The sequence below is a fragment of the Tauraco erythrolophus genome, chromosome 2 (assembly GCF_009769465.1).
Source record: "Tauraco erythrolophus isolate bTauEry1 chromosome 2, bTauEry1.pri, whole genome shotgun sequence".
Lineage (NCBI taxonomy): Eukaryota > Metazoa > Chordata > Aves > Musophagiformes > Musophagidae > Tauraco > Tauraco erythrolophus.
The window spans coordinates 10,779,319-10,902,616 of record NC_141466.1 but is presented as its reverse complement, the minus strand read 5'-3'; the positions used below and the strand labels follow the sequence as shown (position 1 = coordinate 10,902,616).

General features: G+C 43.3%; 2 protein-coding genes across 3 annotated transcripts; both read right to left on the bottom strand.

Annotated features, from left to right (window-relative positions):
* Positions 1-59,309: 59,309 nt before the first annotated feature.
* On the bottom strand, positions 59,310-67,819 carry KIAA0408 (KIAA0408 ortholog). The gene is made up of 5 exons (XM_009985627.2): positions 67,620-67,819; positions 64,526-64,867; positions 64,109-64,188; positions 61,405-62,779; positions 59,310-59,483 (listed from the first exon to the last, which is right to left on the bottom strand). The coding sequence occupies exons 1-5, from the start codon at positions 67,752-67,754 to the stop codon at positions 59,310-59,312; spliced, it is 2,106 nt and encodes a 701-aa protein (XP_009983929.1). The 5' UTR covers positions 67,755-67,819.
* An 11,894-nt stretch (positions 67,820-79,713) lies between these two features.
* MTCL3 (MTCL family member 3) lies at positions 79,714-110,827 on the bottom strand. Of its 2 annotated transcripts, XM_086632088.1 has the most exons (7): positions 109,826-110,770; positions 109,266-109,490; positions 105,637-105,795; positions 82,922-82,993; positions 81,110-82,285; positions 80,198-80,212; positions 79,714-79,824 (listed from the first exon to the last, which is right to left on the bottom strand). In XM_086632088.1, exons 1-7 carry the CDS (start codon positions 110,768-110,770, stop codon positions 79,714-79,716), a joined length of 2,703 nt encoding a protein of 900 aa, XP_086488214.1. The 2 variants fall into 2 exon arrangements, with proteins under 2 accessions (XP_086488214.1, XP_086488215.1); XM_086632089.1 differs by lacking the exon at positions 80,198-80,212 and having other exon boundaries at positions 109,826-110,827.
* Positions 110,828-123,298: the final 12,471 nt, after the last annotated feature.

The window sequence follows — 123,298 nt, the reverse complement described above, 5'->3', positions numbered from 1 at the left end:
AGAAAACACTTTTAAGTTCACATAAACCTCACTGCCCACTAGGTGTATTTTAGATATCTTGAAAACAAACAGATGCGCTACTTCACAGGAACAGAAACCATCACAACAAACTCGCCATTTGTTTTTCAGTCACCAGATCCTAAACCATAAAAAGCATAAGGATGAATTCATTCTAGCTATAACCACAAATACTGATGCTTTCCCAAGGATTAATTTGCCTTGAAAACCATCAAAGTCAAGCAGTGCTCTGAATTCCATTTGGTAGCTCTTCACTACGGCCCTCCTTACCACTGCCAGCAAACGCTCTTGCTGATGGCAACAGCAAAACTGCATCCTGATGTCAGGGGCACCGTTCTTGGGCATACCTCCTGCTCCCCTGTAACGGCACTGGGAACTGGCAGAAGCGCATCAGGGCAACGTGTGGCTCCTTGGCTCTACATGCTAAATTCCGGGAAGCAAAGGCATCGTGCATGGTATCACCCTGGGAAGAAAGCGAAGACTCGAGGAGGAGAGGGAGGAAACTCCTTCCCCAGTAGATGTTTCTTGCTGCTGACCTTGTGCAATGCCAAAATCCCAACAAGTGCACTGTAACGCTTGGTCTGACCTAGGCGAGCATTCCTGGCACAGGCCGTTTTTTATTTAGGACTTTGAAATCAACAGCCACAGGAGGGCTCCGTGCCGAGCGGGGTAAAGGGGGCCGTAACCAGCTGTTCCCGAAACAAGACCCGAGGTCTCCGGGCTGAAGCCGAGCAGGACCGTAACATTCCAGGCAGAAACGCCACGGGCGAGGCCGCCCCGCCTTTGCCCCACGCACCCGGCGGCCCCGCGGGGCCCGGCCCGCACCGCGTCTCCCGCCCACCCCGCAGGGGCTGCCGCCACCGGGCCCGGGCCCGCTCCTCGGACCGGCCCTGCCGCTCCCCTCCGCCGCCGCCAGCCCCAGGGCCCCGCACGGGCCCCGAGCCGCCTCGGCAGCCCCCGCCTCGGCTCTCTTCGCTCCCCTGCGGTCCCGGCGAGCCGCCAGGGGCAGCCCCCGAGCGCCGCAGGCCCCGGGCCGGCAGGCGGGAAGCGGAGGCCCGCGGCCGGGCACTGACCTGGCCCCTCTGCTCCCCTTCCCGTCGCCGGTCGGTGCTGCGGGGAAAGCGGCCCCGCCGGGAACCGCCGCCGCGCAGCGCCGGGCCCGGGCGACGGGGCCCGGCTTCGTTCCGGGAGGAGGCCGGGCCGCGGGCTCGGGGCTGGCCCCGCGGCCGCTCCGCCGTGGGGAGCCGGGGAGGCCTCCGGGGCGAAGCAAAGGTGATTAAAGAGAACATCGAGCCGGCCCGAGGCTGACTTGGGGCCGGCAGCCAGGTGGCCTGAGCCACAGCAGGGAACAGGTGACCTTTGCTCCATGCCACATCCACTCACAGGTGACTCCGGGCACCAACAACTCCATCTAAATTAGAGCAGTTTTGCTGCAGAAGACACTTGTTAGCTCCAGGGTTGCTAAATACCACATAAGCAGGTCATTATTATTTCTGATTCCTGCACTGGTAGCCTACATCACTAAAAAGCAAGCCCAGGATTTTCTACTGAAGCCAGTGTAATTAAGATGCTAATTTCTCCATCATCCCAGAACAACACCTCACCTCAGGTCAGGATACATACCTCTGCCAGAAGGATTCAGCCTGGAGCACAGCAGCTGCTCACTGACCTCCACCCCACTTGCTCTCCCCAGTGCTGTGCTGTCCGGAGGAGAGCCATTAATGCCTGATCCATACCATCACAACAATAAACTCAGGCTCCCCATATTTACGTATCTCTATTTTATCTGTCAGCACAGGTGTGAGCCCTTTCCAGCTAGGCATGCTCCTGGCCACTGCCTCCCCAGCTTCAGGTGCCCCTCACCTGCACCCGTGCTCTGGCAGCTGGGCCAGAACACCAAGCCAGCTGCAAACTATCTGTGCACCAAAAGGGGGTAATCCTTACAGTGTAATTTTGGGTAAACTTACAGCTGGCATAAAATGGCACTGTTAACACAAAGCCCTGCCCTCTCTGTTCTTCCCCTGGCCGTTGGTTTTCCCCCTTGGAAGAATATACGTTGCCACACCAGGAGCCAGACCAAGGGAAATAAATGCTTCTTTCCATGCAGATCACTTCAAAGCAATATGCAAATACAAGCCAGTCTTTATTGCTATGTCCTTGTTAATACAGATACATAAGATGACTCAGTTTTAAGTGTTTGCAGCATGGCTGAAAGATGTGTTTGGAAATACATCTCCTCCACCTTTATTAAAGCAGTTTTTCAACCCAACTGTCAATACAAATGTCCTGAAGTTAGTCTAGTTGATTAAATATTATGATTGAACATGTAGAGGCTTTCAATTAATCACACACTTGGAAAAACAGAATCTTTGCAATCTGAACAGATATTTTCGATTTTGTATTGTTAAGAGAATCCTGTGAGAATACGAAATATCCTAGTCCCAGGTGGCAGTATCTTTATACAACAGAAAGCTTTATTTCCTTATTAAAGCACTCCCAGTATAAACAGAAATATTGCAACAAGCAGGCTTGCCTCTTATTTTTCCTCTTGCGTTCACAGAAGAGATTTTTCCAGTAGGATCCAGTCCTGCATTTGTTTCTGGAAAACCTCAGTACCGAGTAGAACTCTGTGTGAGTGAAGCGGCTCTCACCAGGTCCTGCTCCAAGGCCTTGTCCCCTTTTGGAGCGGAGCAATGCCCAGACACATCCCGGCTGGGTCCGAAGTAGGGTGGAGTGATGGTGGTTGGAAGCTCGTGGTTTTCTAGGTAACATATTGCCACCTAGCAGCACTTTACGAAAATAGCACAAACTTCCCTCCAGTTCCATGACGAGTTTGCCCCGCTTTTTGTTTTATTGTGTTGTGTCATATACAACATGATGATTAGAATAGGATGTACTCAGAGTGCAGAATGAGGGCTCTAAGAAAACAGACAGACGAATGGGATCCTCTTTGAAAACAGACGCTAAAGACCCCTTTACAGGTTGTAACTTCCAGCAGGATGGTAACACTAGTCCCGACCTATTTGACTGTACAATAAGAAGAAAAAAAAAAAAAAAAAAAAAAAAGGAAGAAAAAAAAATACACAATCCTGCAAAGTTTCTTATTCATGCAAATAATCCCGCTGATTTCAGTAACAGTCTCCTTGCATCGCTAGAGCAGTACTGCCCCAGGAGGGTCAGGTCACCACCTGAGTTATTTAGTATGTTCCCATTCACCATCGCTGACCCAGAAGCTGATGACAGCACACTGGCTAAAAGAGCAATGCCTCACTCTCAAATCCAAGGCTGCCAAACTGAAATATTGAATTCCAATAGACACAGAGCTCCCTGATGCTATTTTTACAAACTCCTTTCAGAGCCATGGAACAAACCGATGACAGACCTGGGCTTAGATCTCAGGAATTATTGGATACTAACCAACATATAACCCCACAGTCAGTTCATAAAGAATCCCTTAACTGTAAGTTTTAGGAGGCAAATATCATCAACACTGTGTGGAAGCGTACCAGGCTAAAGGATGGTCTAATGCATGCTCTAAAGACTAGCTCCACAAAAAAGACATGGATACCTGCATTCTATTTCTAAATTTATAAAATATTTCTATAATTTAGATTTCTGGATCCAAAATCCTGATAGTCAGTTTCTCCTGATTGCCAAACCCTGGAGGTTCCCAAATCCTGTTGGTGCCTGGCAGCAGTGATTCATGGGAAGAGACAATTTATATCAGGCTAGCTAACAAGACTACCACCCCAGCTGTCTCTCCTGTCCCCTCTGCGGATATCTGAAATACCCCTGAACTGATGCAGCTTTCTAAACGCAGCCCCACATGCCCAGTTAAATTTGGTTTGGTTTCGTTGGGCAGGGGCTGGCTGGGGACAAGGCAGTCACCGTGCATACCTCAGGACCGCAGCCTTGTCAGGCACTCATATGTCAGCCCATCCATCTCAGGAATCACAGCTGCCAGCGCACAAGTCTGGGGTTATTTCCCACACAAGATCTGGTCACTGGGCACATCCACAAAGGGCTCAGCTCTTCCCAGGTACCTTCATACCCATCCCACCACAATGTGTTGATTTTATGTTCTCTGCCCATATTGCTTAAGGATCTCCACCTGTGGGCCCTGTAAGAACCCGCAGAGCTGACCGAGACATGGCTGGAAGAAGAGGCAAAGAAGAACCCACCTCCTGTAGCAAGGCATGGGAAGTGTCACCCAGCTGGGCTGAATGCCCTCTTCTGCCCAAGAAAAGCAGCTTGTTTCTCTGGGGAAGGTGCTCTGATCAGCAGGCTGGGGGCTGTTGTGGGGAAGCTGAGGGAAAGGAGCTCAGGCCTCCATGCCGAAAGCTGTTTCACTTGGTGTAGTGTAATGAAATATTCATCAATATGAGAGTTGATGAGAGCAGGAGAGAGGTTCGGCATGGCCGCAGCTTGGTGTTTACTCACTCTCTCAGTGACCCAGCAAATATTGATGTATTTAAACATTAATAGCTACTTAAGTTATTGCACGCAATAGAGAGCAGTTTGAATGGTTAGGCTAAAGCATGTTATTGCTCTGCAAAGTAGCCTGGCTCGTTACGGGTCACCGCTGGAAGAGCAGATTCAGTTCAGCCAAAAGGGCCAGCAGGACCCTGGTGCGTGGTCACACCTTTCACTTTGCCAGCACTGTCATTTGATTAGACCTTAATTTTCTGGCAGGAAATGTATACAGTACTGAAATATGCTCGTGTGTGGTTTACCTTCCTACACATGATGAAAATCTTATTTCACAAGACTGCTTAATTTACAGTACAGCTTAAAATACCAGCTCATCTCTGCTGAGAGGTGGTGGTCCACACTTCTTCCTCCTCCTTCCTGGGAGTGAGGATCGAGGGTGACTGCACAGCAAGCTGGTTGAGCTCATCAAACTGGCAGAAAACTGGTTTAGCACATTTTCATTCCAGGGCTAAGGAACTGACTGAACCAGCCTGGCTTGCTACCAGGTCAGCCTCGGGGGCACAAAACAGGGTAAAGAAGATGGGGAAAACCATAGGAGGAAGGCTATCCCATTTTAGCAGCACTGAGTTATCATATGGGCTCAGTTGTGTGATTATTTTTGACTGCCCCCATGGCACTCAGGGCATTCCCAGTTTGAAGAGAGGAAATGGGTTAGAAATATGCAGCCCACGGCAAAGCTGAGGGATGATTCCCCATCTCTTTTGAGGGAGAAGCAAAGCAGTGGGTCAGGCCAGTACTGGAAAACTCCACCTGAAATCCCTTTGAAGATCCAGCTGTGTTTCCTCCCTCTTCCTCAGGTTTCTCTCACCGCTCTGTTCTGTAAAACTTCCAGGAAAAAAAAAGGCATCGTGTCTTTTTCTCCAAGAGCATTTGAATCACACAGAAGTAGGCCAGGTGATAATTGCACAGCACATGTAGAGCTGCTTAAATGTCATCTGTTAATTAAAGCCGCTCCTGAAAACGAGCCATTAATTAGGGCAAATGCAGACATTCTGTATGGGTTCTGACTAACCAGTGAGTAAAAGCATTATTTCAACATTGGTATTGGAATTGTTCATTTTTATTTGTCTGAGGTGTGTTTAGTATCGGAAAAAAAAAACCTGAAAAAACCTGTAACTCCCTGAATTTACAGTTTTTTCTTTTGAAGAGAGTTTAAAATAAATATTCTGGCACAAGAATATTTGCACGCACACAATTTGCAACAGGGAACATTTCAGTATTAGGTCCAGATGTCTCTAGCCGTAGCATAACCTTGGTAGGAATGCTTAAATGCTGCAGATCTCGAAATACAGCTCTGACCTGCGAAAACAGCCTGATGTGGCACTTCACTCGTGCATTTCTGTTCTTAAGAAAACGGCGCTATCTGCACGAATAGTGTTACAGACACCAGAACGTTTGCTAAATCAGGCCCAGAAAGCAAGGCATGTGCTTCCTTTGAAACTTTTCTAAACCACCGTGAATTACTAGGGAGAATCCCAATATTGATAAAGGATCTAAGTGTTCCAGACTATATATATCTATATATACACACATCCAAGCCTTGCAGCTTAACCATCTTGCTCTCTCTTTAGCCAGGATTCAGCGAAGCAATTAAGCCCCTAAATAGTCCCATTGATTTCAGTGACACAAAGGCGCTTGGCTGAAGGGGGTCCCCCCCCACCTGCCAAACCGCGTTCCTCCTCGCCTTACAGCCTATGCAAGAGCCTGGAAGAGCAGTTCCAGTCATTATCAGCAGCTGCAGCATGATGTCACGGTAGGTGTTAGCACTTTTATGCCTAGATACCTAGGCAGGAGGTCCATCTTACAAGGCACTACGCAGAGATTGGGCTGAGGATGCCCTGTGGCAGGGGTGAGGGGGGGTGACACGGTGCCCACCAGCTCCCCGGCCCCAGCACCTGTGGTCTCTGGTGGCAGAAACACTAAACCGGCGGTTGGTTTTCTTTAATACCTGTTTCTAGTTCCCCTTTTCACATGAAGAAGTAGCAAGTGGTTCCGGGCAAAATGGGAGACGCTGTGATGTCACGTGGGGATTGTTGATGCATGAGCATAACTGGAATATTTTTAGGTGCTTTGCTTTAAATTAGCATTATTCTCCGCTTTCAACTGCCTTTTCATCAGTTCTTTTCCTAATTTTCTGGTCATTGCTATTTCTTGCTCACAATATTTTTCACTTATAATATTTTTTAGCTCACAAAGAGGATATTGGGAGAACTGAGTAGTGGCAGGAGGTGCAGAGCGTTTCTCTCTAAAAGCAGAGCTGGTTTTATTGGTCTGAAGTACGTGTTATGTAAGCGTATCGCTTCCCCAGCTGAATTATTTCAGAAGATGGATAATGAGTTTCTCAGCTACGTGGAGGCAGAGCAGCCTGCCGAATCCTGTGACCCCAGGCTCACCACGGATGCTGGTCTTCACGTGGGAAAGCTGACCAGTTCACAGCTTGTCTTGTAATAGACCACGTTAAAAGAAGCACAAAGCATGTAAAGATATTATAACGGTAAAGAGGTAATCAATAGAAAGAAACTCCTGACTATTGCCAGAGATATAATGGTATTAAATGCAGATATTTTAATAGTGTTAAAGAATTGTTAATGGCTGTGATCATGTTTTTGAAGTAGTTAATTTAGGAATAAATTCATTTATACATTTTTTAATATGGTAAATATTAAACATTTTTAAAATATTGTAAAATGCTGGATTTGTATGTATTTTGTTGTTTTTCACAGAAAAAAAATCTTGAATATCTACTGTTCTTAAAGCCTTTAAAGATTAACCAGGCCCTACACTTTTCCTCCATTGAAAGCATAATCCTGTAGAAGTCTAATGTTCTAACCCATCTCTCTTTTTGCAATGTTAAAATGTACTGCTTTTGTGGTTCAATTCAAAGCTAAAATCAAATACAAAGAGATCTGGAAGCAAAATAAGCCTCTCGAGATTCCTGTTGTGTCACTGATGCTTCTCGTGCTGACCCATTTCCCCCTGTCAATAGATGACAACTGGACAAACAACATACAAAATCTCAATTAACTGTTTGGGGTTTTTTTTTTAATAAATAGTTTAAGCCTAAAATAACACCTAACATGAGTAACACTGGAATATGAATATCTGTGAGTTAGTTTATAGTTTCCTCTCTGTTTTTAGTAGCAGCGCAGTCAAACCTTATTTTACTTAAGTTGATCTAGATGGGTTCATGTTGCCAGCTGGCCTAAAGTAATAGGGGTGCAAAATCCCTGGACTATCGAAGACAACCAGGAGACGGCAGGCTGGAGTCAGCCTGAGCGAAAATTCCTGTGATGGGTGTCTCTGAGGCAGGGCTGCTGCTGCTTGCATTGGTTGTGCATAATCTGGTTGTACGTTCAGACAGCTTTATTTCAGGGTGCTGCTGCAGAGTACGTCGGAAAATACGACCAGCCTACCCTGACAAGAAATGGCATAAAGAAATGAGAAGATCTCGTCATCCATTTTATCATGTCTCTTTATTGCCTTTTAGATACATGTGAAAAAGACAGGCTTTAAAATGTTAACAAAAAGCCTGAATCTTCACAGAATGCCTTTCTGTCTTTCCCGTGCTTACACAACATGTACTTCCCAGTAATATACCAAGAAAACAAATTTTGCAAGCTTTTAACTGCTGATTCAAGTGAATAAATCACAATTAATAATTGATTTAATGCAGATAAATTTATTTTTCTATTCCTGTAAAGCTGGTGATGAGTTACCATGCCATCATTTCAAAAGGCGCTTAGGATTTGTGTTGGTTTTCCCTCCACGTTTGTTAGCCAGGCGTTACTGGGTGGGTAAGCTGGGAGCGTTGGTGGCAAAGTGTGAGCACAGACCTCGGTGCGGTTTCACAGGAAGGTCAGGGAGCTACGTGAGCTAGCAGGGGGGGATGCTCTGCCCATGGGGTTGAGCTAACATCTCTGATGAGTGTGACCAAACGTTCCCCCTTGATGAACACAACGGGCACTGGCAAGGGGAACCTCCTGCCTTTCCATTTAGCTCCCCTTCCCCTTCTTCAGAATGACAGATGGATGGCTCGACAGACATCCTTTATAAACTGTAACACTAAGTATTGGTATTATTGTTCATCGAATGTGACCAGACCTTTGTGGCCATATATATTGTAGCAGCTTCTAATCTGGCATGCTGTGCAGTATTTCATTTGCTCTTTCCTCATCCAAGCGGGAAGAGATGGGTAGGGAGCATAATCACATCTTTAAAAAAAACTAAAATGACAAATGAAAATAACAGAAATGAATCTTTCTACAGACTTGGCACAAAGATGCTGCCTGGGGAAGTAGCCTCATCTCAAGCCCTAGGTGATTAAAACCCTGCTGGAGACCTGGCACCCAACCTGCCTACAAGTTTGGGAACCTCAAAGCAGCTCCTGTGCTCTAAACGCTGTTGAGGGAGGGTGGGACACACAGCTGAAAAGTGAACCAGGAAATTTCTCAGGATCCAGTGCATGAGATGGGCTCTGTCTGTCCTGTGCCAGGTCACGCAGCAAGGCCAGAGACCCCTGCAAGTGGCATGAGCACTCACGTGTGTTTATGACGCTCCCACAGTGCTTCAGTCTCTTCCTTTATCGCTCTGTGGTGCATCACAGATGTTTGTCAAACAGCTACAACGCCACATCCTTACAAAGTAGGAGAGAGGCCAAAGTTATACCTTAAATGTATGTGATACAGGTCTTGGAGAGGAAGGTGGAAAAAGGGTTCTACCTAAAATGCGGTGATAGCTGGCTGATTCTGTCTCCCAGTGGGCTCTGGTGCAGCTGACTAGTGGGTCCTCACGGCGGCGGCTGGCTCCAGGTACGGTCTGGACTCTCTCAGAACCAGGAGCTGAGCCGCTGCTTCTCACCAAGGTTTCTCAGAAGAAATAAAGGCTTTTTCCATGCTGTTTAAGGATAAAACAGCTCTCAATAGTAACATAATATGTCCGTTATAATGACACAACATAGCAGAGGCATACATCTGAGCTATCACAACAACTTAGAATCATAGAATCATAGAATGGTTAGGGTTGGAAGGGACCTCAAAGATCATCTAGTTCCAACTTCTTCGACAGAAGAAGAAATATAACATTCCTGCTTTCTCCGTTCCCCAGTATGTTAATGTCTTTTTGACATTTCATCCACGTTGTTGTGCTCTGAGATCCCTTTCTGGATCTAGTCAGTCTGATACGTGGAGCTGCATGTACCTTACAGCAGATCACAACAGGGGAACCTCTGCTTTTTCCTACACAGGCAATCGGATACGCCAAACACGAGCACTGTTTCTGGTAAATACAGCTTTCCTCTGACACCAGGCTTACGCACACACAGCCTGTGCTAAATCATAGGACCGCACGCATACCTGCCACCTGCGAGCAGAATGAGCTCCAAGAAGAAATTTATTGCAATGGGATCATCTGTCCGAGATGTTCAGGGCTCCCACGTTTTATAGCTCATGTGATATGGGTAGTTTAAGGACTTTAGCTGCATTTTCTGGCTTTCCCAGAAACATAATGGCAACGTGGGAGCCTGCGACCCAGGAGCAGTGGAGTTTTCATCCCCTCATAGTAATAACATTTATTTCTTTCCAAGGGGGCTGCTCCTCCGTTCTTGCCTTATAAAGTCAAGGCAGGAAGGAACAAGGAGCCAGGCATTAATAACAACGGCAAGTTTATACAGTGAAGGCAGAAGGGAAGTGTCAGGAGAGTAACAAAAAAGAGGAGGAGGGGAAGAAGATGGTTGAGGTGTTGTGCACAGAAAGCTTAATTGGCCTCACTGAGACAGGAGGCATTCAAATCTATCTGCAAAGACGGTACTGGCTGGTCAATGCTTTTGACATGAAGCAGAAGGACCCCTTGCTGTGGCCACGCTTTTTGAGCTTTGCAGCTGCAGATCTTGTACTGATAGGTAAATAGTGTCTATGTCATATATCAACGGTCAGGTGTCATCCTGTCTGGGGTGGCTGTCTGACACAGGTCATAATGCATTTACTGAGGCTTGGGTGAGAAAACCAAGATTAATTTCTCTAGCATGTAACACTTCATGGTGAGCCAGCTAGAGAAGAAATCAGAAGCCATCTGTGTTATAGATAGATAGAGGGGGGATGGTGTATAAAGATAATATTGGTCCAGTTTGACCTCACTATGCATTTTGAAATAGTGGCATATTTTGATCATCTTGAGGTATCTACTCTACACAGCCTTGCTTCAGCATAAAACAAGAATGATAGTTTTATTAGCAGAACCACCCTAGTCTGAAATCTCTCTTTTGAGTTCAGGGGGGATGCTGAGAGCAGACACAGAATTATTGTCCAAGCACATCCTTCAGCCTCAGATTCAGATGCTGCACTGAGTTTCTAGAGGAAAATATGATGAGAGGCTCTGTTTAGTCCCAGGGACTCAAAAGTCGTAGAAATAGTGTGATTCACAGCAACATGCATCATGAGGCCCAGTCTCAGACTCAGCCTACGTTTTCCCCAGCACAGGGGTGGAACTGCCCCTTCCTTTCCCAGCAAGAGTGGCTGCAGCCATGGCAGACCTGGTGAGAACTTGTGGCGCAGCTGCCCACAGCTCCCAGAGGCCAGAAGCAGAAGCTGCAAGCTCTGGTGCTCCTGCTGCTACCTGGGATGACCTGGGACCTGGGTCTGGGACAGTCACTGGGTTTGCTTTAAAACAAATAATGGAGGAGCTGCTGATTGTTTCAGCATTTCTTCCAGATCAAACAATGTTATTAATCATTAATAGTATTTATATGCACTCCTGAAGTAACTGAGTGATACTTTAACAAAAGGAAATGGAAATAGTTTTCCTACATTAATAAGCCAATTCAAATTCCGTGTAGAGTTTGACAAATGGGGAAACCCAATGTTTACAGCCAAACAGAGGAACATAGGACATCATAGCTGGTGCTTTGGTAATGTTAATGATAAAACTCCAGGGAAAGCAACACAGCAATCAATACATGTTTTAGTTTGGCCTGATATTCACAAGACAGGCGTGACTTCGTAAAGGAAATAACCGAAGCCTTGCACCTGAGGCTTACCTCAGAACGGAGACTTCAGGAGTTGTGGTATTAGAGTCATTAGAGTTGAGTCATTAGATTGACAGCCAGGGCCTCAGGAGATGGTGAGGGTGAGCAGTGAAGCAGACAGCCCGCGCCTCCAGCACTTGTCTGCACCAGGGAAGGGTGCATCGCGGATGCCTTGGCTTGATTTTGTCATCCTTGTCATCCTCATGCCCGCACCGGGAGGAGATACCAACTTCTACACAGCCCTTCGTGCTGGCAGAGAAAAAGTCATGATGTGAGCTGACGTGAACCAGGCAATACCAGGTGAGAAATCTTTCATGTTTTCAAGAGAGAAAGTAGATGCTTGTTTTTTAAGTGTGGAGTGGAGTGAGGGATCAACCATGAGAACAAATGCCAAGAGAACTAGTAGGGGTTTTAGCTCTTGGTGTGCATTTGGCTCAAATGTCTTCCAATCAAATTCCCAAATAAGTACAATTAATGTAGGAATAAATGGGTGAAATGCAATGCTCTGTTTTGTTCAAGCAGCCAGATGAGATGGTTCCCATTCTGTCCTGGCCTCAGTGTCCAGTACCGAGTGCTATCTTGAGTACACTCTGTTACAGAACACCAAATGCTCCCTGGGGATAAAGGCAAGCATTTAAAAAACATCAGTGTGGGCAGGGAATGTGTGATGATATAACCTAAACTTCAGTCAATGGTGTCCCAAACTGCAAAATGGGACTGTCCTACAAAGCTGATCTACAGCTGTGGCAGCCAGAGCAGGAACTGCCAGCTGTTTCTTTGTCATGCCATAGTCCAGTATCACACCCCGCAGCTGGCCTGCCTCCACTCCTGCCCTCACAGGCCGGCAGCACAAGTTACATCACCGTAGTTATAAAATGGCCCAGAGATGCTCATCAGCCAGAGGCAGATATGTACCCATCTCACTGTGCTATAATCCAACACGTGCTCCATGAAATGTGTTTTCAGCTGTCTTGCAGGAGACTGTTTCCCAGTCTTGTGGGAAGGTATCAGCTGCCTGCTGGCCACCAGCTGCTTTTCCCAAGGTGCTATACAGGAGAGGTGACCAGCTGTGATGGATAGCACAGGAAAACTGCTGCTGTGCTGAATAACCCTGCTGAAGTTGGCTTTTATTAGTGATTTGCAAAACGACCATGGTTTGAGCAGCTGGTTCCACTGACCTGAATTAAACCATCTCAGCCCAGCCTTGGCTTTTTCCTTAATGATCGAGCTCTTCCTGGTGCCTAATTGATTTGACCAGAGAAGGTGGCCAAAGAGCCAATTGGCTAACATTTTGTGCAGAACAAGTATATGTGTCATTTTAAGCTGAGAGTTCCTGAGCTGCTGTGTCAGGATTGGATCCCAGTCCCTCCGCATCTACAGCTGTATTAGGTTAACGATCTGAGACTTCCACTAATGCACAGCAGCTACAGAGCACATTTTGTGTTTATGGCTGGTGTGTACCTGTGGTACTGTAAAACAGCTGCAGCAGACTGAGGATCTGACCAACACGGTGATCAAATATTCGGGAACTTGTGTAGGAACAAATGGGAGAGTGTAAAACCTGTTGACTGTGGGCAGGGTTTTCTGGGAGAATTGAGGAAAAAGTGCTCTGCAGTGGCAAAGACTGATGATATTTTGAAATTGCTCATCTTGAAGTTGTTATTGCTCTGCGTATCTATGCCAGGGAGTACTCTATTCTCTTCCACACAGTTACCAGGGAAATTAAATAGGAGGTTGCTACTATTTAAGGACTCAGAATGAAAAATGAAAGTGCTAGTTTGCTGCAACAGAGTGAATTTATAGGGAGTCGCTGGGCCAGGCTGCTGAAACAGACTGAAGAGTGCACATGGGTTTTTATTTTTCATGTCAAAAGCAGACTTAGGCTCTGATTTTCCAAGCAGGAAAAATGGTAGTGGAAGTGTGTGCCCCTTACCTCACCCGCAGTACAGAGCTAAAGAAGTTAAATGTGCAGATGCTGTTCAGTGAAACACAGCTCTGCCTTGGTTAAAGGTGTTGCAAAGACTTTAACGGGAGGAATGGTTTTCTGCTGTTGAATTACTGCTGTGCCTCATTTGTGACTCCTGGTAGTTACTCTGGCAGCTACACGCTGATACAAGAAAGTCGCCAAGAAAGGCTGAATGCTGCTCACAGGTCTTGAAGATGTGCTGAAGATGGGGCTGAAGTAAGAACCAGAGCTGCAAACAGGAATTTCTGTGACATGACACAAGAGCATTCCCTTCCTTTCCCAGGAAATCTGTTTTCTTTTTAATCACAAACTTAAAAAATGCTCAGGTGTATATTGATGCAGGGACCTGGCATTAAACAATGAGGTTAAATGTGGAGAAGCAGAGTTATTTGCTGTACGGATTTATTGTGCCAAGTCACTAGAGGAAGAGTAGTGGCAAGTAAAGCCCTCTCCTAAGTTGTATTTTCATAACTTCATGAAATTAATGACATGGCGTTACATCCTGAAATTCACTTGCAGCTCCTCTGAAACTTCCTCTGTGCTCTGCAGTGGCACATGAAAAATGCTTCCTCTGCCATTACTGCTCTGAGTCAGAGGAAGGAGTGATCTCCAAGGAGGAACGGTACCTTCACTGCACTGACAGCACATCAAATTTCAGAAGTCCTCGGTGACCTCCAGAGCATCTATTTAAATGAACGGTGAGAGACCAAGGTAAAGAAGACCAGGATGCTAATCAGGTACTGCCCAGGAGTGCCTCTTTGCTGCAGGAACATGCTATCTTCACTGACTCCTGTGATCGCTGGGGCAGCGTGGAGTTACCTGGTGTCACTTGGAGAGTGTGAGACCCCTGAAAACAGAACAGCCTCTCAGCAGAGCTCAACGCTGTCCTGTCAGACCGTGCACCGCAGGACAGCCAATGTCACTGCCCTACCTTGATGTGAAGCATTGCTGTACCCTGAACTCATGTCAGAAGTGACAGAAGTCATCTTCAGATGCTGCATCAAATCTCTGCAGCAAACCTCCTCCCTCTCCCTGCCTGTAGCTACAAATGAAACGCGAGGGTTTCTGTCTGTCAGATTTGCAAAATATTTACCATAAACATCACAAATTGTGAGATCTGCTAGAAATGCCACAAGGGGGAAGAATCGTGTTATTTACAGGGCAGCATTCCTTTAAACCATTTGGTTTGTCCAGTCAAATTAAGACTGAGATTGCCCCACAAACCCTTTGTTGGGGGAAGCAGGGAGGGGTAGAAGAGAAAGACTCGAGGAATGATCGGTCAAACTCTTCAAACAACTCTGGTTTTGTATCCAGACTGGGCAAACTGAAGTTTTGTATCATATTGGTGCAATAAAAAAATGCCTAGCCCATGCACAATTAATCACTGTCAAAAGCAAGCATAGTTTTGCTCTTAGGCAAACTGCTTTTGCTAAAGTTTTTCATTAATCTGTTCAACAAAACATTATAAGGGTTCAGTTTAACAGATTGCCCAGCTCTACGACTGACAGTACTTACTGTTTTTATTAATAAGTCACTGAAACCAGCCCCAATAAGGTTGACAGAAGCTGGTCAAAGCGCCCACAGGCTCACTGGGTATGATTCTCATTTTTAAAAGTGTGGGTTTTTTTTGTCTCATCACTCTAATGACATCTAAGCACCTTGGTGGAAAACGAAAATCGCAGCCACACGTTTCAGGTGCGTTTCAAGGCAGCAGCGCTTGCTTAGCCAGCGGAGCTGTACGTTGTGCTAACGCTGTGCTCCAGAGCACATCCATATGATGATGTGGTGCTGGGTTTTTACAGAAAAGAAGCAGAGGCCAAAACAACCTGCTGCTTCAGATCAGCACATCGGCTTTACAGCCTGTGAGCCATAACTGCTAGGGATGTATGTATACAATATACAATATACAATATACAATATGAGCACCATTATGCTCATGGATTGACATAATGAAGACATGCGTGCATGACATCGTCATTGGGATGCTCGTAGGTTGCTGAGCAGTTCAATGAGACAGCATAATGAAATATGGAGTGTGAATTGCTTTAAAATAATCTCGGATGTTCCCAAACATTTGCCTGAGCAGTTTGACTGTAAGAAGAGAAAGACAAGAGGCACTGAGTTAGCATTCCTGGGAAATAAACAAACTGTTGCAGCCGGATCAGGAAGGCAAACGTAACGTTTTCTCCCCTCAGGAAGTAACAAAAGCCGAGTTCATACTGCAAAATGTAACGAGGGGTGTTTGTCATAGGTTAAAAATCAATGAACTCCAGCTGTTCTTGTGGTCCTGGAAGGTTCATTTTCAATGAAGAAATATTTATTGCAAGATCATTCCAGAAGAGAGACTTCATCCTCGGTGACGGTGTTGAAAATCAAATTGGATGAGACATAGGTTTACAAGCTAGCAGAGAGGCTCGCTACTAAAAAATTTCACATGCCAAATGAGAATTTTAGTCCAATTTCTGCAATTAGAACATCAGGAGAATGAGACTTGCCTCTTCTTTTGAACAGAGGCTCAGCCTCTGTTTTGAAAGCTATCTCCTGTCTCGCCAAGGAGCACTTTCTATTGCCAAAATATCCAGGAGACAAACCCTCTTCTGACACAAACCAGGCTAGCCTTAGGGTGTCTATCTAGTAAAACTTTGACTTACCTAACCAAGGAAGTATCTCACTAACCAGAACAGATGGCTCGTGTGGGATTTTGGCTTCTCCATCTTCCAGTCCGGATCTGCTTCCTCTTTATCAATTCAAGAAAGTCTTCTGGTTAAGTGACTTGCATCTGCACAGGGATTAAAGATGTTTAAAGACTCCTTTGAATAGAAGGAGTTGCCTTAGTGGTAGAAGGCGTGTTGAGGATCTGGATCTCCAGTTCTGCTGATATTCCATATGGACATGGCAATAAACCTGTGTGATGGTGAGGAGGGGAAATGAAATGCAAACTCTGCACCCAGGCAATAAATCTGACAGAACCCTCTTTACTGTTGGAAAAATGTCCCACATATAGCCTGTTTGAGTGGAAAAGAAATTATTTCATAGTTTCTGGAGTTCCTCATTCCTGTTTATGTCAATGTGTCCCAGGAAAAATAAATATTAAAATTCTAGTGGGATTTTTAAACCAGAGTTGGAGCCAGCCAGCCAGCCATCAGAAGCGATCATGTCACTCGCGAGGGGAGGCACAGCAAGAAGCAATGTCAGGGGGAATGGCTTCTGTGTCCAGTTTGCAAGCTCTAATAATGCCAGCATAGAGGTGAATTTAGCCAAGAAATGCAGTGGAAGAAACCCACCTGTACTGCAGGCAAATAAAGATAAAATTCACGGAGCAGTTTGGTCACTAGCCATTATTCACACATATGGAGTAAATAGCTATATTGACAGGAAAGGAGATAAGGGAAGTTGCAGTTAAATCTTGGTTTCACATTCTTCTTTTAAGAAATGTAAAAACAGAATAATGTCTTAGGGAAAGTGAGAATATTCCTGAAATTTCCTGAAATATTGCTGAAATTTCCTTCTATCCAGCGCTTATTCAAAGGATCCCCAACTAAGAATTGGAATCGTGGCTTCCCAGGAGTGCAATACTTATAACTAATTAAAACACAATGTTTCACAATTTCTATCTTCTTCTAATGGTGGTGCAAACAAAAGATTACGTGGTCTCTCCTACAATGCTGGATTTAGGTACTGCACTATCTATATTAAATGGTAAGTGTAAGTTAAGTGCATTGATTTGCATGGTAAAGATATTGAAAAATAGGAGCTTTTTTTTTATGTTTCCTCAGGCCGCACCTTTCTTGTAAAGCTAATCCTTGCCACCAGCTGCAGTAAAAAGCAGTACTTGTCCACATTTCTCTGATGTCATGGATTTGTATTCAGAGATCCTGCTTTGGAATATGTTGCTGTAAGTGAATTCAATTTACCTAAGCCGGTGAAAAGGACATTTTTTAAACCACAATCAGCTCTCCTTAAAAAAGCCCACACAATTTTGCAATCAACATATGCACAAAATGTTCCAGAAAGTAATGTATTTTTCTTAAAAAGATTTAAATAGAACTTTTTGAAATCTGAATATGCAATACAGCTTGAGTCTTGATGACTTTCATCCAGGAGTCATAGAAAAATAAACTAAAAAGAAGAATGACCTTCTGTCATTATTTCTGACAAATCTTAGTATACTTGAGAAAATCTCAATTTCAGAAGTATTCAAATAGAACACAAAAGAAGACTCAAATAATTACAGGTCATCTACCCTGTTATTGCATTTAGTGTAGTATGTGTGAACAATGTCAAGACACATAGTTTATGGAAAATGTTTAGTGTAAGACAATCCTGATTTCATCAATTGAAGAGTTTAGTTGATAAAAGTAGCTCACACATACGTAACTTTTCATTGTTTTGGATATTCTAATAAGAGGTGTGATCTTAACCTAAAATACTTCGTCCAGCTGTGTAATGCAATCAGCTTTGAAACGCGCAACATTTCTGTTTTAAAAATGAGTACTCTCCGGCACTCCAGTGCAAAAAGGTATGTGAGCTAATATCTCAAAACTGGTTGTTAGTGAGGAATCATCATTGAAAGAGAATGTACCTGTTGGGATGCACCGGTCTTGAGCTCAGAAGAAGAGGTCCTTGAAGGCTAACCAACTATCTTGGGCCCCTTTCCCTTCCAGTACTCTGTCTCATGGGATTTCTCCTAGCAATGGTTTGAAAAGATCAAAGTTGGCCCTACTGAAGTCCAGGGTTCTAGTTCTGCTAGGTATTCTCTTCCTGCCACATGAGATCCTGAACTCCACCATTTCATGGTCACTGCAACCAAGGCTACCCTCAACCTTCAGCGCTTCAACCAGACCCTCCTTATTAGTGAGAATAAGATCCAGCAGTGCTCCTCTCCTAGTAGGCTCATCCACCATTTGCTTCTGTAGATCTCAGCTCGAGTCTAGCAATAGTCACCATTTTCATGTGGACCAAGAAGTAAATATAAAATCACTGATGCTAAAACTGATGGCTGAGACAAGATGAGAGAAGTAGGTAAGATCAGGCTGAGGCTGTCAATCGTAATGATTTTGATCACTTGGTAAACAGGAACTATTCAGTGAAAATGGCTTCAACACAAAGCTGCAAAGTTTCACATCAAGGAAGAAGAGACACAAGCCAGGCTAGCAGGCTGAAAGGCACAAACCTAGGAAAAAACAAACAAACAAACAAACTGACCTAAAGCATTCAATCATGGGGAAAAAAGGTGATGTGAGGAAGTACATAGGGTATAAAATATCTCTAGCTGTAGAGACATGATGTTACATGAATTTTCCACACAGTGGCTGGAAAATGAAGCCAAACTGATATGAGAAAGCAGACATACACCCATAACCTGCCTTTGTATGTGTGCATGTGTGTGTATGTGTGTATACATATATAAACCCAGCATTCCAGAACATACTGAATGGTATGACAGATTCTCCATCACTGTTGTCTTTAGTCTCTTTCCAAAAGCCTTAGCTAAACACATCACTTTTCAGTCAGAAATGAATTATTATACAAGAATAGCTGGATGGAGTGTAATGACCTGTTCTCTTACAGGAAGCCAGATTTGATGATCTAACAGTTCCTTTAAATCACTGAAGCAACAAACTAGCACCATTAACAACAGTGTTAGTGACAATTATTCGAAAAGCCAGTCCCAAGAAAAACTTTCAGTCAGCAGAAATGCTCGTGTTTCGCACGTATTGCACTGATGCCACAGAGTTACGCTCTGGAAACACCATGACGTGGGCTATTGTGGCCTCTTGTTCAGAGATCCTTGATTCCTCTGCACTCAGCCAGGAATTAACTTGCAGATCTGCCATCCTTTCTGGCAGTGAGTCTTTTTTACTGTGGCTTCTGGAGTGGCCTGGGGAGGCAGCGTGGGCTGAGGGACTGCCCGCTATGTGGCAGAAGGCTGCACGCAACCCTGTGCAAAAGTTTGTTTCACATAGATTTTATTCGTGCATACTGATTCAATAAAAGAAAGTTACATGTGAAAAGCAGATCGCCAACGTGTTTTGTAGAATCTAAACATGTTTCCCATTTAGATGGTCGAGGTGCAGAGTCATGTGGAGAAAGACAAATGGTAAAAATCAAAGGAGACAGTTTATAAACTATATCATTCTCGGTATGTTACTAAAAATTTCTGCTGGGGTCATTCATACCTATTATCTTCATGAGTTGAGATAGCAACAGTAACCCTTAAGAACAGAAATCTGAATTATACCTACTTAAGGGCTGACATCAGACCTTACAGTTTGATGCTGATTTTTAACTTACCTGTTTCAGGTGCAAAATAATATATCCTGGGACAGTGTGTTGAAACATTTTTTTACTTACTGACTCTTAATTTTATTTTTTTAAGCATTTAGCCTGTCTCTGAATTGAAACCTAGTGACAATAGGCTTGCTTTTCTTAATTCCTTCTCACAGACCTTTTAGAAGTAGTCTACAAACCCTAGGTAGGAGCACACTGCTCAGGGTAGTACGAGCACATTGAGTGGTTAGGGCTTGGTGACTTTTATCTTCACAATATATAGTACAGCACAGTAGGAGCACCCAGAAGTGCTTGTCCCCATTGGAATCAGGGAGCTCCTCGGCATTCTGGAGAGCTTTTGCTCCAATGACCATACCTAGTTGCAAGTAGTAAACACTTGGTGATACCTATTTGCAGCAATGTGAGAAGGCTAGGACAGCTGCTGACAGGTGACTATGTCCCTCAGTGGATCGCACGGAGATGGTGCACCCAAAAAGGCTGAAATGTAAGTGCTAGGAGAATCCCAGGTGCAGAAAGAGACCAGAGGCTTTCTTCACGTAGGCAACATGATTGCAGGTACATCCCCTGGCATCATCTAGAAATCCAGGCCCCCATGTACTCCGATACCTGCTAGTGTCTTCAAATATTGCCTTAGCACTCCTTTAGATTTGGCACTGCTAGAGGAGTCTAGTTTGATGGGAGTACCCAGCATATGATATCAGCATTTGAAAAATGACTTTAGCAGGGTGGGAAGCAAATAAGTGGGGAAAGCCCAGGGTTGAAGTTGGATTTCAGAGGCAGATAGTAAAAACTAGCAGCCAGGAGACAGAGCAAATTCACAGCCTGCTTCTGCATGCCTTGGGTTTCCTGGCTGCTGGCTGCAACAGAAACGCTAGTGACGAAACTGATCTAGCTGTTAAAGGCAGAAAAGAGCAATTTGGGTTGTGATGAAGCACAGATACCTAGTAAAACTGTCAAACTTCACTTGGGCTGTTCCCTCTTCACTGAATCCCACCTATTTTTATATTTGATTTTGCAGAACACACAAGTTCACTATCATTTCACAAACTTCACATGTCAGGGAGCCTCTCTCCTTTGAGGTCATTTTCTTTCGACAACGTAAATGTCAGCTGCCAATTGTAAGTATTATTATTTATATGGAGCTGTCAAGGATTGAGGGGGAAATGATGCAGGCAGCTCACTGCTGTCTTGTTAGCTCTCAGGAAAGGTCAGCAGAGCCCTTCAAAAAGAACACACTGTCAAATTCAAGCCATCTCCCAAAATTCACTCTGCAGAGTGCATGCTTTAAAGACAGCCAAAGTAGCACTAAAGTGCCTTTTTTAATCTGTTGCTGAAAAACTCCATTAGTGACTACTTGTGGTGTAAGAACCCAAAGCGGCCAGAGAATGGACAGAGCTCACGCTAGTAATTGCATCCAGCTGCATTTTGTTTGCTTTGAGGATTACTTTTTTTAGCTTTCTGTTTGACCTAACTTACATTTGAGCAAATTTCATCCTCTGATGAACATCCCCATGTATTCCCGTTTCATCCTCCCTGAGATGCCAGAACATGGAACGGCTCTCCACAGCCTTGATGGGAGCAGAGGAAGGCCCTTCTACCCACATACCATTTCTGACCAAGGTGTACAACTCACAGATCCAACACTGAGGGCAGGTTTTGTGCTTACAAGCTTGGCAAAGGAATATGGGACATATGGCTGAGAACAGGAAGATTCAAGGCAGATTATGGCACTTAGCTGTGGATAGACTGGGAAGAAATGTTGTAAGTGCAAAAAGGAGATCTCTTTACAGAAGTTTGGCTCAAATCTCAAAAATACGTAGGTGCCTAATTCCCAAGGATATCAATAGCAATCAAATGGTAAATGTCCTGCCTGTTACACAAAAGACGCAGAAATAAATTACTTTACTTCTCCTATCAGAATTGTGGATTCAATTCTGTGAAAATCTCCCCAAAGGGGACAAGATTAAAGGAGGAAAGGCAAATTCCAGATTAACACCATGAACAACTTCTTGGTATAGAAAACTCTCACATTTTCCTGAAGGCATCTAAAAGAGAAGAGAGACCCAGTTACTATTGCTGCTACATAATACTTCAAGAAAACAAAAATGATGATGGCTTTATGAACTCTGCCCACATCAATATTTACTGTTCTGGCTCCTCCTTAGCCAGATCCACACTCTTAAAGAAATGGGATATGTCCCCAGCAGGATGTGGGTGAAGCCGTATAGGAAGAGCGAGTCCCTCCCTCCTGCTCCTGGTTTTCTGATCCGAGGGCGATGCTGAGCCGAACCACATGGTTGCAGAACCTTGCCCCTCTCGGCGTGGCTACTATTTCTATTTTTATTTTACTGGTGTGCTCAGCTGTTTTATTTCCCCTTGGCTCACGCCGTGCTGGGACCTCAGATTCTGAGCCCTGCCTACAAAATTCACAGGCAGAAAGCACTGAGAGAGAAGCATTAAAATGAAAAGTAGTTTTACGTGCACTTAAGCCTATTGTTACTGTGGGGTCAAGTCCTCTTAGAGAACACCGTGGTGTACTTAAATCAGAGATTGAGGAGCTTGTTTTCACTGCTGTTTCTGATTCTGCTGTAGGAGGTCCTCAAGAGCAGAACCACGTGGAGAAAGATGAAAGCCCACTGCTAGAGCACATTTTGGATGAGGTTATCATGGCTTAAAATACACTGCTCGTTTACCCATGAGGCTGTTTTCCCTTTGACACAGAGGTTGTCTTTGCTAACAGATACCGAAAGCTCACTGGGAAGAGTTGCCAGCAGTTGTGCTCATGACGGAGAGGGAAACGCTGATTCTTTTGTTCCTCCAACTCTTTGCCCTTGGCTGTACCCCCTCTGGCCACCCCAGCAAGCCAGACACTTTCCTGCCGGAAGTGAAGATGGCTCACCAGGGCTCCTCAGCTCCCAGCTGGAGAGGGGGAATTGTCTGCTGCTGGAGTTGTAGAGAGCTGTCTGGGATTTGCCAAAGTTTCCTGCGAGATGCTGGACCGACCCACCACCCACATATGCCCATCTTCACCTCACCACCTGTAAAATGAGAGGAGGAGTATTTACCCATCTCATACACTGCCTCTTTTTAGGTCAGCGATGACTAGGAAGTGCTTTGGATGAAGGGTTCATCAAAATATCAGGCCTTTTCCTTTCCCCTCATCAGAGAAGGACTTGGGGGTGTTGGTTGATGAGAAGCTCAATGTGAGCCAGCAATGTGCGCTTGCAGCCCAGAAAGCCAACCGTATCCTGGGCTGCATCAAAAGAAGTGTGGCCAGCAGGTCGAGGGAGGTGATTCTGCCCCTCTACTCTGCTCTTGTGAGACCCCACCTGAAGTACTGTGTTCAGTTCTGGAGACCCAAACACATGGAGCTATTGGAGTGCATCCAGAGGAGGGCCTTGAAGATGACCCGAGGGCTGGAGCACCTCTGCTATGAAGACAGGCTGAGAGAGTTAGGGCTGTTCAGCCTGGAGAAGAGAAGGCTCTGGAGACACCTTCTAGCAGCCTTCCAGTACCTAAAGGGGGCCTACAGGAAAGCTGGAGAGGGACTTTTTGCAAAGGCGTGTAGTGATAGGACAAGGGGCAATGGCTTTAAATGGAAAGAGGGGAGATTTCGATTAGATATAAGGAAGAAATTTTTCCCTCTGAGGGTGGTGAGGCACTGGAACAGGTTGCCCAGAGAAGTTGTGGATGCCCCATCCCTGGAAGTGTTCAAGGCCAGACTGGATGGGGCTTTGAGCAACCTGATCTAGTGGAAGGTGTCCCTTCCCATGGCAAAGGGGTTGGAACTAGAGGATCTTTAAGGTCCCTTCCAACCCAAACTATTCCATGATTCTATGCCTATTTTGGCTACTTCTCCACAACTAATTTTATCTGGAGTTTATTATTGCTCTGCTTTTACTTATTCACTGGAGATTTACATTCCCCTCACCCTCCTTTTATTCCCTCATCCTGTCTTTTAATTATCTTGTGCCCTTACTCTTCAATCACTGCTTGTGCCTTCTCTCAAGACTGTGGTTTCATGATAATTAGTACCGGATCTGAGCGCTACCTGTCCTAACAGGACAACTGAGATCCAACAATTGCATTCCTGCCAAATTAACCCAGGCCCATAGCAGTGGTTTCTGGCAGCCCGAGGCTTTCACAGAAGCTGTGGGAGAAGAGGCAGTACCAGACGTGGTGTGAAGTTAAAACAGCGATCTAAAGCCAGCTGATAAAAGCCGAACTCGCCGATATTCTTTGAACAAGTGGGAGCTGGCAGAGTTTATTAGCATCAGACTGATTTCAGGGGGCTGGGGAGGTTTTGATCCAGTACTAGGAGCCCTAACTGTCCTAGTCTTAAAGGTCTTGAATCACCAAACTGCAGCCTTAGGCGTGTAAACACACCAGCTCCTCCGTCTCCTCTCCTTGCCCCTCACTGCTGGTGGGCTGTGCCCTTTCCCGCATCCCTGCCTAGTTTTGCGTTAGGGGATGAGGACGAGGATGAAGAAAAGCAACAGAGGGCAATGAAAAGGCTTTCACTGATAGTGTAACATCTGAACTTTTATTTAGTGATCGCTCTCTCTATAAATAAGAAATAAAGAACAGGGATCGGTGCATTGAATCCAATAGCTCCGGTTAAAGCAAGCGCAGCACCGGTCAGAGGAGGAGGACAAGTGGATGAAAATCCTTGCCCGCCCTGAGGCACTGTGCTTGCTGCTTCACTCCCGGGTGGCTGCGTGGGTGTGCGGGCTGCTCCTGTGCTCCAGGAGCCATGTGTGACTGTCCTGGCCGAGAGGCTGGCCGGACAGGCGTCCCGGAGCTGCTGGTGCTGTGCAACGCTGCAGCACCTTGCTGGCCGCCGTGTGTGGTCCATACGTCCACCTGGAGGGCTGCGTGAAGGAAGGTCAAGCTCTCAACTCCCTCCATCCCTGGCTCCATTGACCCTCTGGAAAGTCTGATGTTGAGAAACATGTTATTCCCGTGCACAAAAAGCATTTTATCTTCTCTGACAGCAGCATAGCTCTGGGACTAATACTGTCAATCAGACATTGCAGAAGGATAGTGCATACACACTGCCATTTTATAAGCTCTGAAAACCTATTTGTAGTTAAAAGGAAAACCAAAATTACTCAACCACACAGCTCAGACTTCTTGTAAAGATGGATTTTTAGAATTAAAAAGCGGTAGAATTTAAAGGAAAGAGCTGTTACCAAGAGAACAATTTTCATATAGATTAGCTCTGTGGGCAGTTTTGTAGGTTTATGTAAGAAGTGAAATTAATTCACTCAAGATGCACGCTCAGCCCTTTCTCACAAATAAAATGAGGCATCCAATCACATTTTGACGATAGGAAACAATATGTGTGTTGCAAGCTAGTCTGGCTGGGACTGAGCTACATTTTAAGTTATTCCCATCTGTTTCAGATATCCTGATATATTGATATATTTATCACAGTGAAAATACTGAAGAGTACCGTTTCATGATAACCCAAGAGAATAAGCCACCACTTTACCTGGTTCTACACATTCTTTCTCTCCATTTCCCTGTCCAGTGAAAGTCACTTTACAATTTTTATGCAAAGAAGCCAAAAAACAGCAAAAATGAGAGTTGCCTTGGTAGAAGGACTGCAGTTGCAATGTGTGTGTGAGGAGTGTTCTTGCACACAGACTATCCTAAGCAGACAGTTTTTCGTGTCCCTCTGGCTCTGCTTGCGCTCTGACAGCACTGATGGCTTAAATACAAACCAAGTCTGAACAAAGGTCTTGTCTAAACCTTGTGCAGGACCATGTTCAGGCTTTCTACAGCAGGGACCTTTCTGGCAATCATTTTCTGCAGAGGGCAAGCCACCATGGACAGGACTGCCCTGAACAACCCCATGTACCAGTACAAGTTGGGGACTGAACTGTTGGGGAACAGCACAGAGGAAAGGGACCTGGGGGTCCTGGTGGACAGCAGGATGACCATGAGCCAGCAATGTGCCCTTGTGGCCAAGAAGGCCAATGGCATCCTGGGGTGTATTAGAAGGGGTGTGGTTAGTAGGTCGAGAGAGGTTCTCCTCCCCCTCTACTCTGCCCTGGTGAGGCCGCATCTGGAATATTGTGTCCAGTTCTGGGCCCCTCAGTTCAAGAAGGACAAGGAACTGCTTGAGAGAGTCCAGCGCAGGGCCACAAAGATGATTAAGGGTGTGGAGCATCTCCCTTAGGAGGAAAGGCTGAGGGAGCTGGGTCTCTTTAGCTTGGAGAAGAGGAGACTGAGGGGGGACCTCATTAATGTTTATAAATTTGTGAAGGGTGACTGTCATGAGGATGGAGCCAGGCTCTTCTCAGTGGCATCCAATGATAGGACAAGGGGAAATGGATATAAGCTGGAAGAGAAAGTCAGGTAGGAACACCAGGAGGCCCACATGGATGAATAAGGAGCTCCTGGACCAACTCGGGCACAAAAAGAAAGCCTATAGGGGGTGGAAGCAAGGACAGGTAGCCTGAGAAGAATACAGATAAATTGTCCGAGTAACCAGAGATCAGGTTAGGAAAGCCAAAGCCCTGATAGAGTTAAATCTGGCCAGGGACATCAAGGGCAACAAGAAAGGCTTCTATAGATAAGTCAGTGATAAAAAGAGATCTAGGGAAAATGTAGGCCCTCTCTGGAAGGAAACGGGGGACCTGGCCACCCAGGATAAGAAGAAGGCTGAGGTTCTCAACGACTTCTTTGCCTCAGTCTTCACTGGCAAGAGCTCTAGCGGCACAGCCCAAGTCACGGAAGGCAAAGGCAGGGACTGTGAGAATGAAGAACCGCCCACTGTAGGAGAAGATCAGGTCCGAGACCATCTAAAGAACCTGAAGGTGAACAAGTCCATGGGACTTGATGAGGTGCATCCACGGGTCCTGAGGAAACTGGCAGATGAAGTTGCTAAGCCACTATCCATCATATTTCAGAAGTTGTGGCAATCTGGTGAAGTTCCCAATGACTGGAAAAGGGGAAACATAGCCCCCATCTTTAAAAAGGGGAAAAAAGAAGACCCAGGGAACTACAGGCCAGTCAGTCTCACCTCTGTGCCTGGCAAGATCATGGAGCAGATCCTCCTGGCGACTATGCTAAGGCACATAGAAAACAAGGAGGTGATTGGTGACAGCCAACATGGCTTCACTAAGGGCAAATCCTGCCTGACTAATTTGGTGGCCTTCTATGATGAGGTTACAGCATTGATGGATAGGGGAAGAGCAATTGACATCATCTACATGGACTTATCCAAAGCATTTGATACTGTCCCACACGACATCCTTATCTCTAAACTGGAAAGACGTGGTTTTGATGGATGGACCACTTGACAGATAAGGAATTGGCTGGATGGTCGCTCTCAAAGAGTTGTGGTCAACGGTTCAATGTCCACGTGGAGGCCAGTGATGAGTGGTGTTCCTCAGGGGTCGATACTGGGACCAGTGCTATTTAACATCTTTGTTGGAGACATGGACAGTGGGATCGAGTGCACCCTCAGCAAGTTTGCAGATGACACCAAGCTGTGTGGTGTTGTGGACACGCTGGAGGGAAGGGATGCCATCCAGAGGGACCTTGACAGGCTGGAGAGATGGGCCTGTGAGAACCTAATGAAGTTCAACAAGGCCAAGTGCAAGGTCCTGCACGTGGGTTGGGGCAATCCCATGCACAAGTACAGGCTGGGCGGAGAATGGATTGAGAGCAGCCCTGAGGAAAAGGACTTGGGAGTGCTGGTGGATGAGAAGCTCAACATGAGCCGGCAATGTGCGCTGTCAGCCCAGAAAGCCAACTGTATCCTGGGCTGTATCAAAAGAAGCGTGGCCAGCAGGTCGAGGGAAGTGATTCTGCCCCTCTACTCTGCTCTTGTGAGACCCCACCTGGAATACTGTGTTCAGCTCTGGAGTCCCCAACACAAGAAGGACATGGAGCTACTGGAACGAGTCCAGAGGAGGGCCACGAAGATGATCCGAGGGCTGGAGCACCTCTGCTATGAAGACAGGCTGAGAGAGTTGGGGCTGTTCAGCCTGGAGAAGAGAAGGCTCTGGGGTGATCTTATAGCAGCTTTCCAGTACTTAAAGGGGGCCTACAGGAAAGCTGGAGAGGGACTTTTTACAAGGGTGTGTAGTGATAGGACAAGGGGCAATGGATTTAAACTGAAAGAGGGCAGATTTAGATTAGATATAAGAAAGAAATTCTTTACATCGAGGGTGATGAGGTACTGGAACAGGTTGCCCAGAGAAGTTGTGGATGCCTCATCCCTGGAGGTGTTCAAGGCCAGGTTGGATGAGGCTGTGGGCAACCTAGTGTAGTGGAGGATTTCCCTGCCCATGGCAGGGGGGTTGGAACTAGATGATCTTTGAGGTCCCTTCCAACCCTAACCATTCTATGATTCTATGATTCTATGGAACATAGGAGGTTCCGCTTAAACATGAGGAAGAACTTCTTCCCAGTAAGGGTAACAGAACACTGCAACAGGCTGCCCAGAGAGGTTGTGGAGTCTCCTTCTCTGGAGATGTTCAAAACCCGCCTGGACACGTTCTTGTGTGATCTGATCGAGGTGGTCCTGCTCCGGCAGGGGGATTGGACCAGATGATCCTTTGAGGTCCCTTCCAATCCCTAACATTCTGTGATTCTGTGTGTGACCTGGTGGATGTGAAAGCAAATGCTGCAAGGAGAAAGGGAAAACCAATTCTCCATGGCAATAGCAGGTAAAACAAGGTTAAAGGTTTTAAATGAAGTGCAATATCTGATGTCATGTGTAGCCTTTGGAGAAAACTCTCCCAACATGAGGGATAGCAAGGCATGGGAAGGGAGCTCTCTGAGGCAGTTCAAGTCTGGCAGATCTTGCCTTGATATTTGAGACTCTTCCTGAAGCTGCCTCCATCCCTATTTCCTATCATTTTATGAGCTATTCCAAAAAGCAAATACCTTTTCTTGGGAAAGCAGTTTTAGTGTCATTTGCTTATGTGCAGAAATGCCCATAATTCCCTGGGAATTCCTGCTTTAGCATGTAGTCCTGCATCAGCCAATAAGCAAAAGTCCATAGAAAGTATAGCTAATGTCCCTGCCATATATATGGCCATATAGCTAATAAAGAAAAAAAAAAAAAAGATAAACTATGGCAGCTGTATAGCACACTCTGGCAAAGCCACAAGGATGTAAACTCACAGGCAGCCCTTGCTGAAGGGAAGCTAAGCTAGCCCAGTGCTTTCCGACTTTGTTCTCAGAGAACCAGGCATTTCCAAGAGGAGAAGAAAACCTTTTCTCTTGCTTTTTTTAGCTTGCTTTTCCTTCTACGAACCCCTCAAGAATCAGTCCATGCACTCCACCATGGGTACCACTATGGGAGGCAGCTAGTTCAGACTACATTTCTGAGCTAATTGGAAATGCCAGGATGCAGAAGGGGAAGAAATGGACTGGTAGTTTCCATGGCAATTGACTACCTTATTAAAAATAATCTATCTAATGGTAGTAATGAGCAGCAATTTGTTATCACAGAGCACAGAGCAGGGAAGCAGGGAAGCAGGGAAGCAGATTCACATTATTTACACCATACCAACACACTCTTCTTGAGATGCTGAAGTGGAACCAGCAAAATAGAAAACTACATTTCACCTGTTTTTTAAAAGGTTGATGCATCCAGAAATGTTCCTGACATGAGCAGGAATTGCAAATATCAGCACCTCTGAAAAAGAAGGCCCTAACAAGTGTATACATGAACACAGTATGTCGTGGTTTTAGGCTGATCCAGCAACTAAAACTCACACAGTCTCTCCTTCTCCAGTAAAGTAGAGAGGAGAGAAAAAAAAACACAAAGGGACTGAGGGTTGAGACAAGAACAGAGGGAGCACCCACCAACCATGGTCCCGGGCAAAACAGGCAGAGCTTTTCTCAAAGCAAAACAGTTTATTAATGATTACTTAGAAGGACAAAGGGAAACAAAAACCGATTACTTGAGAGGACAGAAAGAAACAAAACCAGATCTTAAAACCGACACCTTCCCCCCCCCTTCCTTTTCCTCCCGGCTCTACCTCCTCCCCCCAGCAGCACAGGGGGCAGGGACTGGGGGGTGCAGGTCAGTTCATTCCGTGCTGTTACTGCTGCTTCTTTCTTAAAGGAGAAGGAGTCCTTACACCCTTTTCCCCTGCTCCAGTGGATCCCCTACCCACGAGGAAAAAATCCACAAACTTCTCCAGCGTGAGTCCAGCCCACTGGAAACAATCCTCCCCACAGATTGCCCCAGTGTGCGCTTTACCACAGTCTCGGGTACTTAGGGAGCTGTTGCCACTCGCTCCGGCGTGGGTCGTCACGCAGACTCCAGATGCCTCTTTGCCTTGTCGTGCGTCCCAACACGACCATCCTCAGGCTCAGGCATCTTCTCCCCACGGGCTGCGAGTGGGTCTCTGCTCCACCGAGGCCGTCCTGGTTGCAGGGGGGCCGCCTGCCATCTCACCATCAGCCGCAGGGGAAACTCGGCTCCGGCACCTCCTCCCGCTCCATCCACTGACCTGGTGTCGATGCAGCTGTTTCTCTCAGATCTCAGTCCTCTCCAGGTGAACTCAGCCCAGTGGGCACCCCGGGAGTGGGGTGCCCCCGAGTTCCCCAGCTGGCTCCGCCGCCGCCATTCTCCGTGGGCGGCGCCAGCCCGACGGAGGCAGCTGCCTGGCCGGGAGCCAGGGAGCGGGGGCAGTGCCCTCCTCCCTTCTCTGCTGGAACCTGGGCGAAGCACCTTTTCCGGTTCCTTTGTCATGACTTAAATAGGGCAATTCGCAGAGGCGCCCTATTGGCTCAACCCCGAGGGGGATGGCAGTCTGATCTGGTGGCCAGAACTAAGCCTAACCCGGTTCCAAAACCAGGGAGGTCGCAGGGAGCAAAACCCCTCTCCTGCCACCAGAACCACCCCCCACTCCACATCAAACCATGACACAGTATCAGGGTATGAACTGGGGCAAGAAACAGCCTGCTCTTACGCAGGTTTATTTACGGTCTGTTTCAGTCAATACAATTGTGTTTCTAATGAGATGCCAGAGCCCAGATCATTTCCTGAGAACACTTCCATGAGTCAGGAAAGATCTATAAAACCAGAGGATCTCAGGGGGCTTGTTTTCAGCTATTATAACCCTGACAGTTATGAAGTAAACAAAGCTGTTTTCACATCTGTAAGCAGAGATTTTGAAGAGTCAAATATGCTGAGAATTTTTGCTCTTACTGCCAGGTATTTGTCTTATCTTTTCTTATTCAATAGAGTTTATCAAATGCATGCTCTGTTCTTATGTCGTTGAGTGATTCTCATTACATCTTCATGGAACAAATGCTGTTTCTTCCAGCTGGATTTCCAAAAGAGCCTGCTGCTCAGGCACATCTGATTTTTACAGAATTTCACTTTACCGCTGTCTTTAACGGAGTCGCCGCCATTGGCAAATTGCCTCCCCAGGCAGCGGGGCAGGCAGGCTTCCCCCCATCCCTCTAGCACGTTTGCAGGGTTAACACACAGCAGTCCCCTCGGTGCGGGCTGACATACGTGCCTCCTTGAACGTGACATTGAAATGTGCCTCTCTAATGTCACATGCAGCAAACAAGACAGTTAAAATGCAGGAGAGTATTTAACCGCTATATTTGCTAATTTTAAAGCTTTCAACACACTTCAGGGCAGAGAAATTCCTCTGGAGGAGGGCTCCAGGGCATGATGTCAGCCTGTGCCATCTGCTCAATGCATCCATCAGCAGCCTCTGCTCCAGGGTGCTAAAACACAGTGGCTTTTGTTAGGGGTGTGCATCTCCGTGGGTGCTGGGAGAAAGGCACCGGCGCAGCCGGGGGATGGCTCTCCATACAGCCAGTGGTACCAGATGGGGAAGGGCTGTAGAAACGAACCAAACCTGCACAGGTGATGCCAGGCGCATCTTGTGTGTGTGGGGGTGTGAGTGGCCTTTCCTTCGGGGGATAAGCTGTGAACTCGGATAGCTGAAATTCAAACGCTACAGGTTGAGGGGCGTGCTAGAGATTAAAAGCAGCGTCACGCTGTCAGGTAGGCACCTCATGAAGCTCACGTCTGTAGAACAGTGGATGGAAAGCCCTCCCTCCAGTCTCAGCCTTGCTCTCACAGCGCTGCTTGCATACAATTAAAGTCTCTGCTCCGAGAATTTGGCAGTACTGGAGGACGCAGAGAGCTGGCTACTCTCGGTGCTGAATTCCCTTGCTTTTGTTCAGCCTTTGAGGCAGAAGGAGCCAAGCCATGGGAACTGGCTGGAAACCAGCCCCTTCCCAGCCGGCCGGTGCCTGGCAGGGATGCAGGGTCCCCCAGGCCGAGAGGGAAGGAATCAGTGCCCTGCCAGGAGAGGGTCTCCTCCTGCCCCTGGCTCCTGCTCGGGGAGCACAGCCCCTTCAGCAGCACTGCGATACTGAACTGGCTAAAATCCCTGGTGAAACTGCACCTCGGCTCCCCACCTGCCACCACACGCTGTACGGCATAGGCATGTGTCCTATAGCACATACACACGAGGCCATCCAGCAGCAGGCAGTGCTGCAAACACAGGTTGGTTCATTCCTTACTACGCTACGGCCCTTTTCCTCCCCAGTGACAGTTAACAAACAAAAATGCTAGAATGATCCTTTAAAGATAGTTCTACTATAAGAGCATGTGGTTGTAATTACTGTCTTTATGGAGAAGTCTATTATTTGTCTTTCCTTCATGTCCTCTGCGTTATAGGAAACGTGCCAGTTTTCAAGCATCTTGCTTCGTTACTATTGGAAGGAAATTTCCAAAGAGCAGAGTTTGTTTAACACAGGCTCCAGAGCCCATCCCAAGAGTCGCCCTCAAAAACTGGGCTGAAACAGGTCTGAATGAACTGAAGTTTCTGAGAGTTGCAGGCACTTCCTTGCTTCTTCACTTTCATTCTTTATTTCTCTCCATTACATTTACCTCTTTCATGTTCTCTTTCCCTCTTTCTTCTCCTAATTCTTCTTACCCCAAGACCAGCCTCCCTTCACCATCTCCTTTTTACCTTTTCTCTGCCCTGTCTCTCTTTTGCCCACAGCTGTCCCATCGGTCCTCCTGTCATCCCTGATGCTGGCTCCCTGTGTCCCACTGCCCCCCTAGATAGTTCCTTCCATTTCCCAGCATCTGATTTTCCTCCCAGGAGTCTGAAATCATCCTGTCTCCTTGTTTTCCCTCTTCTGATCTCCTTCCCATGGCTTCCTGTGTCACCATCTTTTCCCCTTCCTAGCCCCCGTCCTTATCCTGTACCCCAGCTCTCTGTCCCTCTGCTCAGCTGCCCTCCAGTGTCCCTCTGTATCCCCATTTATCTTCCAGGGGACTTTCCTCACAGGGCTCCCCCTCCCACTCCCCATTGCCTCCATCCACCACCCCCAGCCCTCTCTCATGCCTCCTTCTGTCACTGCCAGAGCTGGGGTCCCCATTCAAGCAGTGCTCCATCGCTCTCCCCCTGCATCAGCTCATGCTCGGACGGGGCTGGCACTGATGCGGCACAGGGTTTGCACGAGGCTGTGGGGTCTGGACAGCATGCTGGAGCGCTGCCACTGCCGTGCTGGAGCAAGCAATGCTGGCTGGAGGCATTGGCACGCTCTTTCCACACCGCGCCGGGGAACTGCTGTCAGAGCCAAGAGGCACAAAGCAGCGCGGGCTCCAGCCCTACTGCGAGAGGTTTGTTTATAATGAAAGCAGTCCTGCTGGATTAGGGGAAGCTGCTTCTTCCAAAAAACACATCAGATTTCAATATTAGATGGGGAGAAGTGGCCAAAGTAGCATGACCCACAAAATACCTTTGAACTTTTGAGGTTTTGGCGGGACAGCAGTGGGCACCGTGTTGCCTCCAGCCATCAAACCCGTCCCGCTTGCATGGCTGAAACCACTCCTGCTGCTACTGCTAAGGGTAACTGCAGAGTCTGCCTCCTGCCAGAGAATGTAGGAGTGCAATACAAATGTTAATAAATGAATTATCAGAACACTGAGAGCAGATAAATATTTTTATTATTCTCTCACACACAAGGATTCAGGTCAGGCATAGTCTGGCGACGTCGTGTTTGCAGTGCCACTCGCCGTCTTCCTTCTCACATCCTTTTAGTACAAGGAAGATCACCTGGCAGGTTGGCGTGAGGCCTGATAGATAATTCAGGAGGGTGCAACACTGAGCAGTCACTGGAGCACTCAGAAAATTAAAATGCATTTTTTATAACAGTATTTTTGGTTTAGAGATCTGGAGATTTCTTTTCTTTTTGGAAGCATGAACACTGCCCAAACTGGAAAGTGCAAATGCCTGTGTTTAGGATATTTCTATGTTCAAGAACTGAACCTTTGTTTAGAGACAAACTGCTCTGTTACAAATTAAGGCTACGAAGTCTGTCTTCCACCCTTGGTGAAATCACATTATCACATACCTGTCACGTGCGTAGGCACAGGCACACACAGTCAGAGTACTCCTCCTAGATAATGCACTTAACACACCTGAAAGTGTTAGTTCTCAGCCTTTGCAGAGCCAAACTGCTTGTTAATTCATGGATTTATGTATCTCTAAGGGAGAGCAGAAAAAATGAAAATAAATGGAATATATTGGAAAAGTAAATGTACGTGCTTATAAATTTCCAATATTATTATATTTCTTGATTTAATTTATTATCAAAAACTATTGGCTTAAAACTGGTTTGGGTTTCAGGGACATTCTCTGGTCACTGAATGCCCATTACTGGCAATCTCAAGTCTGTGCACGTACTGACATTTCAATCTGTCCAGAGTGTTTTGATGCAGTCCAAGACAGCTCCAGACTGGGATACCAGTCTGGGTCAAGCCAGTAGCAAACTGGATGGGTGTACGGGGAGAGGGGCATGCAGAGCTGCACGTGGAATTAGGTACAGGAGCAAATGGAAACCACATTTTCCTGGTAGACAAAAACATAACAGAAAGAAACAAAGTGTAGTGTAAAGAGAAAATAATTGGACCAGGCATAGAATCATAGAATGGTTTGAGTTGGAAGGGACCTTAAAGATCACCTGTAGTTCCAACATCCCTGCCATGGGCAGGGACACCTTCCACCAGATCACGTCGCTCAAAGCCCCCATCCAGTCTGGCCTTGAACACTTCCAGGGATGGGGCATCCACAACTTATCTGGGCAACCTGTTCCAGTGCCTCACCACCCTCAACGTAAAAAATTTCTTCCTTATCTCATGAACAAATGAAAGAGAGAACCAGAACGTGGAAGCTGAAGAGCAGAAACAAATACACAAATACAAACACAGGTACTAACCTCAGTGTTGCCCAGTGCAGACATGAGACACACGCAGGACTAAGCCTCATGTAGACCATGAATGGGTTTGTTGCATTAGAGTGAATTGCTGCCTTATATATGAGAGGGAGAGAGGGTTGTACAGGGCTGTTCCCCCTCCCACTGTAGGGTACTTAGGCAGAGAAAAGACATTAGGAAATTAAACTCTCGAAGATCTATCTTCAAGTCCTGGCAGTTTTGCCTGTCCTAAAACAAGACTCTGTTTCCTTTAACAGCGGTGAGAGAGATGACTACATAAGAGACATGACTGCAAACCAGAGACATGGTACACGCTTCTGTGGACCCAACGCCAGCAGCCATCAACTGCCATTAGCGAAACCTCATGAGAACAAGAGGAGCAACCCATGAAGGCTGCACAGCATGTCGTGGTGCTGAAGTTTGTTGAGTCACAAGCCCAGGATGAGCATATGAGCTCAAGACAAATGTATGTTGACAGCAAAGACCAAAAAGAAAGCATTATGGGTCTTCCCAGGAGGCAACAGAAACTGAGCTTCATGGGCAAAGAGCTCACTGAGGGGTTCTGAGCATGAGAAATGCCCACTCCTTCCCACTGTGCTCAGTTCAAGGCTTTGTGCTTTTTAGGCTAAATATGTTCACATCGAAGGACATGTGATTCATGCAATTGATTATTCATCCCAATGGAAATGATGCCAAAAATCAATTGGCTGTTCCAGCTGGACAGGACATCTCTTATTTCAACACCTCCTGTCTGCTGGCCACCAAGAGAAAGCAAGCCAAGAGAGCAAATCCACTGCATTTTTAAGTTGTGATTATTTCACTCAAAACTCACTGCGAAGCACTAGTAAGATCAAAGCCTAGATTTCACCTTGCCTTTCCCTATTTTTGGTATTCACAAACAGGCCAGGAATTGCATTATTTCAGAACAAAAGGTTGTTGTCTTCTGGGGCTGTTGTCCCAAACGAGAAGCCCATGCTGGTTTACCTGCAGACTGCCACCATCGCTGTGCTTATCCCTGAGCTTCCACCCGTTTCTAACGGTTGTCAGAGGGTGCGCAAAAGGTGTGCTGGTACCCTGACTTGCTAGAGAAGAATTTTTTTCCTTCTGATGGGTTTATGCGCTGAGGATTTAACACCCTGAACAGCTCAGTGTGGGGTTCCACAGACCCCAGAGCTGTTACAGCAAGGAGGAAGGACACGGCTGGGAAGGGGCGGGTGAAGGGAAAAAGGGAGAGAAGCCAGGTCAGCCAACAAGTGGCCTAAATTCATCTAAGTACCTAGGGAGACAAAATTCTTCATGGTTAATGCGTATTTCTATTTCAGTCGAAAAGGGCAGTTCAGATAAACAAACAATCTCCTTGAAACAAACCCTTGAATGCTCCTCTGAGTCTGACCTGCATGAACCAGACTGGGGTTTCATGTGCAGTGACACAGATCTGATTTCACACTGTCATCAAAAATGGTCAAGAGTGGACCTGCTGCACATGTCCAAAGCCTCCCTTGCACCGTCACCAGCAGAGGTGGGGACACACAGCAAACTGAGTTAGGGAATGTCTCAGACTGAACATGAGTCTTTTTTTCCTCTGGGTTGGTTTTCAGCTGGACCTCTTCCCAGGTCCTGCATGCCAGGTGGGGACACGAGCATTAGCGCTGGGAGCAGCGCAGCAGGGCAGCAGCAGGGCAACACTAGCGCGAGCCGTCTTGGGCTGGGTGTGCCTGAGCTGATCATGTGCATATGTGTGCAGAACCATGTCCATCTGTAGGTCCTTTCTCATAGGCATAACAGAGCTGTCTTCACAGGCGTGGAAACTGGTACACACATGATTTTTGTCCTGACTTGGCAAGGCTTCCCCATCTTGCTGCCACTAGTGCATTTTTTCCTTTCAGTGGTCCAGCCCTGGAGACCACCCTGAGCTCTTCAGGAGATATGTTTGGCAGCTACAAGAGTTTGCATGCCAATTGGATTGTATTTTATGTATCAGCAGCCGTGCCTGGAACAGCGCCTGATCTTTTGGCTTCCTTTCATGGTGACCTTCTCTTTCGTTCAACCACTGCAAGCTCTGATGCCCATCAGTCTGTCAGGTGCCAGGGAAGCAGCAGCAGGACAGAAATTCTCCAAGGATGTATTTGCCCTTTCCACGAGTTCAGGCACTACAGGGAGGTTCATGAGGAGCAGCTTATGAACAATTCAGCTCTTGTTGGACAATGTCCTCTGTGTCAAGCAGCGGGCCAGCGGGATCTGCTGAGTTTGACAGCTCTGGCTTGTCTGAGTTAACAGTCATGCAGTCAACCCAGCTTTGGCCCATAAAAAACAATGAGAGCTCTTGTCATCCCTTGGAGATGATATATGTCCTTTGGCTAGTGGCCCTGTGAAAGTCTGTGTGTTTGTGCAGATCCTGCCCTTGCTGTACTGCAATTTGTGTGTGCTCCCTAGCACACTTTTGTGCTGCTATAGGCCACCTCTCGATACAATATAGTGCTTAAGATCAAACTCATATCCCACACCACATGGACCAAAGGATAGCGCCTACCTTTTCACAGACCAAAAGACACTGCTAGCATAAAACCATTCCTTGCAGATGCAACAGATGCCAAAGTCTCACAGAAGTCTGCAGACTGGTCAGCATAACCTCATGTAGGAAGGAGTGGGACCCACATATCCTCCTGGGACTCACAGGAATCTGACGTGAGATGATCCAGCGGGCTTTACCTACTCCTGCAGCCCCTTCTGCACTTTACCCTGTGCATTGGGAATGACAGGTGTTCTTTCCTCTGATATATGTTTTGTGTTCACCCTGGAGACACAGCTGTAAGGTGCTAGAAACTCGTGATGGACCATGGTCACTGAAGGCATGGAATGAAAGCTCCTGCAGGTAGGAGACAGGAGCACAGCTCCATGGTCCTGCTGACAGGAGCCACTGAGGCCACGGGGAACACGCAGCACAACCAGCATGTCTCAGAGGAACATGGCTGCCTTTGGCACATTTTACAAGATGAAGAAAGTGTGAAAGACCTTGAAGTAGACATAAATTTCGTATCAACTTGATTGGTGCTTTTACTGTCTATTTTTCTCTAAATGACAGAGCCAGGCCCAAAATATCCAAGTTAATACATCAAAGCAATATAATTTCATGTGGTATCATATCATGAAGGACAAATGAAAGATCTAGTCCTGCAAAAATCTTTAACACCTTCAGAAGACTTTCAAACAGCACTTGGTGGCTATTTATAGTGGTGCACATTGCTCTGTAGTGCTCTGAGGTCCCGAGTCTGCTGTAGCAGAAGGATGCATAATCTGGAGGAAGCTGTATTTGCCCACGGCCAGTAAACAAGTTTATTGTAGGTCTTCTTCCACTGCTGTTTGCTACTCACTTTTAAATACTACTCACTTTCTCTACCAGAAAAGTAGATGGTTACTACTAACAATCAGAATAAATTACACTCCTAAAGTAATTCCCACTGAAATGCAGATCCCTCCAGGGTGAATCACTCCAGCTTAGCTCTGCATAGCTATGCTAGGGTGCAAGAATGGACAAAATGAAGAAGGAACGTAGGAACTTGGAAGAATTGTCGTGAGTGTTTCCAGTAACACGCTGCTTTTCTTCTTTTTCAGTTGAATGTTCCCTTTGCTGTCACCTTTTCCATCCTTTGTCTCCAGTTCAGTGGACTACATGGGCACATCTTTAACTTCAAGCAGTTAATTATGTTCTTATGTGCTTTGCTCAACTGGGACCCTGATTATTAACTACGTGCTTCATACCACGAAGGAGGGCTCTGTGTAAGTGTCTGCTATGCTCACCTTTGGGGCTTTGTGAGGTTACTTTAAACATTAGACCAAACGGACTTGCTCAAGAGCATTACAGTTGCTATTTCTCCTGGGAACGCATCATGCTGCCATAGCATCAGTTTTGACCTATGTACGCCTCGTTCTTCGGACAGAGGCTTTTTGTGCCCTCTGCAGAAAGCAGACTCCAAATCAGAGGCTTTGTGTGATGCTGCACTATCACCATCCTGCAGCAACAGCTCTGGAGACAGCAGTCTCAAAGTTGAACCCTCCAGGGCCTTCAAAGCAAGGGGTAGGAAGAGTATTTTGTCAGCACATTAGTTTCTCTTGAGTTGTGCATGCAGTTGCACTGCATTAGCCTAAAGGTACTCTCCTGCTTACGTGCCTGTTAATATGCACCTCATTCATCTGACTACAGTTTAAGGTGAATTGAGTCTGGTAGAACACAACCCTTGCTTTCCACGGCAAGCATCTTTGAGCAAAGCTCTCCTGGGACTGCAGGTTCATGGAGGGAGTGGAGGGGAAGCTGCAGAGATGGGCACAGAGCCACTTATGCAGGGAGAAAAGACTCATGTAGTGCCATCTGCCCTGTAAATGTTTTTGGCAGTGTAAAACGTATATACTATGTCTTCAATGTATAGCACGTCTCATCTAGAGAAAGCTGACATCCCTTGCTAAATCACATCCCTTTATCCCTGGTTTTCACTCTACTTGGACAGATTCTTACAGAAATACTAAATTCTCTGATTGGCTCTAGTCCCTGTCATTTTTAACAGGCCTGAGCTAGTGTGCTAACAGGAACGCGTGTTTAACGCTTTGTTCATGATTGTGCAATGAGGATGGAAAAGCTGTAACGACTGTTCCATGATGCAGACACTATAAATAGAGTGTATGGAAAAGGACGCTCTCTAATGCATTATGTTCTAATCAATAACAACAAGCTGACTCCAATTATAATTTATTGTCTCTGATTGAGGAAAGTATTTACATTGCAGAACTGCTGTGACTCACAGCAGTGCTTCAGTTAGGAGCAAGATTCAATTAGGAATATTTCAGACTAATGGCTATTGTTTTCTGCGCTCAGGCGCTGTACCATTCCCTGGTCTCGCTGCAGTCAATATGCAATCCCTTCACTGAACTCACACTGCTTACATACATAGCTGTCTTCACAAGAGGTCATGTGAACCGAGCGGTTCATATCCTAGCTGGATGCAAACCCCAACAAACACAAAAATTTGTTGTATGGGGAAGTCTAGAGTGCACATGACCCTTCGAGTTCTATTAACCTCGAGAGAGAAGAAAAGTAAAAGGGAAGAGAGAAAGATGACAAGTCAAAGTGATTTGCCAAAAGTTTCACAGCAGATGAGTGGCAGAGAGAGGGGGGAAAGACTGAATTTCCTAACCCCTGCATTGTGAGGTCTGACTGCAATCATTTGGTACCATGTTTTATTTTCACAACAGTCTGAGCTATGTTGCATTATCTTGTATCTATGGCAGATTAGCAACTGGTGCACAGAGGATTATTAGTGATACCCAGGTCTTAGATGGCACATGGCATTTAACCAACAATTTAGTCATGTGGCAGAGACCTCATATGTCCATATAAGCCTGAGCAAAACCTTCACAGAACATGATCAACCTGCAGACTTTAAATACTCAGAGCGTGAGTAAATAAAATCCAAACAGTGTGTACTAACACTTAATGAGAACTGGACCTGGCATAAGCACATAGTTTCAACTTTCAGCCATTTTCCCTCTTCAGAACTGACATGATGAGAGACACTGAGAAAAGTGCCTGTTTTATCTTTCTTTCCTAACAGATTTAAAAGCTTGGCTAATGATTTAGAAAAAGCCCCTTCAATTATATACTGCAAAATGGTAAGTACAATGGTAATTATTATAATTTCATGTCTCTATTTTCCATAGAAGCATTTACATCTCTGGTTTCTCCAGAGTGCTTAATGCTTTCTAACAGCTGGTGAGGATGACTTGTTGGAAGGTGTAAGGTAGGGAGGTAGAATGCATTTTGGAGTTCCAGAAGAGCATTTACATCTACGTGGAAGTTGCCTACATCTACGTGGAAGTTGCCTACAGCAACTAATAGCATAAAGTTCCTCTCTGTCTCCTTAAAGTGGCAAATTTGAAGACACTGATTATACGTTCTTGGTTTTTTCAACTGCCAGGCAAGGAGAGAAACATGGCAAGAGGGAAGGAGAGGCAGCGAGAGAAATAGGTAGCAATCAGGACCAAAATGTAAAGTAGCTTCAGAGATAAACTGAACAGATTAATTTGTCTCTTGGACACAGTTATCCTTTGATGAGAGGAAACTCACTGCTATCAGTGAGTTACAGACTTCAGAAGCCAGGACCTGAAAATATCTGTTAGAACATTATTGGCAAGCTGGATCCCAAAATAGCTTTGCTTTTGAGAAATATAAGGTTGGCTTGCTCTTAATCTGTACCTCTTGACTGTTGTGATTATGGAATTTGACTGTGTCCTGTAGAGTTGCTAATGTCTGGAGCCTGATTTCCAGAGAAACTGTGCATTATTGGGATGTACATTTTACCAAAAGTTGGGTTTTTTCTCCCCTTTGGAAAATCTTGGTGGTACTTAAGTACCCAAAGCAAGCACAGGTACCAAGTTAGGATTTTACTGGGGATGTCCGATGGTTATTCTGACATAAAATGTGAACTCCCATTACCAAATCACTGCTGGCCCAGTGCTTTGGGGATCTAACATGTCACATCTGTGTCAGGTGTGCTAAACTACCATGATCAATTGGTGACAGCCTTCTCCTCCATTGCTGGCAACACTATCCAGTTTCACAGGCAGTACTGAGGCCCATAGGGACAGAATGACCACAGCTACGTAAATAGCATCACCAGGGTAAATATGTAAACACACAACATTAGGAGGTGATCACACTTGATACTTTCAATACCAGACAATAGTTAGTACCTCTGCTGTGACCTAGTCATTCAGAAATGAGTTATTGCTGATCTCTTGAACTTGTTGAGCCTATGAGTTCATGTGGAAGAAGATTTACCTCATTTTACAGCAAAGCATCTCTTAATATTTGTCTGCACAGTTATAAGATATGCAGGGTGTAGGATGCCTCTCGGTGTGACAAATTATACTAGAGTATTTGGAGATGCAGTAGGTACGCATATTTTGGTTATTACGTTTCCAGTGACAGTTTTTGTCTGATTCTGCCTACAGTAGGAACTTTCAGCACAAGGACAAACAATGTTTTTCATCTCTCCATCTCTTCCATTTAATGCCGTGTGCTGTTCATGCCCACAAGTTCTGATCAATGTGCATTTGTATGTGTCCGGCACAATGCAGTCAAAATCGCCCCTGGTGCCTCCAAAAAGTACTCAACTAGATTTGTGTTTCTCAGATTAGAAGGCATGTCTCTTAGTATTCTGATGTTATTAACCAGCATATGATTACCCTCCTGCTTTACTTTGTCTACCCTATTTTAAAGGCCATCTTTTTCTAACCCTAATTTGGGAGAACATTGAATACTCTCTGCTAACCTAAGAGAATGGTTCCCCTACTGAAACAAAATTTTTCATTTAAACACTCCTTTAATGAATCCAGGGATCAGAGGCACTAAACAGGATCAAGGTCTAGGCAGCAGGATTCTGTGTACTGCATTCGCATGCTTTAGTCATCATCTTCTTTAAAGCGCGAAATGGTTACGTTTTACCAAACGAGAAAACTAGCAACTTTAAATGAGACTGGATCACAAAGATTTCATAACAGCGTGTTTCAGAGCAGGGGGTAACTTACTTTGTACCTGTGCAGGCTGGACTTGCATCCCTGCTTTTGCCTGGAACTTAAGCTCCTTTCAACCATCACTTGCCTCATGGCAGGTGGCTCTCCGAGGAAGAGCTAAGGAGATTATTCCCAGGCAGGATCCAGGATTGACTCCTTTCCACCTGTGGTCTGCCACTACTGGAGGCAATGGGGCTGTGGTGGAGCCAGGGATGCTTTGCACAGCAGGGAGGTGTGCCAGGGAAGCTGCTATACTGCAGAGCTCACATTGGGGAGCATCATCTGGCTCTCCTGAGCTCCCACTGGCAAGTGGTGTTGGCAGGGTGAACCCAGCCCTGTGGATAGTCTGGAGCCTGCTCCTGAGCAGATGTGCAAGCCCAGCCAGTGAACTTCTTACAAGCAGGACTATTACATATATATTTCAAGTTTATATATATTTTATATTAATATATATTTATTTAATATATTATAAATACATTTCAAGTTCAATATATATTTTAGGTATGTAAACGAAAGAATGACATGGAGCTGTTGGAGCACGTCCAGAGGAGGGCCACAAAGATGATCCGAGGACTGGAGCACCTCTGCTATGAAGACAGGCTGAGAGAGTTGGGGCTGTTCAGCCTGGAGAAGAGAAGGCTGAGGGGAGACCTTCTAGCAGCCTTCCAGTACCTAAAAGGGGCCTACAGGAAAGCTGGAGAGGGACTTTTTGCAAGGGTGTGTAGTGATAGGACAAGGGGTAATGGATTTAAACTGAAAGAGGGGAGATTTAGATTAGATCTAAGGAAGAAATTCTCCACTACGAGGGTGGTGAGGCACCGGAACAGGTTGCCCAGGTAAGTTGTGGATGCCCCATCCCTGGAAGTGTTCAAGGCCAGACTGGATGGGGGCTTTGAGCAATGTGATCTAGTGGAAGGTGTCCCTGCCCATGGCAGGGGGGTTGGAACTACAGATGATCTCTGAGGTCCCTTCCAACCCAAACCATTCTATGATTCTATGATTCTATGAAGTGCAGCTTTCAGCTAGATTTTTCCCCATATAGTTTTACCATTTGTCTGACCCTGAGGAACTTCTACTAGCTGTTGGCAAAACTCCCATGGACTTCAATGCAAGTTAAATTTGGCTACAGAGAGAGATATGTCATTTAGTCTGTGTGATGGTTTTTGGTCTCTCATTAGCATTTGCTGCCCACTGCTATACAACATAAAATGACAAGTTTCTAAAAGGAGAAATCATTCTTTTATATGTGTGTTTTCTAACCACATGAGTAACAAATAGACACGGTAATTTCACTGCCTGCAAGTGAACGTCTAGAGCTTCTTGAAAATCATCTTTCATAGGCACCACATGAAGCTGCAGGGCTCACTAACTGGGACTCAGCTGCTAATTCCATTACTAAGCTGTGTTGAAATGACTCAGAGACAACCACAAAGTGACATTCAGTGGCTTAGCATCTCTAAGGTCAGTGCGTGCCCCAGCTCCACTTCCTTGTGTGGATGTGCCCCAGGGCATCTGTGATCCATGTTAGGAATTAACTTGGTGTTGGTACAGAGAACCACAAAAAAAACTCTGCCCGATTTGCAGCAGTGGTGAAAGGAGCTGATGTATGCCAGAATACAAAAAAGAAGAGGATGGAGAACAGTATGGAATATGCTCTGTGTCATTTGATAATCCAGGGCAAGTTTCTTACACAAAATACATTTTTTACTCCTGCCTATTTTGAATGGATAGAATGTTACTGGAGGGAATTCCAAAGCATAGATAGAGGCAAGGAAAAATCCCCCTTAAAGGATGCTTAAAAAGTTTGGGATCATTTTCTTAGACTGAATAAAAAAGTTTGATAAAAAGAAACAAGACTAAAAGAACATAAAATGATCCAGACAGAAAAAGTGAATCAGGAAGTTGAATACATTCCCTCTCTCGTAACAGCAGGGAGAGGAATGAAAGAAAAGCAGGTTGAAACCCATACATTTTCACCATATGCACAGCTAACCTATGTTGCCATTAAAGCAGCCACCTCTCAAGGCAGAAATGCAAGTTATGTATGCTTACAGCTTAAAGCAGTTTCCAAAATTGTAATCCAAAGTTGTAACAGTACACGTAAGCAGGGCCCAAATCCCAATGTTAGTTGGTGGGGATGTAGCTATAATGGTGGATGTGAGAGGTGTGGGTTCAACTTCCTTCTCTACTCTGTAATCTCAGCTTGGCCAGAGAGCGAGGAAGGACAATAGCTGGCCAGAGGCTGAAACTTGGTTTGGAAACCTTACTTCGATGAGAAGTCTCTGGAATTAGACAGTTCAGTGCCTTTAAAACATGGGTCTCTCTGTGCCTCTGTTCTCCAGCTACAAAGCGGGAACAATGGCGTTGTACTCCATCCAAAATGTATGAAAGGCTCAGTACATCAGTGTGCACAGATATATATTCCTGTGACCAAGAACAGGAGAAACATCATCTTCAGAACAAATTAACTCATGTTCCTACTTCTGGTTTTTTGTTTTTGTGTTTGTTTGTTTGGTGTTTTGGGGTTTTTTTGGTTGATTTTTTTTTTTTTTTCTCCTTCCTCCAAAGTACACAACACTGCTGAAGGCTACCAAGGTCTAGCTGGGCTTATACTGCAGCAGCAGCCCTGTTCCTGGAGAAGGTTTTTCTAATGACACAGAGTCAGGAGGGCAGAAGCAGTGCTTGATGAGTCTTGCCTGTGACTCAACATTCCTCTCCCCTCCTGTATTCTTTACTCTTCGGAGACTAAATTTATATCTGTACTTTTCTCCAGCATACACCTTCAATAACAAAGTATTAGAAAACGTAGCAAAAGTGACCTCAGAATGAATCTAGGAACTAACTGCTGTCAGCAATGTGCTGATCCTTTACTTATCTTCTGTGCACTGATACAGTGCTGAAACTACAAGTCCCAGCATGCAATATCACATGTTCATCAAAATGGACTATTGGCTGCATAGGGATTTAAAATCTTGGTAACAAAATACCTATAGTTATGACTGTATGAGCAAACATTATCAGATTTGGTATTGCTGCGCCCTGCAACCTGTTTTTGAGGCATTTGGTATAGCAAAATTCAGAAGTCAGCAGGTTCAGAGCACCAAACAGCTACTAGATTCACACCAGAGAAGAAAAAAGAGGATGCGGCACTTTTGGACTGCATTCTGCAGTATGAAGTGGTATATAACTCACACAGCAAATATCAGAAGACGCAGTTTGGCATTATATCCGACCATGCTTGAATAATCAGGTCAGTCTTATTTATTGCTGTTCCAACCTCTCCTACAAATACTAGCTTCCTTGTTTTATTCTGGTTCACGCAGGCCCCACAACCATCTGCGATTTGGCAGCTTTTACTGAGTTAGAAAATGTCAGCAGGAGAGGAGAGGGGTGATTAAAGAGAAGAGAAGAGAGAGAAATTTTTCCAGCCGTCAGCTTGCTTGCCTTTTCAGCGTGCTTTGTGTGAGCTCTGCTGGCAATACCTACAGCTTCTTTCTTTCATTAGAACATCTGATTGTGCTAACTGTGGCTGCCCAGCACTTGATTAAAGACGTGTTTTTAACTGAGAAGAGTGCAATTAAATGTGAGAGCTGTATGGATCCAAGACCTTAATCAGGGGCAGGAGAATAAAGTATTGCAGATTTGGAACCTGCTGCATGGAATCTGTTAACTCATATTGACAGTCACAGAGCAGTTTGGTTTTGAATCCAATATGCCTTATACGGTAATTTCAGCAAGATTTTAGCAACTTTATCCACTACCTTGATAAGAATAAGAAGTTATTTTGATGACGGTCTGCAAGACTGTCAGACGGCTTTTGACATATCCACGTTTCCAGAACTAGGACTATCACTCAGCAAATTTTGCCAAAGTGTAATTGGGAGATATTTTTTAATCCAAGGAAAGAATTCTCTTTGCATCTGTTCAGGTCCTTCTTTCATGGCTCCTTTCCTTAGTATTCTCACAAGCTGAATGATAGGAAATGTTAGCTGAAAATTGGTCTTACATGCACAGGGTATGATCCAAGATAGAAAAGACTCCTAATGATTTCAGTGGATTTTGGATTTGTTGCTATTCCTTCGCACTGAAAGGGAGTTCCTGTTGTTTCTCTGCCATGTCTGCAGAGTGACTAACATAATCTAAACAGGCCAGTCAGCCAAAGAAAGTATTATTATAACCATTTTTTTCTGCACAAGAATGAAAGCCGAGGCCTGCAGAACTATGCAAGTGCCTCACTCGCTCCTGTAGAAATAAACAAGCACTGGTTCCCTGTTTGAGAATCTCACCCAGTGGTTTGAGCTAAGATCAGCTAAGGCATGTCCTGGTAGATCAAAGAAACTAAGCATAGATCTCCAAAGTCTCAGTCCCATGATCTATCTTCCCACTGTTTCTGTTCTTTGGATTAAACCTCTACAGATGAACATGAACAGAAAACTAATAGTAAACACGCAGTTGCTAGACCAGAAATGTACAAACAAGGATGAACCTCTGTAGAACATACATCCATTTTGAAAAAAGACTCTTCATATTGTGAATATAGATTTACAGAATTACACAATTGCTACACAGTTCACGGGCTACAATAAGCTTGACAGAGTTATCAAATTACTTGAGATAGTGACCAAGTCTCTAAAAAATTCTTTCCGTGCTAATCTATGAAAGTAACTACTGTACGCAACCAGAAAGTTACTCATGGTGAACTGAGACTAAGCAGAACAAATGGTATCTCCTCAGTCTTCAATGAGATCTACTGTTAATATAATACAGCTCTGAACTACTTTTAATAAGTTGGTATTTCATGGTGGGGGGTGGGGGGAAGAGAGAGGTCTAAGAGACTGAGGTCCCACATGGAGAAGCAGGACGCAAAGCTCAGAGAACAGGTCTGCCTTCTCGTCTCTTCAGCATTCTAGCCAGAGACCTGCGGCTTGCCATCAGGTAGCCCAGTACAGATCACTAGGGTCTGATGTTGGTCCCCCACTTGGCTGTTCTGCCTTTGGCACTAATAAATGAACATGTTGCCAGACCTATTGCAGGGTGCGTACAGGAACACCTTATACGCTTATTGGATTTGACCAACTCTGATAGGGCAGTGACGACAGAAAGTCTTCTGTACCATGATAAGGGTGTGTTAATGGCACAGTAACATTTTTGGACTGGAGCACCATTCTGGGCAGGGAAAGTCTGCTTGGGCTGCAGTGAGCCGTCACAGCAAGAACGATGGTGCCTCCTCTCACCAGCTGCCTCCCCTCCCTCCATGGGAGGCACCCACCTTCCCAGGAAGAGCTGCTGGAACAAATCATACAAGTCCCTCGCTCACTTCAATGCAAAACTAGCTTGGTTTTCCCTTCCTCAGCACCAGGTGAGCTGACATCAACCTGACACTTGGCTTGCAAGGTGGTGGAGGTTTCACTCTTTGTCTCTTAAAAGAGCAGTAAAAAAGAGCGTGAGCTGTACATCACTACAGATGTTTCTGCTCTGGTCTTCTGCTTCACTTCCTTCCTCTCACTTCCCCCAGAAAGTCGAGTGTTTCCTGCTGTTTCTTTTTCTGCTTCATTTTCCTTTGCTTCAAAAATAGGAGTGTTAATGCTTGCTCCACAGGGCTGCAGAAAACACAGCTTGAAGATAAACATGAACGAGTACAGTGCTTTAAGATTTAACATCTTGTATCTAGCATGTTCTCACACTGTAAGCTGTCTGTGGGGACTGCTATTCCCAACCCCCAAACTTAGGACTTAGCTGGATCATGGTAATTTATTCTACCTCCAGACAAAGTCTAGTCATCGGAAGTTCTTCTTGTGTGATAGCATTAAAGAATTTTGCAGACCAAGAGCTGTCTGTAATGACGGAGATGGAAGAAAGCCCTCTCCTCTTGATCCAACTCAAAGCTAAAAGCTGCATGTGTAATGAAGACCAAATTCTCTGTGTCTCTGCCAAAGAAATAAGAAATTCAAGAATGGCATTTCCTTATTCCTGACCTGCTGCAGCTGGCCTTTTCTGTAATACTCAGTTAGTCAACAGTGGGTAATATAATTGTCATGAAAACCGGTTTTAGTCAACATTGACTAGATGTGTACAGATAGCATTTCAGAAAGAGCAGAAGTGAGGCTGTTGGGTTTTTTACTGTTTAGGAAAATAAATGCTGTAAAATCCACCCTTTAGTAATCATAAATTTGCTAAGGGTGGTAAAGAGACCCTTCTTTCCTCCTGCCTTTCTTGGTGAGCAGTAACACCAAGGAGTTCTGGAACAAAGATGATGACTAATGACATCAGTATTCACTCTTTGCAAAAGAGCAGATTTCAATTCAGCTCTGCCATTGCTCTTTCAGGAAAGTCGGTGTAAACCCTGAGAATCCACCTATAAACACAGAGAAGTCCCTCTCGTGCTCCTCTGTGAAAGAGGAAGACCTTACGCCTTTTCCACACCCATCTATGGCAGTAAGTCATCAATGCTGAAGCCTGTGCAACAAAGCTGGTATCTGCTTCCTTGTTTCAGTAGGGATGTCCCAGGTGTGGCCGGAGCTTGGACTTCTTTCTGTGAGTTTTTCTGGTGGTTTTGTTGTTGTTGTTCTTTCTCCTGTGAGTGTTGACATTCGTGGCTTTTACACAGTTGGTCTTACAGGCTAGAGTGGAGATCAGCAGTGTGAAATAGCAGGAAATTTTGAGCAGCATGAAGTGCTTTGAGATTCATTATAGTCTCTACATGCTGATAATATGTATACAAGCATGTCAAATTGGAAGTTTCTCTCTGCAATCATCCAAAATTCAAACTCTGTGGGAGGTACCAGGACTGGCAGATTAATTCGAGATTTGGTTTTGGATTTCAGGGAGGTTCAAGCAGCAATTAGACTAAACTAAAGGTCTGAATCTGAAGACTCTGCTCCTCTCCAACTTTTGATAAATTCCAGTCAGACACAGTTTACATTTGACACCTGTGTACCAAGTCAATGAACTGAATCCAATCATCCTGAATTTGAAAAATCTTCAATCTTACCCAAAATCTTTTTTCTACATCCTGTCTTTCTCCAAATCACAGGAAAATGCAGGTAGGGAAAAATATGAATATACTCAAACTAGCCCTATAAAGACAGCTGCAAACCTATATTTGAACAGAACAGCGCGAAAAAGGATTAGGACTGCTTTAGCTGAAATGAATATAGATGACTTAGTTCAGCTCCCTACCCTAAAATGTCTCAACATTTCCTTTCATTGGGATTTTGGTTGGGATCCCAAGTCCAGTGTAATGCCCCTGTTTGTAACTGTGTACGGGCCCCACCGTTGCTGTTTCCATACAGTGGAGTGACAGCGCAAAAGCGAAAAGGAAGCACTAACAAAAATTGATCAGTGTATATATAGATGTGATATGCACATATTTGTGTGTGTATAGACACAAAAGAAAAGCAGGCACTCTGAATTAGTGAGCTTTGATGTTCTCAGATGTTGCAGAAAACAGAGATGGTATCTCCAGCATTACATCAGCCTGGTTCTCCAGACCCCACCTGGAATACTGCGTTCAGCTCTGGGGTCCCCAATACAAGAAGGACACGGAGCTGCTGGAGTGGGTCCAGAGGAGGGCCACGAAGGTGATCAGAGGGCTGGAACACCTCTGCTATGAAGACAGGCTGAGAGAGTTGGGGCTGTTCAGCCTGGAGAAGAGAAGGCTCCGGGGTGATCTTATAGCAGCCTTCCAGTACTTAAAGGGGGCCTACAGGAAAGCTGGAGAGAGACTTTTTACAATGGCATGTAGTGATACAACAAGGGGCAATGGCTTTAAACTGAAAGAGGGCAGATTTAGATTGGATATAAGGAAGAAATTTTTCACTCAGAGGGTGGTGAGGCACTGGAACAGGTTGCCTAGAGAAGTTGTAGATGCCCCATCCCTGGCAGTGTTCAAGGCCAGGTTGGATGAGGCTTTGGGCAACCTGGTGTAGTGGAGGGTTTCCCTGCCCATGGCAGGGGGGTTGGAACCAGATGATCTTTGAGATGATCTTTGTCTTTTTCCAACACAAACCATTCTATGATTCTATGATTCTATGATTCTATGATTCTGCGATTCTCCCAGAGATATTTAAATGTATACCTCCTATGAAACACAGCAGTCTACACCAAAAGACATACAGGCTGGCACTGAACGACATCCTTGGAAAAACACAATATCTAACACATAACTACTCATCGGAGGCTGTACAAGCTGTGTAGTGCTACTTAAATCACCAGACCACAGTTATCTTAATTTCTGAATATTGCAAATTACTTTCATCATCCACTTTCCACTCACTACAACAGAAATAAGTTGGCTTATTTCCCAGAGCCAAACTTAAAGAGACAGTTAAGTTCTAAAAACCTTGGTGGCTGACTGCAGATCACTTTGCCTGGAGATGTTTAAACAATTTTAAATTCTTCTTGGCCCTTTGTATATCTAGTTCACTTTTGGCTAACTTCCAATAGAGAATGAGGAATTCTTCACTTTCTGTCCAAACTGCTGTGAAATTTTGCTGTAAAATGAATTAAAATTGCAGAAACCCATTCAAGAGGTGGCTGAGAGGGAGACAGACTCCCGCACAGAAAAGGCAAAAACTTTCTCCACACTGCAAAAGCAAAAAAATCCCATAAAACTATTCAGACTCAAACTGGCTGCTTTAGTGCTTGTTGCAGAAAGACCACAAAAGGCACCTTTCTCTGGCTTCTCAGAGCTGGTCCGTGGAAATGTCATCTGTTTTGCAGGTCTGGAGGTCTGAAGAAGAGAAGCTGGAAAGTGAAGAGGAGCTTCCAGGCAGCTATTTTTACCAAGTTTATTTATCTTCTCCTTGGGTGGTTGAATCTTCACCTCCCAATGGAAGGAAAGGAAGGAAGGAAGGAAGGAAGGAAGGAAGGAAGGAAGGAAGGAAGGAAGGAAGGAAGGAAGGAAGGAAGGAAGGAAGGAAGGAAGGAAGGAAGGAAGGAAGGAAGGAAGGAGGAAAATTACAGAGAGGAGAAATAGAAGTTCAGCTTCTCTGCATGGACAATATTGTTTAATCTTAAGCTGTCGAAGTCTCATATCCATGTACAGGGAGATCAGTACCAGTCATTTTGGAGTGCCTAAGCTACAGGATTTTTCTGACTATCTAATTTCCACTTTCTTTCTTTTTTTTTTTTTTTTTTCTGCAGTACAAGAGGCAAAATCAGGTTCAGAGCTGTAAGATAGGTTTACAATATCTGGAAGGAAAAGGTGACATGCACTATCACTTTTTTTTTTTCATTAGGAGATTTGGTTGCATTCAGTTATGTGAAAATGGGTTTTCAAAAACTGCTGTATCCCATTAAGTCACATGCCGCTTTAATGTAAAGCGTTTCAGTACCATTCTTCAGGAGGAGTCTATTTACATACAGTATTAGACATCATTTCTCTGTATGTACTACGTATCTGACTGTGGTACGCAGAGACACAGTAAATGGTGTCTTACAGCAAAAACAGCTTCATAGGACACTGTGGGACTTCCTAGAGGAAAAGTTGCTAAGATGTGTCATATATGTGTATGTGTATATATATACAGAGATGCAGAGCAATGAAACTAGTGAAGGGTTTAGAGAACTTGTCCTATGAGGAGCGGCTCAGGGAGCTGGGACTGTTTAGTCTGGAGAAGAGGAGGCTCAGGGGGGACCTTATCGCTCTCTACAATTACCTGAAAGGAAGTTGTAGGGAGATGGGGGTCCGTCTCTTCTCCCATGTTATGAATGACAAGATGAGAGGGAATGGCCTCAAGTTACGCCAGGGAAAATTTAGGTTAGATATCAGGAAGAATTTCTTTACAGAGAGGGTTGTGAAGTATTGGAACAGGCTGCCCAGGGAGGTGGTGGAGTCCCCATCCCTGGAGGTGTAAAAAACTGTGTGGATTTGGTGTTGAGCAACATGGTTTAGGGACCCTGACAGTGCAGGGTGAATGGTTGGACTCAATGATCTTGAAGGTCTCTTCCAACCAGACGATTCTATGATTCTATGACAGCGTATGGGCTAGCTTTTGAACATCTTACCTCCTTTGGTAGCCAGCTACTTATCTGAGTAGTCATTTTGTTTTAGAAGAGCTCCCTATGTAACTTCTTGTCAGCAATAGCTTGGGTAGCTCAACTGCCTTGAAGTGATTTGGAAAAAAAAATAAATCCCAAACTCCTGAAATAATCAGAATATCTTAGTGGAAACTAGAAGGATTCTGCAAAGAAGCAAGCGGACCATAGGTACACATATATCTATCTGTGTTGCACTTCCATCAATAGCATCTTAAGCAGCTCTACATCATGTATGGTACCAGAATAGCTGACCTGTTGCAGATATCTCATGATGTAGAAGTAACACTCAGTATGATTTTCCATGTCACCACGCCAGCTGGCAGTGTCATGTTTGCAGAGTTCCCATATGAGTGCAATTTTCTGTAATGAAGGTCCATTTCTCCTGTGAATATAATTTGGTGATGCCAGAAATTCTTCCAGCTGCAGTAAACTACTTTAGAGAAATTTGAGGGGCACTGGCAAAAGGCTACGCAGGTTCATCTGCCATAGGCAGCAGCACGCCTCCAGTTGGAGGGGCAATCAAAACCAGACTCCTTAGCATTAAGATCCCTGCGATATGTTAGCAAGTTAGGAGAAGTTTATACATCCACTGAGACCGAATATTAAAGAACTTCTGGCTTTCCTGGGGTGACTAGTCAAGGGATTTTAGCTCACCCATTCATAGCAGCTAGTACAGCTTGTGTAGCTGTATTACATGCCTTAGACATTATCTGTGCAGTGCCTGCTCTCTTCCCTCCAATTCATACTGGGATCACATCTATTCTGCAGCAAAGGGAAACATTATCTCATGCAATAGAGCAGTGTACTTTGGGCTCAAAGATTAGATAAGCTGATTTAAAAGTGCAAGATGTATGGACTTTCCCCTACAGTGTCATTTTTTCAGTGAATCTTGCCCATACGCACACAAACATGCACCACTAGAAGGAATCAAACTTTATACCCTTAAACAGAAACATTTTAGACTGCAATTACTAAAGAAAAGGCATAATTATAGGTACTAGGAAAACGATAAGAATAAACACTAATTGGTATATTGCACTCACTCCCACTGCCTTTTCTTTTCCCTCAAAAGCAGTAAGGAATGTAACACTACATGAAGTGGATCTGATCCAAATTCAGGAGATGCCCCATCCTAGGACAGGTTCTCCTTCTCCTTTCCTCCCCAGATGTCCCTAGAGAAAGGCATCACTCTACAAAAGAGCATAAGACTGTAATTTTGTCCCAGTGTGGTAAAAAACATCCATCTCTCCAGAAAAGACCATAGGATTGTATTTTTTATCCCAGTGTGGTAAATACTGTACTGAGGACTGAAGTTGCTTGTACTCTAGTCACGCTGCGTGGCATGACCAGTGAAGTTGAAGTACAGTCTGGCTCTTAGACTGAAGCATAAGGTTGGTTCACATTTATCTTCCAGGAATCTCCCCGTTTCAACAGCGTGACAGAGTGTGCCCTTGTGCAGCACTGGGAATCCTGCGTGGGTGGAAGACACAATATGTTGTGCATTCCATAATGCTCATGCTGTGAGCACCATCATGGACCTGCTAATAAAACCGACTGCTGTCACAGAATGGATTAACAAATGAAACTTGAGTGTTCTTCAATAACCACCATACCATCAATTATGGGAAGGGGAAGGACTGGTGTTAACTTGACATTACTAACATCAGCCCTTCAGTACCTCTTGCTGTTAAGGGCTCTCAGAGCAGGAAAAGTGTATATGCAAAGACACTGATTGAAAAAAAAGACAGTACATTACTGGAAGTTTCAGGTGGTATGAAGTAGGCAGCACAGAGGAATCTTCTGTTAGAAACAAAGAACTAGCCATAACATTTACTACAAGTGTTGCACCCTCCTCTTTGAGTCTTCTGTTTTCTTTCTGATTTTTATTTGCACACTTTCACTTTGATGATATTGAGAGTTTGATCTCTCTTGCCCCATGGAAATTCTGATACAATTCTTTTGAGAGTAACACAGTTAGCAAGGCACCCTTAGGTATGAGCTCCCAAAGCCACACAGCTTTGTTTGGAGTTGTATCAACCATACACATCAGAAACATGTCTCTGCTGACGCAAGTACTTTGCAAAACAGAAAAGGTGTGAGGGAGAGGGGTAGACGCAAACCTCAAAAGCAGATTAATCGTTACTTCAAAGAACAAGAGAACAAGTTTTGTATAATGTATGCCACTAACATTTGATGAAGAAAGTGCATTTTCAGTGATGCAAACCAATAGATCAAGATCCAATATATTTGTGAATGGCAACAGTAATATCAGCTCTTTTAGAATAGGCTGTCCAAAAAATATTTTGACTGCAGTACAGATAGAAAGTCCTATGGTATGACATATACATACAGACCAATCGCAATAAAGCACATAAAAATATACATCCACTGGGAATTGAGGAGGGGTGGAAAGGCCAGAGGCAACAAGGGGCTTTGATTTAGTGCATTTAGAGCAAATGCATTCTGCCTTCCAGTTTAAAGAGCATGTACACAACGAAAGACACCATTACACATTAGTCCAACAGAGAATATCAGCAGTATAATGGCACAGCTCTCAAAGCCAAAGAAATTCTTTGCAGAGCAGCACTGTGAGAATTGTGTAAGTTCTTGCATGCTAGGAAATTTAGGCTTGATCCAGAAATAACAAAACTCTAAGGGAAATGGCCTGCCTGCTGGGTTGCTGTAGATCTTTGCTAAAATGCTGTTGAAGCCATTTGGATACAAAATCCCTACTTACAGAAACATTTTTTTTTAATAGACAACTGGAGAAATAAATTGGTGCTCTGAGGGCTTCGGAAAATTATTACAATGATTGCCAATTCTTTGCTATATATAACAGCTAACTCCCTTACAGTATGTGTAATAGTGAAAGATAATTGTGTTGCTGCTGGAGAACAAACTAAGTTCATACCCTCAGCAACATTTTAAAGATACTTAAGTCTACCATTAACACTGGAAAGATAAAACATTTAGTGGAAAGGTACTCTGAGTTTGAGGAATGATATCCAGAGGTTTAAAAGGAAATTTTTTTTCCTCTACTCCTTATGCCTCTAGCCGAGGCTCTGAGTCAGGCCAGTTTTCTAGCTTTCAGGTGACCTGCTATGTTGCATATGTACGTAAGGTCTGACTGACTCTTCTCTATGTGTTTCGACCCTGCCACACTCCTTCCTAAAAGGATCTCAGGGTGAGATTATAGTTCCATCTCCCAGCGTGAGGGAGAATAATGCTTTCTGTCAACTAAGTACCAGCCAGCTGATTCCTAGTGATATCCCTGTTTCAACAGGCAGTGATGACTACGTGTGTGTGTGTGTGCAGGGAGTTTTCAAACTCCCTGCTGCATTTATTTCAGCACTAAAGCCCATAAATATGCAATAAGGAGAGTCTTAGACTTGTTCAGAGCACAAGTAAGAAGAATCGATATCTGCATTAAGACTTCAGACAGCATATGGAGGAATAATATTAAAAACTTATCTTAAAATAGGCTTACAAAACTCACCACTTCCATAGGTGACACTAGGATTAATAGAAAGGTCAAGTTATACTTAGATCATTTGTAGTTCTTGCATAAGAGTCTGTGTGTGTGTGTGTGTGTGTGTTTAGAGAGAGTTTCTTGCTTCAGAGCTTACAAACAAGGTAACTGGATTTCCTTGTCAGAGATAACATGGGGGAACCTGAAAGTCCAATGAAGCTCTTCTCCCTATAGCAAATAAGTGCAACAAAACCATTACTATGGTTCAGTAGTCACAGTTCTGAGGACTACAAAATTCACCACAGTGCATTGGGTTATGGGTGCAGTTGAAGAGAATATTTAAACAGTGTCAGTGGCAATTTTCTAAAATTGGTATGTTCAACTAGCCACCTCCAGGCCAAAATCACCAGTTTTGATAATTCTGGGCATTAGAACCAATGTCTGAGATTAGACGGACACAGAAAATCTTGACAAAATGGACTTGTCCTTGACCTATTAGTTTATTTCAAAAACTTCTGTTCAGTAAACTTACATACATTAGGGAATGTTGTAGGTATTTGATCCTTTCTCTGTTATTCAACAACATGATATATGTCAAAGGCGATCAAAGAAACTGAAGGGAACTAAAGAAACACCTTCACTGACTGATCAAGGGAAACGCTTTTGTAATTGCGTACTTCAAACAAAAGTGCACCACCATTTTTCAGAACAAAGCTACTTAACTTTACCATGAAGGTAAATTTAAGTTTTACTGCAGTCAACACTGACCGAAATTAAGAACCATTTTTTTACAATTCTCTCACATTACCCTTTCCTCAGCCTGAGGCATTTAAAGCTGCTCAGCTACTTAGGCATTTAAAAGGTCAATTTGCAAGGCATTTTGGTTTGCTAATTTCCACAGTTAGCTAGAATCTTAAGTCATGTTCCAAATTCAATATGAATCATGTCTAATTTTTCTAGTTCTAAGGAAGTTAATGGAGTGCAGTCTCTAAATTAGGGCAAACAGGCAAATTTTTAATACGCTAGATTTTTCACTCAAGCACACAGATTTTTGTCTCTATCCGAACGGTATAAATTTTGTTCAAGATTTTCTATCCTTGTATCTTTTCCAGTAATAACTTTGCAATAATGTCTGAGTAAATTTCGATGAATTGTTTATCTGTTTGAAGCCTTCGTATATTGGGATTTCCCACCACTCACATCTAGAAAGGACCAGAAGTCTCGATTGGGGAAATCACTCCGAGCATATTTTTGCCATGCAGTCAGCCACAATGGCATGATAAGGTGGGATTTATGGCTCTAATGCCTGCTCACTCCAGTACTGGCATGCCTGAAAAGTTACTGATACTACCATACAGGCTACATTGCTCAGAACGGATGGCCTCCTGTTTTCTCTCTCTGCAAAACTAAAGTTCTGCAGAGGAAAGAAGAATAAAGCCCTAAAAGGAAGGAAAAAGGCGTGGATTCTAAACATGGAGTAGGACAATAGATCACTATCAAATTAAGCACAACTAATTTTCCCTATATTGCCACACATACAATTCACTAGGACAAAAGCCTACACTCTCTCTGAAATCCTTTTTACATTCACATAGGAAGATGTGCACATTAATGGATCCTGGGATGATTTTGGAAATTCCTTTGAACACACTATGTTTCTCCAGGAGAAGAAGAAAAGTTGCAAGACAAGATCAGGCTGATGTCGAAGAAGCGCCTCTTTACTCCTTTTAACCTAGACATGCTGTTTAAAAGTAACATATATCATCAACACCGCACTATGCATCCAGCAACAGCCTAGAGAAAGGTGTGAAAATTCCAGGATGAAGGACACTGTCCTTCTGAAAGTTCAGCAAGTGTCTGAGTAGCATCCGTATTTCTCTCGCGCTGTGGGAAGGAACAAGCCAGGCTCTGTGCACGTCATTGAGATGGCCCATAACACCAAGTCAAGTCATGGCAAAAACACTTCCAACGCCATGTGTCTAGGATTCGGGGCGCCACTGTGATCATACCTCAATGCAATATTTCCGTACTAGATGCAGGTTGTTGCTAGAGTGCAAGTAAACGTTGCAACTGACCACCACGAGCCAGTCTGGGAGCAGTGAATTAGCGACAGGCTCAGGCACTCTAGTCTAGGAGAAGAGTAAAAAAGGAGTGTGGCTGCAGCACTGGGAACAACAACGGTCCTTGTTCTCCTGCCTTGAGTGAAAGTAAACAAGTCCATTGTTATCTGACTTTGCCAAACCTCAAAGTATAAGGCTAGAAGGAAAAATAAGTTTTACAGAATTGAGCATAGACAACCCTTTCCTTCCCTTCATAAATTGTATGTTACACTAGTTGAAACTACCGAAGTGTTTACAGGATGCTATATATATATATAATGGCACATTTAAGCTTTTTAAAGGGATTGGAACATTTCAGGAATGTCTCTGGTGCTGAAAAAGGCTAATGTATTACAAATCATATAATATTTTAATTCAGAAAAAATATGTTTGAGTATTTTGACCTAGCATCGTAAGGGTTAGGAAACCGAACAAGGACGCCATGAAGCATGACTGACAAATCAGTCGAGCTAGTCCGCTTCAGATACATATTGTGCAAGGCATTATCGCTGCAATCAGTCACAAAAAATGCATATTTAGTTTTTGTACATTAAATACTACACCTGTGAACCTATGTAAAAGATATACAAAATATAAATGTCATCAGGACTGTATTTTTTGAACTTTTTAAAACAAACACAAAGTATATATATATGTAGGCATATAGGTTGTAATTTCAATGTCAACTCTAGCACAGTTTGTCTCTTCTAAATACAGACCTGTATACTTCCTAGTCCAACACATGCACCTACGAACACATGATCATGCATACAGCTTTACGTTCTGCTGTTTGCAGAAGAGTCAGAATATACAGCACTATACATTGTTTCAACTCAAAATTGACTGGCAAATTAAGGAAGATGCCATTCAAAATAAATTCCTTGTGAGCTATTACCAAAAAAAAAAAAACAGAGAAAACCAGGGGTATAGTTATTTCGTCTCAATAAAAACACTGAAGACCATGGTGATGATGACCTAAGATTAAAAACGCTTTGTCCGGCATGTGGTGGGGTCACTCTTGGACAAGATACAACAGTGTAGAACTGGTTGCTATAACACATACCGAACACAGTTATAATGAGGCGTAGAGCTTTCACAACACCATCCAACCCAGCTCGGGGTTCAAACTACAGAGGTCTCTGACCGAAAGGAGACAGAGCAGTTGTATGCTGTTCTTCTCACAGCAGGCGGTGCTGACGGTGATCTGGATGCCCATCTGGAAGGTAAGCGTCGGTTTGCTGGCCGAGCGGGCCGGGAGAAACCCTTCCCACTTGAACATTTAGCTGGCACAGATATCTAGAACACAAAGGCAATTCCTTGCTTTAACAAGTTACGGCTTTTGTGGAATGTAGCGGGAATGTAGGAAGACATTTGGGATGACCTCAGAACAGGTGGTCTGAAGCTATTAAAAGGAGCACAGCAATGCGCGGAATGCAAAAGAACAGCTATTTCTATGTATAGGGATTCTCACATCGGTTGTGGTTTAAAATATATGGAGACAAGTGTCAGACACAAGGAAAGGTATAAAATGTTAATGCAAGCCAAAACTGACATTCACTTCTCATTTCTTTTCATTTTTGGAAGTTTTTTTGTCAATGAACACTGTATACTGTTCTAATAGTAGAACTCAGAATCCCATCTTACATTACTGGAGTATGATCTACATACTTTTCAGGTATTTTTTGATAGATCCTATTTCAGCACTCACATCTTGCTAAGAACTCCGATTCCACTAGTGCAACGTGAAGCTCTTTACACTCTGTAGCTAATTCAGAATGGATATGGATTAATGCAGTGTCATGTCTACATGCAGAGCCTTATACACCTGGGAAAATCAACAGATTTTGATCGTAGCTACAGTGCTGTAAATTGGAAATAATTAAAATAAACCAAATGCCTCATGCCATATGTAGTTCTTCACACCTCTGTGACGTGAATGCTGATGGACCTAAAATGGCACCCCCAAATCAGGCAATATTCTACACTTACTTTGTACAGATAGAAATGACAACGTAAAGCGTGAGCCTATGGAGACAAAAAATCCAATTGGCTCAGTAAAGTTATTCTGGGCATACATCAATGTAAACGCAGTCATTATCTAGTCATTATTTTTTCCCTACACACTCATTGATGAAAATTTGGTTTCCTGTCAAAAAAACATTGGATGAAAAAGAAATCGGAAGCTTCATGTCTGTTCTCTCTCTGTGCCGTAGTAAAGGCGTTTGCTAAGCAAGACGTTGCATCACTGCAAGACTGTCAGAAAGATATGAAGAAGAAAATCCACAGGGTCAGATTCTCAGCTGTTTAAATCCACAAAGCTCCACTGAAGTCTGTGAATTTGTGACAGTTTAAAGCATACCAGCTGACCAGTCTGAACTTATTTAAGTTTCTCAGCTCCAAGCACATTTGCCTTCTCTTTTCTGAGACACTAAGGGGCATATCTCTTTGTGTTTGTTGGCTGAGGAGCTCTTCAGGAAAAATGATTTTTCTTTCTTTGTAGCCCTTTACAGAACCTGCAATTTATAGTGTATTTTCAAAACCATCTGTTTCTCTTTTCATTAAGAATGTTGGCAAAGGCAATATTTCTAAACTTCTGCAAATAACATTCAGCCAAATATAAATTAATTAGTCATGCCATACTCTTCTGTTTCTGTGAGCCCATGCTTGAATATATAGGAGAAGCTTGGAACTGAGACATGAATACGAGGAGTTCACTTTATTACTGGAAACTTTATGGAGCTACAACACCCCTTTTCATAGGCAGTTCCAAGGAAATCCTGAACAAACAGCACCCTGAACAAAGCAGCTATCTAAGCCCTCAAGGATTTTGACATTGCCAAGTGTGCTTAAGCCTTTAGGTAAGGCTTATGAAATAACTCGTCAGCTAAAGGCAGGAGAGAGGGAGTTAGAACCTGGTTGCAGTTCTCACTAGTTCAATCCTTGAGTAACTGCACTGCAGTTAAAATCTAGCTTTACACAACAGCAGCAGAGATCAGAATCTGGCACATCTCTTCACTGGTCATTGTTACTTACATGCTTCTGCCCTCCCACAGCTCTATTATCTTCAGAGGAAATACTCCTGATTCATCCAGATCCTGGCCTAAAGTGTCTATTTTTACATAATTATTTACAATATCATGTTAGCCTGCCTCATTTCAGAGTCAAAGCTTTGTATGAAACGGAATTATTTTGCTCTTGCCATCCTTATGAACCTTACCTCTGGTAACTTCTGTCTCTCTTTTCCTTGCTTGAGTTGCTGCCCAATATGCCTGGCTGAGTTCCTCGGCAATTCTTGCTTTCCTTGCTCAATCTGGAGCATTTCTAAATACTGACTCAATGTCTCACAACCCCCATCGGTGAATTCAGAATTTGCCCATGTCCACTTATCTTTGCAGCATTTTGCATTACACGGAGAAGCCGCTGTTGATTTTTCATAGTTTTTCAGAAGCTTTTCAACAACGCCATAGTTCGACCTTGAGTCAGCTGAACGCGGGCGACCGGATAAATTACTTGGTCTCCAGTCATGCTCGTGAAGCATGTGCCTATAACCACTAGTATTTGGAAGTCCATTTATTTGCTTTTGTTGCCCTGCCGTTCTGACAGCTTTGCTGGGGTTGCTAGTTTCTTGCTCCTTTGCCACAGAGAATTTGGGATTTGAAACACAAGATGTATTTACAGTTTCTGTCCTGCCGATAGCAGAGTCACACAGTGGGCCGCAGGGTTTGTGATCTTCTGATGTTGTTTGAGGCACCTGGTTTTCTTGCAAAGCATTGGTACGTTTATCCGTGTGAAATACAGTCCGGTTAAACTCATCGATCTTTGCTGCTAAAGTTTCATTTCTTGGGGTCTTTCCCAAAGTGTACCTAGAGTCTGCCAAAAGATCATTGTGCAGGGTAGCAGGGGCATAAAAGTCATTACTGTAATAAGGGCTGCTGTAGGACTTGGGATTTTGTTTCTGGTGCATCTTGCTGCTTTGTGCCATATTTCCATCTGAACTACTCTTTTGGGATGACAGTGGGGAAGGTTCACTTTTATTGTCTTTTCCAAGTTTGCCCACATCACATGTCCACGTGTTGTGGCAGAAACTTGTTGGTACATTGCACTCATTTTTGGTTACAGGTATTGCAGCAGTTACCATCACAGGAACTTTCACAGCCTGCCCTTCATTTGCACAGGCTGCTGCAGTTTCATGCTGGTTTATAGGTGAAGGATTCATCAGTTTCCTTCCACTCCTACAGTCCTGAGCCTTGCAATTGCTTTTGATGCCTGGATCTCTTATTGGTGCTTCAGAAAGCTGTACAACTGCAGAAAGTGAGTTTGTTAGATGCCGGGAAGTGCTCCGTGGAGGAACTGGTGGAGCTTCTTTCTTTTGCCAAGATCTGAAGTCTGTTCCTCTGTCACCAGTAAGGCCACCATAACATCTGTCCTTCAAAGCCTTGGTGGAGTTCATCAGATTCTTCCTATTATTATGTTCCTCTGTTTCAAAAGCAACTGAAGTCTGTGATTCGTTGCTGGACACATGGTTCATCTCAGGCAGAATAACTGTGTCTCGTGTTTCCTCAAATTCCCCCAGAAAAGGAAGTGATTTCATTCTGGAAATAAAAGGAGAGGTGTTTTAGGGATGAGCAATAAGGGTATTCCCCAAGGGGATCTCAGCATGGATTCATTCTCCCCATGAGCAGGTATTTTAACACTGGCTGCGTATAAAGATTTGGGAGCAATTTTGCTGCTGCTGATACACCTGGCATATTTGAAACATACATGAAGAATTTAAAGAAAGCTCAACAAAGGGAATCTTTTATTTCTTTCCCTTGCCACTAAAATTCTTTTCCTCAGTTTTTGTAGATGATTGTTTGTTTTCTTACCTATCCTACAGTAAGGACAGTGGGATCTTGTGAGTTCTAATGACTCCACTGACTCCACTGAGAGCCTACCTAACTATGAACTGAATGAAGAAAGCTTTAGGACATAGTGCATCCCTTGTGTAGGTTTCCTAACATTACACACGACAGTACAAATGTTCAAAAATCACCTTTCTCAGCCAGGATTTAGAAACTATGCATCAGTTATGAATCTATTTGCTTTAAAGATACAAACACTAGCCCAGCTACAATAATAAATCAGTGATAGCCAGTCAACTGATTGTGTGAGTGAGCGTAAGAAGTCCCTGTGTTCTTTGGGAGCATCTGAGAAGAGCTTGCCATGATGTAGTCTTCCATGGGGTCTCAGCATAGCTGAAGCATAGCTTCTCTCAAGCTCTTTCATGGTGTGCACCCTGTCACACCATGGGTCCAGTCTTACCTTTTGAGAATTTCTGCACAATTCAAGAGAAAGACTGATGTTTAGCTTGTTAAAGGAGACCATGAACATTTAATTTTTAACAGATGGCGAAATATTCATTCGCCATACTTTTCAGGGTCTGGTTTACCATCTTTCCATTAGTACAAATGTATGGTTGTTCTTCCTTCTCTTGCCTTCTTTGCACTCCATGTCAGTCCCTGACTCAACCCCCACACTTAAGGCTAGATCTGGGCTTAATGTAAGAAACCTCCCAGCCTGACAAATCCATACGGTGTTGCACAGAACTGCATGGAAACAGGACCAGGGCAGACAAATATCTGTTCACTTTCCCAATCCTCCATATAGCCATTTGAAACAAGTAAAATTTCATCTCGTACGAATACTAATTTCATTTTGTAGGTTCTATAGATAAACTCCATTTTGCTAGTAAAACGTGCCCTTGTATCATATTTCAGTATATTCCATTTGAATGTTTTATGCTGAGCATTGAAACACTAGGAGGATAGAAACTGCCCAATTCCTAATAAATTCAACAGAAAATCCCCTTCAAAGTGAACAGGAGCATTAGTCTCATTATTAATTTTCTTCCTCTAATATAAAGAGTCCAAATATGTTTTTACCTCCTGTGGTTGGACTTCTTTCGAATTTCCTCTTGATAGCTGCATAATTCTTCACTGACTCTGGCAAGTTCTTTAAGAGCCTTTATAAATATAAAAAGAGTCCTTTAACATAATTCTTTTGAATGATATCTCCAGAATTATTTTAAGACTTGTAGTGATTTGCATTTAAGACTCACAGCAGAGGAAAGCAGCACAAGGAAAGATACAAAAATGCCCCCGGGTTATGAATGGAGGTAAAGAGCATGCTGTTAACACAGTGAGAAGACACTCATCAATAGCAAACTGAGGAGGAAGTAGAGACACTGCCTTGCTGGAAAGCTAAAATCAGGGAGATCAGTTCTTTAGGTTAACCTGGCAGGCCAAAGCCCTCAGTATTTTCCTGACCCTTGTAACTAAGCATGCTCATACTTTACTTACTACATTGAGATCACCAATATAATTCTTGGTATTTTTCTTGGAAGTTTTGATGCTGAGGCTGTCTTCAGGTTCCTCATGGTTCTCAAAGGCCAGATTGTCTGTTAACAGAGTATTGTTTCTGCTCTTGGCTCTGATTTCTTTACATTCATGTCCTGTTTTACTGAGCAAGCTCCTTTTTTCTATCATGTCATTTGCCACATTGTGTTGATAGTTCAGCTCCGCTCTGTCACTCTCTTCTGAAGTGGGGGAATGCATGGACTGCTGCCGCATCTTGCTCTGAATGGCCTTATTATCATGGACGTTCATACTGCTCTCCCTTCTAAGTTTTACCTCTTGGTAAAGCTGAAAAAACAATAGAACCTTCTATTAAACCATGGTACTGTGATGAACCTTACAGTAAGAGAACATATCCATCTTCTGTTTTGAATGATGCTTCATTCAGTAGCACCAAGTAGAAAGATCTTATACGTGTGTTAGTGGAAAAGCATTGAGTCACATAGCGTAATAGGTCACAGATCGTTATTGTCACAGGATGAGAAAAGGGCTATTACCATCCACAAACTCTTTGCCATGGTTTTAATGTATGGCTTCCACCTATAGGATGGGATTGGAAGAGATGTCATAAGGTCAATGGCTCTGCCTTGAGTCAGAAGCTGTATAGTTGCCTTCCAAGTAATATCAGCACACTATATGGTGGACACAGCCCTGATCTGATGGATGGGGAATGTGAGGGAGGGAGAGGGCTCTGGCAATGTTACAGCCTGTTAATGTGTATTAGTTTAAGGAGGGGAAGTGAAGTCTCATCACATACAGTGCCATCTGCACTACAGCACTCTTTTGGTTCTCAGGCAAGTGCAATTCTTCTCTATGACTGTAGTGATAAATCAGCACTGCAGAATTATTTGGCACATTATTTGGCAATGTACTGTCACCCTCTTATCTTCTTTCATGCTATCTACTGAGATCCAGCGGCTTCATTAGTAAATGAAAAGGTGTTAATTCCTGTCACCCAGCACATTCAAACTAGGGAACTGTGATAAATTATAAATTAGAAAAAATAGCAACATCATAAAACCCTCTTCTGCTTACAGTATCATTTCCAGTGCCAAGAATCACACAGCTCCTTATAAACATTCATTCTTAACTTGCTCTTATGAAGAAAGCGCAGAGCAGGCACCTCTGAACAGCCGTCTGCTTGCCCTCTTGCAGTGCACAAGGCCAACACAACAGCTTTTGGAAGGACAGTGAAAAGAATAACAACAGGAAGAACATGTGGCCATTTCATGGGCAGTGCTGTTGATTAGAAGTATTCTCATGTTCAGTGACTTGACACTTGGCCTCATCCTGGGCTTTTAGATTTCATTCCCAAAGCCCAGCTGCTCATGGAACCTGAGAGTTGAACTTCGGAATTTCCAAGAAATGAGGGCCTCATACGAACTCGACATAGCAGTAAGGAGGAAAGATATCACTTCATAACTCAACAATCTAATCTCCTAAACCACACAGGTCTTCCTGGAGGATTCCAAGAATTAAGTTAGGTTTTGGTAGGCTAGACAAAGCTACCAAATAAAAATACAAGCTAATAAGGTAGCACAAGTTTTATTGAGGAAATTGCTCTACAGATGATGGCATTTAAAAGGTACCTCCCCTTTTCTCCACCTGTGTTGGCAAAGAAATGTCAGACAAGTGAAATCAAGGGCAGCTACAGACACAGCTTAAGAAGGGATCCTAGGATACTAATAACCTTGGGGTATCATCTGCAGTTTTGTCTGGTCTTGCAGTACCCAGTGATTTGCTTCATTCTCTTCCTCTCAGCTCCATTCCATTCTTTATCTGGTGTTCTGCCTCTGTCACACTTTCCTAATCCATATGTTAACACAAAAAATGAAAAAACATGGCCTTCACTGCCATTATCAGGACTACTAGTAGCCAGGATACCTTTTCACAACACATTACCATCATTCCAAAACAGCTCATATACCCAACAAACTGAAAATCATCTACAGACACAGACCACATTACTAACTTTTGAAGCACTCCTACCTTGGTGGTGAAATTAAGTAAGAGAGCACAGAAATGTCCTAACACAAAAGACAAAATGCAGCTTTCATACTAAGGGTATCATACTAAAGTCTGCCAGAACTATGCTGCAGGCTGGTTTAACGGGCAGCGTATGGCTGCAACTCATTTGGCTCTGATCATTTTCCTTCTCTTAGTTTCATGTGAGCAGTCTCTGCCATACATTCCTGTGTTGCTCAGCCACAGGACAGTGTTGGCAGAGAGCAAGAAAAACTACTCCATGTGTATATTAGAATGAAAAATGTGGAAAGCTCAGTGGTGAAAAATTTGCTTCTATATGTTGCCAAGGCAGATTCAGTTTATGCATTACAGAATGCCAGAGGGTTCTGCTGCAGTGACAATTTGGGGCTAAAAGAATAATAAATAATTACCTAAACTATTTCTGGAAGGAGAGCCATTAGAAATGGCAGAGAGTGTTTGTTACTATGTGTAAACACAAGTGGCGTCAGGACTTCCATGCTATTTACTGTAGCCGTTTTCTCTACTAAAAGCCACCCATAAATGGAGCAGGTTCTAGCCAGAATGATTCTGCATCATGCAGCATTTAATGTATGAAGTTGTTTTTAGTATTACCTTTTACCCCAGCACACCTGTGGGTGTGATTTGATTCCTTTTTGCCAGAGAATGATGACACCTAGATTTTTTGTTACTAAATATGATTTTTCCTAAACTCCATATATGTAGTTGTTCAGCATATCTGAACTTAAAAAAAGGATGTATAACATGAGCAGCGTGGCTGATGCCCAGCAGAACTGGCAGCAGTATATACAGCCAACAATATCACAGCAATCTTCACACAAAGTGACATTTAATCTCCTGCTTTGTATTCATGAGTATGAGCAACTGCAAATACTGCTTAGCCCCAGGCTTTGCATCCTACCATCAGCTATTAGAAACTTCCAGTGACAGATAAGAAATAGGATATAATTCAGAAAAAAAATAAATTGAAGCAACCCTTAGGCACTGATAAGACTCAAGTGAAAATGTTAGTGTTCAGAATTTTGTTTAAAAGTACCTCTTCTATTTTCTTCTGCATGACTTTCCATTGACATTCCCATTCTTTTCTTTCATTGTCAAATCTCTCCAGCAATTCCATCTTCTCTTTATTCCAGTTCCTCTCAGTGTTCTCGAGTTGTTTACGCAGGTCCATGGTTACAGTGTGTGTAATAGCAAGAAGATAGCTCTGCTTTTCTTCTTTCTTCCCTGAATGTTTCCTGGAAGTTTATCAGAATAAGTTTTACTTATGCTTGATTCTAGCTTTCAGGGAAAAAAACCAACCAAGCAAAACCCCAAAATAATTAACGGAAAAGTGCTTGCAGGAGAAAGCATCACACGGCTGCAGGATAAGTATCTGGAGCATGACTGGAATACGTACGAATTAAGCATTATAGGACACAAACCCAAGGGTAGAGAGGCCCAGTCTGGAAAGGGGAGGAGGGACATGCATCCAGCATCATAGAATTCAGGAATGTCTGCCACAGTGGGCTCTGTACCATGGCCACTTCACATTTTTGCCATGACTCTTCACTGTAAACCTGTTTTCAGTGAAATTCGAGTCTGCATGATATTGAATGGCACTTCAGGACCTTGGGATCCTGCAATGTCTGCCCTTGAGGGTGAAAGCTATTTTTACGTTTGTTCAAAAGACAACTGCAAGTGTAAAAGTATCATGTTTGCTCACACACTCCTTTCACACATGCATGTAGCACAACAAAGACTGTGTCATTCTTTTGGGAATTAAAGACCGTACACCTGATACATGCAGAAAATTATCATGACTATATGAATGCTTTAGAATACAGGAAGGAAAACAGAAGAGGAAAGCTAGTAACAGGTAACAAACATACACATACAGTAGAAAGCATCATTCTGCTACATAAAAGACTATAGATCACTATAAAAAGTTGATGTATTTTGGATTTACAAATCTAAATCTATAAATGTTAGTTCTAGGACCAGCATAGGGAAAACTAGAAACTATTCTCCAACAGCACTAACTCAAATCTAGTTCAAAACCTTGCTCAGAATATTTAACTAATTTGTGCTTCACTTTCTCCTTCCCCTTCAGAAGTCTTTAGTATCTTAGTATCTGTGAATGAAAAAATAATAATCATACCACTAAATATGTATATTTTAAGGCAAATATTTTGGATCTGCTCATCTGACTTCGGAGCAAAACAGTTACAGATTTTATGGGCCTGGTGTTCCTCTTGCTTTCTTAGGCTTTACAATAGAAACTCCACTGCCATCACACATTTACTATGCCAGCAAGGCTGAAATAGCACTTATTCAGTTACGATGCTCCTGTGCTATAATGGCTGGTACACACACATAGATACTTGAGTTTACTCTCCATGTCAGCTGTTGTGTTACTTAGGTGGACACGGGATCTTGTTCTGGCCACAAAATGCCTCTGAATTGCTTTGGTCTCCTGACAGAAACCAAGCCCACGGGCAGGCAAATGAATTATCAGAGAGTTAACTAGGGGTAAGTCCAGTTTACCTTCCTGGAATTTCTTCATTTTCCCAACTGATAGTCAGTGATTGTCAACTCATAGGAACTGCCCACATTTTCTCTGATATAGTGAAAATTCATTCTTGAGCTTCATGCAAAGTTCTTCCCGTTCCTGTATTTTATTGGACAAGTCTTGTTGATTCAGCTGTGGCTACTGTGTAATCACTGCTTACCAGTGTCTGTGTTATTTCAGCTGACTGGGAAGCTGATGCCAAACTCGGCGTCAGCTTCTTTCATGAACAAGTAAGCAGAAGAGCTCAGGTGAAGCCCAACGGGTTAGTCAGGTCTTTGGGTCATAGCAAGTCCTGCTACAGGATCTATCAACTGCCATCCATTATTGGCCCAGTCCTAACTCAGGGGTTGCAAAACCATTTACCCCAGGCAATTTTGGACTGAGGACTTACAGAACAAGTTGACTATTCTTCAAACACCTTCAAACACCCCACTTCACAATGGTGTACCCATGTAACGTGGTATTGGAGCTTACTTTCAAACTCTGACTCACACCTGCCTTGGAGCTCCGAAATGGCAATCTATACCTCAGCTACCTACAAATACAGGACAGCTTTACAAAAACCATAAAACTCCCTAAAACTATGAGCTGATGAAAGACAGGATCATAAAAGAATACAAGCACTGGTTTGCTCATGGCTTCTTAGGGAAAGCAGCCAGGCTATAGAGACTGCACCTCTCCAGGCCAAGGTTTCAGCTTTGTGCCAGACTTTGGTGTAAGAGTTGACCGAAAACAACTTACAAAAAAATTCCACTGTACTTAAGATCTGTTGCAATCTAGGCATCTATTGCTAATGAACTGTAAAAACATTTCAGTACTTTCTCACTTTGCTAATTCAAAGGTTGCAATTTTAGTAGAGTCATTTGCTTTTTTAATTTTTTTTGCTACATTTATGTCTTTCTAACTTTCAAGACATCTCTGAGAAATAAACAAAGTCAACTCTCTGCTCCACTAGAATCCTTCAAATATGTGTCAGAAAGAAACAGAAAAACAGGTAAACACTGTAAAGTCATGAACAAGACAGGCAGGCATAATCTGTCTACAACTTGCACGAATGGTGATTTTGCTAGTGCACCATTAGCAATAATGACCATGCTTCAATCAGCAGCATATTACTAGAAAGTCAATACTATATGGCATTTTTTTTTTTCAAATGTAAGAGTAGATACGTAATATGTACTCCTTTCAAGCATGCATACAGCATTGAAAAGGTCCTTGGTGGTTTCTTAGTGCTGGGAACTCCTATTGCCATGTTTGCATCCATCTTAACAATTTCCAAGTTGTTTCATATGAGACTCTGACTATAAAAAGACTGGAGACCGTCAAAATGAAATCAAGTCTTGCAAGAGGGTAGTTATGGAAGTTACAGATAGTGACTTGTAGCTCTAACATCCACAAAAAGCTTGTATTTCTTAACGCTTCTCCGATTTCCTCTTGACATGAATTCTGAGAAGAAAACTCATGTTTATTGATGTTAACAGCTAGATGACTATACAGGTTTGCTGCTATTGTACAGTGGATAAATTCCTCTGAGAGTTTTAACTCCTATTTCTATGACTCTTTCCCCTTTTTTTTCCTTGGTGTTGGGGTGAGAGTTGTGAGAGGGTTTTTTTTGTTTTGTTGTGTTGTTGTTGGTTTTTTCCTTGTTTTTTTCCCTACTAGCAATAAAATCGAATTTGTAGCCCTAGTAGTATACCCTCTGTCTATATAGTGCTGTGAGATGTCCCCATGGATATTTCACATGGCCTAAGCAACCCAAAGGGATGTAAAATGCCACATTATAATTTGCTGTGTGGATCAAAACAGTGTCTGTGCTCTTGCAGTATTGGCACTTTCTGCATGTCCTAGACAAGGTCAGAAGCTCATTATAGCAATCAAATTCAAGCAAATAATCAATTCTGTCTACATCAGCTGCATTTTCCCTTAACTTTTCCTTTAGCTCTCCCTCCTCTCAAGCAAAAAATGTTTACAAGCAAGTATTTGATGTTAATGCTATTATGCTCCCATGTCTTACTTGTGCCCTTTCTATCCACATATTAAAAATGCAAAATAGTTTTCAATCAACCTCTGTCAACTTCTGAAAATAATCTGCAGAGACATCAGCTGTTATTTGTCAACAGAGATTAATTAGATTGGATGTACACAACCATTCAGATACACAAATCTTCCCTTGATTTTACAGAAAAAAAGTAATGAAATTATATTTCCAGCAAAATGCTGTATTTTAGATAACTAAGAAAATTGTAAATATATGTCTTTGTTCAGCTATAAAAGTGTGCCATGTGTCACAATACTGTGCACTTTATACATAAAAAGAAACTACAGTTGAAAGAGAGTGAAAGAGAGAAGGGAATGAAAAAAGAAAGATAAATCAAAGGAGATAAACAGTGAAAGAAAAAAGTGAAAGAGAGACAGAAAGAAAGAAAGAAAGAAAGAAAGAAAGAAAGAAAGAAAGAAGAAAGAAAAGAAAGAAAGAAAGAGAAAGAAAGAAAGAAAGAAAGAAAGAAAGAAAGAAAGAAAGAAAGAAAGAAAGAAAGAAAGAAAGAAAGAAAGAAAGAAAGAAAGAAAGAAAGAAAGAAAGAAAGAAAGAAAGAAAGAAAGAAAGAAAGAAAGAAAGAAAGAAAGAAAAAAGAAAAAGAAAGAGAAAGAGAAAAAGAGAAAGAAAAAGAGAAAAAGAGAAAGAAAAAGAGAGAAAGACAGGAAGAAAGAGGAAGAAAGAAAGAGGAAGAAAGAAAGAGGAAGAAAGAAAGAGGAAGGAAGGAAGAGAGAAAAAGAGACAGAGGGAGAGAGGGAAAGAGACTCGAGACACAATGCTACCTGTCATCCCTGTTCTGTTGCTATATCTGTGCCTGCTCTGAAGAAATTGACTGAAGCTAATCAAGAGTCTTTCTCTAAGAATAAAGACCATATATATTACATGCATGAACACCACATTACATATAAATAACATTAGAGAGATGTTTAAATAACTGTTTGCCACATTAGTAATTTGCTTTCTTTTTTAACTTTAACTGTTCAAATCGACTGATTTCAAATAAACTGTAACCATACCTTTCATGGAATAAGAAATCCTTCAGAAGTTTTTCCGTCCGTTTCTAAACAGCAGTGAAAGCGATGAAATGCATAGCTAGCTGGGATCCAGTTCTGTGAATCTTGATCTTTAAAAGAAATAAGAACGCTAAGCAAGACGCAACCTTTCAACTGGGGCAGCATTTGCAACTCTCTTTGAATAACTCTGCAACTTTTGCAAACTGAAAAACAGTTCCGTTCAGCATCATCCCAGCAGCTGGCTTCCACGTGACGTCAGTGCACAGAGGATGGTTTTAAAGCCATCTCTTCCAACCCCCAGCTCTGTAACTTTATATCTCCTCATATTTTGTGTAAACAACTCCAAGTCCAGGACATTTTTAGGTTTTATAGCACAGTCCAGTCTTTAAAGCTTGCCAGAGCAGTCAGTGTTAACATTAATGCTATGACAATAGGCAATTTTAGGTTTCTTTTATTAGTGTCCATGCTGTAAAAGAAGATTCTTTGCTGCCTTTCAGATCCAGTTTTCAGGGTTGTATTTTTTAGTATGACCATTTTGAGCTTTGCAACTTGATCCTCATAAACTGCTTTGTGAAGGGAGTTTGTTTAAAGCAGCAGTTTTGTTGGTTAACAGCTATCTTAAAGAGCTAAAAGCAAACCACCCCTCCCTAAAATCTTTTTCTGTGTTCTAAATATGCTATTGCTTATGAAGTGCAGAATTATTGGGCACTGTGTAATCCTACTGTCTTGCATTCTGGGAATAGTGATAATGATTTCTTTGGGATATACCCAAATATTCCTGCTACTTTATAAGGTTTCTGGATCAGATTCTTTGGTCTGTTAAGGTACTTTGTGTCTCAGCAAAGCAAAGTGCTTGAAGTTGGATGGACGATATCCCTTGCGCAGGGAAACTCATCTCTGGCATAAGATTAGCAAGGAACGTCCAAAGCCACCTCAGCCTGGATTTAAAGCACTGGGAGTGACCATAGCAAGTGTCGGCATGGGGTGAGGGAAGGGAACGTGCGTGACAAAAATGATCCAGCAAGTGCAAGCCCACGGGAGTCCCTGAAGCCAGCGTAGCGAAATTTAGCTGCTCCCCCTGCTGAGCTGCAGGCAGGAGGAGCTCAGATGGCTCCTTGCATCCCTGCCCACCACAGTATCTCTCCTGTTGCACTACGTAACAAATTGTTTACGTTTGTCACACTGAGAGAGACCCCCCGGGCAGAAGCTTCAGGCACATACCACCGCCCTGCCGCATACTTGTTCTTGGACGCGTCTGTGGACAGTGATTGAGGCCACCCATAGTCCGAAAATTCACATTTCAAGGAATGTTTGTCTCCACCTGTACCTGGAGAAGGGCCACAAAATACTTGGCTTGCACAGCATAAAACTCTGGACAAATTCTGCTATCAGATGGGTGTCTTCAAATGCACTAAGCAGGAGTGATGTATGATTTTGTGGGCAGAGCAGCTGATGACAAGAGGATCAGTGAGATGAAGGACGCGATAGGAGGATTCACACGTCCTTTGCTCAGTCAGCACTCTCCTCTTTAGAACAATAAAGTTTTATCTGTGATAAAATCCATGCACAGCATAAAGATTTTAGCTCTGGGTGCATTTTATAGTAAATACCAAAGCAGGTTTCAGGGAAAACACATTTTTTCTCCTTATATGGTCTAGCTGTAAGTCTCAGTGAATACATTACTTAGGTGCTTATTCTGCTCCCATGTAGCACAAATAACGGGGCTTGTGAGAATTTCAAAGATGATCTAAAAAGCGAACAAAGATGCCCAAGTACATGACTGAACGTTCTTGAAGAAAATCCTCAGCCTCTGAACTCTGAGGATTTAAAAATTCCCTGTTCATAAAGCAACAGTGTGACTTTCTTTTGGGAGGTTACGTCCCAACACGCCAGCTGACATGGCTGGGAGCAAAGCCTGAGTGCCTGGGAGCAGAACCAAGCCCACAGCTGGAGGCCAGGTGCCACAGTGCTGCCTCCTCCCCAAAGCCAGCACAGCTGCACCACTGCAAATGAAGATAGGCTCTGAAGAGTTTTTTACTCTTATCCATCAGCATAGGCTATTATTCTTGTGTCTTCAGTACTGCTAACTCAATGCCCCTTGTCTTGTAACATGAACTCTTTGAAGTAAAACAGTAAAATTAAAGAAAACAATGGACTGAATCCCAGACTTGAGTTTTCACTCAGGCAAAATCCTACATTTCTGTCAGCGTGAGGAATTAGAAATGTGTGAGACTGAGTGGCTTATTAGAAGACAAGAGCTGGACCCCACTCATAGGTCAAAGGGCTATGCTAAACTCATAGAATGGTTAGGGTTGGAAGGGACCTTAAAGATCATCTAGTTCCAACCCCCCTGCCATGGGCAGGGACACCTTCCACTAGATCAGGTTGCTCAAAGCCTCATCCAGCCTGGCCTTGAACACTTCCAGTGATGGGGCATCCACAACTTCTCTAGGCAACCTGTTCCAGTGCCTCACCACCCTCAGAGCGAAGAATTTCTTCCTTAGATCTAATCTAAATCTCCCCTCTTTCAGTTTAAATCCATTGCCCCTTGTCCTATCACTACATGCCCTTGTAAAAAGTCCCTCTCCAGCTTTCTCACTCTAATATGGCAAAGGCAGAGAAAAGTTGGGACAAAGAAAACATGAAGCAAGCTCGAAAAACTCAGGTTCATTGCTCCGGACACCCTTAAGTGTAGCAGTAGTGACTTTTGCTTTTGGGGAAAAAAAATTATCCAACAGCAGCAGATGAAGCAGCAAACGTGGCTTTCTGGCCTCTGGCACAGGCAAGATAAGCAGGAAGGCTGCTACAGGTTTATTATGTCTGACATACTGCTTCCACAGGCAAAGCGTACTTTGTCCATACCTGGTATCAGCTCCGCTTGTGTTAAAAGTCAGCATCTCAACAAAAAAGGTGCAAGTGCATTTTGAACAAGCGCTCTGCTAAATTTCACTTCATCATGCAAGACTGAAGACAAAGGAGCACCCATGAGTTTCAGCATGAGCTACAACCTGATTACATACTCAGGGTACTGTGTATTCTGGTTAACAGTCTACAAGCGAGATCATGTTAGAGCATCTTCAGTTCTGCTGTACTAGCTTGGTTATGACGCAGCCATTTTGCTATGTCCACATAAATTTGGTAACAAGAAGGAAGAACAGCACTGGTGCCACTGTAATCAACCCAACCACAACATGAGATTCCTGAACGATGCTGCTTTTTACACCTCGATAATCTTGGCAAATACATTTCAGGAGTGGATATATAGACTGGGAAATGGGCAGAAGGGAATACACATTCTGTCTCCTCTTACCATCGTGCACTTCTGCAATAGCATATAGCTTAGTGGAGAAATAGAGCCAACAAAGTGTTATGTCATGTCACTTCTTCAAGGTTACATTGGAAATCAGTGGCAGATACTTTAGAGGTTTACTTTAAATAGAGACACTGTAATTTTCCCCATAGGCAACTGCATGTGTAATGGCAAAAGTCGGGTTTGAATATCACTTCCCCTGGCATTAAATCAGAGACAGAAACGTAAGCCAATGGGAATTATGTTCCTGATACTGATGCCTTTAGAAGTCTCCTGCTCACCTATCAAATTCTGGGGTGACTAAGGGGAAGGGCATCTAATGTCCTAAAGCTCTGCTTGTTTTCGTAAACAACTCCCAAAGTTCATGTGCAGTTCATCTCTTTTTATAACACATATTTAGACAGCCATGTTTTTGGCAATTTTCTATTTTCCGACTGCCAGGCATATTTCTGCACTATAACACCTGCTCTCTTCTAGTTTTTATTCTGAAGCACTGGTGACATGTGTCAGCAGACACTTCTTCTATCTCTAACTGGAGCTTCAGGCGTGGGTATTTGTGGTTGAAAGAAATATTTCGCGTCCTGGAGAAGATGATCCTTCTAGTAGCATGGGAATTTTTCAGTAACAGTAAAGAAAATATTTGTAGAGGTATTTTGTCAGGGCATTCAGAGCTGACTCTAAATAGGAAACAAATTTAATTGCACTTATCTGGTTGCATTATTTTCTAAATGACATAAAAGTTCATTGGAGTGACTGCTGATTTACGCAAGTGTAAAAATGTCCGAATTAGATCTATATACACCAGATCTCTTCTTTCTGAAAGAACATGGAATGAATTTCCTAGGAACACAGGAAACAATCTTTCAGAGAAACGTAAAACTAAGGCAATCTCGGGATTCAAATTCAATGACATTTTTGCCAGAATATTCATATTTCACCAGAACGTTCCAAAACGGGAACTGTGACTCTACTATCAGTATAACTAAGATTGGAACTGATAGGTAACCTGGCATATCCACTTTGTTGCCACATATAAGCAAAATCTTGTATTTTTCTTTTTATCGCTCTTCAGAATTACAGGCTCTGAGGCAGACAGAATCTAGCGACGCAGCAGTGTCCTGTCTGTCTCTGCCCTGCCTGACTCCCACACACTGACTCCCGCTATAGGATGTGGACGTGTTCAGCTGCATGTACTCATGCACCTGTGAGGTGGACTTTGTCCATCAGGCCAGTAACTAAGCAGGGAGAACCTGTTTCCTTTCTTGGCAAGTATAATAAGTGCATTTCTTTGTGAGACCAAGTTATTTCAATTTAGCAAGACACAGAACACTTATTTCTTTGGCTAGATGTTATCTTCCAGCTATGGAGAGATGTCCATACTAATTTTAGTAGTTTTCTCAGCAGCTTTTAAAATAGTGAAAGACAGAACTTCTCTGCAGTATCTGGTGCAAAACAGATAAGCAGCTCCAATCACTCCCTTCAAGTTGAATGCAGATGGACATGAAAAACACATCTCGTTTCTCATTGAAATTTCTCTGTATTGAGGTTTGCAGGGGTCCTCACTGTTCTCCTGGCTCATCACAGATTCAAAGACTGTGGGGAGCTTCTAAAATGATTTTGTATGTTTTAATTTCAGATTGTAGCCTGTGCAAAAGCTCCCTAAATGTCCCAAAAGGTCTCAGCTTTGATTTGCTTTGTTGATGTCTGATAGAATTAGGATGAGGAAAGCTCCAGCTATATGCAAGAAGAAACACTGTGAGAAATCAATGGGGTTATAATTGCCACAGGTTAACTCCACCTTTTGTCTCAAGAGGTTCATCCTCACCTTTTCTGATTTCTGAGAAAGAAGCAAATCTTTCCTGATTACTTCCAAGATATATCCAATCTATAAATTCACTGTATTAAACTTTCCTACTACTTTGCAGTAGTACTGTTACTGATACACTCAGTGTAAATCAAACCCTCTCCACTTGTCTTTACTACATAAAAGGCTGAGAAAGGTATGAACAAGCGTGGGTTAAAATCTGAAAGCCCAAAACTACAGATTACATTTAAGTATGATTTCTTCTCTTTCATGGGATTGAGCCAGTAACATTTAAGAAAACTCAAATTATTTTCCTTCCCCCAAGGGAGACATTCAAACAGAAAGCAGCACAAAAAGTCCGACTCCTACTAAGATTTGATATGACAAGTTTAAGCCTCAAATTATTATCCTTTTAATGTACAAATTGCAATTCCATGGGGAAAAAAAAAAAGAATTTCTCAAGCAGTTGCTGAAAATTTTCTTACAGCAGTTGCTGAGAGAAAAAACAGCAAAAGGGGCCTTTCTCAGTGATTTGAGAACTATCTTAACAGTTACAGAAATTCACTGTGAAAGGATGATATGCTTGACCATATCTTGCCATAATAGTTTCTAATATGTGGAACCTAACTTTGAGGCAACAGAGCATAAATCAGAGCAGCTTAGAAACTCCTCAAAATTACTTTGGGCTCAACTTGCTCTTTAATCAGGACACCAGGCATGGCTATCTATTAATATCATATATATAGATTATCATTTCCTTTAGGTATATCTTGCTAACTACAAAATAAATAATCCCCTGATAGGAGTAAGTATTTGGATTAAATCAAGGTTAAGTGATTTAACTGATCAAGGTTAGTACAACTGCAGAGTATGCTGAGGGAAAGCTAGACAAACAAGTTGAAAAACACAAGCTTTGTTTAATACTGAATATTGCGAGTGTACTAACTTTTTTGCTCTCATAAAATAAATTTTATTGCCCGACCTCTGCTTCCCTCTGCGAGGTTTCCCTCAAAACGGTGTCTCTCTGCTATTTCAGGTAGCAGAGCACAACCCAGGCACGGAGCTGAACCGTTCTCACTGGGGAATGAGTTCAGTGAACAGAGTGCTAGCATGATAAATCAAAGGGATTCCTTATTGCCAGGTAGAAAAACAGCTGCTTTATTTATTACTAGATTTTTTATCATGGCATCTGCACAAAAAAATATCATTAATACACTTGCTTTTTAAATGATCGCCTTTGGAGAAATCACATTTGTAGGACTCAATGATTTCAACATAGGTTGAATAAAATAGAAAAGAAAACTGAGCTCCATCGGGCGTTTCAGCTGAGATTTTCATAGTGGGAGATCTACGGTTTGTAGGAACTGCCTACGTTCAGTGTGACAGAAAGATCACGAGTCTCTCAGTGCAGCCTCTCACAGGCAAGACAGAGATGTTCAGTGACTACTGATGCACACCCAGGTACACAAGCTTTCCTCACCTATGGTCGCTAGCTCCCAATGACACGGTTAGACGGGGGTCGCTCAGCAAGCCAAGAGTCACCATGTTCATTCAAAACTCGTTTTGAAACCTGGAGAGAGAATCCAGAGCCCTGGCGTCCACAGACTGAAAAATGTTATCTGATAAACTTGGTTGTTAGGAAAAGATGTTTGGCATCAGACAAGGTGACTAGCGTTACTCTCTTCAGCGCAAGTCAGACCGGAGTGTGGCCGATTTTCTAGAGCACAGAGAGAATGCAGCCAGCCTACATCCCTCAGAAGACTCCTCACCTACTCTGATACCTCCTCCTCGTGCATCTCATTCTCAGGGGCTCCAGCTCCTTACACATTTCCAGGTACAGTGCTCTCTATACCAACCATTCTGATTTTGTCCCCTCCATGGTGTCTAATCCACATAATACAGTGCTGAAAAATATTATCATCGCAATCATGCAAAATATATACAAGCTGTGACATACAATTGCGGAATACACATAGAATGGGGTTTTATTATTCATATGTGGCTACACAAATTCTTTTTTTGGGAGTGGGAAGAGAAAAGGAACTGACTCTTCACACCCACTCTGCATATTTTTGTTTTGCTTCAGATTTGGTGCAAATTAATGAATATTAAATTGCTTCCAGTCACTCAAGAATTTTTTATTCAAAAATGATAAAACCAGATGAAGTGAAAAATACCATTTTCTGTTTGCTTACCTGGAACACTGCAGTGAGTGGGTTTCCTATTCAACTGGGTGACTTTTTGGTACATTTTTGCAGGGTTTTTTTGTTTTGGTTTGGTTTTGGCAAATAAGTAGTCTTCAGTGTTTTTACAGCAGTGGCTATGACAGAAACTATGTCTCTTGCACTTCTTATCTTGGAGGGTGGACAAAATAAACAAACTGAAAATAATACTACAATGAACAGTAAATGATGAATGGCTTACAGTACAAAAAACAGTGTAAAAAGGAAGACAAGTTTAAATATTGTTGTGTATGAAAGGGATGAAAATAATACAAGGATGAGAATAAGTAAAATGATAGGCTGGAACATCTGGGAAAGTAAATACAAAGACAAAGAGAACAGTCAATTAATGGAATAGCAAGTCCAAAGTTTCAACAAAATAAATAGTGAATCAGACTATGCTTGTGGAGGGACCAAGTGCCCATCTCCCATTGACTTCAGTAGGAGTTCTGCATGGTCAAGCCCGGAAATGTCCAATTTAGCTATTGCTGTTCTTTGTTTAGAGAAAATACTAACTAGTTTGCTTTAAATTTGTATAAACCCATGCAGTGCTCTGCCTTTAAGCTAATGGGAGCTCTACAAGCTCAGCGCTATTGCTAGATCAGAAAGTGAGCATGCTAAATGCCGTTTCTGTTTGATTTCATGCAATACATGTATAGTAATTGATTAGCTTTAAACTCACTGCGTCTGTGACTTTCTGATACAAGGAAACAAAAGACTAATTAGTCAGCATAGGAATAAGAAATAATAGCTTTCAGCTTCACCTGGCAACAACTTTGACTGTAAACTAGCAGGATAGCACAAAGTAAATTAACACAGCAAGAGACTTACTAAAACATTGGATAATACCACGAGCAATAACAAGATTTGCCAACTATAGGATTGCATGATAAGATCAGGGTAGGTAATTTTCATTATTCACGGCAAAACATCTCGAGTCAGCAAGGAATTTGCTCCCCAAAACCTCTCTGGAACAATTCTACATAAAAATGAACTACAGAAAAAGATGCTAGTCACTGCTGCATGTAAGCAATGACCCATAGGCCTTCAACAAGATATAATCAGTTACAGCAATTCCAATATTCACACCACCGTGTGGCTCTGTGATGCTGTAAAGTAGATTTGTACGGTTTATTTTTCTCTGTGGTTTGTCATATTCTCTACAATTTTGGAAATTTTATGTTTCCTCCTGTTTGAAATTTATAAGATTTTCTTTTCATTCATTTAACAGTAACACAACCACTAAGAAAACAATCACATTCATTTATGTGCCAAAAATGCTGTCTGCATTGCCTTTACTGGCAGTGAAGGCACAACTCTGGCAAACGCAGTTGCAAAGCCAGAAAGGAGTAAAATCTTCCACCTCCTAGAGCATAATTCTTTTAATATCCAGGAGACCAGACTTATTCACAAACAGCCCCATTGGTAGAACAAGGTTTCATATGGCCAAATGAGGATTTAAAATAATTTAAGAAATAGCGATTTTTGTCTGCTGTCTAGAATAAAGAACTTCCACGTGCCGTACAGCGAATTTGAGGCTTAATTCACTTGGCAGAGCCTTTTTACCTGTAGGCTGTAATAAGTAAAAGTCTACCTGACTCACTGACAAAGGTTCATCTGCACTTCGATCATCCGAAGACTTTGGAACTTCAAGTCTGTCGATGAAAGCCTGGAGCTCTTTCCTGAAGGCCTTCATCTGCGCGTTGATCCGGTAAAGAAGCTCATGTTCACGTATTCTGCTGCCATCGTCTTCCTCATCCATCAGTCCAAAGAGGTCTCCGTTAGCCACATAAATTCTCGCCTCTGTTATGATGGTGCTCGTGTCAGAAATCAGGCGATCTATTGTCTTGCCCAGCCGCTCAGCTTCAGAGCGAATGTCCTTCATCTGCTGCCTGTCAGTGAAGCTTTTCTGCCACCCAGATGGTGTCGGATAAAAAGACCTCGTGGGTGTCAGGCACCGAATGTTGCGTACCTCTTCAGAGTCGCTTTCCCCACCGATGGGGCCTTCCCTCTTGCGGTGAGGGGGGCGGGAATCATCATCACTCTCTTTTTTTCCGGCATCGCTCTCCGCATCGCTGTCTCTGGGACTGCCACGGATCCCAAGATGAGAGGCCAAGTCATAGCGTTGCATGTTGGACATTAAGACTCTGTTCTCATACTGGAGTTGCATGACTTTGCCACTCAGCTCGTTGATCTGCATTCGCGCAGCTTTTAGCTCCTCCTGCAACGCTTCCGTCTTGGCATTATCGTGATGCCTGGAGCTCTCATGGGCCCCAGACTTGTACTTGTATTTGTTCAGCTCAGCTGTTATGCGCTTGTTTTGTTCTTCCAAGTCAGCTAAATTTCTCCTCAGCAATTCTGTTTCATCTTCTACTAGCTGCAAATGCTGCCGTAATTCTGACAGGGATTCACTCTGCTCTCCCAAGAGCGGGTTAGCAGTCCCTGAGAAATCATCTCCTCTTAAATCATCAAGCTCTGCTTTCAGTCCTCTATTTTCTACTTCTAATTCCACTATTTTCCTCCCAAGAATGTTAGCTTCCTCCTCCACAAGTCTCAGTCGAAGCTTGAGTTCAGCTTCTCTTGTGGTAGGTGGCCCACCTGCTTCACCTTTTGGCAAGGGACTGTCCAAATCCCCATAAAATGATCTATATTTTTGCAGCTCATGTTCGAATCTGTCTTTCTCTTTATCAATCTTAGCCATTTTCTTCCTCATCAAGGCTGCTTCTTCTTTGACAAATTGTAGCTGGCATTTCAGGTCTTCATTGTCCTCCTTAGAAAAAAGAAAAAGTAGTATTTGAAGAAACTGGACGTAAAACAGGAGACCTCCAGTGGATGGTCTTAAATTACAGAATTAAGAGTCGCAGGTACATAGTTTTAGATACTAAGAGATTTTCCTGCAATCGTCTTTTCCCTGATCAATAGATTAAAGATAGGGAAATAAATACTTCAATTTAAAAGAGGGGAAAAGACTATTTTACTTGCAACTAAAGTTTGCACAGTCCCCAGAAAATACATTGGGAGGGGCTTGTAAAAAATCCTTATATTTTCTAGGCTTGTAACACTGTAATAAACTATAGTGTTCAAAACTCCTGAAGTCAGCACAAAGGGCCTATAATCTTGTTTCACTGATGCTCCCATTTACTTATTTTGCCTAAAACACAGACTACATGAAAGCTGGTGGGTTCTGTTGGGGCACCAGTGGTTTGTTTATGTGTTTATGTGGTCCTTGACATAGTGTTGTCTCACTGCAGATCTAGGGTAAGAGCTCTCCTTTTCACAGCATACAAGAAAACAAAGAGCAAGGAAACAAGCAAGCAAAGTGCAAATCTACAAACCATGTACATCATTTCCATAGTGTTCCTGAAGCCTCTACATGAGAACCCAGTCTACTGTTATCACAACATACCTCTGTTGGTGTCTGCTGTGACTTTTTTTCTGATTTTGGTAGGTCTTTGCTCCCTCTTCTTTTCAGTGATTGCTGCAACAACAACAAAACAAGATGCATGGAATATTTCACTAAAAGGTGTATAATTCAGTCACTCTTTTAAAACATAGTCAAATGCAACTATAAAGGCATTAATTTCCAGTAAACCTTGAGATATCAAATACAGAGGGGAGACACAGCTGCCCAAAAATGACACAACAATGTTATGCAAGTCGAATATGGGTTTAATCAGTCTATTGACTTTTTTATTCAACACAATTTAAGACTAGTGCATAATGAATGTTTAACACATGACAAGAGAGGTAAGAAAGCAGGTATCCCAAGTGGTATCTTACAGATGGGAAAGCTGAGGCAAGTAGCAAAACCCAGTTGCCCATTTGACATTAACCCTAACGAGATCAAGGCACTTAAAGATGTGTCTAGCCAGACATCTAGCCTTAGCTTAGTGGTAGGCACGCTACATAAAACGATGTCACTGAGTTCTCGGCAGCTGACTTGAGTGTGCATCTACAAGCACACCTTTCTCTGTGTCCCACCCACAGGCTTCAAGCTTGCACTGTATTGTGGTCACACTTCTGTAGGTGCACACTGCAGACAAACTCATACATTGATCTGGTCACTAGGTTTGTTCTGTTTTCAGAACATATTCAAGTAAATACAATTTAAAACTGCTTGGACTATAAAGTCCTAGTCCTTAAGAACAGCACCACACAAACACATGTATGCACCACCATATGAGCTTCTTTGCTGTCTTCTGATCCGCTACGTAGCCAAAGCGAGTAGAAAAGAAACTCCTGCTTTTAGAGCAGGATGCACTGGGATCGAAGCCGACTAGCCTATCCAGCAAAAATCTCATAATTGCTGACAGCAGGAAGTTCGTTACTGGGCATGTGATAGCAGTGGAAAACTACAACCATCCCACTGTCAACACTCAATACAGATCATCAAGAAAACAGCAGGAGAGAGAAAAGCAAGTGAGAGAATATGATAATACACAACATCCCACTTGCAGCTGTTCCCAGTTTTTATGTTCCCCAGGTAAAATGTAGGCCCTGAGGCAGGGCAGTGATACAACCAACACCATCTCCCTCTGAGATTATTCTCTGGTAGAAGGATCCTTTGTGCTGCTGAGAATCCAACTGTATCTAAAAGCCATTCAGTTCCATACAGTGGGAATTAAAATATGCTCATAATCCTCAAGGAACAGAGTACAGTGGGTGAGTATGTTGTACACAACAATCCTGTGCAATCTTCACCTGCTAGTATTGATTGTTCTCTTTCTTCTGCAGATCATCCCTGTAACAAATACTAAGCTCATGGACTGCCCACTCCAAAGGAAAAGTCAATGCCATAGAAATGACTTCTATATAAATCTCAGCAACCATGAAAGATGATTTCTCATGAGGCTTTTTAATCAAATTCACTATAGAGTTATGCAAGAATTAAGAAAAACAACTTCAGATTCAGAATCAGAACTAAAATTCACAGATGGGTCCATCGAGAATCAGAGTTAAAATGTTAATATCTCTTGCAGAAACATTGAATGCTATCAGTAGACAAAAAAAAAATAAATCAAAGATTATTAGATGTAATAGCTAGATAGCTGGACAGGGGGGGTTGGACTAGATGACCTTTGAAGGTCCCTTCCATCCCTAGCCATTCTATGATTCTATGACAGCTGTGAATAACAAGCTTCTAAAGGAATCCAGAAAAGGCACAAAAAAACTGTTAAACTAATTCATTTTTTCACTTTAAATATACAGCCAACAGCTTTAGGATCCAGTCTACAAACAAACTGATTCTTCTCCAGGGTCACCCATCAGTTATCCTATTGCAGAAACAGTATATGCATGTGGAGGGTTTTTTGCTGGTTTTCTTTTTGAATTGGCAAATTTTATAAAGCATTAACCTCTCAGAGGAGTAGCTTCCTCCCCTGTATTACCACTCATTATACCACTGTGTATTATCACTTTACAAAACCCTTTCAAATCAGTTAGCACTGCAAACTTCTCCTTGCTCCAGATTCTTGCCAATGGCACCCACTGATAAAATAACTAAGGGCTAGTCAAACTATATTTCGGCTTGATTACCTAAATGTCTTCTATTCACCCTGCCAAGATCAGCATCTCTCCAGATATAATGAGGTTCTGAAATGCTGAGCTGCAAATTCATGTGTACCCTACAACTTTTCAGAAGGCAAGAGACGTATAAAAAATTATCCCACGACAAAATAAAAAAGAAACTACAAAGAGTGAAAAGTATTTTTCTAGATTTGATATAAAATGAAAAATCTATTTATCTCCTTTCTCTATATAATCTTTTTTGTTCCTTTTGGTAGTCAGGATAGCAACATTTTAATTACAACAATAGTTGTGGCTATGTAATGACTAGGTACTACTTTCTCTTCTGCTCCACTTGAATTACAACACACCATGCCACCATGCACAAAGCTTGTATTATTCACCAATGAAACGACGGTGTTTAGCAACAAAATTTTATAGCAGAAAGCAATGAAGAACATGCACAATTCAATTAGCAGGATGATTTGAGTAAGTGGATTAGGGCCAGTTGGAACTGGTATGATCGCTTTTCTTATGAAAAACACCATGAGACAACTTCAGATCACTAGAGGTTAAGATCTCACTTGCACATCTCAGCTGACAGATGACATCTGCAAAATCACAGTGCCCCATAACATCATGTTAGGTCACTGAGGTAATACTCATGCTGAACAAAGAATGCCTCATACCAAGCAGTATATCCTCCTATAAATAAGACATTTTTGAGACTGTTTTAAGACTATATTTCACAATTTAGAGTGGCTACTCCTTCTATCATTTCTTTCAAGCCTTGCACTTGTCTGCTCTTCCAATCCAATTTTCAACATTAAACAATTTATTTCTGCTAATGGAAAGAAATTTATCAACACAAAAAGCAAAAAGGAAAAAAAAATATTTCAAATAAACATATGGCAAAAACAAAAATAGCAACCCAGACTCCTACAAGTGAATCTTCATATTATCCCTGTGACTGGACACTATTAAAACTGTCTGCATGATGCTTGGTTTGACATACTAACAAATGTCAGACCGGGCAAGTGGGTGATTCAGCTACCCTCATGTACAAAATCTGTTTGTTCAAAAAATTTTGTGTTAGACCACCTTTTAATATAATTAACTACTCCTTGATCCTTTTCCCATGTCACAGTGTACCACAAAGCATACTGTAGTGCCACTAAAGCCACCTCTGCTGTTTTCTCAACTGTAGCAAAAAAAATCTATCCCTCATATTCCAGAACTCTCAGGTTTTGACAGTTTGTTGTGAAGGATAATTTAGAGGCTCAGGTAATTTTTCCTCCATATAATTTAAAAAATCATATTCAGTTCACTCTAATGATTATGAGTTTAAAAGACAAATAAGACTGCTTTTGCATCATCCGATCAGTAATGCTTACCAGTCAGCATTACAGTTTTTTATTGACCTTGAACCAAGTTACCCATCTGCAGGAGAAAAGAATAAGCAAAAAATGCATACAATACTGTTTCTACTATGGGGAGTTTGCTAAACTGCTCAAGTACTAATGAAATGCTTCAACAGTACTGGGGATAATAAGACTAGCAACTGGGGCATGTATCATTATATTGTATAATCTCTGCTTACCTCTGAAAGACTAGGAGACAAAACTGGGTTTGACCTGACTATTCTAGCATTCACTGTAGCCAGCACATGTGGGGCTGCATGTGTGTTCTGGCAATGCTGAGAAGTTTTCACAATCTAGATAAGGACCACAGATAATGTTTGTATTAGATGCACACCAGATCACAAGCAATGGGCAATTCTCTTGTGATGTTCAGCAGCATCAATTCTCCAGTGACCTTCACTGGAGTTTATCCAATGTCTTGCTGGAGATGCTAAGCACTTCTCAAGACCAGGTGGCATCCTTCTCTTGCCAGCCCTAAACTGCAACTCGAATGTGCAGTCCTAACATTATCTGTGATGCTCAGTGCTTCTCAGGTCTAAAAAGACCTGAAATCTACTCTGAGAGTAACACAATGCAGAAATAATAGCATCACACTCCACGGAGTAGAAAAACTGTAAAATGAACTCAAATTCTTGCTACCTGATCTTAAGCGACAGTAAATCTGTCAGCAATTAATAAAGAAGCTCTAAACAAAACATATCGAGATTTTTGAAGACCCTTAGGTTTGATTATTTCAACCTGATCTGGGGGTATATGATCTAAAAATCAAAGTAGGCAACACAGGAGGAATTTCTGACACATAAAGGGATTTATGGGTACACATAGGCCCCCATAACAGCCTTATCCCTCCTCTCAGAGCAGGCTAAGGCAAAGGGTGTGTAGCTTCTTGAATCTCCACAGCTGCAACCAAACCTTCTCAGCTGCACACAGCTATACTGTACATGGTCACAGTTAGCTGCCTCCCAACTGCTATGACAGCTCTGCAGAGCTTTCAAAAATCAGAGCAAACTTAACACCATCTTTACAATCTTGAACAGTCACTGAATATTGAACAACTTCTGGGTTGCACAAACTTGCCTCTGTCACAGAGTGACTATGACCAGGGAAATGGAAATTTGCCCTAAGACTCTCTGCATTTTCCCTTCGGTCAATATGGCCCGGTAGCTCGTGGAGCTGGATCAAAACAGACGCAAGACAGATTTTTTAGTTTACTGCCACCGACTCTAATTGAATGGATTAGAATATGTAGTAAAAACTAAATGGACACTATCCACGCTGGTAAATTGAAAATGCATTTTCTCCTCAAAAAACCCTTTGTTTTTAAAATGTCTCCCTTATTCTGCAACTCTGTCAGTGCAATTTGCCAGCAATAAACTCAGTACACCACCTCTGTCTGCTATCGGCACAAGTTCATAGAACGACACCACCCTTTACTTCTTCCACCCCCCCTTTCAAGGGCAGGAGGAGTCCTGAGTACTTCAACATTCTACTTGCTTGCGAAATTAAGGCAGGAAAGAAAAAGCAGGAGATAAGTGAATTGCAAAGAAATGCAAAGAAGCACAGCACCTCTGTCCATGAAGCAAACACTAAGCATATCCCTACTAGCTCTAGCAATGCTCTCTTCATATTGAAACTAGCATATTTGAAAACACTGCTGAGGGACGATACAAAATGAAAGCAATCTTTTACTACTTCACCATGCAGAGAAAAACAGTTCTTATGCAGTCTTTTGAATGTCTTCATATTGCAAAACAAGAGGAGCTGCCCTCCAATATTTGTATTATTTCATTTGCATTTATTTAGGAGTTGTTTCAGTTATCATTTTCAGATCCTTTATCATTATTCATTTGCCAATTAAATGAGAAAAAAAATAAAAGGCGAGAAAAAGATACACAATATTTGCACTTTACCTATAGAAACCTTTTTCATTTTGAACCAAAACTGCATTGCTAGAGCAAATAATGGTAACTCTGTGGTATAACTAAGTACAAGCATTCCTTGCAATGCATAAAATGAAGCAGCACATTTATGCTTCCATTACATTTGCTTCCTTCTTTTTCTTATTAAAAAAAAAAATCCTGAGCAGCAGAAGATGAAAGCTGCCTTTTCAAAGCTCTCCATCTGGCCTGGACAAATAGCTGGCCAAACTCTGATACTTTGCTTTCTGTGATTACACACTCCTTCATCCACCAGGATATCATAAAATAGTGGAAGCAACTTCTCTGAAGAGGAAGAGGTCTCCTGCCATTTGAACTTTTTGAAAGATGAAGACCTAGACGTGCTTAGTTCCCCAGCACTATCCAAACAGGCCTCATTATGGATGCAGAAATCACACTCAGCTTACACTCAGCTCCCTAATCCTGAAATGTAAAAGCAAATATCAGAACATCATGAATATTTTTGAGTGAAAGTGCAGGAATAAGGTATTTTGTTGCACAGTGATGCTAGTTAAACCTATTTCCTAGGGCTTCCTAAGTTGCTGTTTATTTGTCAGCTCAGCTATTTGTCTTTTTTGGGAGAAGAGAGTCAGTCTTTTTGTCAAGCTTTGCACAATGCCTAGTAAAATCCACTGTCCCAGTCTTTATCCGGGACTGCCAGTATGACAGACAATATGTCAACACAGTTCAAAACACCACCACGTAACAATAGCAATAATCACAGTCACAGACATGGATATGGCAATTATTAATTAAATACACAGGAGATTTTGCCAAATCTAAAAAAAGTTTTCTTTTTTGCACCTATTATCACATGTAGAGTTTTTCAGTCTTCTTAGAGGACTATCTCAGAAGAGATTACAAAGAAATTTTCATGAGAATGGGAAAGCGCAAGCAGCCAGATTAGGTTCATTGCCTTGGTTGCAAAAATGCATATATATAACCCAAAGTGTAGTTACCATATCCCAACGAAAAGGTTACTCTGAAAACAAAAAGTAACGAGAAGGAAAATAAGAATGATTCTGCACACAATGTGCACCTCTGCGCTGCCTGCTGGAAATGCATACCGAAGCCAGTTCTGTGTTCCTTGCAGGGGGGTTGGACTAGATGAGCTTTGAAGGTCCTTTCCAGCCCTAACCATTCTATGATTCTATGATTCTGGAAAGTTGTGGGCTGATCACACGTGTACATTTGTGTTCAAGCTCATTTCATACTGAAGAGTTGTATTAAATGCATCGACAGCTCTTACAGTCCCTCAGCTGGTTCATAGGATAGGATGGCATTGAAGACATGCATATCTCTGTAGGTTTGTAGGTACACAACAGAGAAAGTAGTTTTGCAGCTCACCCTATGAGATTGTGCACCTCGGGTAACACCTCCACTTACAGGAACATCTCACCAAAAAATCAGATTTTAGAGTTCATTTGAGAGTATGCAAAAATTTGGGATGAATTCAGGTAGAAAAAATTCTGAAATCTGCACTTGGTCTAGAAGTCTGAGCAGAGAGCAGAAGATTTTCTGTTATGAGGGGAAAGAAATCCATCTCTCACATGTCAGAAATCACCACTCCTTCCTCTGACTATAAGGAGGGGTACTTTTTTACTCTGTCTCGTCTTTTTTCTGTGTTTGCTTAGAAAAGTTCTGTTGCTGGCAGTTTGTAAATTGGCTGAAAAATATTTTCTGTAATACAACATATGGGGAAGTTTCAAAGGTGTTTGGGAACTTGTTATTGAAAAGAGAGGATCAGACCCTGCAGTGCTCTGAAGTTATGCCAGCATGATCCTGCCACAAATTAAATCTATGTTTTAATCTAAGTTTTGTCAAGCAGCTCAAGTAAAGAAGGTTCTCTGGAAAAATAAACCATGGAGGCTAGAAGCTAGAAAGGAAGGAAGACATTTTAGCAGTCTAGACATTCCCATGCTCACCTTTCTCCTTCTACCTGGTACCAACCACTCTCCCATAAGCCTGCACCCAGTGCTTTTCCTGGTATTTCTACCATGCAAAGATGGAGATGAGGGGAAGGAGAATATTGCAATGCTGGCTGGAGCAGAGTGTTCAGCAGCTGCACTGACTACAAAAGGCTCAGAAGACCTGTGACTGGCCTCAAGTCTCCACCTCCTAAATGATGAATCTTCCTCCTAAATGAAACTTGCTCAGGTTCTTAAGGGAAATGCTTATTCCCAGCAAGGGAAGGGGCTGAGTCTCTTAGGCTGACTTAAAACCTTAATGTAGAGATTGTCTTAAGACTCTTATTAAAGGTTTCCTTTCACTAGGAAAGTGAAAATCTCACTCTGAAATTAAGTTTGATAGTCTTCAGCTCATTATAAATATTTGATCAGTGAGATGCATTTTTAACTAGCTATCATGAACAAACATCCGACTCTCAGCATTTATCATAAATGTCACTGAACCAGCAGATCACCTGCAAATTAATGTCACAGCAGTCCTAATGGGGTTAGTCAAGAATCAATTTTTAGTCCTACGCTAATTAACACTGTTTGCTGCTGCCTGGAAAAAAACATAAAATAATATTGGATAAAGACTGCAGACAGAGTAAAGGTTGGAGAAGTGTTAAATACTGAAAAGGACAGTCACTAGTACAAACCCTGGTGCAATCAAGTAATACCTGTTTTAACATGACTAATTATGAAGATACACAGGTAAGAACAAGGAGTGAAAGCTATGTTAAGACAATGGGAAAACAGCCTAAAGAACAAAGAAGACCTCTTGAAAAGCCACATCTCTGAAATACAGTGTCAGAGAGGATAATCAGCTGAAATAACATCCAAGTGTGATTTTGTGACTAAAAGGCTTAATTTAGTCCCAGGATGTATCTGTCAAAACTGAGGTTCACTGTTCAATAACTAGAAAGGGATGTGGCTCTCCACAGAGCCAAACAACCCTCAGACAAGGTGAATAATCACTTTCAAGTAGTGTCCATCGTTCTCGTTTGAGAGAGGCCAAATTCCTAAATTTAGGTTAAATGCTTAATTTTTGGATGGCTGAAGGATATCAACCCTAAACATGCAGACTTAAAAACAAAACAAAACAAAACAAAAACCAACAGTAAAGCATTGATGCTGGACTCTTGAATTTAGCATGGCAGTAAAAACATATGTTTCCTGGCTGGTAAGTAGCTTTCTGCAAATTCAGATGAGAAGGGAGCTGCAAATTTTTAACTGTTCCTGGGACAGTTCAGGAAGAGCTGTGGAAGACTGCTCTCAGCTGTCAATTTTTAACACAGATCAGCACCCTTTTCTGAAAAAAAAAAGGCATCAGTTTAAATAAAACAAGTGGGAGTATTTTATGACCCATGTTATTCAGGAGGCCAGACTTGCTGATCATAGAATTATAGAATCATAGAATGGTTAGAGTTGATCATATTATACAGTTCTGGCCTCATAATTTCTAAATGCATGAAACCTGACCAGGGTTTGGGAACTCAGCAACAACACCCCCAGAAGCACGCTACAAGGAAACTGAACATTTAAGTGTATCTGTGTTTCACCAAGGCAATGTTCCAGTTCAAAACTCTTTCTGGGGCACTGTTACTGGTGCTTCTAATTAATCATTTGATCAACGATCTAAACTGCTAGCATCTGTAAAAATTAAAATAATTAAGCCAAGCCTGTAATATAAAACACTCTTGGTAATTAGGCCAGTTGGATGTCATCATCAGTCATGCTTTACAGGGATGTAAAAACCTCTCATTACACACAACACTGATGGAAACAGATGCATGGCAAATACCTTCTAAGTGCAAGTACTCATCTGTGACCTAAGCAAAGAGCTTGGTTATTATCTTAACCCGGATTCATTGCTGAGGGAGCCAAAGTCAATTAACACAATCATACAACTAGGATCAGACAAAGCAAAATAGAAATGACATCCACAGGTCTCATTCCACACATCTCAACATATGCTGTTGTTAATACTAGCAATGGGGAAAAAAAAATCAGATAATATGTCAAAACATCTTGGCAGAAAAAAGACTTCAGAAAAGCACATCTGCACATCTAAAAGGTTAATATACTGCCCTTTACTTCAAACTAAAAAATTCAGTCCTTGGAACTCTGGACTATAGAGTCGAGAGGTTTTATCAAAACCTGAACCTGCTAAAATGCCAGAGGGTTGCAATTCTTGATATTATGAACACTGAAGTAACCGAAAAATAAACCTTCAGGTTGTAGTGAACAAACATCAAAATCCTGGTGTTCTTGTGCCTGGCCTGTGTTCATTCCACACGGATCAGAAGAGCAGCTAGGGTGTTCTCCCTATCAAGTGACTCATCTCTATTTAACATGCAGTGACACACATCACAGAATGTGGCTATAAAGGTGTGCAAATGAAAGGGTCTCAAAGAAGGTGGCTCAAAACACACCATTCTGCTCTCTGGAGTGTAGTATACTTCCAGGGCAGTTCAGAAGTAGATCACAACTAGCACACTGGTAGTCAGTGAAGAATCAGCTGGCTGCCTTGCACACTTACAGTCCCTATTCCTGTCCAGCCTGGCCACAGAAGCCATTTGTTGGGCAATATTCCCCACCACTGTATCGTGTATAATGCTTTCTTTGTGGTACTTTGCTCTTCGTACATCACTCCCCTTTCTGCATGTGAGGTATCTGCCTGATGGAAGATTTAGTACTTTGCACGCAGACACACAGACGTACAGCTGTATTGTGCAGAACACAACTAGTCGCACAAGACACCGTGCACACCTGTGCAGCAGGGAAAATGCCCTGCTTGATAGCACGTACCTGCATCCGACCTCCTGTTCACTCACTGTGTTTTGCCTGAAAAGAAGGACAGCTTGGGCAGACCCTGAGCTCTTCTTGTTTAACAGAAACGACCTGGAAACCATTTCCCTTCTGCCCTTTTCTAAACCCTGTATGCTCTGCAATTAGATTCTGCTTGCTATTAACAAGTACAGATCATAGAGCTGAGAAAAATCACGGACCAGTTGAGGCTGAAAGGGACCTCTGGAGATCTAGTCCAGTCCCCCTGCTCAGAACAGAGGCAACAAAAGCAAGCTTCCCAAGGCCATGTCCTGGGGGTTTCCTGAATATCTCCAAGGATGGAGACTCCTTCCTCTATAGGCAACCTGTTCAGTGTTTGACCACCTTCACAAAAACGTTTGTTCTTGTCCTGTCACTGGACACTACTGAAAAGAGTTTGACTCCTTCTTCACACCCTCCTATCAGGTATTTGTATACATTGATAAGATTCACCGGCCACACACAGCCCCCTTCTCTTGTCCTGTCAGTGCCCTGAGGGCACCCACAGGCCCTGACCAGCCTCACCTGGGGCCCCTCCGCACACTCTCTTCTTCGGGTCCTGTTTGAGCTATGTGAGAGGAGTACTGGTCTCAGCCACGGACCCTGTTGATCTGGCCTTGACCTGCAGATTGCCTTCTTGGCTTCACCTCAGACCTGCCTCATCACCCTGAACCTAACTGGTAACCTGGACTCTTCTTCGAACCTGGCCACGATCTCTGGGTCTGCCCTGCTCACCCTGCTGAGGTCCCGTGGGACTGGTCCTTGGTTGGCAACACCACTGTCCTGCCGGCTGTTATCTCCCAGCTCCCCATCCCACAGGGAGCAGCCAGCCCTTGCTGCTCCCCAACATCTCTCGTCTGAACAGTCCCAGCTCTCTCAGCCTCCCCTCATATGACACATGCTCCAATCCCTTAATCGTCTTTTCAGCCCTTTGTTGGACTCTCTCCAGTGTGACCACGTCTTTCTTGTACTGAGAGGCCAAGAACTGGACCCAGCACTCCAGGTGTGACCTCACCAGTGCCGAATAGAGGGGAAGGATCACCTCCCTCGACCCGCTGGTGACACTCCTCCTAATACAGCCCAGGATACCATTAGCCTTCTTTGCTGCAAGGACACAATGCTGGCTCATGGTCAACCTGGTGTCCACCAGGACCCTTCGGTCCTTCTCTGCAAAGCTGCTTTCCAGCCAATTCGCCCCTGGCCTGTACTGGTGCCAAGGGTTGTTCCTTCCCAGGTGCAGGACTTTGTATTTCCCTTTGCTGAACTTCACGAGGCTACTGTCAGCCCATTTCTCCAGCCTACTGAGGTCCCTCCAAATGTCAGTAACACTGTCACATGTATCAAACACTTCATGATTTTGTAGCGTATACAAACTCGATGAGGGTGATTTTCAGTGACAAGGGTGCACTCAGTCTTATCGTCCAGGTCAGTAAGGAAGACATTAAACATGACTGGCCAAGTGTTGACTCCTGGGGTCCTGCCAGAGGCTTGAGCGTGTTAACTGATCGCCATGACCTTTCAAAGATAATCAAGAGTAGCCTTGCCATGACACCAGCCAGCTCCCTCAGCATTCAGGGGTGCATCACATCAGGCCCCATGGACTTGTGCATGCCCAGTTTGTTTAAATGTTCCCTAACTTGGTCATCGTCCATCAAGTTTAAGTCTTTCTTGCTCCAGACTTCCCTATTGATGTCAGAGGCCTCAGATTCCTGAAGGCTGGTCTTATCAGTAAAGACCAATGCAAAGAAGATCTCTTGCACCATTCATCAGTGTGCATACGTTTTCCTTAATCTTCATTTTGCTGCTGCTAAACCTGTAGAAGCCCTTCTTGTTGCCCTTCAACATCCCTCACCAGATTCAGCTCCAGGTGGGTTTTGGCTTTTCTAACGCCATCCCTGTATGTTTGGACAGTCTCTACTTTTCTCTAGGATCACCTTTACTTGATTTCCTACACATTGGCCTGGACCACTCAAAAATTCACAACATTGCAACCAATACCCTCACCATACTACATAATTTTTTTATTTTTAAGTGCATTGTACACAAACACAAGAGACATTATCAAGCATTTGCAACAAAACATTTAAGTTGGATTGTCTCCGTTTTGGGGGGGAAAAAAAGAAGGCTCAGGCAACAACTTTGAAAGAAAAGAACCAAGATTTACAGTCCAATCCAAAGCCCAGAGTATCACACTACATCCTTTGCATCCCGCTATGTGCCATTAGCACCGCAGTTATCAAACAGTATTTTTTCTCTTTCAGGAAGTACTTATTAATCATATATAGCAGCACATAAAAAAGCTATACTTGCTTCAGTTGGCTTTTCTGATTCTGTAAGAATTACGCTAGCCACTTAAGTTTTCAGAACCATCATTCTGAAGCAGCAATGAGTAATATAATGAATAGTAAATATAGTAATTTCTCTGGTAGTTTTGTTGCACATGGCTCTGTTGTCTGTGCTCCCATCTGAGGTATTGCCAGTATCTTTCAACAGTTTTTACACTGGAAACCACACTGAGGTTACTCCCTGAGGGCCTAGGTCATGCTCCAGAACAGCCATCATCATCCTGATGATAGGAGAAGGTTCTCCTTCCTCACACTGGCCAGCTGAAACATAGGACAGTGCTTACCTCTATGATGCTACTTTCTGCTTGCTCTCCTCAAGCTGGTACAAACTACCTAGGGCTGTGAGGCTCTGCCAAAGAGCCATCAGCAACACAGACACCTGAAAGATGCACTGGGAAATTCTATGTGCAGAATAGCTAATAAATCTACCAGGCTACAGAGCACCTTGATTTTTCAACTGTAGACTTGCTAGCATCAGAGAATGCAAACACAGAAAATTTTTTCATGGGGGCTTGCTGAAGAGCTCAATTTAAGACTGAGAAGGACAGCTCTGAAGCCAGCAGTGAGCACACGCACTAAAGAGAAACAAAGCTATGAGAATTTTCTTTTCAAGCTGAAACAAGCTCAGCTTTGACCTGTATCAGCATATTGCAAATGCTCTGTTTTTCCAGGTGCTTCTTTGAAGGAACTGGTGCACTTAAGCAGTGGACTGAACACAGTAGTACAAGGGGCAGGAATTATGTATTACTGTTATTCACCAAAGCCTTGTCGAGTCTTCCAGGAAGATTACGACATTTGGTGTATATTGATTCCATATGAAAACATGTATCTAGACCTTTGGTTCGGTGCTTAGAAAATGTCTCTGTTCTGCTTCCATAAAGCCTTCCAGCTGATAGAAAGCAATTTTGCAAAGTCATCTGGATTTCCTCTAAATCTATAGAATCCTAGCATAACTTTATACTCCCATTCATGCTTTTGTAGCAGTACAAAGAGGTCAAATTTGTCCTCTCTACTCTGCAAATCTTTCTTTAAGAAACTAAGCAAATTACACACAGTGTCTTACAAAAAAATCCAGAGATCTGCCAAAAAATACAAAATGGGGATAAATAAAATGATAGTTGGAATTAAAAAAGCATAATATATTATTTTTAAAAAGTAAGCAAAACAACAACAAAAGAATCAATGTGGATTATGTGCTGCCTATGGATAAGACTGTGAAAGGTAGCATGACAGCTATCGAAAAGCCAGCTAAACCAGGGAGCTCACTTTTACACTTTTAAGTTACCTGGCAGCTTTTTCTTTCATTTGAGCAATCTAATTGGTACCTCTATGTCTAAATTATGTATTTGGACTCTTGAATGTCCATTTGGGTAAAGAAATACTGAAACTCAGAAGTGCAAAAATAAAAACTTGTCTTCTGTGCTTGAGGATCATTACAGAGTCCTAAAATCTTTGTCTTTTAGTAGAAAATAAGTGAACTTCTCAGGCTTACAAACAGGACAGTGCCAACAAATGATTAGGAGATGTCTGAATATAAACCAAGCAATACTTGATTTTCCAAACTTTCCTCCATTTGGTAACGTGGTATCGTACTTCGAGGACCTTACTGAAGTCAGTAGCAAGATCTCCTACTTCAGTAATGAGGTATAAGAGACCTTCTTTCTCCTTTAGATCTCAAGAAAGTCATACCCTAAAGTCTGCAGCAACAGAGATACATCTTTTCCAGTCTGTCACACCCTGAGTTCATGCTCACAAACCATTTTCTCTGGTAATCAGTTACCATCCACCACCTGGGCCATGGTTACCGCACTGTCCTTTACTTACACAGAGGACTGGGCATGCCAGTTGTGTTGGCTTTGTCAGTACTGGTAGAATGCCCCTTGACAGTAATCCTTAGCAGTAGGAATTCACATGGCAGCAACGAACTGGGCTTGCTGTTCTGTGTCTCATTTGCCATCTCATCTGGCTCCACACCACGTCAGAGACGCTTTGTCTAGTTTTACACCAGTAAATGAAATGGTCAGGGACTGTTCTCAGGACCTGATGCCAACTGGCACTCCTCAATTCAGTCTCCTTTCAGCTAAAATGACAATGCAGCTAAACTTCCCTACAGCTTCCTTCAAAACAAGCAGGACCACGTCCAAACTGTCAATCAGAAATGAGCTCTGACCCAGGCTAGACCTCAAGCACTGAAGCAGTGGTAGCTGACCCAGACCAAAACCATTGGAGGGATCTGCTAGCAATCGCTTGTCTGTGTGTGGGCCCTTCCTTGGCCTGATTTACTTTACAAATACAGTTTTTGACTAATGGAAACAACTCTGTAGCAAATAACAACTTTAAGAATGATCCGAGCAAAAAAAGTCTCAGGTGCTGATTTGAGACCAGGATGTAGGGACATCCTTTCCCTAACGCACAGTTTCTCTGTGTTTGGAAACTCAGCTCTTGCTCTGTGCCTCTGTTCTGGGTAGTTTTTTTTTAAGGTGGTCATCACTTTTTTTTCTTTAAAATAGAGCTTACTGGAAAGAGACTCTGATTTTACCTGGATACTGTGTGTAGTATCACGAACAACTTTGACAGAGAACTTGCAAATCTAAGGCTGCTGATGCCCATCACAGAAAGGAAGGAAAACAGGTAACATTCTGCCAAAAGGAAGGAACTCCCATGCCCTCATCAAACCAGAGTAGCAGCATTATGTCTACAGATTCAAAATCATTGATCAAACTTTATTTTGTGATGGTTAAATTATTTTCTGTTTTAAAGGTATTCCAGATAGATACACTCTGTTTCACTACAGTTGCCACTCTTTCATTATAGCTTCCTCATTAGCAAGACAATCTGCCACTCCTTTTACACATCCTTGCAAATTTTAAGACAAGTCAATAGGAATCCACAAAGCAGCACACCAGCTTCAATGACTCTGAAACAAAATCCCCTCCAGTCATCTTTACTCACAAAACCTCTTCACAATGAGATATTTATGGAGATTTATTCTTTTGAAATCATTCACTACTTATTACATATGTTTTGGAGCTATATTATTATTGACCATTAGGCTGTTTATTTTCAGTTTTCACAAACTGTCTTGAAGCAAATGGCTCATGTGAATTGCTGATGGCTGATATATAATTAAAATGTAATTTTATGAGGTTTAAGTGTAAACTACTTCTCAAATGCACACATTTTTTTTCCTGTTTATGGCACAACATTTCCAGAGAATTACTACAACAGATTTTGTAACAGAAATTAATTCTTTTCGCCATTATGATTCTTTTCTTATATTCAAAAAACCAGACTGAAGGAAACTCTGCTTACCCTGCTCACTGTGAAATCGCAGTGTGCTCTGAGCAAAGATGCCAGTCATACCCTCACAGATGATGAATAGCATCCCTGCTGAGTACTGATTTTAAAGGAACAAAATATTTGGGCAGGATACCAATGGTAACAAAATTTCACATAAGCAAGTCTGACGGAAGTAACTGGGGGTTCTGCATCTGCAGGGATGCAGTGCTTAGAGAGTCACTGAGCCGCGCTTGGAGACAGAGGACTTTTTTGCTTTTTCCTGTATAAACTCAGACAGAGACCTGTTTCTCATCCCTTTTTAAAAAAGTCTCCTCATTATCCCGTTGTTCTTTTCACCAAAGCAAATTAAATTTTCATGAGGCAACAAACTGAGATTCCAGATCACAGAAACCCTCTGCTTAAACGTACTTTTAGTAGAAACGTTGCTGATGATAGACTCAGTATTTGGGTCCTCCAAAAAACCCAGGAAGGAATCGGGCTTGTGAGAGGCTTATTAAATCCTCCCCTGCTGCCATCTGGTGCCAGGAGCAAGTAAATTACTTTATCTCCTCGAAGAGTACCACTTACTACGCTGATCCTGTGACGCTGATCAGCCACATCAGCAGGTGTACTAGCATCTCATCTCTCTCTACCTCGTCCCTGCTCCCTCCGTTACCAGCTGTTTGAAATGAGGCTCAAACTCTGAAGAGAAATGAAAACATAAGCTGCAATTAGGAAGTGCCTGGGAGACAGTATGATGCAGGAGGCTCAAACTTTCCCTCTCAAAGCAGCATAACCAACTATCCATCTCCAGTGACTTGTATACATGCAGTGTGGGAAACAAACAGAAGCTAGAAGTCCGTGCACAGTTACAGAGCTGTGACCTTACTGGGATCACAGAGACATGACAGGGCAGCTCACATGCTTGGAGTGCAGCCACAGATTGATAGGAACTCTAAAGGTGAGAAAGAAGGGTTGTGCTCTACACAAAAGAGCAGATCAATGGCACGTAGCATTGCCTTGTAACGGGTGATGGGCCAGCTGTGAGCTATGCGTAAGAATTAGAGGACAGAGAAGCATGTGTGGCATCATTTGGGGCATTTTCTACAGACTGTTTGATGAATAAGAGGAAACAGATGAAGCATTTTTCAGACAACTAAAAGTCACATGATTTCTGCAATGGACTGAAGAGAATTTTTGCCACAGGTGATAAACAAGACAGCTGTGGGAATCACTCTGATGGACCTCTTGCAAGTAGCATTGGTCAGGGGTTTGATGGCCACTGGGAGCTCTGACTGTGAGATGGTGAAATGTAAGGTCCTTGGACAAGTGACCAAGACAAATAGCAGATGAGAAGTTTTAATTCTGAAGGCATTCAAAAACGTAATGCTTCTGGCGGATATGGTTGCCTTGACTGTTGGAAATGCTACAAATCACCACCCATTATGAGACCTGTTTCTAGTTCCTTACAACCTCACAACATTTTAGATGTTGCAGATTTTCCATGCCAAGCATCTGCCTCAGGAGAAGTTATCAACATTGTTAATATTTTCGGAAAATTTCAGCAAAATTATTCAGCTGTTTCCAAGAAGTGACTATCCTGGCTTGCTGATATTAAATTATTCTAACAACTGTTCTTCTGAGAAGTTCCAGTATGCCTGTGCTCTGGAACATGTTTGTGTCTGTACATGATATACACCTCATACTTTTCTAATTCATCCAAATCATGACTGGCCAAACCGTAACAAATCTCCCATTCCTATACATTACCAGGTAATTATTTCATGGAGTTTACCAATTTAAATTGATTAAAATTCTGTATTTACAAACTACCACACCCCTCCCACTCCAGCTATCAATCTGCACATTTTCTCCAGCTGACACATCATGTTCCAACTCCAGGCCAGAAGGCAAAGCCTAACTAGTCCTGCAATTGTTGTTCCATGTGAGTCTAGATAAAGTTGAGGCTAGGCATTAGAACCAGAAACCTTTTCTCCTAGTGCTCACAGTGATATAGTTGCTCTTTCCTAGTACAGCGAGTGATCTTCCACTGCTCTCAGTCCAGAGGCAAAAGGGAAGAGCTAAGGCTTGGAAACAAGGAAAGGAACAGAACAAACCAAGGAAGCTGACAGATTTGTATGACAGCGTGGAAGAATCAGGAGAAAAGGACAAATTTTGCAGAAGAGAGAAGTTGTAACTAAGAAATGGAAATAATATACTTGGAGTAGAATAAGAGTAAAATGAACTGGAATAGACTTGAAATTCAGAGGGGATATTGGACACTGATGAAGAGTTGGAGGATGAAGGAAAGGAAGGAGTGGGAGGGAGAAGGATAAGCCTGGAACTTAGGAACCAGAGGACAGAAAAACAGCCAAGCCACACACCCCAAAAAAAAGAAAATAAACAACAGACACAGGATCAAGATTGAGAGGGAGAATCTGAGACTTTGTGAGTTATAGGAGAAAGACTGGAAATAAGTGGTTGTGGCTAAATGGCAGGAGAAGGGGCTTAGAGAGGGAAAGGGCTGTGAGAAAGGAGAGACACTAGATTTTTATCAAGGAGACATAGTGGGCAAGCTGATATTGGTGATCAAGGGGACTGAGACAGGATCATCCCTTAGCAGTTCTTTTCACAGTTCTCCAGTTTTCAAGGTTTTTTTGGAGGCGTTGTTAGTTGGGAGTTTTTTTGGTTTGGTTTGTTGGTTTTTTTTTACAGCAGCTTTTGCTGTGTTATTTCCAGCTACCCTCCTGATTTCTGCGCAGCCTGAGCACTCGGAGATGTATGGAGAGCTAATCTGTGTTCACAGCTTACATAAACAGGGCAGATAAAGGTTGCAAGAGTAAGCAGAAAAGTATAATTACTTTCCTGTGGTCCCACAGCAGGTTAGTATAAAAATCAGGAACAGAATTCAGATTCCTCTTCCAGGCTCCAGTGCCCAGTTGCCCAGGCCCTGCTGCCTTCTTCCTTTTCCATGCAGCGCACAAAACAGACTGACTGACAAGACAGGCTCCACTCCAGTAAAACACAGATCTATGTGGAGAGGCATAAACTCCTCTGACTGCAGTGTGGGACAAAAGACACCTCTGGGTTCACGTGCCCTGTAGCGATGGTGATCTCAAGCTCTGTACCTGAGCTAATAACCTACGCTTAGAAGAAGAAAAGGGCAGCTTGACAACATCACCCTGATGTGGCTGTGAGAACTGAGCTGTCTTGCATCTGCCCAGCTTGGAGCACTAGGAGAGCAATCTATTTCTACCCATAAAGACATGTCTCTGAAAAACACTATGCCTCCTGCAATCAAAGATCTGCATCACAAAGAGGATTTGTAAAGCCCAGGGTCCAATACATGTATCATATTTTCCATCTACTTCATCTGCCTCACAACAAACCATCTAAAGCATGGCTAACTGGGCATTTCCTACACAACTATAGTAAATAAATGGATTCTTAGTTCATATTGTGATCACGAAAAGCTCTACAAGAGTTAGCTAGGCTTTAACAAACAGTTACCTACAAATTAACAATCATGTTAAGGGACCCAACTCATTAACAATTTTTTTACATCTGAAAAAATTACATCTAGCTGCAGTTGGTTTCTTTTTCTTCTAGGGAAAATTTCTCTAGCTTGTTCTCAGCTTCTCAAAAGCATTGTAATTAACAATAACAAATAAAGAGGAAATCAGCAGCAGTTGCTACAAATAAATTCTGAGAATTGATAATGCAGACAAAAAATCTTGTGTTTCTGTGTGGATATATGCAGGAATAACACTAAATGAAATAGCTGCAGATTGGGGGACTGCAAGTAAGAGTAACTGATAGAAAATGTACACTTTGCTGGAACATCTTCCAAATCCTAGATGCCTGCAAGCTTCTGCTGCCATCAAAAACTTCCATTAGCCATAGAATACATCATAATTATTTTTTTCAAAAGCTGCAAACCAAGAAAGTAAACGGCAACTACCTATATTAATGGATGAATACATTCACAAGTCTCTATTCACCCAAATGTTCACTGGAGAACTCTAGATTTGTCTCTACACAAATACATCTGCTAGCATTTATCTTTTATACATGTTTGTAGTCAAGTCTACCATATTTTTTAAAACGATATAGAATCTACACAAGGAGAACTTTGGCTTTGGTCCTGCTCTAGAGACTACCTAACAAAAAATTATGCTTCTGCCTCCAACAGTTTCTATTAAGTCTTTTAATCATTCTCTGCTATCTCACACTATTCATTATAAAAGAACAAATTTCCCATGGCAGTTATACATAAATAGATTTTAAGAAGAATGGGAAGGTTTGTGTTTTTGTTGTACATTTGATGACATAAAAGTACAGAAATCAGTCATTACATACTCTGAGCACTGTTATTATGCTGTAAAATAAAAATGCTTCATTGTCTTTGGAGATTAACTCTCTCATTAATTCTAAGTTCAATAAAGCGAAAATCACGATCCAGACAAAAGGTCTTGACTCTGCATTCCTATTTATGCTGAGTAGAACTTCTTAAGCAGGAAGTTAGATTGGTTATAATGGCTGTACTGAAATGAGAAAGAGTTGTAAACCCATGAAACCGGAGGAAATAATTCACAAGCAAACAGAAAATTAACATTATGCCTATCTGACAGTGACATTTAAGATGCAGGAAACCTCCAATTGCCAGAGAAGTAAAGACATTATGTAGCTCACTTCAGCCTACTTTGAGTTGTTTTCCTGGTTGTTTCATGTTAACATTTTCATAGGTTCTTCACAGATTCTAAATTTCAAATTTGTAAGAATCAGTATTCTTCACCATTGCTCTCCCAAGTCATGGCATGCTTGCAAAGTGCATAATAATTTGGCTTCACTTCAAACTTCCTTTTCTATGACTTGCACCTCCTCAACCATCCTCCAACTTCCCCCATGCTGTGCTGAAAGTTCTAGCCTGAAAGCAGCTTTCTCCTTCTGAAAGGGACTCAGTAGCCTGTTTGAAATACATAAATGAAAACTCCTGCCTAATTATGATGATGCATATAATGTCTGGGCATGGCAGTTCTCCTCTCCAGTTCAGTATGAGGAGGTTTTTCTGACTCCGTCCATTCCACCTCTGCCCTGGTGCAAAGTCTTACTGCATTTTTCCATTCTGGCTCAGTGCCCCCGTTCTGTGCCAACGGCAGTCATCTATTTGTTTCAGCTCATGAAAATAGTGTTGTGTAGAAGAGCCCCTAGCTTAAACATGACATTTGCCTTTCTTCTGGAGCCTCAAGTATCCTTCCATTGATACCAAGAGCAAGGACAGAAAGGGGCCAATACCTAAGCTAAAGAAAGAAGTGGAGAGCAGTATGAGAGCAGCAGAACCATAGTTCAGCATAGTGGGCCAGAGGGAAGAATCAGGATAAGGAGAAAGTGACTACTGATGACAGCGGCGAAGACGACTATTTATTGGGTTAATTTCCCATAGGTACATAGCTCTCAGAGAGCGTGAGCTATTAAATTGCCATTACACATCATTGTAATCTGAAGATTCATAAGAAGAAGCAAAGAAAAAGAAACCTACTGTGGTACGACCTATCACAGGGCAGGAGGAAAGGATCCAGAAATGGGAATCTACAAGAAAGTAGAGTCTGAACAGACAAGAATAATGGAAATTTTGGAGTAAAGCCAAGCTTAACAACAAGTTGTAAGGATAATTACAGAAAGACCATGCTTTCATAAAGAAAATGGCCCTGGGAACTGAGTAGTATTTGATGGCATAAACCAGAATGAAAACAGAAGAAAGCCTCAGGCAGAGGAGAGGGAAGGTGAACAAGATTCAGATTTCATGCCCTTTTCAAGTCTGCAATTATCTGGAAAAGCAGTAGAAGGTGGAAAAAAACACCTGTTCATTCTCTGCTAACACATTTGAAATTCAGTTCCTGTAAAGAAAACATGAATATTTTTAATACTACATCACTTAAAGTAAGCACTTGCAGTTCCTAAAAATACTGTAACTCGTCATACAACTGAAAAAATTCCTGCCTTTCTTAAAAACGGAAATACATCTCTTCTGCTTCATACAAGATCAAAGTAGACAATGGCATTCCTGCTAGGGAATATTACTAAAAGTGAAAATCCCTGGCATTCATTGAATTTTAAACACTGAACTGGAATGCTGTTTCTAAAATCTGTCCTGAAAAGTCATTCTTAGTCAACAGTTTCTCTTTTTACTGCATGCTTTGTTATCTCTGTCGGCCAGGCTATTACTGCTGTAATACAATTTTCTGCTTACTTAATGGCACAGTATCTTGCATCTATATAATGGCCAATGGAGTAATTCTGAAGATGAATTAGATATAATGTAAAATGATGCTTAGACTGAAAGGCCAGGTAGAGTCTCTCACTCTCCAATACTCCCAAAAGAGCATGAGTGAACAAGACAGGGAGGTGGCTAGATCCCCAGTCTCACTGTGCTTGCTAGTCCCTAGTAACAGTTAGCAAGGGAAAAATATTAGACTTTGTAAAAACCTGTGGGGAATATCATCTGCAAAGTTAGACGGCTCTGACTCCCTTCAGCACTCTTTCTGTATGTATCTTAACGTAAGTACAATGTCTCAAAGCCTCTGAACTCTGTTACCATCAGTTCCACATTTCCCTCCTTGTATAGGAAAAACAAAGCCTCAATTTGGTTTCTGTTTCACCTAGGAAACAACAAATATTTTCTCACTTGTTCTCAGCTTCCCAATCACCAAGCTGTACTTCAGCACTCTTGACAACTTTCAACTTCTGCCTGACATATTTTGCGCCCCCAAAACAAGTTCTAAGAAGAAAATCAGTTAGTTCAGCAATAGGAATTTGAGAACTTCAAATACTTTGTGTAGAAGTAAATAGCAACACTAACCTCTTTCATTTTTTCCAGTTCATTCTGTAGTGCTTGTTTGGCAATTTCAACTTCGATAAGCTGCTGTCTTAATTTTTCATTTTCATCTTCTGTTACAGTACGCTTTTCTTCCACGTTTTCTAACTCATGGTGAAGTCTCACTGACACATCTTTTGCAACCTAAATGAAATGATATTTCAAAAGAAAGATTAAAAAAAAAAAAAGAATTACTGCTGCAGTGCTTAGTGCCTAAGCAACCATTTACAGGTTAATTCTGAATGTTTTGATGGAAGAGGTATGAAAGGAAACATGTAGACAAGGCCATCCACAGATAGAATTCTAAATTACTCCAATTTCAAGCCAATTCCTTCTAAAAAATAGCATATTATTCCTGTGACCTTCTCTGGATACCACAGTAGACACTAAACCATAACTCCTTCTTAGGTCCTGTTATGTCAACAGTAAAACAGGACCTTCATTGTTCCTGGAGACAGTGCAGCATCTCTTTTCTCTCAATCACTGCTAGCTTATGTTTTTCGATGCACTAAGGCTTATGCCCTTCAAATCTCTGACATGCAGAAGCATCTAAAAGCAGGGCCCACCTTCTCCAGACCTACCCTACCTGTGCCTTGTATAGGACCACAAACAGACACATCTTTATTTCAACCCAGCTAGTTTCTCTCTCCTTCATGGACAGTTAATCTAAATATCTGGTGTTCACTACTATTGGTTAATTTAAAGAGTAAAATATGAACAAACAACAGTTTTACTGACCTTGTGTTCACCCAAATGATGTCCAATATTTTAAATGAAAATGAACACTAAAGTTTTTGCTTCTTTTTTAAAAAATGCGTTTTCACAGGAATAGAGTTAAAAAGTACATGTCAAGATCTAATTCCTCTTCTTCAGGTAAAGTAATGAGAATTTTGCCGTTCAAGCCACTCGCATTGCATTTTGTGAATCCACCAGAAACCATAATCATGCACTAAAAATATTTAAATATACATTAATCACTGTTATGATGGTGATTTAGACACATAGTTTGAAAAGCCTAATTTCCTGCTTTTTTTAGAACATTGGAAAGTATAATTAATCCTTCTTAGCATTAGCTAGGGGAGCTCACCGAGCTATCCTTTATGGCTTTCACTAAAACGATCTTTATATTTGTATGTCAAAGAATTCTCTCTTACATACTAAAACTCTCAAGAAAAAAATAATAATTGCAAGTAAGCAGTCTAGAAGAATCTGATCTATCAGAAAACAGCAGCAGCTAGTGACTCAGCCTCCCCTGACAAGAAACCCAGTGTGTGTGAATTACAGATACAACACTGCAGTGTAGCACAAGATCATTCAACAACCTCCCCCCCACGGCACGCACACTCAAGACACATAATGCCCAACAGAAAGAGAGAGTGGAGGGGAATTTCAATTATAACCATACTCCAAAGAGACTGCAGGATGAGCTGAGAATCACACCACAAGGCTGTCTCTCAATGTCTTTTCCTACACTCGGTATTACACTGCTCGCCTGGCTGTCCAACCAAAGTAAATGGAAAATCCTGAGGGACATTTTTAACAGCATCCTATGAGAATCTGTCTTCAGTCCATAGATATAGCCTGGGTCAGTAAATACAACCAAAAAATACAATCATTACTGCTAGAGATTTTTTGACATAAAATTTGATGAGGTAGCAAGTAATGCAGGGAAATCCTACGGAGCATTCTAGATCGCATGGGAAATGGGACTCACTTACACAAGACACATACTAATACAGCTATATGCAAGACTGTATCTCCAAAGGATTAAGTCCCCTAATATAGTACTCATGCAAAACAGACAACATTATTTTGGATAGAAATTCTTCAGAAGAGGACTTGGGAACACTACAGAGAACTGCACGTGAGTTATGATTACGGTTAGCCAGTATCCGGAATTCTATTAGGCAGGAATTTGGCATTAAACGTTCATCTCTACTGCAAAGGTGAACACATTCATGATCTGTGAGAACGCTTTGAAAAAAACACTATCCCTTTCCAAATAGTCAATTGTATGGTTATTGGGAAAGACATGGGAGAAATCCTAATGAAAGCGAGCCTTTTGTCAGCTCAACCTAAGGCCTTAGCTGCTATCTCCTCTATTGCAGGCGAGCTCCTCACCAGAGGTGCCCTCACCATTTCCCTCCCAGGCCTTGCGAGTGCATTACTTGCTCACAGAAAGTAGCACTGAGCCAACAAAGAAGCCAAATCTGGAAGCTGGAATCACAATATTCACTCGAGACACGAAGGTTCAGGTTCAAACTCTGCCTGCAAAGGTGCGTGTCTCAACTATTCACCTGAGTATCATTCTGAGTGTGCAAAACATCCCTTGTTTTGATCAGCAATTCCATCTGACCCCTGAGAAAGGGGTCGTTTTGCTTCTGACCAGGAAGACACGATTTTGTCAAGAGCCACATGGACAGCTGTACTTACAGAAGTGTCATGGCCACAACAGCAAACGTGGGTTTTGAATATGTACAGAAAAGGAATATCAAATAGAAATAGAAATAGAGAGAAGGATATTAGCATTTTAAATGGCATTAGTGAGAAAAGTGCTGGAACATGTCTTGGACTGGTGTCTACGTTTTGATAAGAATGATGACAAGCTGGAAAATTTTCAGAAAAGATGATCCAAGTCTGTAAACCAGGCCTGGGAATAACAGACTCAATCCATTATACTTATCAAAAAAAGTTTAAAAATGACCTTATTCCTTCCTAATCATGTATTAAATTAGCATTTCCAACTCCAGTCCACAGAATCCAGCATGCTGTAGGTAACTAGTCCCAGGCAGAAGTGTGGCCAACAAGCTCACATTTGCTATGGAGAGGTCTGTACTTCCATGCAAAATGGCGGGAGACCAGTCAATTGAAAAAAGTTTAGAAGTCTTGATTCACTAAGAGCCCTAACAAAGTCTAGTGGATGGAAGCAGAAATTAAACAATTTCCAACTAGGGCAAGAAAGGTTTTTTTTCTGTAATTGGACGAATCTAGAATGGAGATGATGGGTATTTTACCAACGGCAATCTTTAAACAAGGACAGAAACTCTTCCTCAGCAATGGGTTGTGTTTCATTCAGACATTATGGATGAAATGCAGTTGATTAAACATTGAAATTTGATGGGCTGTCTATGGTTTCAGGTGGATGTGGAAAACCCTGGCTTCACTGAAGATAACAGCAGTTTTTCCATTGACACCAACACAGTCGGGATTTCATGTTGTGACTCTGCAAGTATTCCACCCACCAGCCCTCTGAAATCTTCACTGAAGAGTACCATAATCCTCTCAAAATCAATGGGACTACTCAGTGAGGTTGGTTTAATTTTGCAGTGGTAGGGCATGTTTTGCATTCATCATAAAAGATGCAAAAACTCCAGATGCTAATTTGTATTTGGGTCACTTCTTGAACATTGATGACAAAAAAATGATTGGAGCAAAGCTGAAAATAGCCTACCTATGCACCAAAGGACTTATCACCCAGGTAAGTTTGGCCATTGCTATCCCATGAGCTGCACTGGGTGCTGAGTGTACAACAGAACGGATGGAAAGCCTGAGTCCTGAGGACCGTGTCTCCCTCTGAGACGCTCCCTCCCCTTGACACCAGCTCATGGCCATACCTTGAGGTCCTGCTCCATGCTGCGCAAGAGCTCGCCGTCAATCTCGCCGGTCTGGGCGTAGCGGAGCCTCTTGCGCTCGGCCTTGCGCAGCCGGTACTGAAGGATCCGGCAGTTCTTGTTGGCTCGCTCCAGTTCATGGCGCATTTCTTGAAGCTGACAAGCGTCCTCCTCGAAGAAACTGTCCCTCATCTCGTCCATCTCCGTCCTCAGCTCATCTATCTCGTTCTGCCACCAGGGCGAGAAGGGGACACGGTCGCAACAGGTGTGCCGAAAGCACAAATGTCAGCATGTATAGGAGAAGGAGGCCAAAATGGAGCTTCCGCCCGCAGGGATGCCAGCTAAATACAACCCAGCTCATTAAAAGCACTGCAAGGAAGCAGAGAAGTGCCACTGCCCACACGCCCCACGACAGGCCCATCGTAACGCTGCCTCCTGCGCTAGTGCCAGGGGAGAGGGTGGCAGGGAAACCCCCTCCCGGCGCGGGGGTGGGGAGGCCACCTGGCTCCCGCCCGGTCCCGGATTGCCCCCCCCTCCCATCCCGCGCCGCCCCGGTCCCTCACCTTGAGGCTCTCGTTCTCCTCCCGCAGCTTCTCCATCTCTTCCTGCATCTCCTCCTGCAGCTGCGGGCTCAGGGCGCCCTCGGGGGCGCCGCCGCTGTCACCGCCCGCCTCGCCCTGCCGCAGCCCCTCCGCCCCGGCCGCCGCCATGGCAGAGGGCGAGGAGGCGGAGGCGGCCGGGAGCGGCTCGGCCGGGGCGGCGGCCGCGGAGGCGGAGGAGGAGGAGGAGGAGGAGGTGGAAGCGCTGCCGCTGCTGCTGTGGTTGCTGCCCTTGGTTTGCATCTGGGCGGCCGCCGCCAGCCCCTTCCTGAGGTGGAACTGGATGAGCTCACTTTGCAGGCATCCCTCCTTCCAGTACCCGCCGCCGCCCGCCGCCCCGCGGCCCTTCCCCGCGGCCGAGGAAGACGGAGATGCCGGGGCCGCCTCCCCCGCGCCCTTCAGCGCAGACCGCCCCGCTTTCCCCCGCCAGTGCTTGGGCGGCGGCGGCGGCTGCGGCGCCCCCGCCCCCTCCCGCTCCCCCCCGCCGCCGCCGCCTCCTGCAGGGGGCGCCTCCTCGGCGGCGCGCGGCGCGGCGGGCTCGGCGGCGCACGGCGGCGGCTCCTCGGCGGCGGCCTTCCCGCCGGCGGCGGGCGGCGGTTCAGCACCGGCGCCGGGCTGGACAGCTCCCGGCGGCCCCGCGCCGCGCGGCGGCTTGTCGGCGGCGCGGCCGCGGGCGGCTCTCGGGGCCTGGCCCGGCGGCGGCCGCGCCGAGGCGGCCTTGGCGGCGGCGGCCGGAGCGCGGGCAGCGGCGGCGGCGGCGGCGGCGGCGGCGGCGGCGGGCGGCGGGCGCGGGGGGTTGTCGCGGGCCCTGGCCGGAGAGGAGGCTCGCTGCTGCTTCCTGCCGCTGCTGCCCTCGGGATGGAGGCGAGGCTCGGCGGCGGCGGCGCCGCCTGCAGGCGGCTGGCTCATGGCGGCGGCTATCTCGCGGAGACGTCCATCACCGGCGGCGTCCTCCGCCTCCTCCGCCGCCGCCCTGAGAGCTGGGGGACGAGAAGCGGAGAAGACGGTCGGGGTGGGGACGGGGAGAGCATCCTGGGGGCGGCGGGGAGAGGGGCTCTCTGGCAACGCCGGCGGCCAGGGTGCCCGCTCCCTGCCGCCGCGGTGCCCCGTCCGCTCCCGGGCCCTGCCCCGCGGGCAGAGCGGCGGGCGGGAGTAGCCGGCCGAGGCTGAAGGCCAGCGGCACTGCGGCGTGGCTATCGGGAGGGAGTCCGCACCGCACGGCGGAGGCCGAGATCGGTTCCCACTGCACGAGCATCGAGGGACGTTTTTTTCCCCCCCGATGCCAATCGCTTCTCCCTACGGGCTGCCACATCATAGTTAAATTTCCATCCACACACGACCTTCCCTCTCGCGTGTCCTCGCCACCAAGCCGAGTACCAGCCTGGGCTGCTACTGCACCTGTCCGCCTCCTCAAAGGCCTCTTCCAGGTGCCTGTGACAGCCGAGTGGGGAACGGCTGCTGTACAAAAGGCTGCACACGTGGAAGCAACAACAGATTTCCCTTCAGCTTCGACAGAGACTCTTTCAGGACAAGGTTAGGCCTCCAAAACTCAGGAATTGAGGGCCATAAAGGAAAGGGGCCCTTAAATCAACTTCCAAACGGAGGTTGTCCTGGTTTGTTTTCCAGAGGCATTGTCAGGACTTAAGACTGATTTAGATTTGTTACTGGCTATACTGACATAGGACTGAGGCATAATCACTCCAGCAGATTTAAAAAACAGAGGAAGCAAGGAATCCACTCTAACCCACTATGAGATGTTATGTAGTATTCACTGAGGGGTGCTCAGATGGCAATTTTTTCCCCAAAGTGACAAAACTATAGTTGTCGTGGTCTCAACAGATACTTAAAAAAAGGTTGTTACAAGCCATACCATGCTGCAAAGATGTTCTTTAACATATTCTGAAAATAATGGCTTCAATACACAAGCTGTTTTCACAATAGCCTTTATTCTACTGTCCTTAAAGGGAAAACGTGGTCAAAAGTAGAAACGACAGCATTCCTAACAAGGCCTAACCATTCCCTGCTAGAACTAGGCCTAACCATTCCCTGCTAGAACAGGGAATAAAGAAAGCAACTCGACTGGGCAAAGTCAATGTAGACATTATACCGTACCCTAACAATTGGTTTACTCCCTGGAACGTGCTAGACAATGAGACTGTGTTTGCTCTGCCCTCACTGGCAGGAGCACAGGGTTTCCTCTCAAATGCACCGTCATTATCAATCTGATTTTAACCTATATACTGGAAATTAATGCTCAAAAGAACACAATTTCGCAGAAAATCCCCAGGCATTAATTAGTACAAAGGGAGTGTGGGAGCGTAAACCTATCAGAACTTACACTCGTGTCACAACACTTTATAAAAGATTTGCTCTGCATCTCTACTAACCATCACAAACAGAATTCCCAAACTGCTGCTGCTCAGAGCTGTACAGGTACCAAACGTCACTCGAGAAATCCAAACCTAAAGAAACTGCAAAAAGCCAAGACTCAGCTTAGATCCTGTATCTTACCTCATTACTCTGCCTTTTACCTACTGTTCGCAATTAAATTAAAAATAATAACCCTACGCTATACCTGGATCTCTCCGGGAAGTTTCACTGCAGCAAAGTCACCAGGCTCAGCCGGGATCTGCCGGGAGCGCCGCCCGCACCGTGGGTGCCCCCGATTCCAGGACCGGCTACCGCCTACGGTTCACTCGGCTGGCGTTTTTTGTATAGATTTTTTTTTTTTTTTTTCTCTTTTACCCGGCACAACAAAGGCCCGTTCGAGCCCAAGTCCGAAATCTCCGTCCTCACAAAACTCTGCCACACAACCCCCTCCCCAGAGGCAAACCCACGTGGCGCCAGGACGTGGCGTCTCCGCAGGTTTTCCTGTCGGGAACAGCTGCCCAGGCAGAAAAACGCGTAAATAAACGGCAGCAACAAAAGGGAAAAGTCCGGTGGCTCCACCCGCCGGCGTGGGCATCAGGCAGGGCTCCCCCGGGCACTGGACCCCCGCCCCTCGCCGGGCTCCCGCCTCTCCCTCTCCGAGATCCCAATTCGCAACGGCGGCTGAAGGTTTGGGAGCGCTTCTGCCTTTTGTTGGGTTTTAAAGGCGCGGGAGGATTTTCGCAGGTCCTCCTTCATACCTGGGCGTTATGTTGCATCTGAATCCCGCGTAACATTCCCTTTTGGAGGAAAAAAAAAAAAAAAAAGAAAAAAAAAAAGAAAAAAAGAGACTTGAACCTAAAGCAGCCGCATTACTCACCACCACTTTCTCTGCCGCCGGGATGGCGAAACGCATGCACAGGGAGACGGGCACTCGCACACAAGGTACCCGGCGCTGCCAGAGCCTCTCAGGAAAATGAAGCAATATTCATGAGCTGACCTCACTGGGCCTGGGAGACGGAAAAAGGGGGGGAGGAAGGGAAGGAGGGAGGGAGGGAGGGAGGGAGGAAAGCAGCGAAGGGAAGAGAAAAGAAAAGATTAAACAGCAAGAACCCCGCCCAGGCCTGAAGGCTGAGTTGCGTCCCCTTATCTATCTGCACATGGTGGAATAGGATTACAGCGCCGGGAGGGGGGAAGGAGCCGGCTGCGCGCAAGGGATGCGCCCGCTTTCCCTTCCCAATGCATCCCGGCGATCGATTGCGATCAATTATTTAATGTCCCCTTCAGGGGAGCCTGCTCCGACCAGGCGGGGATGCCGGGCGCCTTCCTCACCGGCGGCGGGACGGCAACAGGATTTTCCTTTGTTCGCTGCCTTCGCCTGCGCTGGGAGCGCGGCGGGTCCCCCCCGCGCCCCCCGGGCCGCCACCACCGGGAGCGGTGGAAACAAAGGCGGCCCGCTCGGCTCTGCTCTGCTGAAGATAATCCCCTCGTGTTATTTATTCGCGTGGACACAAGGACTAACGGGCCACTGGCCGTTCACTCGTATCGTGGGCAAGCCCCAGGGGCGGTCACCACTTTCACCTGTTCATTGCATCACGAGGTGAATTTATCTTTGCCCTGAAGCACCTTAGGTGGCTCTTAATACTTCGCTCTTGAAGTCTCTCCCAACTACAGACAAAGAAAAGCAGAAAAAAAGGCTTGCTTTTCTTATTTCCCTCCCTTCCCCTGCCCCCCGAGGAGAATTTCCATCTGCCGGCTGTGCGTGGGAGAGTGCTGGACCCACCTGTGCCTGGGTGTCTGCAGGAAGCGGCTCGGGGGAAGCAGTGCTCGGGTCGGGATCCTTCTCATTCGTCCCGCAGCAGCTGGCAGGTCCCGGTGAGGCCCTGGGCTCTGCCTCAGCCCCCGAATGTGCTTCCTCGGCGGAGGGGGCGGAGGGGCCCGGCACTTTGCTCCAGCCCGGTGGGAGATGGGCTGTCCGGCCTGGAAATTCCTCCCGAGGGACAATTAACTGAGGATTTCGTGCCCATAGGTATACCAGCATATGCACACATGCATACATCTATACATACATCTATATACAAAATACATATACGCAAATGCACTGTGCATACGTGTACACATAAATTTGTGTGCATACACACATGGGAACACACATATGAAATATACGTATATATGCACAGTTTTTTATATTGTGCTTACACATATAAATGCATCTGTGAGGTCTTTGTGCAGCCCCTGGGAGAGGACAAGCTCAGGGGAGACCAGCTGCCCCCTTTTCAGCTGCCTCTGCCCCACAGTCCTCTCCACCTCTTCTGATGTGACAGGCAGGACCCACCACATCCAAAACAGCATATCCTGGGATGTGGAACGGTACTGACCCCAATGCAGATGTGTGTCCTCCAGCCTTGAGCCCAGGGACTGCATGAACTAGATATATATAGATGTGATGAGTTGAGGACAATTAGAAAATAGGAAATGGAACATTTATGCTGAAGAAGAAAAACACTGGGATGACGAAAACCTACTTTTTAAATTCATAATATTTAATGATTTGTTAGACCTTTGAAACTCATAAATACTGACTGCAAGTCATACCAATTAAGCAGAGTAATTGGTTGAAAACATGAGGAATGAAAATACAAAATATTTCTGGAGTTGGAGCTGAGAAATTTTCCTATGAAAGTGGTGGATAGATTCTGCTAGAAGAACACCTAGGTTCCTTGTCTCAGTGAATATACAGAACAGCAGTGCTCAGGTCATCACAAAACATAATGTTTTGCCTACACAATATCCTCCAGAAGGACAAGCACAGCAGTCCCTACCTTTAATCATTGGACAGTAATTAACATCCTATTTGCTCCCTCGGTGAGTGAGATCCCTGGATGGACTTTCCACAGCGAGACAAAAATGGGATGTGATGATCTCTCACCCCACCTACAAGAAGTTTTGTTGTGCTTTTGGAAAGACACAGATCCTTATTTTCTCATAGTAGCGTCCAAATGAAAACCAGGTCATCAGATTATCTTCACCCATATTGTCAGGCCATATGTCTGATGGTAGAGACTGATGTTATGGTAGAAAAAATTGCCCATCTCTCAGTGTCATTTGAGATTGTTGACTTTATTATCAAAATTTCTATCCTGGCTAAAACTTCAGTGTTAACACAGTTATAAAAATTGACATGGGCACAAAAATGCTTCTACTCATATAATTTACTCTTCTGGGGGGAATGGTTATAATCTACACAAGCTAAAGCACTCTTTTGCTAATAAAAGCTGTATTTCCTTTAGGAAATTTGCTGCCAGATCTCTGTAGGCATTTTAAATCACCAGCAGGTCATTACATAATAGATACAACAATTATATCTACCCTAGAATAAGTCCAGTATGAAGAGACCTATACAGAAATGTTAATACAGTAGAAGTTCCATTTATGATCAGATTTTGTTGTAGAGTCTCTGAAAAACTGTGGATGGAAACAATATACAGAAAGAAGAGCAGTTCTGGTCCTCCATTCAAATCAGGTATGGTGGAAGGGGGTGAGGGGCAGAGAGGGGTGGCCAGGGTCTGAATGGCTCTGCCGAAGGAGTGACTAGCTATGGTAGGAGTCTTCAGGCTGGAAATGGGGTGACTGAGGAGAAACATGACACTGGTCCCTATAACCTTTAGTAAGGAAGGTAAACAATAGTAAAAAGTTCACTGTTTTTCACAGTCTCTTCCCATACAAGTAGTACAAAGATGCAAATGTGAATGAAAGAAACAAGCAGGTGGTGGATTGGAAAAAAAAAAAAAAAGAAAACGGTCCTTGTGGTTAAGCTATTCAACTCCCTGCCACAGAATGTTGTGAATATAGAATCATAGAATCATAGAACGGCATAGGCTGGAAGGGACCTTAGAGATCATCTAATCCAACCTCCGATATATATAAAGGTCTATGTAGATTTAAAAAGTGATTGAATAAAGTCATGGAAGAAAAATCAGTTGGGGACAACAAAGGCAAAACACAGAGCTCAAAAAAACTCTCCACTGACAATTTTTTTCATCTGAGAAATTGTCTGAGAGAGATATTGGTATGTGTTTTTGTGTTCTCTTCTAGTATCCACTATTGACTACAGTCAGACACCTATCGGTAAGCTAGGTGTCTAGCTAAGATGTGTGTACACCTTAAGCTAGGTGTAAGATTGTTGATCTGGCTCCATATGAAAATTCTTGTCTGTTACTGTTACCCTCTAGTATTGCCTCTCTCCCTTTCCCACCTTCTTTTATTTTCTTCATTACTTTTTCATTCTTCTTCCTTAGATTTCTTGTCACGCAGAGCATTGATAACCTGCTGCACCCTGGTAAAGCACACCTATGACTTTCTCAGTACTTTTTTGCATTCAATTGCAATTTTGACTTGAATTAGAGCTGTGAATACCTTGTTTTCTAGGCCTCATCATGGCTTGCTCACGTAGAGATGTATTTTTTTTCCGCCTACGATTGCATTTAGTTATATGTGGTTGTGCAAGAGATGAAAGGGCACTAGGCTGAAAGGAGAGGAGGAAAAAGGAGAGGAAGGATTTCTTCTCCAAGCAGAGTTTCAGTTTAAGTCATATAGGTTTCTTTTCCTGAATTAGGATTAGAATCCCTTTACATAACACCCTAAAAGTATGACCCAAGCATGACCTCCTAGCTTTCAGCAGAGACTACTTTAATAACAGATTTCGGGAGCGGGTTAGAGAGGACGCTTTTCCAGGAGGATGCCTGGCTGGCGTGCATTTGCTGTACTCTGCCACTTTGCTTACTCACCTCCTCTGCCCTCTTGGGAATATGCTGGGTTGTGCTGGGGCAGAAAGAGGAGCTGCTGGAGCGTGATGTGCTAGCTCATGGTACTGGCACTGCCCCAGCTGGCACGGGCTGCAGCTTAGCTCCCTGCCCAAGGAGGTGTGCCGGACACAACTAATTACACACCAGACCGGAGGTCTTTTTCTGTATCCATGGAAAATGGAAACTTTGAGACCTTAACTCTCCAATTTCTAGTATGTTGACTAAATGGCCCTGATGTCTATTATACCAAGTAGTAATTCTGCGTAGCAGAATTGCACAGCACCAAATCGTGGTATTTCAAAAAAAGAAATAAAGGTTTGTGTTAAAGAGGAATAACACTTGGCTGAAAAAGCAAAGCTAAGAAACAAATCACATTTTAAGTTCGTGCAACTCATCAAATAGAAATACGCTAACAGCACCAAATAGTTTGGTAGAACAGACATATTTTGACACACACATTTGACCAGATCATTAAATAAAATCATGGTGGTCCCAGTTGTCATGTCTCTCTCATTTTTCCTCCTCATCCTCTTTAATGGCTGCTGCTCACTGGAGACAGCTGTAGTGTGACGCACTGAGGCTGCACCTTCTGTTCGTCCACATCCTCATACCCACAGACCCAACCAAGGGGACAGGAATTCCCATCAAAGGGACAGTGATACCATCTGTGCCCTCCCTGGAAATTCATCCCAATGAGAGAAGTAGGTCGTTGTACTTTTCACCTCTCTGTAAAGGAAACAGCTTCAGCCTTTGTACCTGTAAGGGATCTCCTACATCCCAGTTCAGGAAGTCTGTATGTCATACACTGTGTCAAACCTGTCTTAGTTTGTTTAACCCTTGCATTCCAACACCTTAATTTCTCCACCTCACAGTGGGTGACAAGGCATGGGGAAAAAACAAAAGGTAATGAAAATTAGAGGAGTCTTTGGCTCTGCCAGTGGATAATAAAGCTAGGTGAAATTAGGTCTGTTGCTTATTAGAACTCAATCCTTATACTGATAAAATAAAGGCTTGGGTCTATTTTTTTTTATCAAACATTTCATTCAGCCTTTCTGAAGGATGCAGGAAGTTTTACACTCCTGCTTTTTATTCCTACAGCAAGCAATTGTATCTATTGTTCAGAAATAATGACAGATCTGAGCATGCTCTGAAACAGGCCAGTGCTGCTCAACCATTTCTAATGAAAAAATGACCTCTGCCAGTCTCTCTCTGTCACTCTAGGAATTTTTTACCTATTGTTACTAGAGTGATTTTTAAAAAACAATAATTTATGAATTTGAACTTAAGACATTATTTACACTAAAACCCACAGATATCAGTATCACTGTGTTTCCCACAACTCTACATTTTCATATTCAGAGGATTGGGTTGTATCAAACTTGCATAAATCCTATTATACAGGCATACATCTGCATAGTCTATATATTGCATTAATATCTAAAGCTCATTGATTAGTTAATGAGCCTAACAGGAGAGGAATGGTACAGAAAATTTTATAGCTTAGACTGCAGGACTGAAAGCCAAAATATGGATTTCTCGGAATTAATCAGTCTTGTACATTGCCTCATTTCATTTTATAGAACATGCTCATTGGATGAGCATTTAAAGAAAAACAATATTCCTGTTTGGATGCTAACAGGGTACCAGTATGTTCAAACAGCCATTTCCAGGGAGAGACTTCATATATATAAAGGAAAATAGTTGAAGACAGCCCCAGAGCTCTTCTCTAGCACTAAATGGATGGTCTTAAAATAAGATACTCATGAGCAGACTGTGTTCTGGGGTCTGCCTGCTTCCTCCCGCGAGGGAGGCTGTGCCACAACCTGTGTATCGCACCGGGCGGTGGCCCACATTCAGTATGAAGGTTTTGTTGCTCATCTTTATGTTTGAAGTCCTCATCATGACTTGCTCAAGCAGGTTGCAAAGCTCCTTACCCTGTTGTGCTCCACCACAGCTTAAAATAAGTGACAACAGCAGTTCTAAGTGCCCTAGGGGGTTTACGGATTCCTTTCTCTGTGCCTAAAGAGAGTTTGGAAGAAGTGGGGTCATCCCAGTCTCACACACCTGGTGAGTAATAAGGCAAAGTCCTTTCTAGAGGTCTCCGCAGTAGGTGATTTTTCTTCATTAATCTGTTAGAGCCCAGTAGTTGGCCAATGCGTCAGTCAGGCAAGTGTAAAATGTAGCTGCACAACTGTAAAGGCTATGAGGTGCCCATTTCCTTTGATTGCTACGGGATTTAGACCCTTACCTTGAAAAGGCAGGGGCTGGAGAAGGAAACAGGTGATGAAACTGTCTGCATTTTGTTAGCTGAGAGGCTGGAGAGTGTTTTATTTTTTATTTGTTCTTCATTTAACATTAATTTAATTTTTATTTCCTCTTGTAAATTTGGGGTGCTGTTTTGCTAACTTATAGATGTGTATAATTGTTTGGGCTAGAACTGTATCTTGCTACCCTGATTCCCAAGTGGCATCCCATTACCATACACATAAGATTCCAGAAGCAGAATTCAACATTTATTTTCCAAGAGCTGATGGTAGACAATTGGTTGCACCTGTGGTGCCTCCTGGATTATTCTCTGCCTTATTGTAGCCCTCTTACTGATAACCTGTCTTTTTATTTTGTCTTTAGTCTCTCTGGTAATTATTCACTATAATTTATGCTTCAGGATCAGTGGATTTTTGTACGTATCTAAGTTGTTTGTGAGCTTAACTCACAAACTAGGAACTTTTGAGTATGTTGCCAAATTTATCTCTGATCTTTATTCTCTCAAATGCCTGTGAAAGCACAACATAAGTAATTTTAAAAATAAGCTTTTTTTATTCCTGTGTCTTAATGGATTTTTAATATAATGAGTTGCCATTTTATTTGTTAATTTATGCTTGCAAAGGCTAGGGAAAAATCACTGTACTTATGCAAGCTGAAAATTAATAAATCAATAGTAAATCAGATCCTTTGTTTACCAATTTGTTGGACTTTCTATCATGCCTATTGTGCTGTAATCTACATCCTGTATCAAATCCAAGCTTCTTACATAATGCCCTAGTGCTTTTGGAGAAATTAGAGGACTTCTGGCACACACCAAAATAGTAAAATCAAGATATCAGGTTTTCCGTCTGCTACATGTGCATGGAAAAAGCTCTGTAGATGTATCAAGAAGTACATATAACAGGTTCATTTTATGGCTTTTGATTCAGGGGCTGTATATGAGAAGAGCAACTGAGAAAATTATTTGCCCCAAATATGCTTCCCTGTGTAAGCTCATACCTGGTTTTGAACGGCAGGCAATGCAGATTGGCTGTGACTATACCTACAACAGCTTCTGTGCTGTCTCCGGGGTGTGGGGAGCAGCTCAGTGTGTGAATGAGGCCAGAGTCCCCGTTTCTATGGTGACTTCACCCGCACGTCACCTCATCAAGCAGCCCCTCTTCAATGCCATCGCACTGGCAGGGAGAAGGGAGAGGAGGTGGAGGCGAGGAAGGAGCATTTCCAAGGAGGAGCCTGGGAAACCAGAATTGGTGCGTTACAATTGTAGCCTTTATGGCAGTCTTGGAGAATCAGAAAATGGAAACAGGAGAGATCTGGTTCATGGACAGCAAGCCCCGGGGGGGAAGCTGGGCTCCTCCACCCTACTTCCCTCCTGCATGTTTTGCATCTTGCAGAAGCACAGCAGAGACAAGGTGCTGGTAGCCTGATCATGTTAGGAGTCCCAGTGGAGTAATGTTGCTCAGCACAACACATCTACTCTACTGTAATTCTATTACAAGTGAAATAACAGTAGAGCTCAGTGGGGTAAGGGCAGGGCAGGTGAGATCGGAGTTCGGCTGCGAGGCTCCGGGTCACACCGATGTAGTAAAACATAAACCCCAGACAGCTGATGCTGCTGCCCATGGAGAATCAGAACGTTGCAGGACAGATCTGAGATAATCCTTTGTTGATCTGAGGCACTAGAAACCTTGATTAAAAGATACCCTTAAGCTTAAGGTAGTGTCTTCGGGTTGGAAAGGGTGCTCTTGAGTGAATCTTTCTCTCTTCCTCTCATCTGAGTTTGAGTGAGGGGTTAACTTTGTGTCTATCCCCACAGATTCAGTAATAAATGCAAGTGTTTCTGTTTGGCCTAACTAATCAGTTATTAATCAAATATATGTACAGGAGAAGATGCCCCACAGGTTTCATTCATTACTGAGGGAGAAAGTCAAAGGCAGGCACATTAACTTACCCTACTGTAAACCCATACTTGCTCAAAAGAACTGTGAGCTGCTCCTTCCAAACTCACCCTCTTTTCTCATGATCCAGGTTGTCTTGTAATTGTGGAAAAGGCACATGTAGGAAGCAACGAAACCTCGTACTACAGTGATATCCCTTTAAATCTTGTGGGACTAAACTTTGACACCACTGAGGTCAACAGCAAATCTCAGATTGTCATTAAAACAGACAGCCCCAAATGTTAGGGATCCTTGACCATTTTACTCAATGTCTCCTCTAAGCTGGCATAGGATTGGTCACAGTGATTTGAGAACTGATAGATTTAATTTAGAAGCTTTACTAAATGAACTGCTATAAAGCAATATTTTTTCAAATCACTGATTATTTCTGCCATGATTAGAAAAAAACAATATTCTGCTCACTTGAAAGAACCTGAGAAATTCTGTGAATCATAAAATTGAATTGTACTACCAATTCCCAAAGAAATTTTAGGAACAGACTTTATTAAAACAGCAGTTATCTTTACTGTCCTTGCATGTAAGAGATTTTTGTATTAGAGAAAAAAATATCTGCAAAATAAAACTCACTTGATGCCGTAGATGTTCCCACTTTTATAAGCTTTTCTTTTGAGAGGAAGTACTGTAGTTACCGTAAATGAAGAGTCTCTGTGCTCAGCTGGGGCTGCCGAGGCTCACGCACAGAGCAGAGCAGAGCAGTGCACTCCAAGCTCCTGTTTGATGCTGGCCAGATACTACATGACTTTCAGTGCCACAGTCTCCTAAAGTCATGATGATGTTCACTGCCATCTTTCCCACTCCTATCCCTCAGATTTGATCCTGGAACGAGCTATGAAAAACAGATTAACTCAGGGAAGTTAAGTCCCTTCTCTCAGAGAGGATTGAGTTCTGGTTTTTGGAAAAAAAAGAAAAAAAAAGAAGGATTTTTACCAATTTTCCATTTGTATATACTTTCTATTAACACGTAATAATAATTTTAAAAAGTCTAATTTAGTCAAAGCACAATTCCAGGTTTCTTTTCATTTACCATACTTTAAATAGCTTCAAATGCTGAAAGCTTCACTACCATTAAAGGCCACAAAAAGACACGTGAAACTCAGAATCTCCTTCTTTCAGCAAAAGTGGCTTTTTCAGTGACTACTGTGGTGATGTGCTCTCTTGTTGCAGGATTTTTTGTGAGCCATCAAGATTTTGAGTGCTGAAGTCTGACTCTGATTTGATTATGTTTGGTTTTGTAGCCTTTCAGCCCTGTTTCCTAGGCTGTATGTGAGAATTTCAGAATAATAATAAAGCAGTTAGATTGGATTGCATGTTGGGTACTGTCTGTATAACGCAACAAAAACTAGTGTCCCCTAAAAACATTGCGCTCCTGCAGAGCTGAGAAACCAAGGAACCGTGAAGCAGTCTCATTTCACGACTTCCCAGAGCAAGGAATGTTCCTGGTAGCATCCTTCTTGGCACACCGGAAAAATCAAATCTTTTCCCCATATGCACAAAGGAGGATGTTGTTTTCTCCATAAAGCCATTAAAGACATATAGAGGAAACTGTAAGATAGGTGTTTGATGTATACGGCTGTTGAAGTAACACAGATAAGACAGAAAACACTGGGCCCGAGTGCAGGGAAGCTTTATTTCCTATCACAGGAAGCTGAAGGTGCGTACGGGGAGTAAGTACAGAAGTTCAGTTCCGAGGGCACAAGCTTAATACACAACAGATAGAAACGTCTTGCTGAGAATGGAAGAGTCGTTAAGCCAGAAATTCTCTAGTTTGTAGAGAATTTTTTGTTTGTAGAAAGAAGTAGCAGCTTCTGTTCCCCGGTTACACTCTTACCATCATACATCACTGTACTCACTTGACAGGGATCAGAGTTGTTCTCGGGCTCCAGCAGAGCATTATAAAACTCTGTGTTCTAGCTCTGATAATGCTAAAATTCAAGCATGCCAAACTCTTACTGCCTCAGGTCTCTCCTCTCTTCTACGACAGCAGCAACAGTCTTCACAGCTGCTCTGCTATGTCTTATCTGAGAAGGTGCATCGTTACTACA

What these genes read in the sequence shown, in the direction of transcription:
- MTCL3 (XM_086632088.1), bottom strand. Translation starts at nt 110,770, where the DNA reads ATGAGCCAGCCGCCTGCAGGCGGCGCCGCCGCCGCCGAGCCTCGCCTC. An exon ending in AGGAGAACGAGAGCCTCAAG is followed by an intron (nt 109,491 to 109,825) that starts GTGAGGGACCGG and finishes CCCTGGTGGCAG; the next exon opens with AACGAGATAGATGAGCTGAG. An exon ending in GCATGGAGCAGGACCTCAAG is followed by an intron (nt 105,796 to 109,265) that starts GTATGGCCATGA and finishes CATTTCATTTAG; the next exon opens with GTTGCAAAAGATGTGTCAGT.
- KIAA0408 (XM_009985627.2), bottom strand. Translation starts at nt 67,754, where the DNA reads ATGGACCTGCGTAAACAACTCGAGAACACTGAGAGGAACTGGAATAAA. An exon ending in TGCAGAAGAAAATAGAAGAG is followed by an intron (nt 64,868 to 67,619) that starts GTACTTTTAAAC and finishes TTGTTTTTTCAG; the next exon opens with CTTTACCAAGAGGTAAAACT. An exon ending in ATATTGGTGATCTCAATGTA is followed by an intron (nt 64,189 to 64,525) that starts GTAAGTAAAGTA and finishes ATATTTATAAAG; the next exon opens with GCTCTTAAAGAACTTGCCAG.